General features: G+C 34.5%; 1 protein-coding gene across 1 annotated transcript; it reads left to right on the forward strand.

Annotated features, from left to right (window-relative positions):
• The first annotated feature begins 20965 nt into the window (after positions 1-20965).
• LOC150099403 (protein FAM76A-like) lies at positions 20966-99707 on the forward strand. Its single transcript, XM_090403924.1, has 5 exons — positions 20966-21263; positions 22890-22954; positions 39691-39757; positions 71493-71648; positions 99561-99707. The coding sequence occupies exons 1-5, from the start codon at positions 21183-21185 to the stop codon at positions 99624-99626; spliced, it is 435 nt and encodes a 144-aa protein (XP_090260050.1). The 5' UTR covers positions 20966-21182; the 3' UTR covers positions 99627-99707.
• The last annotated feature ends 1881 nt before the right edge of the window (positions 99708-101588 follow it).

Here is a 101588-nt window from a genome sequence, read left to right on the forward strand (position 1 = left end):
CTCTCATGATAACAGCATGGAATGCCAATGGCTTTACAAATAAAATTATCGAGCTGCAAGAATTCGCAAAAAGGTACAATCAGACATAATCTTGATCAGTGAATCCCACCTCAGACCATCAAACAACCCAAAACTAACAGGTTATATTTTATAAGACAGACAGACAGACTTAACTGTAGTGGAGGCGGCACAGCTACTTTTATTAAAAATTATTTGAGCCACAACTCGCTGACCAACCCCCAAACTCTAAACCTTGAGGTGACAGGTGTGGAGGTGCACACTAATAACGCAGGCAAAATCAAAATCTACGCAGCGTACAATCCTCCCAGCATTCCATTATTGACAGCAGACTTAGACTCCATCCTCGGCTCCACGGATTCCATAATTATAGCAGGAGACCTAAACTTCAAACATACGGCCTGGTTCAGTTCGTCAATCAACTCCAAAGGCCGTACCTTATTCAACTACAGGTTACTCAACTCATCAATAGTAGCTGGATTCACTAAGCCCACCCACTATAGCCCATCAGGAAGTTCTGATGTATTAGACATAGTTATCCTCAGAAACATCAAATATCGATACCAGCTTGAGACATTAGAAGAGCTTAACTCAGATCATAATCCCATCATGCTCAGGTTAGGACTTCAAGTTCAGCTCTCTCCCCATCATTCTTTCTTACCATGGGACAAGCTCCCTAAGGTTCTCTCAGTCCGCATCGGTGCACCCCTGTCATTCGTAAAAAAAAAGAAATAGACCAAGCTGTAAGCAATTTAATTATAGGCAAAGCAACACAGCAATAGCATCAGTCACTCAAACCACTGTCTTCCACGCTCCCAACTGGATCCCAGAAGACATACTGAACCTGATTATGGCCAAAAATAAATCCAGAAAGCGATATCACAACACCAGAGTCCCGCAGGACAAAACAACCTTAAACAACCTGAAAAGACAGGTTCGAGAAGCCCTCCAGATGCACAGGAATTCCAAATGGGTATCCAAACTCAGGGAAATCAACCCAGAAGATAACTCCATGTGGAAGTTTGTAAAATCTCTTCATACCAAAAGACAACCACTTCCCCTTTGAAGACCAATCTTGAAATTGCACACTCAGATGAAGAAAAAGTAGAAGCCATAATTGACAATCTGGAAAATCAATCCAGCCCATCTTACGTAAACTTAAATATCAATCTTATTTACAAAGTTCATTGTAAAGTTAGAAATGCATACAGCAGCCTAAGGATGATTCAGCAACCATCACCCCCACATCTCCAACAGAAATAATAAATATTATTTCCTATCTGAAGAATAAAAAGGCTCCTTGCCATGACGGCATTACCAATAGAATGATAAAGCTACTCCCACGGAAAGCCATAATTCATCTAGTTAATGTTACCAGTTCCATTTTATTATTCCAGTACTTTCCCAGACTGGAAAATCGCGGACATTATATCTCTGAAAAACACTGGAAATAAAACACAACTTGCCCAATGCTACAGGCCCATCAGTCTTCTTTCCTGTCTTGGCAAAATAATAGAAAAGATAATCCTATGAAGACTACAATCAGCAGTGGACAAACAGAAAATAATCCCAAATGAGCAATTTGGGTTTTGCAAAGCTCACAACACAGTGCAACAAATTCAACGATTAACAGAACATATCACTCATGTATTTAACTGGCACCTTCACACTGCTGCTGTATTTTTGGATGTTGCCAAGGCCTGTGATAAGGTCTGGCATCAAGGCCTTATCTTCAAACTAATTGAAAACAATATCCCAATTAAACTAGTGAAACTCATATATTCATATATTAATGAAAGATACATGCAAGTAAAACTCAAACGGAATTGTGTCATCAAAGCGCAAAATTCTTGCGGGAGTACCTCAGGGTTCTCTTCTGGCCCCAATACTTTTCACAACTTACATGGTAGATATTCCTCTCAATTCAAGAACAACTACTATGGCTCTTTATGCCGACGCCACCGCTATTCTAGCTAGATCGCTCAACCCTCGCCTAGCAATCACTAGACTCCAAGGAACTATCAGTGAGTTAGCAAACTGGTTCACCAACTGGAAAATTCAAGTGAACCCACTCAGAAGCTCAACCATGCTGTTTTCAAGAAGAAAAGTCTGCAATGAAGAAGACATCCTGCTCTTTGGTCATAAGATCCCATGGCAATCAGAGACAAAATATCTTGAGATATTAATGGATAAGAAACTTTTTTTTAACAAGCACAGCAATCGCATTGGCTCCAAATCTTTCAAAATAATAGCACAGCTCTACCCATTGGTCAACCGCAAGAGCAAATTGAACCTACATAATAAATTGCTTTTTTTACCGGATGGTAATACATCCAGTCATTACCTACGCCTCGCCAGCATGGAGTCACGCTTCAAGATCAAACATTTCGAAATTACATAGAATCCAAAACAAATGCTTTAGGATGATCCTGGATATACCGTGGTTCATCAGAAATTCACAGATTCACCGAGAAACCGGCAATCCATATATTTTCACCTTTCTTCGTAATCTTGCAGAAAAATTCTTCGTGAAGTCAAGTTCACATTCAAACTCACTAATCGTACAAGCTGTCAATTACAATGAGACTGATTACTACAAACACAAAAGACCGAAGGCTATTCTTCTCTCAACTGATCATAGCTAACACAACTGTCCTCAGAGGGCGAGCTTAACTGCTCACAAACCTCGCATTCCGAAACAACTCTAATTACAGATAAAAGGGAACATGAAAAGCACTAGTGCTTCACCCATTCTGTCAGTAATGTTAATGTAATGTATGTACACTATGTTTATTGTTGAAGTAAAACTTTAATTTCAAGATTCTAAAATGCTATTTTTCTTGCTTTTCTGTTAGCAAAATCGTCGATGACATTGGCAAAGTCTATTTCATAGTAATCTACGTAAATTCTTAATCAAATATTATTTAGAAAAACTCATTTTACAACTAGCAACACTTACAGCAACTGTGAGTAAAATTTGCAGTACTATTACAATATTTGGAACTGAGTTCTCGAGACTGTATTTTAGAATTAACTGCAAAAGTTCAAAAACCTTCAAAGTGCCGCCCGGGGAGTATTCCCCCCCCCCTCCGCATCCCCTAGCTATGCCACTGATCACATCCATACACAAACATGCAAAAAGAAACATTATAAGTAATTATAGACCCATCGCCACGTTGTCTGTAATCAACGAAATCATGGAGCGCATCGTGCACTGCAAACTCTGCACTGAGATGTCCATGTGGTTTAATCAATAGAAAAATAATTTACATTGCTTGGCTAAGAGACATAACTGTGGTTCTCATCAAGTCTGTCCCATTAACTGCAACGAGAACGAGATCGCAATCCTCTGAGAAGACTTGTACAGACAAACAGAACTTACTGTGTGCAGCAGTTGACCGAAGCACTTAATGAAGGCTTTTCCCGATCTATTTCTCACCGAACTAAGCACAAGAAATTGAAGAAGATCGGTATTGGCTGTCGAATGCCAATGGAAAAAAAACTGATTTCTGCCAAGAAACAGAAATTTAGTCTACAGCGGTGACAGAAACAATGTGACAGAAGCCTGGAAAAAACCCATTTGGTCCAACGAGTCACGCACACCGTTTCCTACACCAACAGTAGGCAGAGAGACTTTGACTGGTGCGCAATAAACCAATGAACTAAGCTTTCCTTGTAAACCCAACTAAGATTCTGGACTAGGTGTTATGGTGTGGAGCATGTTATTTTGGTACGGAACGGGTCCCCTGATATTGCTGGAAATTCGGTGTCCTCCAAGGAATATATAAATATTGTTGCCGATCAAGTCCATCTCACAATGATATCTTATTATTCAGCAGGTAAGGCTTGTTTCATGGACGACAGTTCTACTGTCCAACACGCAAGAATTGTTCAGCAGTGATTCAGCAAACCGAACAGCGACTTCTACCATTTTCCCTGTCCACCGCCATGCCCGGATCAGATCACCATTGAGAATGTATGGGTCATGGTATAAAAATATATGCGGGAGAAAAGTCCTTTTCTGTCAAATTTGAGCCAGTTAAAGGACTGTCTGGTGAATGCCTCTTATGTTGTAGATTCTCTAAAACATAGGAGGCATTCCTTAGATTTTACAACACCTTGTAGAATCTATCAGAACCGCATATGTGCTGTAATTTTGGCTAAGGAGGGCCAAGGTGCTATAAAATAAGTTTCTAATTCAGTCGCTGTTATATCAATAAAGTATGAAGATTTGAAAGAGCTTTCGAAAGACATGTCAATTCCTACATAAAATGAATAATCAGCGAGGATATTTAACCCTAATGGTTGAAAATTGAATCACATTCAATCTCCATATTTAGCCAAATCAGATAGCAGTCAGAAACCTCCATGTGAGACATCTCTTTGTTGAATAGGTGATCATTCAGGGATACTAGCTGTCTTCATTCTTATTCAATGCTTTTCTTCTGGTATGTTTCGCTCTAATACTTTGGATCCTTTTTTTTGACTAACCTATCTTCGACACCGCGTTCACAGGGATTTCAAAGTTGTTCGCATGTTTGCTGTACGGTACACTTCCTTATTAGCCAGTAAAAGAGATTCTGGTTGCCTAACACTATTTCTCTGCTTCAACAGATGTGTTGTGGTAGATGGCCCGATCAGAATCAGTCTGTTAGTGTGCTTACCTGCAAGGATCAGTTGTACTACAGTAACTCTCCTTCCCTTAATCCAAGACATAGGGCAGAAGGCTTTGTATAATGCCAGCATGGTGTCCAGATTACTCCTAGCATTCCACCACAGAGAGCCTGCAGAGAGTGGATCCATGGTGGGTTATGGGCTCTGGGGGCTGAACCAACATCCTGCATGGATAATTTAATTTTTCATTCTCTTGAATGTCAGTAGCCTTCAACAGATCTCATCGAAGTTCAGAAAAGAATAGAACATAATCAGAAAATAAGAAACAGAAAAAGAGGAATGAATACATTATCTTTTTAAATTTTACATTGAACCATAAAAAAGTTAAACTACAAAAATTTTTCCTCTTCATTCAAAATTGTTTAGAAGGGTTGGCAGCATCTCCAAAATCAGTTACAAAAATTCCAATTGGTACACATTCCCGAAGCAGCAGTAACGAATGAATATGAAAACTGCTTTGTGCAATATTTATTGAGCTATACCAATCACTTCCATAAAGCTTAAAACTTTTCCAGAAAGAAGACGAAGAGGACAACTGCTCTAAAATGAAGGACGAAGGAATAACAGCCATAAGGAGAATTATGGGAAATTCTCCTTATGGCTGTAGGGAAATTGCACGTAGGGAAAACCTGGATCTCACCAGGACTATTATTCTTACATTTAACTTCTGTTAAAACAGGTTATCTGAGCTGCCCACTTAGGCTCCGCATTCCGAATCCTTTGCGCTGCTTTAAATGTCAGAAGTACGGTAATTCTCCTATTGGCTCTGTGCACAATGTGACAGTAAAAATGACGAGAACAAAGTCCATAAGTTCAAAACACCGAAATTCAATTGTTAAGATGTTCATCCAGCCCACTCGCAAGCATGTCAATGGTGGAAAGAAGAAATGAAGATCCAATTAAGAAAATTTAAGACTAAAATCTTCAAGATACAAAAATTAAGAGTAAGCAGAGTGTCTCGCATCAAGAGGTGAAGATAATCTATATGCTACAAAAGTAGGGTAACTATATATCAATAGGGACCTTAACACGTACATCGGCTCCATGTTCTCACAATTGCATCATCACTAAACGGTGTGATATGCTTGCTTTCTTTTTAGAAAGTATCAAATAGAAAATTCGGTATAGGCTTACTCCTGATGATACACTAAAAAAAGTCCAGTAGATGAAAATGCGCAAGTAAATAAAATGTAATGAAACCTGCGCTGGATAGAATCAAGGAGGGTGTTTTCAGATTCATCAATATATACATGGATATCTCTATTCCTCCACAAGAAGAAAAACACTTCATATATCTGGTGTCCTAGAAGAAGTCCAATTTGTCGAATTCTTGGATATTTTCCTGAGAAATATGACATAATGCACACTGGCGATAAGCAAATCAAAATCACTGAAAGCAAATCCTCTCAACAAAGCAAAGCATGCAAATGACACCATAAATATAAATAATGAAAATATCTCTACATCGGAATTGCCATTGATTCCATCTAAATCGATGAAATCAGCGTTCCTTTGCAGAAAAATCGGCTTACTTAGCCTTTTATTCCCTTGTAGGGAATAAGCCAGGCAGTTTAATCCTAACTAAATTTTGGAGACTGAGGGGGAATTGCAGAAGTAGAAACCAATGTGTTTCTTCAGGATCCGGTATTCTGAAATGCAACAATCATTCGTAATAAGAGAATGGGGATGGGCTTCACTACACAGGAGTTGCCATCCTTCTGGGTAATAATACCCCTCTTCGAGAAAGTTCCATTAATACAAATTTAAAGACACCTACCATCCAGCTTTCAGTCTGATCTTTTACAAACAGTATGATGCATCTACCTACCTACTGAAGATATCTGTTAAGATGACGTTGATGACTTCATTTTATAGTGAGCATCCCTTTTACTTTTAATAGAAGATTTTGTGTGATGTTTGTAAATTTTGCAAAGAATTAATTTATTCAAACACATTTGATCATAAATTTGTTTATAAATGTGGAACGTTAATATAGATATTCAACCTTGTTCATACATTTTATTTACTCATTTATTTTCTTATACTTTGCACATACAGTTTATATTATTCACTAGTTTATTTCCTTATAAATATTTAATCTGTCAACACCCTGTGTACTGCTGTAACCTATGTCCTACGCATTATCACCTTTGCTGTCTGTACCATAAAACCACAAATCAGATCGAATAAGACACAAATGACCCAAAAGGCGAGATATTCCGGGTGTTTAATCAGGAAAAAATGTCTTGCTTGTTTAGGAGGCATAACTGTGATCCTATGAGAGTCTGCCAGGAATGAGAGCGCATCATGTGAGAAGGCTGTACGGACAATCAGAACCTTCTGTGTGCATCAATTGAACGAAGCATTTTTATGAATGCTATTCCCGATCCATGTCCAGGGTATTGAATAGGATCGGTATTGACAGTCGCAAGCTTTTATGAAAACCACTAATTTCAGCAAGGAACAGGAAGATCGTTTACAATAATTTCAGTAACAACGTGACTTGATTCTGGAAGATTGAGAAAAAACAAATCTGCTACGAAGAGTCATGTTTGGGCTGATCATATTTCTTTGAGACACAAACGGGATATCGGGATAGCAAAAATGGGATGGGGTTATGTAATACTCTGTATTCATAAAAACGTTATGTGTTTTATTACATAAACACATTATTTTTGTCAAATCTTTTGCAACCATCAAAATTGGTGTTGGAGTTATCTGCACGCAAAGCAACAATTTTGTTTTGCAAGACAAATTTCTCACTTACATCCTTCAACATAGCACATTGTATGTCGAATGTTTCATATTCGACATACAGTGTGCTATGTTGAAGGAAGGAAATGAGAAATTTGTCTTGCAAAAGAGGTAAGGAAATGAAGTCTATAATTTTATCGTGAACACCTCAATTTGGCATAACGTTTGGAAAAAGTTTCTCTTTTTTGTTTGATGCATCTAAACCGACTGTAATGCTTTTTGTTTTATTCAAATCCTGTATTACTTCGCCCAATATATGTATAGTAATAAAACGTTGGTAATTGTTGCTTTTGATTTGGTACGTGCTGAAGAAAATTTTGGTTTCTAAATTTTATTTATCAATGTCGACAAGCAAGGAGCCTGTGTAGCTCAGTAGAAGTTGCATTTGAATTCTAGACGCTTGACTGAGCAAAGAAAGACATAAGTTCAAGTCTAAACGCCAACTGGATGAAATTTTCTATGCCTTTTTTGTTCACCCGGTTCCCGAGTTAATCGATCTCTGGCATGTGCAAGCAGGTTTTTTTTCTCCGGGAAACTCGGATTTTTGTCCCGTAAACTCAATAAAATCGGCCTTCGAACCCATACTGTTTTCAGATATTAAAAATATTGTTAGCGTGAGGGACCACGAGATGGTGGCACTTATTAGGCGTCTTCTTCACTGCGTGCCGATTAATTAGTGATAGCCTTGGGTCAGCTATCTGTGATTGGCTACCAGTGAAGATTGAACTGCACACTCAGTCTCCAGAAGTTAAATATAACTTAAACGTGCACGCATACTCCCCATACTGGAACGAAAAGGCGTTAACTGGTTTTTTTTATGTCGACAAGCAGTCATTTGCTGGAAAACTTTGTCCGTGACGCCCAGTGTGATAAGTTATAAGAGCTTCATTTGCTGCAATTTTATCATTCACTATCACCATACCTCGCCATAAATGAGCTGATGCTTTTAACTGAAGCCAGAGTCTTTTCAGCATCGATATGTCTCTGGCTACATAGATGTTGGTTGATGTCGCTTTTTATTCCATGAGCAACGGAAAAATAGACATTACAATTTTGGCATACCACTTTTGTCCCATCACTACACAGCTTGTCCATTTTAATAAATTTGAATTCTTTCTGGAGTCTGGAGATCATCATTATAACTTCATAAGTTATTTCATAGGATATTCATAACCTATGATTACAGGTTATGAATAATAATTTATGACTGACCAATATTAAAGTATATTTATAATTTTTATTAAAAACGGGATAAAAATTGACAGTAGTAAGGGTGACGGTTCTGACAAAATGCTTCCAGTGGGGGGTGGCTTCATGAGTCATGAATTTCCCTGAGGGAATATGTGTCAATGGCTTCAGTTGTTGTGTTTTGGTTCGCGTATGGAATTATGGGTGATTTTTTTTGTTCGCGAATGGAATTGTGGGTGATTTTTTTTGTTTGCGTATGGAATTATGGGTGATGGTAGAGATAAGGATTCGTGTTGTGATTGGTGGGACATTTTAAACCAAATGCTTCTGATGTGCGTGGCTTCATGGGTGTGGAATGTTTGGAATTTCCCTGTGGGCATATGTGTCACTGGCTTCAGTTCTTGTGTTTTGGTTCACGTATGGGATTATGGGTGATGGTAGAGATAAGGATTCGTGTTGTGATTGGTGGTGCACTAGTGACAAGATGAAGATCAAGATAAGATAAGGAATCGTGACGTGAAAGTTTGTTGTTATTGAGTTTGGAATTTCGCTGGGCCCTCGTCTGTCGGGGACATCACGTGGTGTGATGGGTGATATTTAGAGATAAGAATCGTGACGTTATGTCTTTGTGTGGTATTTTGGTTTGGCTATGGAATTGTGGGCTATGTTTTGAGATAAGATATCTTTGAATTTTCCCAGGGTGACACACTTCCGTCATTGTCGTCTGTGGGAATTCTTAGAGTATGTCGTGATGGTGGGTGTGATTAGATTTTTCTGAATAATTAATTATATACTGGTGTCACTCAAACATACGGTATTTTTTTTATTATTATTTTTATATAGATGGTTATACTAATTTTCCAATACATTTGGGGTACTTGTTTCCTGTTAAAGGGTGGGAATTCTTAGAGTAAGTCGTGATGGCGGCAGTCTTTCGAGCTTTTCTGAATAATTAATTATATACTGATGTCACTCAAACACACATACTTTTTTTCCATACCTCATCTGTATTTTCTTCTATATACATATTCTAATCAAGTTCATATTTTATTCATAATTCATCCGAATATTTTGATTTGTCTAAAATTAAGATCTTAAAATTCAATAAATAAATAAATAAACAAATCGTGTGTGTATTCACGGTTATTTCAAAAGTGTTCTTACTTAAACATACATAACACATCAAAGACACTTTTGTTCTTTTAAGTTTACATATTTATTTCACAGATATTATTTACAATGCAATATGCAGAAATAGGAATTTACATATGTCACCAATGCAAACGGTGTTTTTCTTGGCGTAACATTTCTTTGAAAAAAAAAAAAAACTTACATTTCTTTCCAGAATGGGAACATCTTGGTACTATCTAGGTTTTCTGAATATTCCAAATTGTTGATTAACATATATTCACAGAACACAAACACAAGTCTGAAAAGACATTTCACTTTTTCATTATAGGTTACTGTGGCTAACATATATTCACACCACAAAACACACAAAACATAGGAGTTGAAAGATATTTCTGTAAATAACCAGAAAAGCTAGTGGACTACTTAATTTACTTTAGTATCCGATTGGTTCTCTGTATTAATTCTTTCCCACGGGTTCCCCACCCTTGGTGGGAAAGTCTATGCGCCGTTTTGTTTAGGGTAATTGTTATTACCGGTTTCGAATTCCGATTGCTGTTAGAGTATGGAATTCTGACAAGTGAAATTATTATTATTATTTTTTTAAAATTGATTGGTTATTTTCTGTATTTTACTTTTAAAGGTCATATTCTAACAGAATAACTGAGCAGAATTAATAAATATATAAAGTATATGTGAATTTACCAACACTGAATATTTCTCATTAAGTCTTATCTTTAAGGTATCTATCTTATCCGGTCGCCTTTTGTTGTACGTAGGTGAGAAATCGTGTGATTTGTTCCGAACTCTTGGTTTCCGTTGGGAAATTACCAATATAACTATTAATTTACCTTCGATTCCTTGTGCTTTTAACCTATTTCTGTAAGTGGAATTTATTTATTTTATTTATTTTTTCCTTAGCATTAGTAAATTTTAAGTAACTGATATGAGACAAACAAGGTTTTGAACTGTAGAAAAACTGTCGCAGTTTTTCTACAGCAATCTTTTTAAGAGTTTTTGTAATGTGTCGTTGGTTTTAAATATCTAATGGCTCTGTAAAATAACCAAACTCTAACAGTATTGTGACTTTTCAGGTGAAATCTTCACCACTAAAATTCTAGCTATTAATTTAATACCCGATTATTTCTTTTGCTTCCAAGATTTGACAGGAGTTTCTTGAAATATTTGAGGGTTTGCATGAACAAATAAGACATTTAATTCAATGAATCAAAAAAAAAATTCTCTGGTTATTTTGTGGCATGAAATTTCACAAGAAAAAAAAAATGTTATCTTACTTCTTAAATTTGTATAACACATCTATGGCACCCAATTTGTTCATTTAAATTTACACATTTTATTTGAACGAAATATTATTTACAAATTGTATTTACTGAATCTAACAATACAGAAAATAAATAAATTGAAAAATACATCAAAGGTTCTTCCATGCTTGTGGAATTGCCATCGTATGGTTTTGACAATGTGACTCTCATTTGAAAGTTAATTTTCATTTGGTGTTTGTTGAGAATTTATTACTGTAGTAAAATTAAGGGTTGCATATTTATATTTTCGAATCCAGTACGAATACTTCAGAGAATTATTAAGAACACAGAATCTTTCGTTATGTTTCCAAAAGCATTTAAAAGTACACGTTATGTTTTCACGTTTTGGGCATCCAATTTCATTTAAATCAAGAACAGGCCTCCCTGTTAACATCGCTAATGTTTTTGATTTTTCTCTTCCTTTCGCGAGTAATATATGATATTTCCATGTTGATTCTATCATCCAATTTCTTAGTTTGTCCAAAGATATTGAACCAATTTCCCACTTCAGCTGATGGTTATGTTTTTTAACTCTTTCAAGAACGGTTCTGGCTATAAAGTTTGTTAATGTTATTGATTTTTCTCTTCCAATGGCGGTAATTTTTTTTTTTTGATACATTCATGCTGATTCCTTGTTATCTGCAGGCTACAATACCTTTTTATTTTCTACAACAAACGTTTTTTGAGTTTAAGTAACGTGATTGGCTAAAATATCAGCTGTTTGTCTCTGTAAAATAATCAAATTCTAACAGTCGTATTGTTAGAATTTGGTACGACTGTTTTTTCTAGTCTGGTGAAGGTATCTACTGATGTAGTAACAAATTGTCACTTATCACTTCATTTTTACTTTATTCACAAAACTACAAATCCATTATTTGGTATGGTCTCTGTTTTTAATTCCCCCATTACTAGAATGTACGGGTGATAAAGTTTTGAAATAAGTTTCGACTCGCAAGAAAAATAAAATGTTTACATTCAAATAACTATTTATGATCACAGCAAGCAAGAAATTCATCAGCTTTTCAAAGTTTGGAAATTCAGACCCATATTGTTTTCATCATTTGGTATCATTTAAATGAAGAACGGGTATGGCTATTAAGTTTGTTAATGATTTTGATTTTTCTCTTCCAAAGGCGATTATTATTTGATATATACATGTTGATTCATTTGTTATCTGCATGCTACGATATCATTTTTATTTTCTACAATAAACTTTTTTAGAGTTTAAGTAACGTGATAAACTAAAATATCAGTTGTCTCTCTGTAAATAACCAAATTCTAACAGTCGTATTGTTTGAATTTGGTACGATTGTTTTTCTAGTCTGGTGAAGGTATCTACAGATGTAGTAACAAAATTGTCACTTTTCAGTTTATTTGTACTTTATTCACCAAACTACAAATATGTGTTGTCAAGTTTTGAAAAAAAAAAAAAAGAAAAAAGTTTCGACTGGCAGTGATATGTTTTTAAACTTTTATCATGTACAAATATCTTAAAAGAAAAGAAAAATGTACCTTCTTTTCTTTTTTACATCAAGCTTTTTTAATAGTTTGGTAACGTGATGAGTTAAAATATCTGCACTCTGTAAAATAACCAAATTTTTATCTTACTTTGTGTGGGGAAAGGTAAAATTTGTATTTGTGTTATCTGGAGAGTACAAACCTTTTTTCTATACTAAACTTTAAGAGTTTAAGTTATGTTTTGGGTAAAATTATCTGCTTTCTCTCTGTAAAATCACCAAATTCTAACAGGTAAGATTTTCGAGTATGCGAACGAAATGTTTACAGATAACTCAAAAAAAAAATGTCAATAGGTGGCATTAGACAAATGCTACCTATTGACATTTCCGAAAACCTACATGGGAAACCTGATATCAAAGGATATCAGGTTTCCCATGGTCCTTGCATTAATTTCACAGTAGTGATTTTTTTTTTACAATAATTAAACAGAATTGCATTAAGGTATAAAGTTATGGATTTAATTATCAAATTCTAAACTGAATAACTGAGTAAAAATTTCACTGTGGAAAACACAACAACAACACACATCTTTGTTCATTTAAGTTTTACAAATGCTTATTTTATTTTGCTGAAATATTACTTACAACTAAAAAAAAAAAAAAATCGAAACTTGTAATTACCTAAAAACATTTCACAATATTTAGTTTACACTATTTTCCCGAAGAAAGAAAATTTCAAAGACTTTTGTGGTTCACTCATTATTTTACTTTACTGGACCTAAACACCACAACACAACACAATACGATAGCTGCACTGGATGAACGAATTGCAGTAACTGAAAAGACACTCGACTCGATTGTTTTTCTTTATAGTACTGTTTACCTGACCCTTTACCCTGACCGTTCCTTCTAAAATGAAACTTTCGCGCAGATGACTCACAGGCATGTTTTCGCATGCTGGTGGATTGATGTTGATGTGCGTTTATCTTACTTTGTGACATTATGGTACAAACTTTATCTCTGTGGCTCGAATTCATCCAAAGGAAGATGAGCGAGCTACCCATTTGTAGATATATTTTAGTGATGTCACTTCAAACTGATAACCAATGAGATGAACGATCTCGCCATTGCGGATGTCCGAAATTGCTTGGATGGAAAAAAAAAATAGCATTATGTGTTGGGTGTGAAAGGGTAGTCAAGAGGTTGACAGTGGTCTTCCCTGCAAGGCTTCCCCACCCTCCCTATCCTCCAGAAGATGTCTGCTCATCTAAGGGAGATTTTTTTTTTTCATTTAGCATCAGTTGGAGGTGACATGACTAAAAGAAATCCGACAACGGCAAACTAGCTCATCTCCCTTAGATGAGCAGACATCTTCTGGAGGATAGGGAGGGTGGGGGAGCCTTGCAGGGAAGACCACTGTCAACCTCTTGACTACCCTTTCACACCCAACACATAATGCTATTTTTTTTTTTCCATCCAAGCAATTTCGGACATCCGCAATGGCGAGATCGTTCATCTCATTGGTTATCAGTTTGAAGTGACATCACTAAAATATATCTACAAATGGGTAGCTCGCTCATCTTCCTTTGGATGAATTCGAGCCACAGAGATAAAGTTTGTACCATAATGTCACAAAGTAAGATAAACGCACATCAACATCAATCCACCAGCATGCGAAAACATGCCTGTGAGTCATCTGCGCGAAAGTTTCATTTTAGAAGGAACGGTCAGGGTAAAGGGTCAGGTAAACAGTACTATAAAGAAAAACAATCGAGTCGAGTGTCTTTTCAGTTACTGCAATTCGTTCATCCAGTGCAGCTATCGTATTGTGTTGTGTTGTGGTGTTTAGGTCCAGTAAAGTAAAATAATGAGTGAACCACAAAAGTCTTTGAAATTTTCTTTCTTCGGGAAAATAGTGTAAACTAAATATTGTGAAATGTTTTTAGGTAATTACAAGTTTCGATTTTTTTTTTTTTTTAGTTGTAAGTAATATTTCAGCAAAATAAAATAAGCATTTGTAAAACTTAAATGAACAAAGATGTGTGTTGTTGTTGTGTTTTCCACAGTGAAATTTTTACTCAGTTATTCAGTTTAGAATTTGATAATTAAATCCATAACTTTATACCTTAATGCTGTTTAATTATTGTAAAAAAAAAATCACTACTGTGAAATTAATGCAAGGACCATGGGAAACCTGATATCCTGTAATTAAGTATTTAGAAATTTGTCTAATGCTACCTATTGACGTTTTTTTTTTGATTTATCTGTAAACATTTCGTTCGCATACTCGAAAATCTTACCTGTTAGAATTTCGTGATTTTACAGAGAGAAAGCAGATAATTTTACCCAAAACATAACTTAAACTCTTAAAGTTTAGTATAGAAAAAAGGTTTGTACTCTCCAGATAACACAAATACAAATTTTACCTTTCCCCACACAAAGTAAGATAAAAATTTGGTTATTTTACAGAGTGCAGATATTTTAACTCATCACGTTACCAAACTATTAAAAAAGCTTGATGTAAAAAAGAAAAGAAGGTACATTTTTCTTTTCTTTTAAGATATTTGTACATGATAAAAGTTTAAAAACATATCACTGCCAGTCGAAACTTTTTTTCTTTTTTTTTTTTTTCAAAACTTGACAACACATATTTGTAGTTTGGTGAATAAAGTACAAATAAACTGAAAAGTGACAATTTTGTTACTACATCTGTAGATACCTTCACCAGACTAGAAAAACAATCGTACCAAATTCAAACAATACGACTGTTAGAATTTGGTAATTTACAGAGAGACAACTGATATTTAAGTCTATCACGTTACTTAAACTCTAAAAAAGTTTATTGTAGAAAATAAAAATGATATCGTAGCATGCAGATAACAAATGAATCAACATGTATATATCAAATAATAATCGCCTTTGGAAGAGAAAAATCAAAATCATTAACAAACTTAATAGCCATACCCGTTCTTCATTTAAATGATACCAAATGATGAAAACAATATGGGTTTGAATTTCCAAACTTTGAAAAGCCGATGAATTTCTTGCTTGCTGTGATCATAAATAGTTATTTGAATGTAAACATTTTATTTTTCTTGCGAGTCGAAACTTATTTCAAAACTTTATCACCCGTACATTCTAGTAATGGGGGAATTAAAAACAGAGACCATACCAAATAATGGATTTGTAGTTTTGTGAATAAAGTAAAAATGAAGTGATAAGTGACAATTTGTTACTACATCAGTAGATACCTTCACCAGACTAGAAAAAACAGTCGTACCAAATTCTAACAACACGACTGTTAGAATTTGATTATTTTGCAGAGACAAACAGCTGATATTTTAGCCAATCACGTTACTTAAACTCAAAAAACGTTTGTTGTAGAAAATAAAAAGGTATTGTAGCGTGCAGATAACAAGGAATCAGCATGAATGTATCAAAAAAAAATTACCGCCATTGGAAGAGAAAAATCAATAACATTAACAAACTTTATAGCCAGAACCGTTCTTGAAAGAGTTAAAAAACATAACCATCAGCTGAAGTGGGAAATTGGTTCAATATCTTTGGACAAACTAAGAAATTGGATGATAGAATCAACATGGAAATATCATATATTACATGCCAAAGGAAGAGAAAAATCAAAAACATTAGCGATGTTAAACGGGAGGCCTGTTCTTGATTTAAATGAAATTGGGTGCTCAAAACGTGAAAACATAACATGTACTTTTAAATGCTTTTGGAAACATAACGAAAGGTTCTGTGTTCTTAATAATTCTCTGAAGTATTCGTATTGGATTCGAAAATATAAATTTGCAACACTTAATTTTGCTACAGTAATAAATTCCCAACAAACACCAAATGAAAATTAACTTTCAGATGAGAGTCACATTGTCAAAACCATACGATGGCAATTCCACAAGCATGGAAGAACCTTTGATGTATTTTTCAATTTATTTATTTTCTGTATTGTTATATTCAGTAAATACAATTTGTAAATAATATTTCGTTCAAATAAAATGTGTAAATTTAAATGAACAAATTGGGTGTCGTCGATGTGTTATACAAATTTAAGAAGGAAGATAACATTTTTTTTTCTTGTGAAATTTCATGCCACAAAGTAACCAGAGAATTTTTTTTTTGATTCATTGAATTAAAAGTCTTATTTGTTCATGCAAGCCCAGAAATATTTCAAGAAACTCCTGTTAAATCTTGGAAGCAAAAGAAATAATCGGGTATTAAATTAATAGCTAGAATTTTAGTGGTGAAGATTTCACCTGAAAAGTCACAATACTGTTAGAGTTTGGTTATTTTACAGAGCCATTAGATATTTAAAACCAACGACACATTACAAAAACTCTTAAAAAGATTGCTGTAGAAAAACTGCGACAGTTTTTCTACAGTTCAAAACCTAGTTTGTCTCATATCAGTTACTTAAAATTTACTAATGATAAGAAAAAATAAATAAAATAAATAAATTCCACTTACAGAAATAGGTTAAAAGCACAAGGAATCGAAGTTAAATTAATAGTTATATTGGTAATTTCCCAACGGAAACCAAGAGTTCGAAACAAAACACACGATTTCTCACCTACGTACAACAAAAGGCGACCGGATAAGACAGATACCTTAAAGATAAGACTTAATGAGAAATATACTGTGTTGGAAAATAAATTCTCATATACTTTATATATTTATTAATTCTGCTCAGTTATTCTGTTAGAATATGACCTGTAAAAGTAAAATACAGAAAATAACGAATCAATTAAAAAAAAAATAATAATAATTTCACTTGTCAGAATTCCATACTCTAACAGCAATCGGAATTTGAAACCGGAAATAACACTTACCCTAAACAAAACGGCGCATTGAGTTTCCCACCAAGCTTGGGCAACTTTAAGATAAGACTTAATGAGAAAAATTCAGTGTTGGAAATAAATTCACATATACTTTATATATTTATTAATTCTGCTCAGTTATTCTATTAGAATATTACCTTTAAAAGTAAAATACAGAAAATAACCAATCAATTTTAAAAAAAAAATAATAATAATTTCACTTGTCAGAATTCCATACTCTAACAGCAATCGGAATTCGAAACCGGAAATAACACTTACCCTAAACAAAACGGCGCATAGACTTTCCCACCAAGGTTGGGCACTCGTGGGAAATAATTAATACAGAGAACCAATCGGATACTAAAGTAAATTAAGTAGTCCACTAGCTTTTCTGGGTATTTACAGAAATATCTTTCAACTCCTATGTTTTGTGTGTTTTGTGGTGTGAATATATATTAGCCACAGTAACCTATAATGAAAAAGTGAAATGTCTTTTCAGACTTGTGTTTGTGTTCTGTGAATATATGTTAATCAACAATTTGGAATATTCAGAAAACCTAGATAGTACCAAGATGTTCCCATTCTGGAAAGAAATGTAAGTTTTTTTTTTTTTCAAAGAAATGTTACGCCAAGAAAAACACCGTTTGCATTGTTGATATATGTAAATTCCTATTTCTGCATATTGCATTGTAAATAATATCTGTGAAATAAATATGTAAACTTAAAAGAACAAAAGTGTCTTTGATGTGTTATGTATGTTTAAGTAAGAACACTTTTGAAATAACCGTGAATACACACACGATTTGTTTATTTATTTATTTATTGAATTTTAAGATCTTAATTTTAGACAAATCAAAATATTCGGATGAATTATGAATAAAATATGAACTTGATTAGAATATGTATATAGAAGAAAATACAGATGAGGTATGGAAAAAAAAGTATGTGTGTTTGAGTGACATCAGTATATAATTAATTATTCAGAAAAGCTCGAAAGACTGCCGCCATCACGACTTACTCTAAGAATTCCCACCCTTTAACAGGAAACAAGTACCCCAAATGTATTGGAAAATTAGTATAACCATCTATATAAAAATAATAATAAAAAAAATACCGTATGTTTGAGTGACACCAGTATATAATTAATTATTCAGAAAAATCTAATCACACCCACCATCACGACATACTCTAAGAATTCCCACAGACGACAATGACGGATGTGTGTCACCCTGGGAAAATTCAAAGATATCTTATCTCAAAACATAGCCCACAATTCCATAGCCAAACCAAAATACCACACAAAGACATAACGTCACGATTCTTATCTCTAAATATCATCCATCACACCACGTGATGTCCCCGACAGACGAGGGCCCCAGCGAAATTCCAAACTCAATAACAACAAACTTTCACGTCACGATTCCTTATCTTATCTTGATTTCATCTTGTCACTAGTGCACCACCAATCACAACACGAATCCTTATCTCTACCATCACCCATAATCCCATACGTGAACCAAAACACAAGAACTGAAGCCAGTGACACATATGCCCACAGGGAAATTCCAAACATTCCACACCCATGAAGCCATGCACATCAGAAGCATTTGGTTTAAAATGTCCCACCAATCACAACACGAATCCTTATCTCTACCATCACCCATAATTCCATACGCGAACAAAAAAAATCACCCACAATTTCATTCGCGAACAAAAAAAATACCCATAATTCCATACGCGAACCAAAACACAACAACTGAAGCCATTGACACATATCCCCTCTGGGAAATTCATGACTCATGAAGCCACGCCCACCGGAAGCATTTTGTCAGAACCGTCACCCCTACTACTATTGACATTTTTATTAAAACAACGGGACGCCCCGGAAATATGAAAAAAAAAAAACGGTACTGTCCTGTTCAAAACTGTACGTTTGTTCAGCCTAGTTTGGCAGGTGCCCCACCATGCAATGAACCCAGTTTTTTTGCAAAAACAACTTAAGTCTCTTGAGGTGGTGTCATGGTGTGGGGAATTTTCTTTAGGTACAGAACCGGCCCGCTGATATTTCTGGAATGTCCGCAATCCTCCAAGGCATATCTGAGCATTGTTGTCCATCAATTCTATCCTTCAATATTGACTTTTTATCCAGCAGGTGATAGTTTTTTCTTGGACGATAGTGCTGTCCATCGCGCAAGAATTGTTCAGCAGTGGTTCCGCAAGCATGAAAGCGAAATCGACCCTCTTTATGGGCCACCAAATATCTTGGATCTAAACTCCGTTTGAGAAAATATAGAACATGTTAGAAAAACAGATCTGGTAGCTGAATCCTCTTCCTTCAAATCTGAGCCGGTTAGAAGACTGTCTGGTGAACGCAGTGTATGTTGTAGACGAAGATGCAATTCAACACTTTGTGGAAGCTATACGAAACCGCATATTTGCTGTAAATCGGGCTAAAGGAGGATTAACACGTTATTAAATAAAAGTTTCTAATTCGGTGGCCGGTGTGTGTATGATAATGGATTGCTATTAAGTTACTAATTCTGTTAGCATGTTGATTGTTGTCCTGGTATTCTGATTATCTAGATCAGCGCTGTACAAAACACAGCCCACGGTGAGATTCTGTGCAGCCCGCCTGTGGGTTTTGATTTTCATGAGCGAAAAAATAAAATAACAATTTGAACCGAATGCGTATTAGATAATCGATAATCTAGATGTTGGTAATTTTATTTGGTGTTTTTACATCACTATATACCCACGTGTTTTTCAAATATTAGATTTGTCAAAGTAGAGTTCCTACAGTGTTTTGTTCTAATGCGCATGCTCCGGGCGCTCACGGGGAACGAGAGCGCGCGATTAGTGCGCAATTAGTGTTGTTCGTTTCTTCAGCTATCAAGGTTGTGTCGCTGCTACTTACTAAATTACCAGATACGCATTGGATGCAGCCCTCGGATAAATCTTTTTTTTTTATTGCGGCCCTCAGATTACCTAAGGTTGGACAACCCTGATCTAGATATTTGTGTTCATTGTGAATATCAATTTGTAATGGATGTAATGTTAGTACAATGATAGTGCGTCCGTATGTTGAATTACAGTGATATCTCAACTATCTCAAGTAGAGAGCGGTGAATGAATGAAATGCGTTGCCTGACTCGTAAATGAGTTCAAGAAGATGATTGATATTGTGTGGATAGTGGTCACCTGCGATGAGTCTTCTGACTCTATGGAGATACCCGTGTAATAATAATAATAATAATAATAATAATAATAATAATAATAATAATAATAATAATAATTTTGTATATGCTCGACATGTCATTTATGTATTTTATCTTTTTGAGTCAAAATAAAATGAATGTTTAATTTTTGTTGATCCCGTTTGGATTGAACCGCTCCTATATTTATCCGTGTGCTTATGTGTTTGTAATTTTCAGGTTATTCTGTTTCCACAAATTAGCATTTCTTTTCTTTATGTCATGATGTGCAATATTATTTTCGAAACATGGTTTCAAAAAAAAAAAAAATGCCTATCGACGATTGAGGCGGCCTCTATACCTTTTCGAGTACTATTTGAAGTCTATTATTAATTAACAATGGTGTGCATGGTTTTTACGATATTTTCTTTCTTTATGTGATTTTAGTAAATTTTGAGTATAACTGAGTGTAGATATTTTGTTTTTCAGTTTCATATATTTTTTTTTAAAGATTCAACCCCATTTCAGGTTACGAAGATATTGCTTTCTGTAATTTATTGAATTCCCGCTTCAATAGACTAAAATTTGACATTTTGTTAACTTCGAAATTTTAGAATGGCGGCTTTATTTGCATGTACAAGATGTAATAGTCGCCATCCTTTTGAAGAACTTTCCCAGGGCCAGCAATTGTGCAAAGTAAGTAAATCCACAAGGAAGACAACTTTAGTGGTGACAGTAAATTGGCAGATTTTTTCACATCTGGAAACCACCACAGATAATTCCAATGGAGAATCGTACCTAGATGGATCTCTGATCTAATTGAATCCTGTGGAACTAAATAAATGTAGCGCATGATTTGTAGTAAAGTAGGTTAGACTCAGAAACCTGTTTGTGTTTTCTAAGCACAATAAGAAGTATGTAGGCCTTTTGTCTTTACTGATGACAACTAGAAGGTGAATGGAAACGTATTTGGTTTAAAACAAAGTTGTTTAAAATGTCTAAAGGAAGAATCCACGGAAGAATAGAATGTGGAACAATAATATATACATTACCGATCCTGCAGATGTTCTAGAATTATTTTAATATAAGTGGAAATGATAATGCATGTTTATTTTTAGTATCTTGCAAATGATACAGATTGTAATTCTAGTTTCTCTCCTTTCTCCTTTTCTGCACTCCCCTTCTTTTCACCTGAGAAGTAGCTTCTCAGAAAGTGCAAGTATCTCATGGTAAGATAACTAATATGTTATTCCTGGTATCTAGGTGGTTACTTGTTAACACTATTTCCATTTGTTCTTAAATCCTGTTTGATTAAGAAGTATTGATTATATAATTATTAAATTTGATTCATTTCATAAAAATCTTTCAGTATTTTCATTCAAGAATGTAACATCTTGCTCAGTGGAAATTCTGACATGTCAGTTGAATTTTTTTTTTTTTTTGTATTATTCATTAGAAAATTTTAAGATATTAATATCTTTAAATGGGCACTTAGATAATAATTTGGAACCTAGATTTTCCATTTAGCAAATATATTAATCACCTGCAAAAACACCTCCTTTGATCCATTTTGCCAAGTGAGATGCAATTAAACTTTCTCTTCTGTACATGATCTTGTGAATCAACAAGTTTATAAATGTAAAAATGATCTAAAATGCAACATGTGCAACTGAAAGGAAAAGTTAACTCAAAAGCAAATTTTTTGACTTTGTGTTCACTTATCATAGTATATAGATAGATATCAGTGAGCACTGAGCTGACATCATGTGCTTTTGGCACTAGAGGGATTTTGTCAGTTTAAGTGCATTTGGTTTGGGTGTTGATATATATATATATATATAAATTGTATTTATATTTATCGTATTTTTAAAAATATAAATGCAATGAATGACATGATATCCACTCTCTCTCTCTCTCTTAGGTACTTACTAAATGTCTGGTTCATTCTACAAAGTCATAACCAGAGAATTACTTCCTGCATCTGCATTAAAAACACAATAAATGTTTAGCACAGTGAAGGATTCACAACTGTTAAAAATTCTAGCAGCCTACAGTATATTCTGTCCAGTAGTTTCCTATTGGATCTAATATTTTCAAAGTATTTTCTAATCTAGTATTTTCAAAGCTGTTCTTGCTGAAACTGTTCAGAGAAGTCCAGATTTCAAATGAAATCTTGTATTAGTTGAACCTTATAAACTTGTTTTCTGTAAATAAGGATAGTCTCTTTTCCCTGATAAGTTATTTTTGTAATCGATAAGTTTTGCATATTTCAGATGTCATGAAAATTAAACTTTTTTTTTTTTTTATACCTGTGTATTTTAGGATTGTCGTGGAGCATTTCCTGTTGTAAAGTGCACATATTGCAGAACAGAATTTCAACAAGACAGGTATATTTATTTTGTTGGTAGAGAAGTTGTGATATTTATATTGTATATGTAATATACACACATAAGATAGTGGGCTACATTATATCAAATCATTTCACATATACATCCATAAAATACATACACGAATCTTATACAATCTGCACATAATAAATAAAAATATAACCAAAGCTATTATGTTAAGTTCAAGTCTGTTTTTAAAAGAAATTTAAATTTTTTATGTTGAATTTATTTTGCTTCCTTTTGTGGAACAGAAGGAAGAAACAGTATGAACTTTAATGAATGTTTTCTTCTCTCTCTCATACACACACTCGGCAAAATGTTTAATGTCTTGGAATCAGTTAAAGATGCTCTCACTAAAAATATTTTACTTGGTCTCAGATTTTCAAGATATTAAGGTAACTTAATTACTGTTTGTACTTCCTAGCATATTTGAAATTATCATAGTGTTTTACTTGTAGCAGGTCATATAGCTAATCTAGCTAGTCAAAATTAGACCTTACAGAATTAGGATATATTAAGGCTATCTAAGTGGAAACCTGTTTAGGTAGTAGATGATGTTGCTTGTGGAATGGCATGAAAAAAAAAGTTCCATGTTTGGTCTTTGGAGTAGGATTCCTGGATTAACTGACACTTACCCAATATATTTTATTAATGTGCTGTAGGTTTAATGTAATTTTTGGATGGAATTCTTGTGGGAAGGGATGTGATAATTGTGGCACATTTCAGATCTCATTTTGTTCATGACTTAATATACTAATGTAAATTATAGAGCAAATGATAATAAAATAAGTTAGCTAAATGGTAAAAGTGCAATATACGCTTCCTATTTTTCTGATACTGATGAATTTTAGATAGAAATCAAAATTGAATTCATGACAAACTAAATACTTTACCAATGGAATCAAGAACTGTTATGAATATAGGTATTCAACATAGGACCATGAATATAGTGCAGTGCTAAACATTTGGTATGATATAACACTGTAATGGTATATGAGAAAAAGATCCTGAAAACATGTTTATATTAGTTCATAGATGATTTTTATCATTGTGAGATGACCATTCTGCTTTAATTGAAGCTTGAAGTAGTTTGAAAAAGTGTCATGCTTAGCCTCAAAAGAGTAGAGTTCCCAGATTATCTAATCCTTAGTTCATCTAAGGATTAGATAATCTGGTGATGATATGATACAGATATAATATGATACAGATTTACCTTTTCGGTTGGTATTCACATGAAAATAAATCTCTACAGAGTATAAGATCACTTGATTGCCAAGTCTGAGAACAAATTTACAAAATATTGCATGGAATATTAATGGTTTGCCTTTGGATGTGTTAACCAACTTTAAAGTAATAGCAACATCAAATCAGAAAGCATTATGGTGAACATGCCGCTTCATAGCAAAATACAGTTTGTATATAAATGGCACTGTATTTATTGTGTAATAAATTTTTAATAGTGATGTAATGAATAAACTGGTATGGCTTGTTAGACATTGGTTAATGCTTATTTTGATGTACACACCATTTTAATGTAGAAAATGCTATCTCACAGTAATTAACTACATTTCTTTAGCGAATTAGATTAAAAGCCAATATTTCGCCTTGATCATTTCATCTCTTGATCATCCTGATGTGTACAGTACAAGCTTAAATACTCTGGACAGACTGGAACAACAGCTAATGTCTGCCTAGAAGAACATAGAAAATATATCCACCATCTGCACTATAGCTGTTCAGGGGTGGCAGACCATGTCATAGATGCAGATCACCAATTCCTGTGGTGAGAACCTCCCTCTTATACAGAAACATATACAAATCAGAAAAACTGTTCTTAGGATCTGCCTCAATGCTAGAAAATTCTCCAAACCTAAATAAATTTGGCTGCATTGCAATTTATCAGTGTACGACAATATACCTGTCTCTGATTGCCACATAAGCAAGGTCAAGTGGGAGGAGCTGTTTAATGTCACTGGAAGTGACGTTTCAGATACAATCGGTGCACTGCTGTGCAGAAGACTAGAAGTGAATGTGTCACCATCCTGAATACTAGAAATCATTTTTTAAAGAAGTAGGCAAATGATATAAATTTCAAAATGAAGTGCTTTATTACTTTCAAGTCCCATTTTCATTAATTCTTTTTTAATTGTTCCCATGTGTTTCCAGTTGTGTGTTGCTTAACATTCCTCTTCTGAATTTAAAAAATACAGTTTATGATAACCTCGTTTCTGATGTCATTAAGATTTAAACATTCATATCCTGCTTATCAATAACAGGAAATTATTTGTTACAAGTAATTCCATGGCATGATAACCATTAATATTTTTTATTATTCCAATTAGTTACCAGTATGAATGTTTTTTTGTTTTTTTTCCCATTCCTCTCATGCATAAAGAATACAACTACTGTTATTCTATTATCGTTCCTTTGTTATATGACCTTCCCAAAAGTAACTTTAGCTGTGTAAATGACTAATTTTTTTCCTATTAAACTCAAATTTCTATAGTACAAATTCCACAAACATCTCGAGGAACCACAATCAATCTATGCTTTCATTTGTTCATAATTCCATCTTTGTTAGTTGTAATCTATGAATTGTTACTTTTGGCCACAATGTAATAAATGCCATATATTATTAACATCTTCCTTTTCCTTGTTCAAACCATGATCAATTATTCACTGACTTCAGATAATTACATAATATTTGTCAATTCTTCCTTTCAGTAAAGAAATTAAAAGTTCTCTAGGTTTATTTCTAACTATGCTTTGTCTTGTTTACATTATGTACATTCTAGTAATAAAAACATGAAAATGAAGTTAAAAAATTTGTTGCATTCTGTATGTTCTTCTCTTACAATGATTGTTAACGTAGTCATTGATGATTGTCACAGGGATATATTTCTTCACTTAACATCAAATTTATGTAAATGTGCGCGATGCCATTTCTTTTGGTGTGGAAATATCAGCTGTTATTTCTTACACATTCTAGTGAATACCACCTGAATGTATCATCATGGGTATCAAGGTGAGGTTTGGTGAACTGACTACAGTGTCAGTTCACTAAAGTTGAACTGACGCTGCGGTTTCACCACCATAAAACTAATCCAAAAAAAAAAAAAAAAGATAAAGAAATCATAATACTGCACAATCTACTTCAAATGAACAGAAAGCTCAAAATCTGGAAAGGTATTGGTGTTTGATTCTTGTTGGCATCAGCATTTGTGGTATTGGTTTTTTGTGTATTAGGGTGGGGATTTGCTTGTTTCACTGACTTCAAATGGTTAGGTTAGCCTCTCGAGGTCCTGTTGGCCCTCAGGTGGATGGGTGGATGTGTTGTTGTCAGTGAAGGCTAGGGTGAGTGGGTATTTTCAGGTGCAAATGGGTGAGAGCTAACCTGCCATTTAAAGTCAGTGAAATGAACAAATGAACCTCAACAAGAAAACACCAATCGCACAAATACTGTGGTCAAGAAGAACCAAACACCTCTGGCCTGCAGTCATTAGAAACTAGGGTACATCCTCTCACCCACTGTGCCCAATCTTAAAAAAAGCACCCACCACCAAGCACGTTGCTGGAAGTTATGTCACAGGAGTGCCACCACACCGTATCTCACCTGAAACACTGCACTCACCCGAAACACTGCACTCACCCGAAACACTGCACTCACCCGTTTCCACCTAGAAATACCCACCTACCATGTCTGTCACCTTCCACAACACATCCTCTCCAGCTCAAAAACACCCATGTGCCTGCTGTACTTCAGCCAAAAAAATACACCTGCACCGTGGGCACACTACTGGAAATGACGTTTTGCAGAGCAATCAACCCCACCATGCTCACACCCGTTCATTTCCACCTGAAAATAATCATTCACCCTGGCCTTCACCTCCAACAACACATCACCCCAGCTTTAAAATGCCCTACATCAAAAACTCCTTCATCTGCCCATTTTCCACCTGGAAACACCCATGGGCTGGCTGCATAAAGAAAACTGTCTGCACCTTCAAAAGACATATCCACCACCTCAAAAATCCATTTCACCCTGGCTGCCAATTCAAAAAATATGCTACTATTTGCACCTTTCCCCACAAATTGCCAACACACACATGCTCTCCTGAGGTTGCCACATTGATCATAAAAAATAAACTCCAATTTTTAACATAAAACTAACAATTATTATTATTATATGGGCACCTCCGTGGAGTCCAAAGACTCATCATGAGAGTCCCAATCTATCCACACAATCTATCATACCTCTCCTTGAATCCATTAACAGACAAAGCACTCACAACTGACTCTGGCAACCCATTCCACTCATTTAGCACTCTCCAAGCAAAAAATCTGGTCCTCACACCCCTACTGATCACACCTTTATTCAACTTCCAGGGATGACCCCTTGTTCTGGTCCTTCTAGACAGGTGCTGAATCATTTTCCCTACATTTATCTTCTAAAATCTTTTAATCATCTTAAATGTTTCTATCATATCCTCTCTTTTTCTTTTATCAACCAACTTCTGCGATCCGCATACCTTCAATCTATCCTCATAGGAACATTCCACAGGCCACTCACCATCTTGGTCACTCACCTCTGAATCCTCTCCACCACTTCCTCATCCCCAAGAAACCCAGTGGGCCAGACTTGAACACAGTAATCCAGATGTGGACGTATCAAGGCCTCATAAAGAGGAATTACAACTTCCTTATCTCTACTTGTTAATGTGTTCTTCACTAGCCAAGTAATCTTATGGACTACCTTTCTGCAAAAGAACTGAAAGTTCTTTTGCAGAAAGAACTGAAAATTCTTTTGCAAAAAGAAACAACAAGTAAAGCACGCTGAGGCAAGGTAGGATGTATATTGAGCACAATTCGTCAGTCATTCGAATGACTGCCTGAACGTTCCCAATCCCTTTTTAAGTGGAATTGGTGGTGCTGCTGTCATGTATGCACAGTAAAATTTGCATAATCCTCGTTACCTGCGTTTACTGCAAATATCTGACTTCTTTTGGCTCTGCCAGTGCCAAAATTTCCTCTATCAGCGACTTTTGGTACTAAATTTTTTTTTTGCAGAATTCATCTCCCCATGCCTTCGAAAGTCTCTATATAAAATGATGTGTTCTCATTCCGTGTATTAGTTTTGGCTACAGATACCTCCAAAGTGGGAAAGTTAATTTATGGCCATCCTGTACTTCCTGACATTAACTGGTTGTATAGCTTTATTACTTTATTTCTCAAGCAAAATAGTTTTATTTAATTTTTGCCAGATGCATCCTTGAATGTTATCTGGCTGATTTGATAATAATTTTACTTAGTCTTTCATTGAGGAGGTTATCAAAAACTAGATCATATAGATTTTTCCGAAAGGTTGAAAATTGGAGTCATCTAGAGAAATGCATCTTTTAAGGGTACATATTTGGCACAAAATCCAAATTGTTGCAATAAAATAACCCTAAGGGTATTTTGGAAGTTTTGCTTCATTAATAATGAAAATGATTTAGAGAAGGTTGTTATTTACATACAATAATGGTTCAAAACAATAAGTAAATGCTGAAAACATTAGTAACTTATCCCTTCTGCCATCTTTCTGTCACTTGCATTTAACAATATTTCAAAAGCACTTCTTTCAGATATCCTAGAATATCTTTATCTAAAGTATTTGTTTTTTTTTTAATGTCACCTTTTATCATCTTTGATTCCACTACAGTACTTCCACTTTCGAGCTTTTTCAGTTCAGATCATTTTGTCATCTCCAAGAGTTTTATGTTCTATATTCTTACTGAAGTCTTCTTGTGACATTTTCCAGCTATTTTGCACATAACATTTGCTTACATTTTTGTTGGATTTTTTCACAACACCTATTGACCTGCTATTGACTGGCAGATATATAAGATTTAATAATCTTATATATCTGCCATCCTCATTTGGTAGTTATTCTTTTGCATTCATTTTTTCTTTTATATAACTAAATTCTTTTGTATTGTTTTTGGCTTGCAGAGTCAGTTTCTTTTCATATGAACTTAGCTTTTTATACAATACTTATAACTCTTCTCGGAGTGCTTAAGGATCAAAGCTGTAAAACTGAGAGGAGACCTCCACATAGCCTTTAAAGGAATGCGGAGAACCGACCAGGGCTTCTGACCTAATGTCCAATCCTCACCTTCTCGTGGTGCACCCTGTTGGGTATCTACTTTGATACTGAACGAACGAGGATGGGCTGGCAATTTGGGATTTAGCCGACCAAATTGTATTCTTATTGGTTAAACCAAAATAAAAAATGATGGTACAACATGACAAAATTTCATGCCGGCTGGGGCGTCGCCCGGTTAAACAAGGCCCCCGTTGTTTTCGCCAGGGAACCAGGGCGAACAGCGAAAAGTCAGCTACTGGAACAAATCTGAAAACAAACCCCAACTCAACATCACCAGAGTTAAAGATCGGTACTATCAACGTAAGAAGCCTGAATGGCAAAGAAATGGAGCTAGCTGAGGAATTAGATAAGTACCAGATCGACATAATAGGGGTGACTGAAACAAAAAAGACCAAAACTGGTGAGATCTTTCTGAGCAATAAATACAAAATGTTATATTCAGGCAATGACAATCAAGGAAAAGAAGGAGTAGCCATAGTATTCAACACAAAATACGAGGCTAATCTTCTTGAATGGCAGTCAGTCTCAAGTAGAGTAATGTGGGCAAATATGAGAATGGGGAACTGGACAATGAGACTTATTTGTGCCTATGGTCCCACAGAAGGTTCTACTAAGGTAGAAGTGGAGGAATTTTTTGAGGCTTTAGAAAAAGCAACTGACACAATGAAAAAGGAAAAGTTGGTCCTTGTTGGGGATCTAAATAGTAGAGTAGGAAATGATTGTGAGACATACAAAAATATTTTGGGAAAATTTGGAGAAAAGAGCAAAGCTAATAATAATGGCAAATATCTGTTGGATTTCTGCTCAGGACATGGACTGGTTATTACTAACACCATGTTCCAACATAAAAATGTGCACAAATTCACATGGAGAGAAGAGGCTAGGAATAAGAAAAGTCTCATTGACTATGTTATTGTTGATAGTGATGTTTTCTCCCTGGTGCAGGACACCAGAGTGTACAGAGGATTTGAAATTGGAAGTGATCACTATTTAGTCTTGAGCAGGATAAAATTGAATTTCATATTGAAAAGAATAACATGTAAGAAAGTTTTAAAGCGAATAAAAGTTGAGCAGCTCTCAGATATGAACTGTAGACTAAAATACAGAAATATTATTGAAAAGAAAATGAAAGAGTTTGAGAACAGGAATCAAACCTTGGAGAGTCAGTGGCAAACTCTGAAGGAAACATTGATTGATTCTGCCAGAGAGGCATGTGGTGAGGTTGTGTGCAAGGATAAAAAAATCAGAACTCCCTGGTGGACACAGGAAGTTAAAGAGTGAAGGAAAAGAAGAAAGCATATCAAAAGTTCCTGGCAAATAAGTCAGCTTTTACTCTTACAGAATACAGAGACAAATGTAAGAAAGCTAAACAGTGTGTAAAACTAGCTAAACAAAAGTCATGGGAGGACTTTGGCAAGAATATAGAAAATAAATATCAAGAAGGTGGCAAAATATTCTGGAGGTTGTTGAAGAAGCTTAGGAATGGAGGAAAGAGTGCTGTAAAAGGAATTAGAGATGATAAAGGTGAAATGAAAACAGGAGAAAAAGATATCCTTGAAGTATGGAGTAATTACTTTGAAAAACTGCTAAATGAAACAAGCAGTGATGACAGCACAGTGATAAAAAACACTGACCAGGCATGCAGTCAGGAATACATATCCATACTTGAAGTAGAAAAAGCCATCAAAGGCTTGAAATGTGGAAAGGCAGCAGGAGTAGATGATATTCGACCAGAAATGCTAAAGTATGGTGGTATAAGAGTCTTACAGTGGCTGCACTGCATAGTTCAGAAAGCCTGGACGGAGGGACGAATTCCCAATGATTGGAGTAGAGCTCTCATAGTACCCATATATAAAAAGGGAAATAAAACTGAATGTGAGAATTACAGACGTATTTCCCTACTTAGTGTTCCTGGTAAGATCTATGCAAGTATACTTGAGAAACGGTTGAGAAGAATTGTGGAAGAAAAGCTTGGTGAAGAACAAGCTGGATTCAGGGCAAATAGAGGCTGTCAGGATCAGATCTTCACTTTACGACAAATAGTCGAGAAAGCATGGGAATATAACAAAGATCTGTATTTAAGTTTTGTCGATTTGGAAAAGGCATATGATAAGGTGCCAAGAGAGAAGCTATTCAATACTCTACATTTATATGGTGTCAATGGGGCATTATATCAAGCAATACTTAGTCTTTATTTGAGTTGTGAGTCAGCAGTTAGAATTGAAGGAAGTACAGGAAGATGGTTTAATGTTGAATCAGGTGTGAGACAAGGATGTACATTATCCCCTCTGTTATTCATTATCTATATGGATCACATTATGAAGGAATGTGGTATTAAACCTGATATCAAAATTGGAGATGTTAATGTCAGCTCTTTGCTTTATGCGGATGATGTTATACTTCTAAATAAATCCACTACAAGTCTGCAAGATTCTCTGACTAAATTGAATAGCTGTTGTAATAGATATGGTATGAAGGTCAGCAATAAAAAGACAAAGACAATGAAAATAGGCAGAATCATTGAAAATGTCAACTGTGTTGTGAATGGAGAACCTGTGGAACAAGTAAACCATTTCAGCTACTTAGGCACAATTTTTACTGAAGTTGGTAAACTAAATATAGAAATAGACAACAGAATCAGCAAAGCTGGTATCGTGGGAAGTCAATTGAATAAATTCATATGGAATAAGAAAGAAATTAGTCGGAACACTAAATTAGCTGTATACAAGACTGTGTTCAAACCAATTTTAACTTATGGATCTGAGAGCTGGGTCAGAAGTAAAACACTTGACCAAAGACTAGAGACCGCAGATAAGAGAGTCCTGAGAAAGATTAGAGGCGTGAACAGATGGCATCAATGGCAATATCATATTAAAAATGAGGATATTAGAAAAGAACTTGACATTGTCAGCATCCAGGAATGCGTTAGCAGAGCTAATCTCAGATGGTATGGTCACTTAAATAGAATGGGAGAGGAAAGATTAGCAAAACAAGTGTTCTCTGCCAGGTTGGCAGGAAAACGACCCAGAGGAAGACCAAGATATAGGTGGATTGATATGGTACAAAGTGCCTTAGATGATAGAAATATAAGATCTGATAATGTTGGAGTCTTGACGAGTAACAGACTGATTTGGAGGAAAATTGTAGATAGGAAGTTAGTAATGATGTAATTTTTTCATGTAGTACTGTCATATCCTGTACACCCCTTGAGGGTACATGGCAGGAATTTGATGATGATGATGATTATAACTCTTCTGGCCTCCATGTTATAATTTTCTTAACTGACATCATCCTTATGCACACTTTATTCCTTCCACATCATGATTTTCTTAAAAATCTCTTGCTTGATAAGATTGCACATCATTTTACTACTACCACTATTTATTTTACAAATGCTAGGAACATATTCCATTATTGCACATTGATCTATTTTTTTTTTTTTTTTAATACTTCTCATATCCTGTTAATATCCTTCCCATTTTGAATCCAACATCATAGGATCAGATCTAGTATTCTCCTCATTTGGTTATAATTTCCTGTTTTGTAGTTCAAAATAAAATTTATATACTAATTTCTATATTTCTATATAATTAGAATGAAATATAAATATTTCATTCTAAATGAAATATTTATATACTTAATGACTTCCCTGGTAAGTATAGCATAATGATCGCCACTTTTACAACAGCTACATCTTTTACTGATCCCCCCCCCCCCCCAAATAAAGGCAATAATGTGGTATAACTCTCTTTGACCTTGAGTTTCTTCTTTTACATGTTAAGGAATTTGTCTTGCAACCGTTAAAATTCGGCTTCGTTTTTCATGAGATTTCACTGTTACCCAATCAGTGTTTAGATAATTAAACTCACCCATGATTATTCATTCATTTAGCACCCTTCAGGTTGATTTGGCAATTAGTTTGCAGCAACTAACCACTAAGTTTGTAACAACACCTTACTATGTATTTGATCTCGTTAAAGCTAAATACCCTTTTAACATTTATGCCGATACCATCAGACTTTCTTGAATTCTTATGTATAAACTGAATTATACAATAGCTATAGTACTGTCTCTTCATACAGCTGAGTTTGTTAATTGTTGAGGTGCCATTGAGTTTCATGTTGCATACACTAGGTTATCAGATGGCTCTTAGCAAAATGGACACACTCAATTTAACAAACTTATGCTTTTGACATCCCCCATACCATCTGCATTCATTACTTAGCTTTCCAATATTTGGAACTCTTCTGGCCTGCACCTTATAATTTTCATAACTGATATCCTTATGCACATGGTATTTTTTCCACACATCTTTTTTTTTCTTAAGAATTTTTCTTATTTAAAATAGATTACACATCCATTTCACTCTTACCCTATTTATTCTTCTAACTCTAGGGGCACATTTTGATTTTGCATCATTTAAGTACTTTTTTAATGTTTCTCATGCATTACCGATATCCTTCCCATATAGCAACCAGTACTATGAGAATGAACCTAATATTCTTCTCAGTTGGTCATAATTTCCTGCTTTGTACTTTAGCATGTAACCTTTTCTGAATGGAACATCCATATATACTTAGCCATTTCCTAGGTCATATAGCATGTTCACTGTCACCAACCAGAGGCAGAAAAGTTTTGTCTTTAATTAAAACATTCTCTCTGACACTATAATCAGGTCTAGCAATCTTTGACCTCACATCCCTTCTGTCATGCTGTTTGGGTAGGTTGTCTCACAACAGCTTAGTAAATTTGGCTTGATTCTTATGAGATTTCACTTATGATATATCAATGTGTAGATAGTCACCTATGTTGGTTACTCATTTAGCATCCATCAAGTTGATTTGACAATGCATTTCATTGTTACCAGCAATTCATCCACCTGTAACAACACCCCACCATGTATTTGATCTTAATTAGACTCACTCTAACTCTCTGCTACTTGGATTACTAATATTGCAATCATAGTTTCTATCCTAACTAGACTCAAATCATCTGATATCAGTATCATACCCCCTCCTCTTCTATATCTCTATCTTTACAGAAAACACTTTACCCATTACTAGTTAGCATATCTGCCTCTAGTGAGATCCGGGTATCTTTGATGTCAACAGTCTAAGGCCATAAGGCAACAAACAACTCTACCTTTTTGTTCCTGATACTGCTTGCATTTGTGTGCAGATGTAATTTATCTCCATGCTTTTTTTTTTGAATACTCTCCTGAGTAGTCTGCATGACTCAGTTTAATATCTTTCAGATCTCTATCATAGCTAATTTAAACAAATTTAAATTCAAACATGCTTAATAAGTTTAAGTTCATACCAGGTGAACACAGAGTCATGCTTTCATTGTAATCATCTCCATGATTAATATAGTTGCTCTTATGCAGATTCTCATCATTCCTTTCATCACGACTCCATATCAGGTTTTATACTAATGAATTTTTTCACACCCCTGATACCAAATGCATTTCAGTGCAGGTTGTCCCTCTTATATAAATCCATTCTTCCCTCAAACTCTGCATGTCCAAAAACTTACAACCATTCCTTCTAAACAGCTTGCTTATCGATTCGTTTGCCATCATAGGCCTTCATTCAGTACTACCCTATCTTGATAATAGACTGACAGTTTTCTCAGTTGCTTCTTCCAGCAGTCCTTTCATATTCTCTATCATGTTATATTCATTGCTAGTTAAAGCATTTATACCTACAAGAACTACCATCTGTTTTTTTTTTTTTTCTGTTTTTCAGGGCATTCATTAAATTTTTGATTTTAGCACTAGGGATAACTCAGTAATAATGCAATCATAAGTGGCATGTTTTATAATAGAAATGCCATACCATATAACACCTTTCTATATTCTATTTTGCTTAGTTGATTATTGTTATACTAATATCTTATCTGCTTCAGTGCTTTGTTGTTTCTCATTTTCCTACTTAACTTCTGTGTCCTTCATATGCCACTTGCCTCTCTAATCACCGCTCGACTTTTTCTAATTCCAGCCTCATCTGTTGGACACCTTGTGCCCATAATCCTCATATTATGAACCGATTATTTTGAAACAGTCCCTAAAGGATGCATGCTCATAATTATAGCTACCCATCACACATGTGAAAAAAAAGTCCACCTGAAATGTTTTAGTCTAGAAATTTTGAAAGTTATTCATTTTCAGTATCCTTATTAGTTTCAGTATGGGCATGTTTTTCTTCATTAGGGCAGCCTCCTTGTCCTCAACTTTGCTATTCAGAGTAGCATTCTTTTTTTTTTTTTTTTTTTGCTGATGTATTGTTCTTGGGCATTTTTGGTGCCATTTTAAATACTACTTTTGTATTGCAATATTTCAACAAAACATCAGAAAAATTACCAAATACAATAAAAGTACAAAATCAGCATTAATTTCATATAAAAAGCTAATTATTCTAAGGAAAAAAACACTAAAACAGATAATCACAGGGGGTGTTAAACAACCCGACCTTTCACAATATACCCCAAACCCAATATATCTGACTAGAAATGTTGAAATATGGAGCTATAAAAGTTTTAGCAGTGGCCACACTGTATAATTTAGAATGCTTGGTCAGAAGATCAAGTTACTGATGACTAGAGCAGGCTGTCATAGTAACCATCTATTAAAAAAAGAAAGGGTAGTTAAACAATGAGAATTACACAAAAGTTTTGCTGCTGAATATTCCAGATGAGATTTATATAAAGTATACTTGAGAAGACGCTAAGAAAAATTGTGCAAGAGTAACTTGGGGAGTAACAAGATGGGTTCAGGTCAAATATTTTATTGCGTTTAGGATTTAAGATATAGATTGGAAAAGGCATGTGACAGGGTTCTAAGAGAAAGGTTGTTTATAATTATATGAAGTGAACAGGACATTGAATGCAGCAGTATATAAGCTTGCACTTAATTATAAATCAGCAGTTTGAATTGATGATGCAGATAGATGGTTTGATGTAAAATCCATTGCAAATCTCCAGACTTAAATTGAATAATACTGTTGTAAATTTGACATGAAAATCGACACTAAAAAGACAAGCTTTATAAATAGTAAGAAGCACACAGAAAGCACTAACTTTGTTCTCACAGGGAACATATAGAACAAATAAAATATTTCATGTATTTATTCACAGCTTTTATTAAAATGGCAAATTAAGTTTGGAAATAGATAACAGAATAAGCTAAAATTCTGTGGTTAGGAACCAGATGAATAAATTTATATGAAATAAGAGAGAAATTAGCTAAACATTAAGCTAGTAGTATAAAAGACTAGTTAAACTTATTTTAATGTATCTGGGAGTTGGATAAATATTGAAGCAGAGATTATGGATATGAGACTTCTGAGAAAAATCACAGGAGTGAACAAATGACAATAATCATATTAAAATGAGGATTACACATGAACTTGACAGATGTTAGCAGAGAACATATAAACAAATAATACAATCTAGTATGGCTACCTAAACAGAATGGGAGAAGAAAGGTTAGCAAAACAGGTGTTTGATTTCAGGAAAAAGATCCAGAGGAAGACCAAGTTCTAATTGAAAAGATTAATTTGGAGGAAAATAGTTGACAAGCTACTAAATATAATATAAACTGAATAATGCAGTATCATAGTAGCCTCTTCATCCCTTAAGAGTTATTCTTTTATATGTCCTAAATCCCTTGTGATATTTAGGATGCATAGAAGGTGTTCGAGTTTGGTTTTGATTGAATTATTTCATTGGCTAAATGATTCAAACTGATTTCATCAGTAATAATTGCATGCTGGATACATGGAATTTAATGAAATTTAGTATAGAAGATCTGTGTTCAATAGAAATGATTCAAGAAATTTGAATAATTTCTATTGAACACAACTTCGGGTAATTCTGACGCAACCAAATAGTTGTTGCATCAGAATGAGCTGAAGGAAATTGAGGATTTTTATTTGAAATCAATAAAATATTACGCTATTTGAAAATAGTTGAAATTTGAACTCTGAACAGTTAGAACTTTATTTTAAATAAACAAAAAGACCTGATAAGTATGTTTATCTAACATATGCTCAAAGGTGGTGATTTCCAGTAGTATTTTGAATAGTTTTATTCCCCATCATTATTATTATTGCATGGGCACCTTCATGGAAGATCCAAACTGTCAACACAATATCCTGTCATTCCTCTCATCAAAACTATTAACAGACAATGCACTCACAACTGAATATCAACCCATTACATTTATTCACAACTCTCCAAGCAAAAAATCTCGCCCTGTACTGAAACATTTCCCCTCATCAGTTCCATAAAATCCTTTTAAGTAACTAAAATGCTTCTATCATATCCCTTTCTATCACCCAACTTTTGCAATCCACAAACCCTCAATCTATCCTCATAGGGAGCATTCCATAGGCCTTTCACCTCTGGATTTTTTCCACTACTTCCTTATCCCCAAGAAACCCAGGTCACCAGACCTGAGTACAGTAATCCAGATGTGGTCGTATTAAGGCTTTATAAAGAGGAATGATGACATTCTTATCTCTACTGAAAAGCTGAAATTATAATTTCAGTTTTAATGGCAAAATGATTTGAAATAATTTTTCGTACTATAATTGAACCATTTTTATATGCAAAATTAATTAAAATGACTGTAATGAATATGTTGATTTTTTGACCAAAAAACTAATGTAATAAAAAAAAAACAGTACTCGGTTTATAGGTTGTACTAATTATTTAATAAATCTACTAGTTTTGCCACTTAAGCTAGGTAACTAGTAGGTTTATTAAATAATTATTACAACCTATAAACCCAGTGTTAGTTATTTTTATTAAAATGACTAATTTTTCCGTGACTTGTTGAATTTACTAAAATTTGATATTTAGGATATCTGTTTAAAAAATTTGGTGTATTATTGGTAATTTTAATAGCTTAATTAGGTAAAACAGTTGTCTACACATTTTTTCCAGAACATGTCTCTAGATTTGATTTGTTGATATCGGCAACCCTATATAAGAATGCTATTTTAAAATGTTCATTTCTGTTGTAATCTCTTCATCCCTTGAGCATCAGATTCTTATATGACCTAAATCCCTCGAGGTATTTAGGATGCATACAAGGAGGTGTCCACATGGTTCAAATTAAGTTTCGATTGATTTACTTTTATTGACTAAATGTCTACAGTAATTTCCTTATCTTAAAATTGAATAAATACAGTATACAATAGTCGCCCCCCCCCCCACATTATCCATAGGGGATACGTTCCAAGGCACCCTGCAGATACCTGAAACCATGGATAGTACCGAACCCTATATATATATATACTATGTTTTTCTTGTATATACATCATCATCAAATTCCTGCCATGTACCCTCCAGGAGTGTATAGGATATGATAGTACTACATGAAAAATTTACATGTAACTACAATTTTCCTCCAAATCCATTTTTTTTTTTTTTTTTTATATACATACCTATGATTAAGTTTAATTTATAAATTAGGCACAGTAAGAGATTAACAACAATAACTAATAATAAAATAGAAAAATTATTACTGTTATTACTATTACGTGACACCTCCAGTAGTCCAAAGACTCATCGAGGGAGGGGCACCTACTCTATAACTCTCCGTCTCCACCATCTACAACTAACCAAAACTACACCAATGCCATCTACTGCCCATCACTGCTAGTATTCCACAGACAATCACAAAGATCCATGCTCATGGCAGGATTCAAACCCTCAGCCTTTTGGCTGGAGAGCAGATATACTTACCATTCAGCATACCTTTTTTTTTATTAGTATTATTTGTTATTTTATGAAGTCAAGAACTTTCACCTTTTTCACTTAAAAGGAAGCACTTGATGGCTTCTCTTTGGCATATCCAAATTACCAGCATCACTACTCTTGCACTTTGGGGCCATTATTAAATAAGGGTTACTTGAACATAAGCACTGTGATACTGCAACAGTTGATCTGATAACTGAGAACTATCTCCAGAAAGGTGCACAATTTAAGACTTATGAATTGTTTATTACTAAAAGAAAGAGCCATGCAGCTTCATTTCGGTGATGTAAAATTACATAAGCAAAGTGGATATTAGATCCAACATTATTTCAAAGCCGAATGCTTGTAGAAACTAAGAAAGTTTGTAACTTGAGCTGAGAACTTACGAGAATACAATCCTTGGCATCCCCGAGTTGCCTTAGCATGCTTTACTTGACTTAAGTAGCTAAGGCAATTTGGGGATGCTGAGGGTTGTATTCTTGTAAGCTCTCAGGTCAGGTTACAAAACTTTCATAGTTTCTACGAACATTCAGCTTTGAACTAATTTTGGATCTAATATCCACTTTGCCGATGTAATTATAAACTGTTTATTTCTAGAATTTTCCATGTAATATTTCGGAAAGGGGTTTGCAGTTAACAAATCTGCAAATGGGGGGGGGGAACTACGGTATATACGTGTGTATAGCTATAACATAGGAATAATAATTATGAACATACCTAATGATTTTTTCCTTCAGAGAAATATACTTAGTTTAAATTGTTTTCATTTGACTTGTAGTTTTCTTTTTTCTTTTTTTTTTTTTTTTGCTTATTTTGGTTTTCTCTATAGTAATGTTAAAGGGAGCACTGTTACAATCTGCAAGAAATGTGAACAGAATGTCAAGCTATATGGCAAAGTAAGTAAAAACTTTTTTGTATTTGAAGGAAGGTTGAAGAGGAATCGTTATCAGAATGAATGAAAAGTTTTTTCTTTTTTGTATTTCCTTATTAATTGTATGTAAGCAACTATATCAGTATAAACCTGGCTTGATAAGTTCTGAAAACTATTAATTTTTTTTCTATTTATAGCTTTTTTTTTTCCCCTCCCATGAAGTAAGAAATATTTTAGGAGAGAAATCAGTCATTTTGCAATCCCCAAAATATAAACTTCTGAGAAGAAAAAATAAATGAAGCATTTAACCAAATGGAGCTTAATAAAACACCAAGAATTAACGTTCTCATCAGAGCTATTTATATTGAGGATCAAACCTCTTGAGATGATTAACACCATTATTAAACAAGATTCTTTATTCTGGCATGATCGCATATGATTGGCTTACTGGAAAAGTTATCCTAGTTTTGATAAGAAAGGTTGCAGACTGGAATGGAAAAATTATTGACCAGTAACACTACTATGTAATTTATAAAATAGTTATTGCTGTAGAATTTATTGACTAGAATATATGAACAATCCATAGAAGAAGAATAAGTTGGATTTAGATTGGCAGGTGGGGATGAAATCTGTTAACCAGGTCTTCGCCTTGCACAGAATTGTAGATATAACCTAGGAATGTGATCTTTCTCACTTTACTTATTTCAAACAAACATTTGACTGAATTTGTTAACCAGAAAAATTACTCCAAATCTTGTAGAATAAAGGCAAGATTATGAAATACTTTAAATACTACCAGTTGGTTATCAGAACGGAAAAGCAGTGGTGTAGTATGATAACATCAGTATGTAACAATTCATTTTGAGGAGAGGGTGGTGAAAGGCTGCCTACTCATACATCTTTAACACTTATTTTTAATGCAGTCGAGGAAAATAAAGGAATAATTATAAGGGACAGACATCATACACACATCAAATAAGCAGATGATGTCATAACGAATATGAAACTAATGAACAGTATCGTATAGCAAAATTAGAATCAAAAACCTGTAAAAAAAAAATATTGATATCAATAACAAAAACATTAAAGATAGAAAGATGGACAGAAAAAGCAATAATTTTAAGTGGTTCAGTAAATAGAACCAGTAGATAATTTTAACTATTCATTTTTTTAGATTTGTTGATTGCATCTGGTTTAAATGGGTACAACAATTAAACACATAAGATGGACAGTGATGACTGAATTTAAAAAAAAAGTGGAAAAGTAGTAAATGATCAGGCCTCTTGGAACCAAAGCTTTATGATTTAATCATTATTACTGCTATCCTTAATGGATCTGAGACATGGACAGTTAGAAAAGATACTGAAAGAAAATTCAATATAATTTCAGTATTCTGAAAATAAAATTCAGGCAGTTTCAAAGGTAGGGTCAAAGCTAGATAGCTGAGAGGAGACATCTGCATAATCTTTATGGAATGTGGAAAACTAACTAAGGTGTCTAATCTAATCTAATGTTTAGTCTTTACTGTCACACGATGTGCCCCCATTAGTAGTTGTCCACTGTATACTGAACAAATAAGGATGGGCTGGTAATTTAGGACTTAGCTGACCAAATTGTATTCTATATTGACTTTAATCATGATGGTACAGTAGGATAAAATTTCATGCTAGCCAGGGCATCAACTGGTTAAACAACTTCTTCCCCCCCATGGTTTTAATTAAGGAATCATTACAAACACTGAAAAGTTTGCTACTGGAACAAACTCAACATCAACAGAATTCAAGTTAGCCACTATTAGTATTTGAAGTATCAGTAGAAAATAGGTAGAACTGGCAGAAGAAACTAGAGAAATATCATGTGGACATAATTAGTGTTACTGAGACAAACAAGAACAGGAGAATAAGAAATAAGTACAGGATGCTATATTTGGACAGTAGTGATCAGGGAAAAGGAGTAGTAGTAGTAGTAGCATTTAGCACTTAACACAGACAAAATTCTTGATTGATAAGCAATTTCCATAGATTTATGTGAGCAAATTCCAAAAATAGGGAATTGAATAATGAAACCTATTTGTACCTATGTATCCACAGAAGTTTCTCCTTATGAAGAAGTGGAGGCATATTTTGAGTTCATCTGCATAAAGAAAACAGAAAATTGGGTCCTTGTTGGAAATCCAAACAGCAGAGTAGGAAATGAATCCTAGAAATAGAAATGTTTTGGGAAAATTCAGAGAAAAGGGCTGAGCTTATAATAATATGCCTATTGTATTTCTGTTTCAGAATGCTATGTTTCAGCATAAAGATGAATGCAAAATCACATGGAGAAAAGCTACAAAAAAAAAAAAAATCTTATTGACTATATTATCTATCATTGATACTGATAACTGCTCATTGCTTCAGGTACAAGAGTATAGGGGATTTGAAATTAGAAGTGGTCATCCCTAAACTGAATACCATATTGAAAAAAAAAAAATGTAAGAAATTTTAAAAAATAATTAAAGTTTAAGCAGTTTCAAAACGAAGAATCTAATCTTGGAGTTCGATTGGCAAACTCTGAAGAAAACTGATTTAGCTTGAGAAGCACAAAGTGAAGTTTGTCTGCAAGGATAGAGAAATCAGAGCTCCATGGTGGGCACAAGAAGCTAAAGCGGTAGTGTCCTAGAAAAGAAGAAACATATCGAAAATTCTTAACAAATAAATCAGCAGATGCCCTAAGAAATATAGAGAAAAATTCGAGATAGCTAAAAATGTATAAATTGGTTGAAAGAGCACAATAAAATGAATCAGATAATATGAGTGACATGAAAAGAAAAAAAAAAAAATATATATATATATATATATATATATATATATATATATATTCTAGATATCTGGAGTAATTACTTTGAAAGACTGTTAAACATGCAGTGAGAGAACAATGATAGAAAATATTCAAGTGGAATGCAGTTAGAAATGCATATCAGTACTTGAGGTAGAAAAAAAGCTATCAAAAGCTTGAAATGTGTAAAGGCAATTGGAATAGATGATATTCAACCAGAAATGCTTCATTATAGACATATAGAAGTTTTACAGTGGCTACATTGTAAAACTGAATTCTGGATGATTGGAGTAAAGCTCCCATAAAAGGAAATAAAATAGTTTGAGAATTACAGAGAATTTTTTTTCTCTATTAAGTGTTCCAGGTAAGATTTATGCAATCATACTTTAGAAGGGGCTAAGGAAAATTGTGGAAGAGAAACTTGGAGTAAAACAAACTGGATTGAGACTAAATAGCAGTTCTCAGAATCACTTTACAACAAATAGTTAAGAAATTATGGAAATATAAAAAGGATTCTGTACTGTTTTGTATGTATGGAAAAAAGCATATGACAATGTGTGTGGGGTATATGGATAAATGGAATGTTATACCAATTTATATATATCTTATATTTAATTGTGAATCTGGTTAGAACTGGAGATACAGGAAGATAGTTTGTTAAATCAAGGGTGTGCATTATCTCCACTGTTATTCATCATTTGAATCACGTTATGAAAAAAAAGTAGCATTAAACCTGACATCAGAATGGAGATATCAAAACTTAGCCCTGTACTTTTGCAGCTGATGTATTTCAAAACAAATCATGTGTTAGTCTAGGATACATTAAGTAAATTGAATAATGGCTGATAAAGTAACAATTTTCAAGTAACAGTTGGCTTGCATCAAGGGTCAGCATTAAGTCTGTTTCTGTTTAATATTGTGATGGAGGTGGTAACAGAGGAGGTGAGAGAAGATGCACCTTGGACAATGCTGTATGCAGATGACATCTTGCTGTGTGTAGATTCAAGAGAAGAAGCGGAAACTAAACTGGAAAGATGGAGAAAAGTACTGGAAGAGAGAGGTATGAGACTAAGCAGAAGTAAGACAGAGTATATGTGTTGCGCAGTGGGCGGTGGCCAGGAGACAGACCTGGAGCTGGAAGGAAATGTCATCAGGAAGGTGAGAGACTTTAGATACTTAGGTTCGACAGTGGAAGAAGATGGAGGAGGTGAGAAGGAAGTGGGATGCAGGATACAAGCAGGTTGGAGGAACTGGAGGGAGATGGCTGGAGTGTTATGTGATAAGAGGGTGCCAATCAATCTGAAAGGCAAAATTTATAGGACAGTAGTGAGGCCAGCTATGACATATGCTATAGAAACTGTGGCCCTGAGGAAAAATAACATTAGCAGGATGGAAGTAGCAGAGATGAGAATGCTTAGGTGGATGTGCAGTGTGACCAGAAAGGATCATCTGAGAAATGACTATGTCAGGGGAACAGTGAAAGTTACGAACTTAGGAGCGAAAATACAGGAGGCAAGGTTGAGATGGTTTGGTCATGTGATGAGGAGGGAGGACGAATATGTGGGAAGAAGGGTCATGCAGATGGATGTGCAAGGAAGGCGGAAGCATGGGCGACCAAAGAAGAGATGGAGGGAGCTGGTAGAAGAGGACTTGAAGATGAAGAACTTGGATGTGGTGACAGCCCAAGACAGGAAGGTGTGGAGGAGACTCATAATAAACAGTGACCCCACTTAAGTGGGAGAAGCTGCAGAAGAAGAAGAATAATAATGGCTGATAAAAATTTGGCTAATAGAAAGACTAAATCTTTCAAAATAGGCAGAAATATGGAAACTTCAACTGTATTCTCAATGAGAACCTATACAACAAGCAAAACATTCCAGCTATTTAGGTATAATTTTTAGCGAAGAATTTATCAAAAACAGTAAACTACCAAGATAGAAAACATTATTCAAACCAGTTTTAACTAACAGATCTGAGAGCTGGGTTAGATGTAAAATGACTCAAGACTACATATATAAGGCTTTCAGAAAGATATTAAGGTATTGAACAGATTTCATCATTGGCAGAATTATTAATGATGAGGGTTCTAGTAGTAAGACTTATACATTGGTTAGACATAACTGGTAATTAATTTACGGAATTAACAACGCATATGAAATATTTAATTAAAGATAACTTTAATGAATCACTTCAAAGTGATTAATAACAGCAAATGAGACTGAAGCTATGAGCAAATGAGACTGAAGACATAGCTTCAGTCTCATTTGCTGTTATTAGTACTTGTGTGCATGTGTCTTTGTAGTAAGTTCCCAAGAAGATGGCAACGTGACGTTCGCCGAAATATCGGAAAGTATATATTAAAGTTTATTTAATCTATATTTCTAGTATACACTGTCAATTCCTTAAATATTAGTTATCATGTTTAACCAGCGTATAAGCCTCTCAACAAGAATGGTGGGAGGACTATGGGACATCCATTGAAGCTTGGCAAGAGTGTGGTTAGTAAGGGTGTTAGAGCTAGGTTTTTTACTTTTAGAGTGGTGAATGAGTGGAATAAGCTGCCAGAGTCTGTTGTGGGTGCTATGACAGTGAATGAGTTCAAGGCAAAGTATGATAGATACTGTGTGAATGTCAAATAGTTGTGAATGGATATGATGTTTAGGGCCTCCCTCGATGAGTCTAAGAACTCCTTGGAGTCGCCCGTAATAATAATAATAAAAATATAAGATTAATTTAAAGGAAGTTTGTCAGGAGATTAGTAATACAAACTTTTGGACATAGGATCATCTATAACTGTTTAAATGTAATATAAAGAAACTGATGAGAAAATTGCTGTCCTTTAAAAAATGTCTCCAGAAAATTAAAAAAACGTGTATTGGATAGAATTAAAAACAAATGACCATATTTGGTATGAACTTGGTAGAGACATATGCAGAAACTATGGATAATATCAAATGACAACCGTTGGATTGGTTTGGTTACATAGTTAGAATGCATCCACTGAGACTAATGTATCAGGTGCTGTATTAATAGATAGATGAAAGATTATGTCCCAAAGAAAGACTGTGAATAACATGGTTACAGACACTTCACAAACTTGGTAAGCCAGAGGATGAGAGGTCTTGCACATGTCAGGAGAAGATGCTGAATTATGATCCATGAGATGCTCAACCCTGTCCTAGGATAGCAAAAAAATGAGAAGAAAAATATTTGTGTTTCTGAAAATAGGATTGGAGATCTTCTGGACTATCAGGAATATTCAAGGCCATTGTGTTGGAAGCTTTATCTTGTTTATGTAGACAAAAAGATATTTGTTAAGAAGAGTATATTTTGTAGTATATAAAAACAGAGCCGTTCTTATTTTTAATACTCATTGATATTTTCAGTAAAATCTGAAGGGAACAGTATTCAAGTAAAGATAAATTCACATAGGCACTGAGTAAGTGAAGCAAAAAAAGAAGAAAGTGTATAGTTCTAAAATGACCTAGTGGACATAATTGCCTGCTGTACTGAAGATTTAAGGCAGAAGATTTGAAGAGATCTTTGATACTTATATTGTGTGAGGTAAGATGACTTTTTTCCCCAACATAATGTGTGGTTTGTATCCATGACATGGTCAACAAGATTTGAATGACCATAGTGGTTGGAATGCAGAGATTCTAATGTGGCTATCTGTCCATAATTGGCAAAGTAAAAATAAATGTACATACTCACTATCTGAGTAAGTGAAAAGAAGAAAGCTTATAGTTTTAAAGTAAAACTTATATTTACTTCTGTGAAGCAAGAGCTTTTCCCCAATATAATCTCTGATTGGTATCTATAACATGATCAAGATTTCAGTGACCACAGTGGTTAGAATGTAGAAATCTTATGTAGCTATCTAGCCAATTTAGCCATAATTAGGAAAGGTACAGTTGCATTTAGAGTGAAGTGTCCAAGAAGATTCAAGGATTATAGCTGATTATTAGGAGAGCAGATAAGTGATGCTAATTGTTTGTTGTCTAAAGGATAGGATATCAGATAGTGTTTTCAGGCTTTTTTTTATCATGTTTTCAGGCATATGAGATAGTTATAGAATTATCCCTTTCCTCACCATGTTTTGGTTTCAGTCATGTAATATTTATTGTAATGATTCAGACTGGTAATATGATGTAAACTGATATTAAGAATTCCATGGCTGAATGGAATTTATCGAAGTTTGATATATATAGTATCTCTATATGGGACTGTTCTTTTCTATTCAGTTTCTATTTTAGTTATAGTTGGACCATTTGTAGTTAAAATGAGATAAAACAAAACTCTATGTCTGAGTTCATAAAATGTTTAATGTTTTTATGTGAATCCCATTCATGAGAGGTGTTAAGCCTTATAGTACTTCAGTACCATGGGTGGATAAGGATTGGTTAGAAACTACTCTAGAGACCAGTTGCACAAAATTTTGAAACCACTTCAGGCCTCCATTAAGTAAAATGATGAAAATAATCTTGCACTCAGATAGTTAAAAGCTTTGCTTACCATTTTATACTTAAGCCAAAAAAAGGAGCTACATGAACCATAGGTTCAGAAATACTACAAAGTCATTAACACCTTGACATTTGCAAATGTTCATGCATCGGATGAGATTAGATCTCACTTCCCCAGGGCCAGTCCACCAAATATTACAGTTGTCTCACTTGGGCCAAACTGGTGTGAGATTGTGTCTGATCTTAGTTTCACCACTCTTATAATGTCTTGCCTAGCATCTAATTTCATCACCAGTATCCTCTCCATACAGTACATGCATCTATAAGAACCCATCATTTTGAAATACTTTTGTGCTCTGCTCATGTGATTCATTGTAGTTCCACTCACTGTGATGAGTGGAACTAGAAACTATTGCTTTCCACTTGTTGATGTGTAAAAACTTTCTACTGTACTTGAACTGGGAAAAAAAAATAAAGAGGAGGCATCATTCTTTCCCTTGTAGATTCATATATTCATATTTAATGTAGAGTTCCTACTCACTATTGTTTCTTGAATCTCTGAACCTGCTACTAGAATCCTAAAGAATCGTTAATTTACACCTACATTTTTTTCCAATCAACAGATGTCCAATTTCTTGTCTATTACCAAAGGTAAACTCTCTCCCGTGTCTCTACCTGGTATTTACCAAGTTTCATTGGGTCTTTTGTATTTGTATTAACAAGCCTGTCAGAAAAGACTTAGTAAATACCAGTACTATATCTGTTACTAGAAGTCATAAGTTGGATCTCACACAGCACAGTCAACATTGAAACAGATGTAACAAAATGAAAAAAATTAGGAAACTTTGATCTGTTGGAAACACACATCTGATTCATTCATAGATACTTGAATATGAACATCTGTTCATCTCCCCCCTCCTCATCTTTTTCAGCCTTCCCATATCTGTGGTTTTCAGTCTTTGATCAAATGTTTTATTTCTAATCCAGCTCTCAGATCCATTAGTTAAAATTGTTTTGAATAAATTCTATACTACAAATTTATTTCTTTGACTAATTTCTCTCTTATTCTCTACAAATTTATTTGGCTGCTCCCATAATTCCAGCTTTGCATATTCCCTATTGTCTATTTCCATAATTTGCCATCTTCGTTAAAATTGTGCCGAAAGAGTTTAATTGTTTTACTTGTTTTGTAGGTTCTTTATCCATTCAGGATGCAGTTGATGTTTCTGTCTGTTTTCTTTGTCTTTTTATAACAGATTTTCATACCAACTTTCTTATAGCACTTATTCAATTTAGTTAGGGAATCCTGCAGACTTGTATTGGATTTATTTAGAAGTAGAACATTATCTGCATCAAATTAACATCTTTGATTTGGATATCAGGGTTAATGTCACTCCTTCAAAATGTAATCCATATAGATAATGATAATGACAGTGGAGATAATGTGCACCCTTGTCTTACACCTGATTTCACATCAAACTGTTTTTCTGTATCTCCTTCTATTCTAACTACTAATATACAAATCAAATATAGACTACATATTGCTTGATATAATGTCCTATTTACATCATATAACTATAGCTTTTTAAACAGTTTTACCTTGGCACCTTGTTATATGCCTTTTTCAGATCTGTGAAACTTACAGATCCTTGTTATAATAAATTTAATTTAATCCTTTATCCAAGTGTGAGCAAACAAAGTTTGCACCTGAAAATATCTTCAGGGCTGTAGCAAGGTGGTGCAACTGCTGGCAACTTGGAGGAAAGGTGGACCAAGCTCTCACCACTCCTTGTCTCAGTATCTCCCACCATGCAAAGCACATGTCCTTGCAGACATGTATAATGCTGTGCATTGAGGGAAGGGCCACTACCCAGACCGGTTTGGACCTTTATTGAGGTCTCGTCAGTGGGAGGCAGACCCAGAGGTGGTGACACTAAGGCAGAAGCAATAGAGAGGTCATATTTACCTATATGAGTTGCCAACCGGTGTACCACCTTATTATTAAATTACTCTGGATTTAGAGAAAGATGTTGGAAGTTTATTTTGCACCTGGTTAGGCTATAATAAATTTAGTTTAATCAAGTGCAAAATAAACTTCCAAGATCCTTGTTATATTTTCATTTTTTCTTGACTTAAAGTGAAAATCTAATCTCACCTCTGTTTGGCCTCAATCCAGCTTATTCTTCTTCTTCAAGCTTCCTTTTCACAATTTTTCTTAGGTATTTCTCAAATATACTTGTATAAATCTTACTAGGAACATCAGTAGGAAAATTAGTCTGTTATTCTCATATTCAGTTTTTATTTACCTTTTTATTGGTGGATACTTGACCATCTGACCAGGTCTCCTGAATTATGCAGTGTAGCAACCATAAAACTTTACTTCCGTATGTTGAGCATTTGTAGCTAAATATCATCTATTCCTGCTGCCTTTCCACATTTCAGATTTTTGAAGGCTTTTTTCTACTTCAAGTATTGGTATGCATGCCTGTTGAGTGTTCTACCACCATTCTGTCATTGCTTGTTTCATTTAGCAATCTTTCGAAGTAATCACTCCAGATATGTAGATTATTTTTATCTTCAGTTTTCATGTTTCTAAGCTTTCACTGTTCTCCAGAATATTTTGCCACTTTCATGTTCTTGCTGAAGTCTTCCCATGACTTGCATGCACGTGAATGCAGACTTTTTCTCCTGTCTGCTAGTAGTTTTCCCCTCCTTTTGTACATCTTGGAGATCGCTTTGTAGGCTGGTGGTGGATGACTCACTATCTGTTGCATCACAAATACCTTCAATAAGACATTTCTTAATACCAAAATTAAACAGTCCCTTGTCTTATTTTATTCATATTAAAATTTAAATCTGCAGGCCTGTTACTTTTAAAAAATCACGGCACTGTGGTTTCGAAACTTTCACCCTACAATACGAACTTGCGAAGAAAGTATTCAGTATTACTAGATTTGAGAACCGGATACAGACCACCTTGGTCTTCAATTTTAGTTGAAAAATTTTCTTTATACTTCCTTGCTGATTGGTCACATTTGCAACACAGATGTTCTTTCTTTCAATTTTGAGAACAGAGGATACGCCACCCATTGTTGTAATTGGCTTGCAGGTAATTTTTATAACCGGTCATAAACAGTGGTATTCTCTTTCCTGATTGTTGAAAGATTTCGATGTGTGAAAATTAACGATAATCCATGAATATTTCCATGTTTAGAAATATGCCGCTTGGTCAATGGCATTTGCTACACAGATGTCATTTCCTTCAGATTTGAGAACAGACGATATGCTGCCCATTATTATAATCCGCTTGCAGGCAGTTTTTATGACCGGTCATAAACAGTCGTATTCCTTTTCCCAAATGTTGAAATGTTTCGATGTGTGAAAATTAACGATTACTTCCACGTTTAACTTGCTACACAGATGTTATTAGGCGTTCTTGATCTGAGCTTGACATATTCACAAATATTATTCTCCTCAGAATATTAATCATGAAAAATGCTTAGAAAACTAAAATGACAAATTCCAGAACTTCTCACGGAATACTTATTCACCTTCCCCGGAACACAGTTTGGGAAACCCTGCTCTAAGATTTGGTACTTGTTTTTAAACTCTTCTTTTTTCTTGAATAATATTTGTATATATTAGTCTGCCATTCACTTCTGAAAGGTGCTCAATTTTAATTAATTTTATAACTTACACTTTTCTTTCAACTTACTTGAAATTAAATGGTGATCATATCCAATTTCAAATCCTGCTCTTTTGTCCTGAACCAGTGCAAAAACATCATTATCAACAATAACATAGTTAATGCAGCTTTTTATTTATTTCTTACATCAGAATTTGCACTTTTTTATGTTGGAACAACATTAGTGATAACTAGTCCATGTCCTGAACAGAAATCCAATAGGTACTTACCATTATTATTTGCTTTGCTCTTTTCTCCAAATTTTCGCAAAACATTTCTTCTATATGTCTGGTAATTATTTCCTGCTGTGCTGTTTAGATCTAGGACAGACTTCACCATCATCAAATTCCTGATATATATACCCTCAATGCATGTATAGGATACGATATAGGAAATTTTTCATAGTACTACATGAAAAATTTATACCATTACTAACTTCCTATCTACAATTTTCCTCCAAATCAGTCTGTTACCTGTAAAGACTCCAATATTATCAGGTCTTATAATTCTGTCTTCTAAGGCACTTTCTACTCCATCAATCCACCTATATCTTAGTCTTCCTCTAGGTCTTTTTCAGCAGAAAACACTTGTTTTGCTAATCTTTTTTCTCCCATTCTGCTTCAGAGACCATACCACCTGAGATTAGCTCTGCCAATGCATTCCTGGATGCTGACAATATCAAGTTCTTACCTAATATCCTCGTTTTTAACATGATATTGCCATTGATGCCATCTGTTCATGCCCCCTTAATCTTTCTCAGGACTCTCATATCTGCGGTCTCTAGTCCGCAAGTGTTTTACTTCTAACCCAGCTCTCAAATCCATAAGTTAAAATTGGTTTGAACACTGTCTTATATATAGCTAATTGACTGTTTTGGCTAATTTCTCTCTTATTCCATATAAATTTATTGAGTTGATGTCCTACCATACCAGCTTTGTTGATTCTGTTGTCTATTTCCATGATTAATTTACCATCTTCGCTAAAAATCGTGTCTAAGAAGCAGAAATGTTTTTCTTGTTCTATCGGTTCTCCATTCACAATGCAGTTGATATTTTCAGTGTTTCTGCCTATTTTCATTGTCTTTGTCTTTTTAATGCTGACCTTCATACCATATCTATTACAACAGTTATCCAGTTTAGTCAGGGAATCTTGCAGACTTGTAGCGGATTTATTTAGAAATATAAAATCGCCTGCATAAAGCAGAGCTGAGATTAACACTTCCAATTTTGATATCAGGTTTAATACCACTTTCCTTCATAATGTGATCCATATGGATAATGAATAATAGAGGTGATAAATAATGTACATCCTTGTCTGACACTAGATTTAACATTAAACCACCTTCCTGTACTTTCTTCAATTCTAACTGTTGACTGACACCTTAAATAAAGACTTAAGTATTACTTGATATAATGCCCCATTAACACCATATAACTGTGATGAAAAGCCAAATGGCTATTTTTACTGGCGAAGTTAATTAAATTAAGGGGATAAAAATCCCTTATTATTTTACAGCCAGTATGCGAAACTCTTAAGATCGAAAAACTACTATCTAAGAGTTTCATGCTGACGAACTATCGGCAAATCCACGCGTATACGCTTGGATTCGCCTTCACTTAAACCTATGATGTCACAATGGGACATCATAGGTTTAAGTGAAGTTCGCAGGCAAGATGAACATTTAATAAAACTAAAAAATGGAGACTACTTATACTATTATGGGAAAACTAAAGGACAATGCGGAGTTGGATTTCTAATTAAGAAAACAATTTCACATCTTATAGAAGAATTTAATTATACAGATGAAAGAATAATAGAAATTACACTTAAAATAAACTTCAAACTTAAAATCAGGATCATCCAAATATATGCTCCCACCTCATCCCACACTGATGAAGAGATAGAAGCATTTTATGACTCACTGTAGCACACTCTAGACAAAAAACGAAATAGCAATCTAAACGTTACTATAGTAATGGGCGATTTTAATGCCAAAGTAGGTGATCCCATTCACCAAATAGACACTATAGGACGATACATATATGGTACAAGCAGCAATTCAGGAATGGCTCTTACAGAATTCTCTGTCAGTACCAAGCTTTACATTATGAATACATTTTTTAAGAAAGCCCTCAAAAGAAAATGGACACGAAGAACTCCAAATGGAGAAATAAAAAATGAAATAGATTATATGCTGTGTAACAATAAAGAAATAGTCCAAGATACATCAGTACTAAATCAAGTAAAAACAGAAAGTGACCACGGACTGGTGAGAGCCAAAATGAAAATAAATCCCAAATTGGAAAGAATAAAATGGCTAAACAACAAAAAATCAAGAAGTTTTGACTTAAAACCTATTGAAAACATGAAGAAGGATTACGAAGAAAAACTCAATCAAAAACTTGACTTAATAAATATATTTGAAGAAGACATAAATAAAATAGAAACCTAACGGAAGTAATAATCTCAGCAGCCAACGAATTCAAAAGCAACAAAAAGACCATAAACTTTTAGAGGGAAACCTTACACCTACTAAAAAAGAGATGAAATATGAAACAAGACAAAAACTTAATTTCTAAAATAAAATATGCAAACAGAACTATGCAAACAATAAGGAAAAAGATAAGAAATGAAATAAGATCTTATAACACTAAAAAAAAAATAAAAGAAACAATTGAAAACAATAAAAATATGAAAATACTAAGAAAACATACTAAGAAATCATTTGGCAAAAGTCAAATAACTGCAATAAAAGACAAGAATGGAATTATAATAAGGAACCAAGAACAAATCCCAAGCAGGCTAGAAGAATTTTATAAAGAACTCTATAGTGATCCTTCAGTAGACAAATCAAATATAAATAACTCTTCTCTATTGCATATAAAATTCATTCCCCCATTCACTTCAGATGAAACAAAACAAGCATTAAAACAAATGAAAAATGGAAAATGTCCTGGTGTAGAGCTAATTCACACAGAATTAATTAAATAGGGAGGAAATAATATTACTCACCATGTCACAAACTTACTAAATCTATACCTAGAAGAGGGGAAGATACCAGAAAACTGGAAAAATGCTACTCTGATACTGTTATTTAAAAAAAAAAAAGGGGGACAAAGAAGAAGTAAAGAACTATAGACCAATTAGTATTCTTTCCAATCTGTACAAAATTCTCACAAAAGTAATAACAAACAGGTTAAACCCTCTTCTAGACTCAAATCAACCAGTAGAACAAGCAGGATTCCGTAAAGGCTTTAACACAATTGATCATATTCATGCAGTAAAATAAATAATAGAAAACGAATTGCCTCTCTGTTTAGCCTTTATTGATTATGGAAAAGCATCCGATTCCATCAACACTAATGCAATAATCAAAGCACTCCAGAATCAGGGAGTTCTGGGAGAATGTATGGGCCTCCTCCAGGCAATATACCACACTGCAACAGCAACAATCCAACTTCACACAAGTAGCAATCAAATATCAATTGAAAAAAAGGTGTCCAACAAGGAGACTCTTTATCACCCAAAATCTTTACAGCAGTCCTTCAAGAAATATTTATTAATATAAACTGGACAAACCTTGGTATAAAAATTAATAACAGAAACTTAACACACCTAAGATATGCAGATGATATCATAATTTTTGCAAATACTCCAGAAGACCTTAATAGAATGATAGAAGACCCATATCATGAAAGCAGAAAAGTCTGTCTGTCTGTAAACAGAGAAAAAAACTAAAATCATGTTTAATCATTTTGTAACACCAAAAAACATAATAATAGAAAATAATTTCTTGGAAAGAGTCTCTTCATATACATACTTAGGTCATCTCATTGATCTAAACTGTGGACTCCAAAAGGAAATAAAAAGTTCAACTTGCTTGGAGTGCATTCAGAAAATTGAAAAGCATTTTTCAAAACAATGATGTCCCACTCTGTTTAAAAAGGAAGACATTTAACCAACGTATACTTCCAGTCATCACATATGGTTGTGAAACTTGGTCGCTTACAAAAGCACTGGCAAATAAACTAACAGCAACTCGGAGAAAATGGAGAGGTTGATGCTAGGCATCACATTAAAAGATAAGAAGCGAAACACGTGGATAAGAAACCAGACTCACATCACTGACATCATTCTTCACCATAAGCGACTAAAATGGAAATGGGCCGGACATCTATCCAGAAGAGAAGATGCCAATAGACCACTATAGTAACGAACTGGATTCCAAAAGAAGGGAAACGAGGCCGAGGATGTCCTAAAAGAAGGTGGAGTGATGAACTGTCAAAATTTGTTGGGAAAAATTGGTCAGCCATTGCCAAGAACAGAGAAAGGTGGAAAGAACTGGAGGAGGCCTTTGTCCAGCAGTGGATAGAAAATGGCTGAAAAGAAGAAGACTATGGCTACTCCTTCTTTTCCTTGAAGGACCAACTTTTCCTTCTTTTTTTTTTTTGCTTTGTCAGCTGCCTTTTCTAATGCCCCAAAGTTCCATTTCTTTCTTATTTGAACCTCCTCGAGGACCACAGGCACAAATGAGTCATTGTCCATTTCCCCATTGTGATATTTGCCCACATGACTATTCGATATTGCTTGCCATTCAAGATTATCCTCATGTTTAGTGTTGAATACTATAGCTATATCTTCTTTTCCATGATCATTATTGCCTGAATATAACATTTTGTATTTTTGCTTAGAAAGATCTCACCTATTTTGTCTTCTCATCTCATCTTCCTTTTACCCTCTTTTACCTTGCGGTGTCGACTCTTTTATGAGGGTTAATTAATAATCGGACCTCAAACCATTCAAAGGATAAGGTGGTCAGTCCTATGCCTCGGTGTATTCTATGTCCGTAGCGTTGAGTTCTCAATTTTGTCTTCTTTGTTTCAATAACATCTATTATGTTGACCTGGTACTTATCCAATTCTGCTAGTTCCATTTCTTTTCCATTTTCTTCTTATTTTGATGATGCGAATCTTGAACTATGCTGACTTTTTGTTGTTTCTCCTGGTTCCCTGACAAAAACATTGGGGGCCTTGTTTAACTGGACAGTGAAATTCTGTCATATTGTACTGTATATTATACTGAAATATTGTCATATTTCAACTGGCATGAAATTCTGTCATATTGTACCATATTATGGGTGATGCCTTCCAATATTTCAAAGATCGCAAGCCATGCAGAGATTGGTCTAACAAGAATCTCATTATTACAAGGGCTTATAGCTTATACAGTACTATCTCCATGATTAATCTATAAAAGGAGACTAGGATGATCATGGAACTGCTCTCCTGTTTCAGAATTCTGAGACAAGTGGGTTGTTCTTTGTATTTGAAAAACACCTTCCAGTACTTCACAGATTAAGTTGCAAGAGATTGGTCTCTAACAAGAGTCTCATTATTACAAAGGCAAATGTAATAAATGCTACTAAATATAGAAAATATTTTTCTATAGTTAGAGATTGTGATACTTAGAGAATAATTACTAGAGATTCCATAAAATATTTCTAAGCAAGCTCATTTGAATTCTGATAACATTAATTCCTGACATCATACTTATTAGAAAACTAGCTTTTCATGGTCATCCAATAAGACTGGCCTTCCCAAGATTCAGAAGGCTTGCACTCTGTTACACCCTAACTTTGACTATACACATATCCTACTTATAAAATAGCAAATACTTTCTGAAATATTAGCTGTAGTAACAGTTGACAGTATTATCTCATTCATATGGACTACATCTATCTATTTCTAAAGTGAACAGTAGTTTTAATAATTTACCTCTAGTTTTTTTCCTTTCATTTGAGCACTGCAGAAAGCTTTACACATAACCGAGTGGACAGTGTGTGCTTGTTTTAACACACTAAGTGCCACTGCTTGTGTGTTACACTGAAATCAGTCATTTCAGTGTAAAACACAAGCAATTCAAAAATGGTAGCTGTTATAGATGCATATACAAAGAGAGGTACCATGGGTAATTCAGTACAGCATATGTGGCCTGCTAGAAATATAAATGTGGTCCTCTGTCTCTATGACATCTCCCCAGTCTCACTCCAATTGGTGCACAATGGATGCAATTGTAACATTTGACTGGACTGGTCTTCCCTATTCTGCACAGCCTGGATCTGGCTTTCATCTGTTAGACCCGCTGAAGGGTGCACTCTGAGTGAGGGCAACGTTTTGCAGATGATGAGGAACTGAAACAAGCTGTTTGTGAAGAGCTTTGACATCAGAGAAAAGACTTCTACATGGTCAGCCTACAGCATCTTACTCTGCAGTTGCACAATTTATAAGGAATAATGTGAAGGAAGATCTTGCTAAAAATGACAATGCTAACAAAAGATAGAGGATTAATCAATGTAAAAGTCATTGTTAAATAAATTATGTTCTGAGAAAAAAGCATAGTAGGCATTGTTTTCATACTGCACTTTGCACTTATTAACATTCTTTTATATGATGCACTTGAGCTCTTAGCACAAAAGTTTCTTTCTTATATTCCAGCTGCTTGATTTGTAATTGATGCCAGTTTTTTCATATAACACACAGAGAGAGAGAAATCTAGAGCAAATAGAATAGACTGTTCTATCTCCCTCTTCCTTCCCTTATTTTTTTTCTTAATCTAGTTTTGATATTGATGCAATGATATATTTTCTATGTAACAGTCCTCAAAAATTGAGCTATAAACATTCCTACAAAAAATGAATGCCATGACTAAAAACTGCAATTCACCATTGAGAAAGAAACCAATTATCAGGGCTTAGAATTTTTGGTTGATGAGTTAAAAAATCAGAAGAGGAGCCATTTGCTGAAAAGTGTGATGCAAGTGAGGTGAGTGAGTTTAGTAGTAAGATTATTGTCATTGAAACAGATAGCTCTGGCTCCATGAGTTACTATATGCTTTAGTTCGCTGATGGTGATAGTTTGTGCAAATATCTCCTTGTAAGTGTTCTATAAACAGAAAAAGATAATGAAAAGATAAAAGACTAGTGTGTCTAGAAGAGGCAGAGAGTTTGAAATCTTCCAGCATCAAAGTGCTATGGAATGACTGCAATTACAACAAGATCGCATCATTGTCTATTTATCAGCGATAGCTCTAATGGATGAAACTGTGTGCACATTAAGTTGAAGACATAACTTTTCAATAATGGCTTCTGTTGAATGAGAGAAACTGAAAAAGAAACTGAACTTTTGATAGAAAATAAAACATGGGCCAATTATAATTATTCAAATCATTTATTTCAATCAATATACTCTCCCTCAGCTTCGATACAGCATTTGGCATCAGTTAATTCGTTAAATGAATTTTTTATATCGGTTTTTGGGATACTGTTGAGGGTCATGGTTACTGCCGCTTGAATGTTTTTAGTGGTGTCGTATCACTTTCCTTTCACCGGCAATGAAGTCAGGGGAAGAGAAAGAAGTCACAGGGTGCTAAATTAGGCGAATACGGCGAGTGATCCAACACACAAACTTGGTTTTTGCTCAAAAACTGTTTCACAATGTTTGAACGATGAGATGGTGCGTTATCGTGCAAAAGTGACCAGCTGCCCGCATCATGATATTCATGCCGTACATCTTCAAGATAAAACTTGCCATTGACCGTTTGGCCAGGCGGAACGAATTCTTTGTGGATAATGCCCTTGGAATTGTAGAAAGATAATGCTGATTTGAGAATCAGCATTGTCTTTACTTTTGACTTCTCCAAGCTACTTTTTTTCGGATGCCCCCTCTTCTGGTGGTCTCCACTCAGCACTCTGGTGCTTTGTTTCGGGCTCATACTCAAAACACGATGTTTCGTCACCAGTAACGATTGTTTCAAGAAAGTGTGAGTCCTTATGAGTGTTTTTAACGAGGTCCTTGCAGTGTTCAATTCGATACATTTTTTGGTCGTCTGTCAACTTATGGGGAACAAATCATGAATTCAATTTATGAAGGCCCAAACTCTCGGTCAAAATGTTGTGCACAGCTGATTTTGGAATCCCCAATTCATCTTCGATCAATCTCACGGACAATTTCGGGTTTTCTTTGATGAAATCATGCACTTTTTGGATGTTAAATTCGCTCAGTCCAGTTTTTGAACAGCCTGGCTTTTCGTCGTCCTCAAGCGACCACTTGGAAATCGCTTAAACCACTCGTAAACTTGAATACAGGATAAGCATTCAGCACCGTATGCTTTTTGAAGCATTTGATGCATTTCGGTAAAACATTTACGATTGACTGTGATTAAATTTAACACAAAAGTCGATCGCAGCTCTCTGTTTGAAACTCATTTTCCGACCATTCATCAAAATACAGTCACTCTTGGCACTATAGCTCGACTTCTAATGAAACAAATGTCATAAACAGTTGACACAACAAAAAGATACAACAGTGGCACTAGTTTCTTCTATTTTCAAAAAGTTCGGTTTATTTTTGGACAGAGGGTGTATGATCTGTCAGTTATAGCCAATAACATTCGTTTGGATGTAGCCTAATCTAATCCAATCTCCTAAAAACAATATGCAAAAAAAAAAAAAAAGAGAGAAAGAAATCAGTGCTTTAAAAGAGCTATACAGTGTAACAATATTTTAATAACTAAAGCAGACAATGGTAATGCAACTGTGATTATGAATTTAATTGAATATGAAAGCAAAATGCACATACTTTTACGAGCTTAGTCTATGTACCAAATCATAGATCATGATCTTATTAGCTCCCAAAAGAATAAAGTCCATCTTTATAATATGTATGGAACAGGATTATTAAATGTTATAGAAGTTTATTTTCCTCCTTTATTTTTGGTTTATTTTGTTTTGTTCAGAAGAAGATAGATTTGTTGAATTACTGATTAACTTTACATATATACTGTCATAATGAAATTATTCACTACAGCAAACTACTGAAATGTCTCACACAAAGTCACTTGGCATATGTTCTGTTCTAAAAGAAATTTTCTGGAGCAAATTTTTCACTACACATATAACACTGATTTTTGCACTCTTGGTTCCAGATCCTTGCCGAGTTAGTCATTTTGCAGTACTAACTGAGGTCATGTAATAATATTCATCAGTATGCCTCTAACCCACTAATTATACCTTTTATCTCTCTAAAGTACCATGGACCTAGAAACTTAAATATTTAATACAAATTAAATGTGATTGAAATGATTAAATGAAATACATCATTCAGAACAATATAATTTGTCATTATAGAGATGAACAACAGGTGTTTCATGTCAGTGTTCATCCACTCGGTCAGATTTCCTTCATTATAAGTCTGCCTGCTATATCCCTGGAAGCAGATCAAACTTTCTGCATATGCATGCAACTCGAGAACAACTTTTTTTCTCCTTTCCTTTGATACATTAAATCCTGTGAAGTCATTGCTAATAGTTTCATGTGGAGAATTATCAAACATGAAGACAGGCCATAACTTATGCCAGTATTTTTTTCTTTTGTGTCGATACTTGTACCTTTGAGCAATACTTATCCTTCACAGTGCATACTATTCCTTGGTCTTGGATAATAGATGTGCAGTTTGGTGGTAAATACACTGAATAAACATTTTTATTATGTCAGGAATGAGAATTTTGCAGTCTTCCAGTAGGTTTAGAGATGTGCAGTGTGCTCAGGCTTCAGATTTTTTTGAACCATTCTAAGATGATTTCAGTGGTAACCTAGCCATTTTTATTTCCAAGATATATTAGGGTGAATTTTGATTCACTGTTACCAGTGGATTATATCTACATACCTGTTGCGTTTGAGCACCCTATGACAGTATTTGTATCCTTGTTTATCTAAATTCTATGGGCCTTTCTTTATCCTCTGCTGTTAATATCCTTTGCAGTGTGCATTGCTAATATAAATGCAGTTTCATCAAACTTATACACCTGCTCGTAACCGAAGTGTTCGTCAGCTGTAAGTTTTGCAAATTCATCTACATACTCGATAACTCCTTAGTGGGTTGCAGACCATTTTTCACCACAAACTTTATGAACAGAAATTGCATGGTGCTTCTTCTTTGAACCTCTGAAATCATCCTTCACTTCAGTCACATTAATTATAATATATTAAATGAAATATATCTGTGGCAGCCCATTGAAGTAGTTGGTTACAGGAATTTCAAGTGTGCTCTTGCAATTTTGTCCTGACTAAAGGAGGTACCAGACTCTGTTGCCTGAAAATTGATGGTGTGCCTGTATAATAAAGCATTTTTCTGGTCCTTATGAGTTCATTATAGTGAAAACATCTCATCTATAAAAATGAGCCAAGTACTGGGTAAATAGTAGGTTGGCAATTTGGAATTGACCACTACTGACATTAGTTTTTAATAATTACTGATATTATTGTTATGGTATTGTTTGAATTTCAGTAGAAAATTTCCATTATTAATTAATGTAAGCCACATAACCACCTGAATTGCATCAATCCTCTTGCTTTCTCATTGCTTGGCTTACTATATCTGATTTTTTTTTAATGATATCGCTTTCTCCTCCCCTACTGTTTAAATGAAATAGATAAAACAAATAACTGATTGAAATCACTGTTCCGGTGATTGAAACAGTGTGTGTGTGCATGTGGAGAATTTTTCTTTTTTCTTAATCCTTAAAGAGTTCTGACTTTCATTTTGGTCCTGTTATGTGAAAGTTGTCAGGAAGAACTACATTTCAAATTTTGCAAAAATGATTGACCAGTGCTCACAGTACAAGTATCTGAAGAGGAACAACCTCTACTTCATTTTATCTCAGTTGTGCTGAATTTCTCAGGTTTCTGAATGTTAGAAGCATCAGAATGCAAACCCCCCCCCCCCAACACACACACACACACACACACACACATACATACATTTTGTTCAAATGGAGAACAAAACAATTTAAGGAATTAACTATTCCAGATTTGCCCAAAATTGAGATGCAAGTTTCTCAAGGAAACTTCAGCAGTATAAACAAACCTTTCTATAAGATTCAGCTTGTATTTACACTTCAATCGAGGCAGTCTGCTCATCATTTTCTTGGTGTTGGAAGTTTTTTCCCACTTGGTTAGACTATAATAAATTTAGTTTAATCCTTCATCCAAGTGTAAGCAAACAAAATTTTCACCTGAAGTATCTACAGGACTGAGACAACTCCATAGTAAAGGTGGACCAAGCTCTCATCACTCCTTGTGGACATTTATAATGCTATGCATTAAGGGAAGGGCCACCACCCAGACCGGTTTCGACCTTTATTGAGGTCTTGTCAGTGGGAGCCAGACCCAGAGGTGGAAGCAATAGAGAAGTCATATTTACTTATATGAGTTGCCCAAAGGTGTCTCACTTTATTATTAAATTACTCTGGATTTAGAGAAAGATGTTGGAAGTTTTTTTCCACGTGGTTAGACTATAATAAATTTAGTTTAATCCTTTATTTATCCAAGTGTAAGCAAACAAAGTACAAAGTTTGCGCCTGAAATATCTTCAGAACTGAGACAACTTGTGGTAAAGGTGAACCAAGCTCTCATCACTCTTGTCTTAGTATCTCCCATAATGCAAAGCACATCTCCTTGCAGACATGTATAGCCAGACCCAGAGGTGCTAACTACCTCTGGGTCTGGCTCCCACTGACAAGACCTCAATAAAGGTCAAAACCGGTCTGGGTAGTGACCCTTCCCTTAATGCATAGCATTATACATGTCTGCAAGGAGATGTGCTCTGCATTATGGGAATATTAAGACAAGGAGTGATGAGAGCTTGGTCCACCTTTACCATGAGTTGCCTCAATCCTGAAGATACTTCAGGTGCAAACTTTGTTTGCTTACACTTGGATAAAGGATTACACTAAATTTATCATTTTCTTGGTCTTTTTGTATTTGGTTTTCAGTCTCTTGCTAGTTTATCTATTCTTTTTGGGTTCATTCTCTTCTGTTTTTTTTTTTTTTAATCCATTTGTTTATGGATTATAACTGACATTCTTCATAAATCTTTTCATTTCTTACATTTTTTGATGTTTCTATTTTTATTTCGCATGCATAAATCAGTATTGGTTGAATTACTGATTTATACTTGGCTATTCTTACTTGTTTCTTTTGTTAGATTTTTATTTTTCCATATAGTTGAATATAGACGTTTTGATATTTTATTACCCTTCAGGGATTAGTCATTAACTTCATTCTGTGTTAAATTTGCACTGTCAGTTATTCCTGGTACTGAAATTTAATTACTCGTTTCATTACCAGTATTTTTCCATTTGGTTTTAATTTGCATCTTATTAGTTCTTTTGCAATTACCACTGTTTTTGATTTCTCTGTTGGAATTTAAATACTTCATACTTTTGGAAATCATTTTCATTTTCTTCATGAAGTAATATTACATCATCTGCATATCCAACCATATTTAAATTTTCATTTTTGAATTTTTATTCCATTTAATTTCTATTTCTTAAATTCTTTTTTTATTTCGCCCATAATTATTTCGAATAAACATGTTAAAAATTGCCATGTCTGATTACTTTCAATATAGGAATTTTTTATGTATACAAGGGTGGTCTGAAAAGTTCTCTGCTTAATAACGAAAAAACGAATTTATAATTTCAAAATTATTTTTATTTTTCAACATAATCTCCCTTAAGACTAATACATTTATTCCAGCGATGCTCCAGTGCCATTATTCCGTCCCTGTAGTGGTTCTCATGGATGGACTTCAAATCAGCCTCTTGATTTGAAGAAAAACGCTGACCAACGAGGAAGAATTTTTAGTTTTGGGAAGAGATAGAAGTCAGAGGGAACCGAATCTGGGGAATAGGGTGGATGTTACAACAATTCATAGTGCAGATCCCTTAATTTTCCCATTGCCAAAACACCTTTGCGGGCAGGTGCATTGTCCTGATGAAAGATGATTCTTTTCTTCTGCAAACCGGGTCTTTTCTCATGAATTTTTTTCATCTAGTCTGGTTAAAAGATTTTAATAATATTCCCTGGTTATTGTTTTACCCTTTTCAAGTAATTAATAAACAAAATGCCTTTAGCATCCTAAAACACCGATGCCATGACCTTTCCTGCTGATGGAACCGACTTTGTCTTCTTTGGTGCTGAACAATTGGCTTCTGTCCACTGTTTTGACTGCTGTTTGGATTCTGGTGTGTAATGGTGAATCCAAGTCTCATCCATAGTAATAAATCGATGCACAAAATCAGTTTTATTCTTGTTAAAATGCTCCAATCCCTGTTCAGAGATTTTCATGTGAGTGCGTTTTTGATCTACTGTGAGCAAGCGTGGCACCCATCTTGCACAAAGTTTTTTCATTTACAATTCTTCATGCAAAACATATCCTATACGTTCTTTTGAAATGCCTATAGTCTCAGAAATTTCATGCACTTTGACTCGCTGGTCATCCAATACCATATCATGCACTTGATCAGTGATTTCTGGTGTTCTTACACTTTTTGACTGTCATTCACGTGATCATCTTCAAGCCTGGTACGCCACATTTGAACTTGGCAGCCCATTTCTTAATTGTCGAAAATGAAGGAGAAGAGTGCCCATAAACTTATGAACTTCAAACGAAATTCTTTTGGCGTTAAACCTTCTTTTACAAAGAATTTTATAAGTGCATGATACTCAATTTTATCGATTTCAAAGGATACAGACAACACTTTTGCTTCAGATAGCTGTATAAAACAAACTACTTGATAGAATGACTTGCAAATTTTCATGGATGCTTATGACAGATGTACCAACTTAGAAAAAAAAAATCTTGCTGATAGTGTTGCCGTCTGTAGTTGAGATCGAGAACTTTTCAGACCACCCTTGTATATCTTTGATTGTTTTGATAACTTAGTGGTATATTTCTCAATGCTGGTACTTTTGGGACATCCTGTAATCTGATTTTCTGTTAAATCAGATTACAGGATGAATTTAAGACACTGAAATAAATAAATATTGATTTGTATTCTGTTACTTTTTTATTATTGCTTTATAACAAATATAGCATCAGTATATGACCTTCCCTTATACTGCCGTGATTTTTTCAACTAATTGTCTTTCAAGTGAAAATCTGACCCTTAATACCTCTATTTAGCCTGAACCCAGCTTGTTCTCCAAATTAATAAGGCTAAATAGAGGTGTTAAGGTTCAGATTTTCACTTGAAAAACCACGAGAGTATTACAAGGATCTATATTTAAGTTTTGTAGGTCTGGAAAATGCATGATGGCAAGGGTGCCAAGAGAAAAGCTGTTCAAAACTCTGCAGTATTATGGTGTAAATGGTACTCTATACCAAGCAATACACAGCCTGTATTTAAGTTATAAGTCAGCAGTTAGAGTTGAAGGAGGTATAGGAATATGGTTTGATGTTAAGTCAGGTGTGCAACAGGGTGTATGTTATCTCCACTGTTATTCATCATCTATGTGGATCATATTATGAAGAAAAGTGGTATTAAATCTGATATCAAAATTGGAGATGTTAATCTCAGCTCTTTACCTTATGCAGACGATGGTAATACTCTTAAATAAATCCATTACAAATGTGTAGGATTTCCTGACTAAACTGAATAACTTCTGCAATATGTTTGGTATGAAAATCAGCAATAAAAAGACAAAGACAATGAAAATAAGTGGAAACATTGAAAACATCAACTGCATCCTGAATGGAGAACTTATAGAACAAGTGAAACATTTCAGCTGTTTTGGCATAATTGTTATTGAAGATGGCAAATTAAATTTGGAAAGAGACAATAAAATATGCAAAGCAGGTATTATGGGAGTCAGTTGAATAAATTTGTATGGAATAAGAGAGAAATTAGCCAAAACAATAAACTAGCAATATAGAAGATAGTATTTAAGCCAATTCCCATCTACTTGAGGCACCTCTTCATGGTGGAGGAGACCTCCCAGTGATGATACTGGACCTTTGCATCCTTTCTCTTTTCCTTTACTTTTCTTCACATATTCTTTGCTCTACTTCTCTTGAGTCTTTTTTACTATCCTATCTTTCCAGACCAACATCACTAGGATCCAAACCCTTGCTGCCAGATTTGCCATGTAGTGTGACCCATGGATATCTGTAATGAGGGATCCTGGTAGTCAAAAAACCACTTGAGTATGAAGTCTTCATCCTCAATTGTTTCAGGGTGCCTTAACAAAGTCTCATCCAACCAACAGTACTATTAATACGCTTTTTGATAACAGAAAGACATGATATCAGTATAAATGTACCAGTTTTTCTAATCAGCTGTGCAACAGGTGAAAAACCAGTAAGCAAAATGTCGCCCTTCTTTATTCAGACGGGTTTAGGACAGGTAGGTTCTCCCAAAACAGTTAAGAAACCACATTCAGGTGATATCCTTGTAGAAACATCATGTCAAAAACATTCAAAAGAACTACTCAGACCAATCTCAATGGAAGGAATACCAATAACAGTTACACCTCAATTCCTGTAGAGGAGGTATTTCCTTGACGTTCGTGATGAGATGTTCATTGCTGAAGGATCGGGGGATGACAGGTATGAAGCATATCCTGATTAATGGAAATAGTCACCTAGTTCCACCCAGAAACATCATCCTTACATTTGAATACTCCTAAGCCTCCAACAACTGTAAAAGCAGGATATCTCAATTATCCTGTTACACTGTACATCCCTAATCCACCAAGATGCTTCAAATGCCAGAAATGTGTCCAAACTGTCGTGACTCTGCTACATGTGGCCATCGTGATAATAAAGAGCATATCTTGCTATGCATCATCAAATTCCTGCCATGTACCCTCAAGGGGTGTACAGGATATGATAGTATCTTGCTATGCAAAAAAAAAAAAAAAAGCTCAATTCGTAAACTGTCAGGGAGATCATACAGCATACTCCCATGCATGTCAGAAGTGGAAAGATGAGGATGCATAAAAGAAGTTAGCCACTTATTTGCATGGTGTTTTAGCCACTTAGTATTATTCGCACTTGCTCTGCTATCCTCTTATGCTGAGAAGGTAGCAGTTATAAAAATTTCAAACAGCAAACTTGTATGTCTATTTCACCATCTGATGATTTCCCCCCATACTTGAACTTTATGATCATGACAGCTTCTCTATTGAACACATCAATCACACAATGTATGGTCTAACTCCAGAAAAAACTCCAAAAATAGTTCCATTTGGTGAGAATCCACTTGTGAAAAAAAATTATGGCAAGAGCATCACCTAAAGAAAAACTACCAAGCCGTCCATCCCACAGAAAAAAATATTTGCTTTAGTATCCACTGAAAGTTAACTTTAACTTACCCCAGTGATCCTGACACACCTGATGATGTATTGGATAGTTTTCCAGAGGAAGAGATGACCTCAGGTCACCCATACTTCCTAAAATCTAATAAGAAATATAAACCTGATAAGCACCTCCCAGAAATCAGACATGTCTATGAAGCCTAAACAATAGGAAAATTTTTTACAATGGAACTGTTGCGGGTTTTGCCAGAATATCATTGATATCAAGTACCTGTTGTAGAAACAAACCTTTTTGTTTCTATCTACAGGAAACATTTAAAACCCATGAGGACCCTACCTTCAGCAATATCACTTTTGTATGCAGGGACAGAAGGTTCTGTTTATGGTGGAGTAACTATTCTCGTGGACAGTCATACTCCTTTCCATTATGTCCAGATTAATACTGCTCTAGAAGCAGTAGTTATTTGCATATCTGTGGGATTTCTTATCACGATATGTTCAATATATTTACTATCAAGTTATGAATTAAATGAAATGGAACTTGATAATCTTATATTGCAATTGCCTCAGCCCGTACTCCTTATATACTCCGTACTGTTATATCTATTAAAATCACCTAATGGGTGATTTTAATAGATATAACACTGTGGGGTAGTGCCAACATTAATAGATGAGGTCATATTGAGTGAATGCTTGACAACCATGACCTATCCTATATTAATAAATTCAGTACTTTCTTCCATATGCCTAACTGCTCTTATTCTGCAGTTGATTTTACAGTCTGCTTCAGCGCCATTTTTACACTGTGCACATAGGATGTTGAAGAAAACTTATACAGAATTGATCATTTCCCTGTTATTAGCACTATGTCTCCACAGGAACCATATCCACAGATACCAGTGTGGAAAATGGACCAGGCTGATGGAAATACATTTTCCTATCTTGCAAAATTTAATACTAAATTAACTTAAAGTAATTAAAGTAAATTAAATTAAACTAAAGTCAGCCAAACACCTATCAGTGAAGTATGTAGCAGATTGTATTGTCTGTGCAGCAACTCCAGAAACATCATCGCGATTTCCACTCCCTTTGGTGGAACTCAGAGTACCAAGCATCTAAAAAAGATCAGGATAGAGCATGGGACATATTTCTTAGATACTCTACAACAATAACAAACTTAATAGCATTTAAACGTGCTTTGGCCAATGTGTGTTATATGAGATGTTAGAGTCAAAAAAAAAAAAAAAATCCTGGATCCAGTTTACAATAGATTAATCAAACAATCTAAAATTGTATGAGATAACTTAAATATAAAGAGCTAATAAGCTTCATTTCGGCAATGAAAACATTACTTAAATTAAGGGGATATTAAATCCCACATAGTTTTAAAACCGAATAAGAAACTCAAAGATTGGAATCAGAGAGTTTCTTGCCGAATATAGTAAACTATAAAGTATCGGCGACACTAGCGTTAGCAAATGCAAGTGATCCTAGTACGTAGTACAATACCGGACGACTCGTTGCAAAGGTGGGGGAAGTTCAGATCGTTATTCTTAGGTATTTTCCATAATGTAAAAACACATTTCCTAGGAAATGTATGCTGTTATTACATTATGGAGGGAGGTCACTACCCAGACCGGTTTCAGCCTTTTTTGAGGCTTCATCAGTGAGTAGCTAGACCTAATACCAAAGTGTATAGCGAAAAGAACTTATATACTCTGCGAACGAGTTATCCAAACAGGTGCAACCATTAAGTTACTTAAATATAAAGAGCTAATAAGCTTCATTTCGGCAATGAAAACATTACTTAAATTAAGGGGATATTAAATCCCACATAGTTTTAAAACCGAATAAGAAACTCAAAGATTGGAATCAGAGAGTTTCTTGCCGAATATAGTAAACTATAAAGTATTCGCGACACTAGCGTTAGCAAATGCAAGTGATCCTAGTACGTAATACAATACCGGACGACTCGTTGCAAAGGTGGGGGAAGTCCAGATCGCTATTCTTAGGTATTTTCAATAATGTAAAAACACATTTCCTAGGAAATGTATGCTGTTATTACATTATGGAGGGAGGTCACTACCCAGACCGGTTTCAGCCTTTTTTGAGGCTTCATCAATGAGTAGCTAGACCTAATACCAAAGTGTATAGCGAAAAGAACTTATATACTCTGCGAACGAGTTATCCAAACAGGTGCAACCATTAAGTTACTTAAATATAAAGAGCTAATAAGCTCTTTATATTTAAGTAACTAGCTAATCTGAATTTCCCCCACCTTTGCAACGAGTCGTCCAGTATTGTACTACGTACTAGGATCACTTGCATTTGCTAACGCTAGTGCCGCCGATACTTTATAGTTTACTATATTCGGCAAGAAACTCTCTGATTCCAATCTTTGAGTTTCTTATTCGGTTTTAAAACTATGTGGGATTTAACATCCCCTTAATTTAAATAATGTATGAGATAAAATATGTAAGTTGAAAGGTAGATACAGAACATGCAGTTAGTCTGTCTACCTTGGAACATTATGGATGTATTGTTGCTGTTGCTGATTATACAGCTTTGACCCTTAAGCACGTTCATCAAAAACTTGAGATTCATTATTAAAAATGATGGAAATTACTATCGTGTTATAGTAAAACTCCATTTTAATAAATCAAAACAACCACTTTTGATATTTTGACCTTCGTATCAAGGTCATTTGGAGTAATCACTAAAGTCACAGTAATTTTGGTCAACCGTTAACACTACTGGCCTGACTACTGTTTGTGGGGGGGGGGGGGGGACCTTACTACATCAAATCCAGAGTCCTGTTGTTGTTGTTATCTATTTGGTTACAAATCATTACGAGCTATATTAAGCTAGAGAGCAACATGCTCTTGCATTAATTAGAACAAAACAGTATAGATGGGGTCTATAATAGCTGAAATTATTGCTTAGAGTTATAAAGTAATGGTTTACTGGAGAACTTGAACTTAAGTGGGCTGAATATGTGCCATCAAAATTCTTGGAATTTTTATGCCACCATTATTGTTAAGATTAGAATGGTTGATCAAAATTTCACAGGTTTTAAATTTGTGTTTATACCAGGTTTTTGTATGAGGTAAGGAATGAATCATTACGAGATATATTAAGCTAGAGAGCAACATGTTCTCACATTAATTAGAACAAAACAGTATAGATGGGGTCTATAATAGCTGAAATTATTGCTTAGAGTTATAAAGTAATGGTTTGCTGGAGAACTGGAACTGAGAGGCCTTTGGTTTACCAAAATTAACAATTTTGGTAAACCAAAATTGTTAATTTAATGTGTTGTTTGTATTTTTTTTTTTATGGATAAGAATTGTGCATCCAGTTTTGTCAGTATGAGGTAAGTTGAGTGGAAGATGAATTTCATCTTCCACCCAACTTACCTCATACCCCGGTGTGAGACCACTGCTCTGCTTGAAGTGGATGAAAAAGTTCCATGTTTGGTCTCTAGAGCAGGACTTCCACTCTATATAGAAATAAATTAAAAATTACAAAAAATATATGAAATTGATTAAAAAAAAAAAAAATCCCGAGCCCACCCACGGTACAAACATACTACAAGTTTAGTAATAACCTTTCGTGAGTAGTAACCACATTAAAAAAAAAAACAGGTCTAATTGATATGGTATACCCCAGGATGGGACAAGAGGTAGGGAGGATCCTTGGAGGAGTTGAATATGTTTTTTTTTTTTAATTTTATAGGTGATTAATTTTGAGATTGTAATAGTGTAGAATGCTGTTTATTTTATCTGATAACCCTTTAATATATGGGATAGCTATGGTTGTACTGTAATCTATATTATTTGCATTTTTTGATGAACTTTATTGATGTGCTGTACCCATTGTTTATAAATGCTGCTAATAATTTGTAATTCTTGTTTAAACAAGTATTACAAATTGTTCATTAAAGCAAATTGTTATAGCTCTGTTTTTGAGTTTGTTAATCACTCCAAGTTTTTGCGAAGAATGGTGACAAGATTTAATGTATATATTGGCCAGTATGTGTAGGCTTGTAGTAGATGGTGAAGGATAGACTGCCTGAGGTAAGACGTGCGACCAGTGTATCCAGGAAGGGAAGTGAGTTTTGATTTTCAATTTCAATAGTAAATTGTATATGTTCATGTTGTTTGTTCAGTGTGACACAATTCTTTTCTTACAGAACAAATTTCTGCCTGATATTATGGCTCTCCTTGCTCATGTACTACATTCCAGTTACTTCGTGTGGCAAAATAATTTTTGCCTGCAAAAAAGAAGGTACAGCCATGGGCTCACCACTATTCTCTCTCTCTCTCTCTCCAATTGCTAAGTTTTATATGGCTTTTGAGTGATGTGCTCTTTGGCTTAGATACATTGGTAATGTTTTTGTTATCTGGCCACATAGCTGCAAACCTTAAATACCTTCCTCAGCCATCTGAACGAACAACAAACTTAAAGGTTGCAGTTATTATCCACTATTAATATTCAGTCTGAAGATAAGCTTACAGACTTTTACTTTCTTCATTAAGAATTGCTTTCCCGGAAATTTATTGATTCTGCATACTTGAGAATATTGTGTTCATAATAAAGTAAACTATTGGCATCTAATAATGTACATTTTTTTAAACAGCCTGCTGCCTGTGAGTATTGCAACATTATAGCAGCATTCATTGGAAGTAAATGCCAGAGGTGCACTAATTCAGAAAAGAAATACGGCCCACCTCTTACGTGTGAGCAGTGTAAACAGAGATGTGCTTTTGATAGAAAAGATGATAGTAGGAAAAAGGTAGGCTTTCCTTTTTACCTTCTAAAGTATTATGTGATTTTAGTATCTGCAATTTATGTATTTTGAAGTTCATATAAAAATGTTTATTGTGGATGACCACTTTGACATTATTGAGACAGGCATTGAATTATTCTTATGTAGTTTGAGTTGATACAGGGATACATTATATTTAAATGTTTAAATAAACATTTAAATATAATGTAATAGGATCCTGTGTTTCCAGTCTTCATGTGGGCTGTCGCTTGGTACATGATTTTCAAGTCCTGATTTTCCATGCTGATAAAATCAGTATTGTGTGAAGATTCTTTCCTTATTTCTGCAGAATAATCAGTTTCTTTCTACATCTTCTTTTCCATAATAAATATTATGAATAAGGAATGTAGATGAAACCATGAGTGGATCTTGTTCTTACTAAGTTGAAAAAATAAGGCAAATTTTGAACCAGAGAAAAGAAAGTAGAACAGTTACTTCCTCCATACTATTATATCATGGACAATGTATTTGTTGTCATCATAGCTCAGTTTGATAAAGATGTTCATCTCGAATGTATGAAGAATCTTCTCTTAGATTCGTTTCACATACGAGATAGTTATGTGATAAACGTTGTTTGAAGAAGCTGGTTTGGGGGATGCAATTTGTCATTATTAATTCATTATAGTATTATAAGAAACTGTAGAATAGATTGCATTCACTTGCTGAATCAGTTTGATGATACCAAGCATCAGATATAGAGTGGTGGAAACACTTATAAATGTCCTCTTCTCAAGGCAGTTTTTCTGTGAAAAGAATAGCTGAGAGCCCATCAGAAAATATTAGGGTTCCTTTGCCTTATCAGTTAGCTTTTTCTCATAATTAGCTAAACAGTCTGTTAATGAATTATCTTGTACCATCATTGTCTTTTGATTAAAGCCAGTACAGAATACAATTTGTTCAGCTAAACCTCAATTGCTAGCCAGTTCTCATTTGTTCATTATCCACCTACTAACAGGATGCACCATAAGAAGGTGAGGAGTGGACATTAGGTCTGAATCCTAGTCTATTCTCTGCATTTTTCTTAAAAGGCTATGTGGAGATTTCCTATGTGGCAATAGGAAATCTCCAAATAGCTTTAGAAAGGCTATTCAAAACCTCAATTGTATAATGTGAATAGTACATTATACTGAGATACGTACTCTGTATTTAAGTTGTAAGTCAGCTGTTAGAATTGAAAGAGGTATCAGAAGGTTAATGTAAAATCAAGCATAAGACAAGAGTGCATGCTATAGATCACATTATCAATGAAAGCGGAATTAAATCTGATATCCATGTTGATCTTAGCTCTACTTTATGCACTTGACGTCATACCCCCAAATAAATTGGATATAAGTTTGCAAGATTCCTTAACTAAATTGGACAGCTGCTGTAACAAATGTGGCATGAAAATTAGCAATAAAAGACCAAAAAAATGAATATGGGTAGGAATATAGGAAACTTCAGCTGTTCTGAATGGAGAACCTATAGAACATTTCAACTATTTAGACAATTTTTTAATGAAGGTAGCAAATTAAATATGGAAATAGTAGTTGAGGTATGGTGGGAGTCAGCTGAATAAATTTCAGAATAAGAGAGAACACTAAACTAGAAGTATACAAAAGTGTTCAAGTCAGTTTTAACTTATGAATCTGAGACCTGGGTCTTTTTTAATATGATTAACAATGGCAGAATCATATTAAAAATGACCCAGTATTAAAAATGAAGATATTAGGAAGGAACTTGACATTGTTGAAAGTTTCTTCACATGGTTATACTATAAGTAAAGATGCTAAGAAATTATATTCTTGGTTTCATCTTTTATCCAAGTGTAAGCAAACAAAGTTTGCATGTGAAGTAACTTCGCGACTGGGCTACTTGTGTTTAGAGGCCAATGACTTCATCAAGGGATATAAGAATATGTGCAAGACACTTATCCTTACAGACATGTTTAATGCTATGCAGTATGGGAAGGATCACTAGTCAGACTGGTCAGACCTCAACCTTTATTGAGGTCTCATTAGTGACCACAATACCAAGAGATACCAAGGTTGCAGTAATGTAGAAATCATATATTTCCCATATACATGTTTGCTTACACTTGGATAAGGGATGAAACCAAGAATATAATTTCTTGGCATCTTTAACTTACAGTATAACCAAGTGAAAAAAATCTTTCAACAACCAGCTCTAATCCAAAGTATTTTAGTAATAAGGTGTGACACCTTTTGACTATTTGTATATGGAAAATATATTACTTCTGCTTTACTTCAACCTTGGTATCTCTTCTGGGTCTTGCCCCCATAATGCATAGTGTTATACATGTCTGTAAGGATATGTGCCTTTCACTATAGGATGCTAAGTCACTTCATGTGCAATCTCTGCTTGCTTACACTTGGATAAAGGATGAAACCAAGAATATAATTTCCTGGCATCTTTGACTTATGGAACTTGATATTGTTAGCATTCAGGAATGTGGTTGTGTGCACATATGCAGAGCTGATATCAGGTGGTATGGTTGCTTAAACAGAATGGAAGAGAAAAGATTAACAAAGCAGGTGTTTGCCAAAATGGCACAAAAAAAACCCAGAGGAAGTATTAATTGCATCAGTCCAACCACATCTTTGCTTAAGATGTGGGTGGATTGATGCAGTTAGAATTGCTTTAAAAGACTGATATATAAGAGGTGACAATATTAGAGTCCTGGCAGATAACAGACTAATTTGGATGAAAATTGTTGATAGGAAGTTGGTAATAACAAACTTTACATGCAATACTATTCTGTTCACCCCTTGAGGTTACATGTCAGGAATTTCATATGAAGGTAATGAATTATTAGATTCTTTTTTGGTGGTAAACTATTTATATAGAGGTGTGTATTATTGATTTCATCCACAAAATCATTAATTACATTATTCAGTTCAGAGGACAACCTGGCAAATACTTATCTCTCTTTTAACATTGTTGCTGAATTTAGGCAACTTCATGTGAAACCTAATTAATGTTATGAGTTTCTTATCTACATAATAGACTATACATATTGAGTTTGCATAGTCTCCTGTATGAATAAAACTTTGCAAACATGCTTCTTCCTTCTTTCACGAATCTAAGCCAGGTGGCCTATTTCAGTCTCATCCCAGCATTTCATCAGTCTGTATTTATTTCTTCTGCCCTTTAGTTTGTAGGTCATCATTTTCCTGGATATTCTGTCCATTCTAGATGCTCTTTCCATTGTCTTCATTTTTCTCTCTTTATGTAGTCTTGTGTAACTTGCTGTTCTTATCATATATTTCATTTCTGCTACTATGATTTTTTTTTTATCTCTTTAACCTATTGTCAATGCTTTACTATCATATAATTATGGGTTTTAATAAAATATTATACATTCTTAGTTTTGTTGTTTTTTCTCTTATTATTCCATTTACTTTGAAGAATTTAATATTTGTTAGAAATGTCTAAATTTTTATTGCAAACATGCTGGCTTGCTCAAAGAGGACATATGCAGTTAATGTATACGACACAATGACTTCATAGCCTTAGTTGCTACTGCAGTAGTTCAAAACAGAGTAGCAACAAATATTCAAAATGATGTAAAATCATTTTGGAATTAAAATCCCTGCCACCTTTGTACAACACTGACTAGCTTGCCTTCAATCCAGAGCTCTTATAAAATATGTGGGATTCATACTAGAAACAAGTTCTTTATGACCAAAGAACATCATCATCAGACTGAGCTATGGTGACAACAAATACATTATCCATAAATCTAAGCCAGTAACAAGGTTGAGAAAAGATGCTACTGAATAACTGTTCTTCATTTTAGAGAAATAGACCTCCTCTTTACATTCCCTTATATATATATATATATAATATTCCCCCCCCATAAGATATCATGCATGCTAGTGAACACCAGAAGGACATTTGTGTTTTAAAATTTCAAGTTCATCTTGTAAAGAAATATTAATAAATAAGATGGCAGTATCTAAGTGCAGAATGGTTTCATTGTCAGAGACATTTTAAAAATAAAGTGAACAATGTTTTTAATTTATTTCTAATGTGGATAACTAATCATAGTATTTTGGAAAGATGCTTTGTAACTAAGAAATAGGCACATCATTGTAATTTTTAGAGGTCACTTAAGGGTCAAAGCTAAATAACTGGGAGGAGACCTCCACATTGCCTTTCAGAAATGTGTTGAAAATTGGAACTTCTGACCTAATGTCCAATTCTGTTCAAGTGGTGCACCCTATTAGTAGGTATCTATTAAGTACTAAACGAACAAGGATGGGCTAGCAATTTGGGACTTCGCTGATCAAATTTTACTCTCTACTTGCTTAAACAAATGCATATGGTGGTACAACATGATGAGATTTCATGCTGGCTGGGGTCTTGCCTGGTTAAATAAAGCCCCTGGTGTTTTCGTCAGTGAACCAGGGTGAACAGTGAAAAGTCAGCTACTGGAACAAGCTCCATCTCAACATCTAGAAGAAGAAGAATAAACTCAACATCATAAGAACTGAAGATACGAACTATCAATATAAGGAGTATTAATGGAAAGGAAATCTAACTTGCAGAACAATTGAAAAAGTACCACACGACATAATTGGCATTGCTGAGACAAAGAAGACAAAAACAGGTGAGATCTTACTAATAACTATTATTTTTCAAGAAATAACAATGTGTACTAAAATATTAATTACAATAACTTTAATTAATACTTTCCTATATGTTGGTAATGTTACATTACCATCATCATCATTCAGGAATCACAAAAACAATATGTTCATGCAGGCAGTAATTCTAGGTGAATGAGGCTGAAGAAAGGCAATCAAGGTTGGGCCTAGAGTCCTAAATGGTGCTCCCATTAGGACTTGACTGGGGGCGTTGATTGGATGGTCTTGACCGTTGTGCTGAAGATCTGAAGATAAGTGCTTCACAAATTTGGGTAGTCTCGTGCACCCAAATTTGTTGAGGTTTGAAAAATTTCTCAGGACTGAGGCAGATTTGACAGCTGGTGATTCAAGGAATAGCCTCTTATATTTGTATTTGCTAATGGTGTAATAGAGTTAGTTGCCTTCTTCCAGCATATCACATGGTGGGTGTCCAAAACATGGTTAGCAAGTCCTGAGTGACTGTAATGGTGGAACCAGATGTAGTCCTTGTGTTCTGATATTGGCTGTCCTGGTGTAGTAGGACAGCCAATATTCCCTAGACCTGGTAGGTCTAGGGAATGTGACTGGTTTTTGGTGGATTGGATAAGGGATGTCAATTTTTAATGTGGTCTGTAAGTAGTAAGCTTATATTTCCTTAAGATTTTTGTTAATTTTTCCGATGTGCTCCTGATATATGGAATGGTGATAGATCTTGAGTAATTTCTAGTCTGAAGGGGGGGGGGGGATTGCAGTTACAGGGTTTTAATATTTTTTTGGATTTTTTGGGGATTATAGCCATTGACTAAGACAGTGCTTCCCAAACTTATGGATGCCAAGGCCCCCTTTGGAAAAATTAAAATATTTCATGGTCCCCATCAAAAATAAAAAACATAATATAGACATATTATTATAATATTTATTGTATTTATATTCAATATAATTTATATTCAAGATTTTGCATTTGTAATCTTTTTTGTGTTTCTTATAAATACCTTTGAAATGAAACTTGTATGAATAAGCATATATTTACTAATATTCATTAATCGCCGAAATACGCAAGAAGCAAAATTTGTGAACCAACACTAATGTGTAATTTTTTCCATTAAAATATAAAAAAAGAACAAAAAAGAAATAATATTAATTAATGTTTCTTTTAAGATTAAAAAAAATCTACTTAGTCTTAAAATATTTTAAATTTATTTTCATTATTTCACGGTCCCCTCAGCAAAACTTACAGTCCCCAAGGGAACCGTGGCCCACAGTTTGGGAAGTGCTGGACTAAGAAACTGTTGAGAATATGGTCAAGTTCAGTACTTAAGGTCACTGTTATCAGAACTGATTAATTTTGACCTGTTATATAGAGTTTTTATAATTCATATTGTTGGGAGGGGGTGGTGGTGTGACAGCTGGTGATGTATCTACCTGTATGTGTGGTTTTCTGTAAATGGAGAATGCCAGGGATTCATCAGGCTGGCATGTAATCAGAGTCGAGGAATGGGAGACTGTTGTTTTTTTTTTCTAAGGTAAACTGGATACTGAGGTGTTGATTGTTTAGATATGTTAAGAAAATGTGGAGCATATCCAAGCCAAGTAGCCAAATGTGCTTTTCACTGGATTCTGATTACTAGGGCCACATCAGGAATAGCATAATTTAGCCCAGTTAAATAAAGTTGCACATCAAGAGTTTAAAAGAGGTATGTGCATAAGACAAAATGCAAGTTTAGGCAGTGTTTTTCTTTTATTGCATATCAGAATTACTTACTCATAGATAAAGTTAAAAAAATTATTTCATTTATGTACATATTAAACGCATATGCAGTTCTTGGCAATTAATGGCATTGTAAGAATTGACCAAGCATATGTAGCCTGTAGAGTTTGTAATTCCCCTCCCCCATCCCAACTATTGGTCATAAACTGTATTTCTTCTAAAAGATTAACCTTTTGCACCAGTTGTCAAGAACCAGTAAATTTTCCTTGATTTCTATTGTAATTATCTGTCCCAACTCATTAGTCAAGTCTTCAAGAATTGAGATATCATCCACACATTTTTGTTCACATGGTACTGAAAACTAGTAAATCCATTCTCATCCCTTTTTTCCAATAACTAAAAAGCTTTTTTTTATCAGTTCCTGACATTTGTACAGCATAACAGTCTGTTGCTTTCATTGATCTAAACAGTTTTGCATGTTTATAACACAGGAACCATCCACTGTGACATGATAAAATAGCCCTATTTTGTTAGTAATGTAGGTGTTATCACTAAATTTTTGAATCAAAATTACATAATTATTCTAATACTCCATGTATTAGAGATCGCTGGCTGACCCAATTAAATGGCATTGTGGCCCAAATAAATGAAGCAAATTCTTGTTATATTCTCATTTAGTTTTTCCAGACTTGTCCCAATAAAATAGCTGCCCCAATTAAATCGAATCTGCTGGCTTGTATTTACTCTACTGTACTATATCATTATTTAGTTTATTCATTATATGTTTGTTTTTCATCCAGTTCAGTAACATATTCTATTACTTCTCATTAATTTTATTTCACTTGATGCAAGCTGTTGTTCGTCTTGTTTTTAGATGGTCCAGGATTCACTCCCATCGATAAATAGTCATCTTACTAATTCATTTGTATGCTTTAATTCTGGTATGTGTCATCATCATCATCATCAAATTCCTGCCATGTACCCTCAAGGGGTATACAGGATATGACAGTACTACATGAAAAATTTACATCATTACTAACGTCCTATCTACAATTTTCCTCCAAATCAGTCTATTGCTTGTCAAGATTCCAATATTATCAGATCTTATATTTCTATCTTCAAAGGCACTTTGTACCGTATCAATCCACCTATATCTTGGTCTTCCTCTGGGTCGTTTTCCTGCCAACCTGGCAGAGAACACTTGTTTTGCTAATCTTTCCTCTCCCATTCTATTTAAGTGACCATACCACCTGAGATTAGCTCTGCTAACACATTCTTGGATGCTGACAATGTCAAGTTCTTTCCTAATATCCTCATTTTTAATATGATATTGCCATTGATGCCATCTGTTCACGCCTCTAATCTTTCTCAGGACTCTCATATCTGCGGTCTCTAGTCTTTGGTCAAGTGTTTTACTTCTAACCCAGCTCTCAGATCCATAAGTTAAAACTGGTTTGAACACTGTCTTGTATACAGCTAATTTAGTGTTCCGACTAATTTCTCTCTTATTCCATATGAATTTATTCAATTGACTTCCCACCATACCAGCTTTGCTGATTCTGTTGTCTATTTCTATATTTAATTTACCATCTTCAGTAAAAATCGTACCTAAGTAGCTGAAATGTTTTACTTGTTCCACAGGTTCTCCATTCACAACACAGTTGACATTTTCAATGATTCTGCCTATTTTCATTGTCTTTGTCTTTTTATTGCTGACCTTCATACCATATCTATTACAACAGCTATTCAATTTAGTCAGAGAATCTTGCAGACTTGTAGTGGATTTATTTAGAAGTATAACATCATCCGCATAAAGCAAAGAGCTGACATTAACATCTCCAATTTTGATATCAGGTTTAATACCACTTTCCTTCATAATGTGATCCATATAGATAATGAATAACAGAGGGGATAATGTACATCCTTGTCTCACACCAGATTTAACATTAAACCATCTTCCTGTACTTCCTTCAATTCTAACTGCTGACTTACAACTCAAATAAAGACTAAGTATTGCTTGATATAATGCCCCATTGACACCATATAACTGCAGCTTTTTGAATAGCTTCTCTCTTGGCACCTTGTCATATGCCTTTTCCAAATCGACAAACCTTAAATACAGATCTTTGTTATATTCCCATGCTTTCTCGACTATTTGTCGTAAAGTGAAGATCTGATCCTGACAGCCTCTATTTGGCCTGAATCCAGCTTGTTCTTCACCAAGCTTTTCTTCCACAATTCTTCTCAACCGTTTCTCAAGTATACTTGCATAGATCTTGCCAGGAACACTCAATAGGGAAATACCTCTGTAATTCTCACATTCAGTTTTATTTCCCTTTTTATATATGGGTACTATGAGAGCTCTACTCCAATCATCGGGAATTCGTCCCTCTGTCCAGACTTTCTGAACTATGCAGTGCAGCCACTGTAAGACTTATACCACCATACTTCAGCATTTCTGGTCGAATATCATCTACTCCTGCTGCCTTTCCACATTTCAAGCCTTTGATGGCTTTTTCTACTTCACGTATGGATATGTATTCCTGACTGCATGCCTGGTCAGTGTTTTTTATCACTGTGCTGTCATCACTGCTTGTTTCATTTAGCAGTTTTTCAAAGTAATTACTCCATACTTCAAGGATATCTTTTTCTACCGTTTTCATGTCACCTTTATCATCTCTAACTCCTTTTACAGCACTCTTTCCTCCATTCCTAAGCTTCTTCAACAACCTTCAGAATATTTTACCACCTTCTTGATATTTATTTTCTATATTCTTGCCAAAGTCCTCCCATGACTTTTGTTTAGCTAGTTTTACACACTGTTTAGCTTTCTTACATTTGTCTCTGTATTCTGTAAGAGTAAAAGCTGACTTATTTGCCAGGAACTTTTAATATGCTTTCTTCTTTTCCCTCACTGCATCTTTAACTTCCTGTGTCCACCAGGAAGTTCTGATTTTTTTATCCTTGCACACAACCTCACCACATGCCTCTCTGGCAGAATCAATCAATGTTTTCTTCAGAGTTTGCCACTGAATCTCCAAGGTTTGATTCCTGTTCTCAAACTCTTTCATTTTTTCTTCAATAATCTTTGTGTATTTTAGTCTACAGTTCACATCTGAGAGCTGCTCAACTTTTATTCACTTTAAAACTTTCTTACATGTTATTCTTTTCAATATGAAATTCAATTTTATCCTGTTCAAGACTAAATAGTGATCACTTCCAATTTCAAATCCTCTGTACACTGTGGTGTCCTGCACCAGGGAGAAAACATCACTATCAACAATAACATAGTCAATGAGACTTTTCTTATTCCTAGCCTCTTCTCTCCATGTGAATTTGTGCACATTTTTATGTTGGAACATGGTGTTAGTAATAACCAGTCCACGTCCTGAGCAGAAATCCAACAGGTATTTGCCATTATTATTAGCTTTGCTCTTTTCTCCAAATTTTCCCAAAATATTTTTGTATGTCTCACAATCATTTCCTACTCTGCTATTTAGATCCCCAACAAGGACCAACTTTTCCTTTTTCATTGTGTCAGTTGCTTTTTCTAAAGCGTCAAAAAATTCCTCCACTTCTACCTTAGTAGAACCTTCTGTGGGACCATAGGCACAAATAAGTCTCATTGTCCAGTTCTCCATTCTCATATTTGCCCACATTACTCTACTTGAGACTGACTGCCATTCAAGAATATTAGCCTCGTATTTTGTGTTGAATACTATGGCTACTGCTTCTTTTCCTTGATTGTCATTGCCTGAATATAACATTTTGTATTTATTGCTCAGAAAGATCTCACTAGTTTTGGTCTTTTTTGTTTCAGTCACCCCTATTATGACGATCTGGTACTTATCTAATTCCTCAGCTAGCTCCATTTCTTTGCCATTCAGGCTTCTTACGTTGATAGTACCGATCTTTAACTCTGGTGATGTTGAGTTGGAGTGTGCTTTCAGATCTGTTCCAGTAGCTGACTTTTCACTGTTCGCCCTGGTTCCCTGGCGAAAACAATGGGGGCCTTGTTTAACCAGGCGACGCCCCAGCCGGCATGAAATTTTGTCATGTTGTACCATCATTTTTTATTTTGGTTTAACCAATAAGAATACAATTTGGTCGGCTAAATCCCAAATTGCCAGCCCATCCTCGTTCGTTCAGTATCGAAGTAGATACCCAACAGGGTGCACCACGAGAAGGTGAGGATTGGACATTAGGTCAGAAGCCCTGGTCGGTTCTCCACATTCCTTTAAAGGCTATGTGGAGGTCCCCTCTCAGTTATACAGCTTTGGCCCTTAAGCACCCTGGTATGTCTCTATACCGGAAACAAACACTTATTAGGGAAATTCCTCAGTAATTTTCACATTTAGTTTTATTTTCCATTTTTATGGATGGTGCTATGTGTATTGTACTTCATTCATCTGGGAAACAACCTTATAACCCATGCTTTCAGGTTTTTGATGATGTTTTCTACCTCGAATGTTGATATATTACTCCTGATTGCATTCCTCTTATTTCCCACCACCATTCTGCTAGATATTGTTTCATTTATCAATGCTTCAGAATCATTTGCTCCTAACATAGTCTTCAGATTTCATGTCACTATTATGAGTTCTTATTCCTTTTAGTATTCTTTCTTCCATTTATATGCTTTAGAAAAAGTAGCATCCAGAGCATTTTTGTCATCTTACTGATATTTATCTTCTATATTCTTACCAAAGTCTTCCCATGATTTTAGTTTAGCTACTTTTACACACTGCATCACTTGCTTCCATTTTTCTCTGTATTCTCTTGTGCATATGTTGACTTACTTGCTGTGAACTTTCTTAGTCCACCATCAGTGGCGGGTTGTGTGGCTTGAAATCATGGGGGTGCTGCAACTTTCGAAATATACATACACACTGTAAGTACAGTGTATAGATCATCATCATCATCAAATTCCTGACATGTACCCTCAAGTTGTATACAGGATATGATAGTACTACATGAAAAATTTACAATAATTATTACTAACTTCCTATCTACAATTTTCCTCCAAATCAGTCTGTTACTTGCGAAGACTCCAACATTATCAGATCTTATATTTCTATCGTCTAAGGGACTTTGTACCGTATCAATCCACATATATCTTTGTCTTCCTCTGGGTCGTTTTACTGCCAACCTGGCAGAGAACACTTGTTTTGCTAATCTTTCCTCGCCCATTCTGTTTAAGTGACCATACCACCTGAGATTAACTGTGCTAATGCATTCCTGGATGCCGAGAATGTCAAGTTCTTTCTTAATATCCTCGTTTTTAATATGATATTGCCATTGATGCCATCTGTTCATGCCTCTAATCTTTCTCACGACTCTCATATCTGCAGTCTGTAGTCTTTGGTCAATTGTTTTACTTCCTACCCAGCTCTCAGATCCATAAGTTAAAACTGGTTTGAGCACTGTCTTGTATAGAGCTAATTTAGTTTTCCAACTAATTTCTCTCTTATTCCATTTGAATTTATTCAGTTGACTTCCTACCATACCAGCTTTGTTGATTCTGTTGTCTATTTCCATATTTAATTTACCATCTTCACTAAAAATTATGCCTAAATAGCTGAAATGTTTTACTTGTTCCACAGTTTCTCCGTTCATAACACAGTTGACATTTTCAACAATTCTACCTAGTTTCATTGTTCTCTTTGTCTTTTTAATGCTGACCTTCATACCATATCTATTACAACAGTTATTCAAATTAGTCAGGGAATCTTGCAAACTTGTAGTGGATTTATTTAGAAGTATAACATCGTCTGCATAAATCCAAGAGCTGACATTAACATCTCCAATTTTGATATCAGGTTTAATAATGTTTTTCCTTCATAATGTGATCCACATAGATAATGAATAACAGTCAGGATAATGTACATCCTTGTCTGACACCAAATTTAACATTAAACCATCTTCCTGTACTTCCTTCAGTTCTAACTGCTGACTAACAACTCAAATAAACACTAAGTATTGCTTGATATAATGCCCCATTGATACCATATAACTGTAGTGTATTGAATAGCTTCTCTCTTGGCACCTTGTCATATGCCTTTTCCAGATCGACAAAACTTAAATACAGATCTTTGTTATATTCCCATGTTTTCTCAACTTTTTGTCGTAAAGTGAAGATCTGATCCTGATAGCCTCTATTTGGCCTGAATCCAGCTTGTTCTTCACGCAGCTTTTCTTCTACAATTCTTCTCAACCTTTTTTTCAAGTATACTTGCATAAATCTTGCCAGGAACACTCAGTTGGGAAATACCTCTGTAATTCTCACATTCGGTTTTATTTCCCTTTTTACATATGGGTGCTATTAGAGCTCTACTCCAATCATCGGGAATTCGTCCCTCTGTCCAGGCTTTCTGAGCTATGCAGTGCAGCCACTGTACGACTTTTATACCACCATACTTCAGCATTTCTGGTCAAATATCATCTAATATTTGATGATATTTGCAGATTTCAAGCCTTTCCACATTTCAAGCCTTTGATGGCTTTTTCTACTTCAGGTATGGATATGTATTCCTGACTGCATGCCTGGTTAGTGTTTTTTTACCACTATGCTGTCATCCTTGCTTGTTTCATTTAGCAATTTTTCGAAGTAATTACTCCATACTTGAAGAATATCTTTTTCTCCTGTTTTCATGTCACCTTTATCATCTCTTACTGCTTTTACAGCACTCTTTCCTCCATTTCTAAGCTTCTTCAACAACCTTCAGAATATCTTACCACCTTCTTGATATTTATTTACTATGTTCTTGCCAAAGTCCTCCCATGCCTTTTGTTTAGCTAGTTTTACACAGTGTTTTGCTTTCTTATATTTGTCTCTGTATTCTCTAAGAGCACAAGCCGACTTATTTGCTAGGAACTTTTGATATGCTTTCTTTTCCTTCACTGCCTCTTTAACTTCCTGTGTCCACCATGGAGTTCTGATTTTTCTACCCTTGCAGACTACCTCACCAAATGCCAATCTGGCTGAATCAATCAGGGTTTTCTAGAAGTCTTGTAACTGAATCTCCAAGGTTTGTTTCCTGTTCTCAAACTCTTTCATTTTTTTCTTCAATAATCTTTGTGTATTTTAGTCTACAGTTCACATCTGAGAGCTGCTCAACTTTTATTCGCTTTAAAACTTTCGTACATGTCATTCTTTTCAATATGAAATTCAATTTTATCCTGCTCAAGACTAAATAGTGATCACTTCCAATTTCAAATCCTCTGTACACTCTGGTGTCCTGCACCAGGGAGAAGACATCACTATCGACAATAACATAGTCAATGAGACTTTTCTTATTCCTTGCTTCTTCTCTCCATGTGAATTTGTGCACATTTTTATGTCGGAACATGGTGTTAGTAATAACCAGTCTATGTCCTGAGCAGAAATCCAACAGGTATTTACCATTCTTATTAGTTTTGCTCTTTTCTCCAAATTTTCCCAAAATATTTTTGTATGTCTGACAGTCATTTCCTACTCTGCTATTTTGATCCCCAACAAGGACCAACTTTTCCTTTTTCATTGTGTCAGTTGCTTTTTCTAAAGCATCAAAAAATTCCTCCACTTCTACCTTAGTAGAACCTTCTGTGGGACCATAGGCACAAATAAGTCTCATTGTCCAATTCCCCATTCTGATATTAGCCCACATCACTCTACTTGAGGCTGCTTGCCATTCAAGAAGATTAGCCTCGTATTTTGTGTTGAATACTATGGCTACTCCCTCTTTTCCTTGATTGTCATTTCCTGAATATAACATTTTGTATTTATTGTTGGGGTGCTTAAGGGTCAAAGCTGTATAACTGAGAGGAGACCTCCACATGGCCTTTCAAGGAATGCGGAGAACCGACCAGGGCTTCTGACCTAATGTCCAATCCTCACCTTCTCGTGGTGCACCCTGTCGGGTATCTTCTTTGATACTGAACGAACGAGGATGGGCTGGCAATTTGGGATTTAGCCGACCAAATTGTATTCTTATTGGTTAAACCAAAATAAAAAATGATGGTACAACATGACAAACTTTCATGCCATCTGGGGTGCCGCCTGGTTAAACAAGGCCCCCGTTGTTTTCGCCAGGGAACCAGAGCGAACAGCGAAAAGTCAGCTACTGGAACAAATCTGAAAACAAACCCCAACTCAACATCACCAGAGTTAAAGATCGGTACTATCAATGTAAGAAGCCTGAATGGCAAAGAAATGGAGCTAGCTGAGGAATTAGATAAGTACCAGATCGACATAATAGGGGTGACTGAAACAAAAAAGACCAAAACTGGTGAGATCTTTCTGAGCAATAAATACAAAATGTTATATTCAGGCAATGACAATCAAGGAAAAGAAGGAGTAGCCATGGTATTCAACACAAAATACGAGGCTAATCTTCTTGAATGGCAGTCAGTCTCAAGTAGAGTAATGTGGGCAAATATGAGAATGGAGAACTGGACAATGAGACTTATTTGTGCATATGGTCCCACAGAAGGTTTTACTAAGGTAGAAGTGGAGGAATTTTTTGACGCTTTAGAAAAAGCAACTGACACAATGAAAAAGGAAAAGTTGGTCCTTGTTGGGGATCTAAATAGCAGAGTAGGAAATGATTGTGAGACATACAAAAATATTTTGGGAAAATTTGGAGAAAAGAGCAAAGCTAATAATAATGGCAAATATCTGTTGGATTTCTGCTCAGGACATGGACTGGTTATTACTAACACCATGTTCCAACATAAAAATGTGCACAAATTCACATGGAGAGAAGAGGCTAGGAATAAGAAAAGTCTCATTGACTATGTTATTGTTGATAGTGATGTTTTCTCCCTGGTGCAGGACACCAGAGTGTACAGGGGATCTGAAATTGGAAGTGATCACTATTTAGTCTTGAGCAGGATAAAATTAAATTTCATATTGAAAAGAATAACATTTAAGAAAGTTTTAAAGCGAATAAAAGTTGAGCAGCTCTCAGATGTGAACTGTAGACTAAACTACAGAAAGGTTATTGAAAAAAAAATGAAAGAGTTTGAGAACAGGAATCAAACCTTGGAGATTCAGTGGCTAACTCTGAAGCAAACATTGATTGATTCTGCCAGAGAGGCATGTGGTGAGGTTGTGTGCAAGGATAAAAAAATCAGAACTCCCTGGTGGACACAGGAAGTTAAAGAGGCAGTGAAGGAAAAGAAGAAAGCATATCAAAAGTTCCTGGCAAATAAGTCAGCTTTTACTCTTACAGAATACAGAGACAAATGTAAGAAAGCTAAACAGTGTGTAAAACTGTTTAGCTTTCTTACATTTGTAAAATGTAAAACTAGCTAAACAAAAGTCATGGGAGGATTTTGGCAAGAATATAGAAAATAAATATCAAGAAGGTGGCAAAATATTCTGGAGGTTGTTGAAGAAGCTTAGGAATGGAGGAAAGAGTGCTGTAAAAGGAGTTAGAGATGATAAAGATGAAATGAAAACGGTAGAAAAAGATATCCTTGAAGTATGGAGTAATTGCTTTGAAAAACTACTAAATGAAACAAGCAGTGATGACAGCACAGTGATAAAAAAACACTGACCAGGCATGCAGTCAGGAATACATATCCATACGTGAAGTAGAAAAAGCCGTCAAAGGCTTGAAATGTGGAAAGGCAGCAGGAGTAGATGATATTCGACCAGAAATGCTTTAGTATGGTGGTATAAAAGTCTTACAGTGGCTGCACTGCATAGTTCAGAAAGCCTGGACAGAGGGACGAATTCCCGATGATTGGAGTAGAGCTCTCATAATACCCATATATAAAAAGGGAAATAAAACTGAATGTGAGAATTACAGAGGTATTTCCCTACTGAGTGTTCCTGGCAAGATCTATGCAAGTATACTTGAGAAACGGTTGAGAAGAATTGTGGAAGAAAAGCTTGGTGAAGAACAAGCTGGATTCAGGCCAAATAGAGGCTGTCAGGATCAGATCTTCACTTTACGACAAATAGTCGAGAAAGCATGGGAATATAACAAAGATCTGTATTTAAGTTTTGTCGATTTGGAAAAGGCATGTGACAAGGTGCCAAGAGAGAAGCTATTCAATACGCTGCAGTTATATGGTGTCAATCGGGCATTATATCAAGCAATACTTAGTCTTTATTTGAGTTGTAAGTCAGCAGTTACAGAATTGAAGGAAGTACAGGAAGATGGTTTAATGTTAAATCTGGTGTGAGACAAGGATGTACATTATCCCCTCTGTTATTCATTATCTATATGGATCACATTATGAAGGAAAGTGGTATTAAACCTGATATCAAAATTGGAGATGTTAATGTCGGCTCTTTGCTTTATGCGGATGATTTTATACTTCTAAATAAATCTGCTACAAGTCTGCAAGATTCTCTGACTAAATTCATTTGCTGTTGTAATAGATATGGTATGAAGGTCAGCAATAAAAAGCAAAGACAATGAAAATAGGCAGAATCATTGAACATGTCAACTGTGTTGCGAATGGAGAACCTGTGGAACAAGTAAAACACTTCAGCTACTTAGGCACGATTTTTACTGAAGATGGTAAATTAAATATAGAAATAGACAACAGAATCAGCAAAGCTGGTATGGTGGGAAGTCAATTGAATAAATTCATATGGAATAAGAGAGAAATTAGTCGGAACACTAAATTAGCTTTATACAAGACAGTGTTCAAACCAGTTTTAACTTATGGATCTGAGAGCTGGGTTAGAAGTAAAACACTTGACCAAAGACTAGAGACCGCAGATATGAGAGTCCTGAGAAAGATTAGAGGCGTGAACAGATGGCATCAATGGCAATATCATATTAAAAATGAGGATATTAGGAAAGAACTTGACATTGTCAGCATCCAAGAATGTGTTAGCAGAGCTAATCTCAGGTGGTATGGTCACTTAAATAGAATGGGAGAGGAAAGATTAGCAAAACAAGTGTTCTCTGCCAAGTTTGCAGGAAAACGCCCCAGAGGAAGACCAAGATATAGGTGGATTGATACGGTACAAAGTGCCTTAGACGATAGACATATAAGATCTGATAATGTTGGAGTCTTGACAAGTAACAGACTGATTTGGAGGAAAATTGTAGATAGGAAGTTAGTAATGATGTAATTTTTTCATGTAGTACTCTCATATCCTGTACACCCCTTGAGGGTACATCGCAGGAATTTGATGATGTATTTATTGTTCAGAAAGATCTCACCAGTTTGTCTTTTTCGTTTCAGTCACTCCTATTATATCGATCTGGTACTTATCTAATTCCTCAGCTAGCACCATTTCTTTGCCATTCAGGCTTCTTATGTTGATAGTACCAATCTTTAACTGTGGTGATGTTGAGTTGGGGTGTGCTTTCAGATTTGTACAGTGTGTATGTGTTTGGATAAAATATCAAAATTATGGTAAAAATTAAACATTAAAAAATATTGTTTTGTTATTGATAAAATTATATAGTTTGGTATAATTCAAAATTACTTAAAAATGAAATATGTTTTTCTTGTTTTGTTTCATGAAAAAATATTTTAACTAAATACTTATTTTAAGTAATTAGTTATAAATATTATAACTAAATACTTAAAATAAGTATTATTATTTAAATACTTAAATAATGATACTTATTTAAATACACTGTTAAATAATTGACAGTGTACACTGGAAATATAAATTAAATCAACTTTAATATATACTTTCCGATATTTCGGCAATGTCATGTTGCCATCTTCATGGGAACTTACGATAAAGAAATGAGCACGCAAGTACTACATAACAGCAAATGAGAAACGAAGCGAAGAAGCTATCATTTTACTAAAGTCCTGATGGTGCCTCCTTGCAGGCTATATTAGGTGTTCTTGGCCTTTGGGCTAAAGTTCTCATATATGTTTCCCAAATTTGGTGCAGTCTCATGCATCCAAGTTTGTTGAGGTTTGCCATGTTCCTAAGGGCTGATTCCATGATTAGTCTTTCATATTTGAACTTGCTGCGGTGTATTACTGTGGCTTTCTTCGACTTTATTCTGTGGCGAGTATCCAGAGAATGGTCTGCAAGCCCAGAGTGGCTGTACTGGTGAAATCAGATGTAGTCCTTGTGTTCTGAGATTCTGATATTTGCTCTCCTGCCTGTTTGACCATAGTAGGACAATTTACAGCTACAAGGGACCTAGTATATACCAGATAGGTCTAGGGGAAGTGGTTGGTCTTTAGTGGAGCGGATAAGGGATGCCAATTTTCTATACGGTCTGTAACAAAAGGTCAAGTCATATTTTTTTAGGATTTTGTGATTTTTTATGAAATACCTCAAATGTAGGGAATTGTGATGGATTTAGAGTAAACTTTTTTGTGAAAGGGGGGAGGGTTGTGGATAACTGGTTTTAGTATTTTTTTTTTGTGGATGAGGGATAGCCCTTGGCTGAGGAAGTGTTAAGGATGTGATTTAGTTCAGTAGTTAGGGCTTGGTCATTTGAACAGATTAGTTTTGCCCTGTTGAATAATGTCTTAATAACTCCATATTGTTGTGAACGGGGGGGGGGGGGGGGGGGGGGAATTGTTGGTCAATGTATCTGCCTGTATTGTTGGGTTTTCTATAAATATGATAACTAAATACTTAAGGAATTGACAGTGTACACTAGAAATATAAATTAAATCAACTTTAATATATACTTTCCGATATTTTGGCAATGTCACGTTGCCATCTTCATGGGAACTTAAGATAAAGACTCGTGTACGCAAGTACTACATAACAGCAAGTGAGAAACGAAGCAAGGATGCTACCGTTTTCCTAAAGTCCTGATGGTGCCCCCTGGCTGGCTATATTAGGTGTTCTTGGCCTTTTGGCTGAAGTTCTTCTGATATGTTTCCCAAATTTGTGGAAAAAATATTGTTTATCATCGATAAAATTATAATTCAGTATAATTCAAAATTACTTAAAAATAAAATCCATTATCATAACTCCAATAATGTTCTAAAATAAAACCTATATATAACAAATGCTATGTCTTTAATAATGTGCAAATATTTAAAGAGTCGGAGTAAACATGATAAGCACTACGAACACTCTACTACTGGTGAAAACACATATAAACAACAGTGGAACTGCGCGACGGACAGTGCCGAATTACGCTAATAGCTCGCATCTCACTATGACATGCATATGCTTGCACGCATAGCAAATACTAGCAATATGACACTATGGTAAACACGGTGTTGCTAGCGTCCTTTGCCCTCCTAAGTGCCACTAGGTGGATTTTTATTATTTTTTATACAAAATAAGATAATTTTATAGGATTGTTGATGATAAAATTAAATATTACAAGCAAATATAAATAATTAATAAATATATTTATATATCGAGAAAAATTGGGGGTGCTGCAGTTCTGTAGTGCCTATGCACGAGCCGCCCCTATCCACCATGGAGCTATGGATTTTCTATGCCTGAATCGATCAATATTTTCTTCAGTCTGCCAAAGTTTGTTCTTGTTTTCAAACTTTCATTTTTCTTGAATAACATTTGTATATTTCAATGTACAGTTCATCTTTGAATGCTGCTCTTATTCTTTTTAAAACTTACTTTCATTTTTAATATAATATGTAATTTCATCCTGCTCAAAACTAAATAGTAATCACTTCCCATGTTTAATACCCTGTATACTCATGCCCTGAACCATTATTGAGATATCACTGTCAACAGTATTAATACAGTACTGGTGGTAGAAAATATCACCAGAAACTGACATGGAATGGTGGCTGGAATAGATGATATTCTATCAGAAATGCTCATAATGGAGGTATAAAAGTTTTACAGTATCTGTATTATGTAATTCAGTAGATCTGGTTAGAAGGTAGAATACCAAATGATTGGAGTAGAGATCTCATAGTACCAATGTACAAATACAGTTGAGAAATAAAACTTGAGAATATGAAAAAGTTTATTTTCTGAATGTTCTGGAAGATTTACAAACATACTTAAATCTTAGAAATAATAGTGAAAGAGAACCTTGGGAAGAACACACTATGTTCAAGCCAAATGGAAGTTGTCCAGTCTGATTTTTACTCTTAAAGAAAATAGTTGGGAAATCATGGGAATGTAACTAGGAATGTGTATTTGAGTTTTGTAGATATGGAAAAGGCACATGAAAAGATAGCAAGAAAGATACTATTCAGAATTCTACATATTGTAAATTGTATAATCGACTGACATTATACAGAGAGTAATGTAATTGTATTGATGATATGTCAAAAGACGTCAAATGAATAACTGAACCCACGTAAGCCTCACGAGTAATATAAGGTCTGTTGAAGGTTTTAAAACTTTTTATTTATAAAAAATTTTAATTTATTATTTATTTATTAAATCCTGTAGCAGATATTACACCATTGTGAATACGTATTAAACTATTAAGTCTACTGCACTTATTGTAAAAATAGTGTCCAAGCTGTATCAGGTTTCTATGCTGAAATCTAGGCACACAAGTAAGATGCTAGATATATGTAATTTGCTATGCCACTTCGCTATCTATTCTCAAAAATCTATCTTAACTTTAACAATAATTAAGTGAATTGAGTCTTCACATCTCTATATATAAAAAACAAACAAAAAAAAAGTTTTATAATATTATGATACATTTAAAAATATATACAGTACTGAACTTTACTTCAACAACAGAAACCTATCTTAAAGTCTAAAAAGCCAAACAAATCACATCATATCCAGTTTTTGGATTCAGAAATATACCAGCTAAAAAGAACACTGGACCTCTCTTGAAAGAAACAGTTCATTTTTTCGGCAGAAAAAACAGTTCTCCTGAAAATCACTATCTTGGAAATAATTGTAGATTTCCCATGCCTTGTCAGAGATACAAAAAGTTCAGACTTGACAATAAAATTTCCAAATTCAAACACTGCCTAGTGTTCCTCCATAGAAAGCCTTCTCAAAAAATCCCATAAAAATGTTTCTTCTTTATACTTTCATCTTCAAATCCACAACCCTTTTCCTTTACAAATTCCAAGGAATAATGATTGAACTTAATTAACTAGCTATATCCATTTCCTGAAACAGCCATTAATTCATTACTCTACTAATGGAACCTTTAATATCTGATAAACATTTTTCTTCCTACACGAGAAACTTCATTTACCACATTCCAAAGTTCCTATAAATTTCTTCCACAACTGTTATTCCAGTTATTTTTATAATATAACACTTAAATAAATTTTAAAACACATTTCTTTCTGAAAGACTGCTACTCTTGGAACTTTATTATTCTTACTTGTTCCCAACACTCTTCCATATCACTCATATCTATATCTCTTTCTCTCTTACTAACTTGGCTCTATCCAGCTATTTACTTAGTTACTATGTTCTTTACACTTGCACATGCTTCAGCATGCATGATACTTCTGGTTCCACTTCATTTGTGAAGTAATGGAAACTGCCTCAAAAATGTGTAATTTCAAGTAAAGCGCTGTGAAGATAATGTGCAATCTTCACAGTGCTTGACTTGAAAATGGTAAATATTCACATTTTCGGTCAACTAAGTGAGTCTTTTCAACTTATATATTTTAAACATACACAAATTAAACTATAACACTTATTCGGGACAGACTAACAAGCGAATCTTCTATATTCACTTCATAAAATGTCAGTGCCATATATAAACACGACATGTTAACTACACACAACTGCTTATAAATAAACAATGCACAACTATATACACACACACACACACACACACACACACACACACACACACACACACACACATATAAAAACATGCAATCAGTCATGCAGTTTTTACAATATAAATGCACAAATAATCGAAACCAGTAATTTAAAACAGAATATTTATGTTTACGCTAATTTACACAAACAAAATTCTGAAGTCAGAATTTTGTTTGTATAAACTAAATTCTAAGTCAGCAGCTAGAATTGAACAAGGTACAGAAAATAGTTTACCCATTATGGTAATTTATATATGTAATAAGAGAGAAATAAAACAGGAATAGTGAACAGAATCTGATATTTTGGTCTTAAAAACAAATATCAGATCTGACAATGTTGGAGTTTGACAAATAGTTTTATCAAATTAAGAGATTAATTTGATGAAAGTTGTTGATAGGAAAGTTGTAATATTGTAAAACTTATCATCTAGTATTTGCATGGTATCCTCTATATCCTTTGAGGTTAAATATCAGGAATTTGATGCTGATGATATTTAAACTTCATGTTTTATGTATATGCCCCCCCCCATATGATTTTTGAAAAAAAAAAATCTTTTACTTTGCCTTTAGCCACCTGAATGGGAAAATGTATAATGGTTCAGTGATTTTGTTTTCCATATTTGTATTCATTTATAAATAAAAAGAGATATAATTAGTTTGCTGCTTGGCCAATAGTTGGCACCATTGGTTTCAGATTTTTGATGAATCTTTTTATATTTTTCTATTACAAATATTTAAATAAGAAAGCAACTTGGTTAATAAAAATTGCTTATTTGGTTAAGCATAAGCTAGATTATGAAAAATAATAGTTTCGAGTCCAAGTTGAAGCTAATTTTATGTCTTAAATATATCTATAATTATTAGCATTATATTAATGCCTCTGTGGTGCAGTTGGAAGAACGACGGAGACATTGCACCCTTTGATTGGAATAGACCTAAGTTCGATTCTCATTGTGACGGGAGAAATCTTTATGTGGACTTTTTCAACCGAAGGTGAGTTAGCCGATCTCATAGGGAGGCAGCAGGGTTTTTTCTCCCGGAAAAGGTTTTTCATCCTGCATACAGACAAATCGGCCCTTCAGAACACGCGCAATTTACAGACAATACTAGTTGTGGTGGTGGGCGGTAGATGGCGTTGATGGAGATGATTGGTAGTAGAGGTTCGGTGTAGTGGTGGAGACAGCTGTTTAGTAGGTGTCCTCCCGCGATGAGTACTTGTACTCCTTGGAGATGTCACGAATAATAATAATAATAATAATATCTAAGAATCAGAAATAATTTCAAAGCAGTAGAAAATATACTGCTCAGTTGTTAATTTCAGTCACATTGTTAACTGTGTTCTGTAAAGAAGATAAAAGATACTGCAAGGCTTCTCACTACCTTAAACTAGTATCTGCTTAAGTTTTATTGTTCTTAAGTCGATTTTACAGTCGGCTCTGTAGCAAACTTGTAAGGATGAAAGGAATAGTTCTGAAAGTTTGCTATAGAGATGTGCATTATAATAGTATTAATCCTATAGTTAAGGCTTAAGTGCTGGGAGGACATGATGTTGGAGGTTTAATGGAATATTTACAGCACTAGAAAAGGATTAAAACTAATTTTAATGCTTCCAATATTTAACACCTTACTTAAAAAAAATTTCTTTCTGGTATCTTCTTGGAAGAACAAAATTCACAAACAGAGTGAACTTCTATCCCCCCCCCCCTGTTAATTTTTACATGGAAAATTTTGAAAGATGAGCCATAGACTCAGCCCCCTCTCAAACCTTCTATCTGGCTAAGATATGTAGATGATGTGTTCTCTATTTGGCTTCAATGCCTAAACACATTAGGCTCCTTCCTCAGTCACCTCAATAGTCCACATTCAAGAATCCAGTTTATGATGGAATAGAAAAATAATAATAGTTTACCCTTCTTAGACACCTTAGTAACATGCCTTACTAATAGTAACTTTCCTTCACCATATATAGAAAATCTACTCACGCAGGCAGATACATTCACAAACTTTTCAGCCACCACCCCTCTCAACAATATGACATTATTAAAACTAACCAATAGAGCTTATAATCTTTGTTCGAGTGGAACCTCTTTTTCAACTGAACTCAACCACATACTCAACACCTTCCTTTCCAATAGCTACAGTGATTACAGAATTAAAAAAAAAATAATAATCAGTTCCTCCCTCATTCCTTGGTCATCCTTTCAGAAGGATTTCAGAAATGTCATCACCATCTCCCTACATCCATGGCATATCAGAAAAAATAGCCAGGTCTTTAAAAAACTAAAACCTCTATGCAGCTTTTAAGCCCAGAAACTTCTACCCTAATCCGTTCTACCAAAGATCAGCTCCTATTGTCAGAGATCCTACTTTACATCCTAGGCCACCTACAAATGCCAATAGAGGGGCGCATCACCTAGATAGGACTTTAAAGTTACCCACACGTTTCATTTAATATCGTGTCGTCTTTAGTTGTAATCCCTGAAGATGTCTCAGTTTTGTTTGTTTATTTGGAGATGGTGGGGGAGACATGTAGTATTTTATGTTATAGCAGCTGCAGCGATCATTCAAAAAAAACATGTTGAAGATGAGTTATTTGGTAAGAGCTTCATCTCTATAACAAATAGCCCTGGTTCCATAATTTAGTATTTTGAGGATCCCATACTTGTTAGGCTGGATGATGGTGATGTAAAGGTTCATGCAGGTTTTTCCAGAGAGAGAGAGCTTTCTCTAAACAGAAAAGTAAACCATGTGAAAATTTTAAGTGGGGGTGCTGCATATAAAAAAAAAATTATTTTTTCCCTAATCAGTAACCAAATTATTAATAAATAAATTCACATATTAAAAATATTTCACCCTCACTACGAACAAACACCAATAATAAAAGTTTCGTATCTCATAGAAATAACATGCGCATGCATACAATTTATCTGTAAGTGACACTGCCCAAATGAGCAGTATCGGAATCACTTGTAACGTGCAATGACAAGCACAAACGAATATCGGCAAGTCTAGCTGCAATTGGCTGAACGCAATAATTCTGGCACTGCGTTAGATCGCAGTGCATTTGTTTCGTGTAACGATAATTGAAAAATATAATTCTTTTCATATTTTCAAGTGACACTCGTCATAATTCAGCCTTGTATCTATAATAAATAAATAATTATATGTTATTTTAACAAAATAAAATGAGATTTACAAAAAATAGTTCACCCTCACCACGAGCACACACCAATAATAAAAGTTTCGTATCTCACAGAAATAACACACACAAGCATATGATTTATCTGTAAGCGACACTGCCCAAATGAGCAGTGTCGGAATCACTTGTAAAGTGCAATCACAAGCGCAAACGAATATCGGCGAGTCTAGCTGCAATTGGCCAAACATAATAATTCCGACGCTGTGTTAGATCGCAGTGCATTTGTTTCGTAATCTAAAGCGTTAATTGAACAATTCCAATTATTAAATATTCGATCAATGTCAAAACATAAACTGTAACCTTTAACATGTTGTATTGCATTTATATAATGTAGTAAGCATTGTTATTATTTATAAACACAAACAAAATTGAATTTTTTCCTTGGGAGTGCTGCAGTGTTGCAGTGCTTATGTATGAGCCGCCACTGATGTCAAGTAATGGCAAAAAGTTGTTCGATTCTTTTTTGTGGTGTATTTAGGGTATTGACTGTTAATATTACGCGATAACCACAGTAATTAACTTTAATGAAAGTATACAGATATTTTGTACTAAAAATAACAGTACATCATCATCATCATTGCATAGAAACAAGCCAATCAAAGAAATGGGAATGTAAGATACATATAGCAATAAGTGGTTTAACAATTCAATACTGTTTCTGCACTAGAAATTAATATTAATAAATATTATTAAAGACTATTTGTGTCAATTACATAAAATAAGAATCTCCCAAACTTTTGGGAGAAAGAGAGAATCATTCCGATTCAGATTTGGCTGATGTAAAAGAGCTTTTGCAACTTTCTTTGAAAAGGCGTTCATATTTAAACCTGTTTTATCCTACCATATGTTGTGTTTAGTGTCAATACTATGTTGTGCCAGACCAGACTTTTGAGGTTTCATGTATTCAGTATAATATTGATGTTCGTTAATTCTTTTTTCCACAGAATGGCCTGTCTGTGAAAGTATGTCAGATTACTTCACAAGATATCTGTGATGATATTAATGATAGAGGTGACACTTTGTGTCACCTCTATCATTAGCTGGCTTCGCTATCATTAGCTTCACAACTTTCAAAGAAAGTTGCGAAGCCCTCTTAAGTAGGCCAAATTTGAATCGGAACGATTGTCTCTCTCTCTCTCCCAAAAGTTTAGGAGATTCTTATTTTATGTAACTATCAAAAATAGTTTTTAATAATATTATTTATTAGTATTAATTTATAGCGCACAGCAACAGTTTAATTGGTAAATCATTGACTGCCGTATGCACCTTGTATTCCTGTTTCTTTGATTTGCTTGTTTCTACGCACCGATGATGTAGTGATATTTTTAGTAAGAAATGTCTGTACTTTCATTTCATTAAAGTTAATTACTGTGATTATTGTGTAATTTATTGTTTGTTGATATTACATAATTTGTTTTAAAATTTTATTTTTACATTTTTTACATAATCTGGAAGCTGCTGTAGAGGCATGGAGCTTTTTGAAGCCACTTCAGTAAGTGGAGTGGTGTCACATTGGATGATGAAATTCATCTCTCACCTAAAGACAATACAAACATCCAGATCCATGAACCTTCAGGCTACTGTTTGGAGAGCAGATATTCTAAATACATGATCTGTATTTGGCCAACCAAATGGTCAATGAATCTATGATGGTGAAATTCTGCTAATTCAAGACTAAGGTCTCAAAATTTTGTCTGAAAAGGATTAAAAAGGGTTAGATTATATAATTATAAGAGACAGTGTAGGGAAGATAGTTTTCATACAGTTTCTTGTCGTAATCTGATCTGAAGTATATATTGGTACTTTTGTAGTTATATGAATTTTATGTTTTGTATATATGGTGTTTTTTTTTTTTTTTTTTTTTTTTTTTTTTTTTTTTTTTTTTTTTTTTTGTAAATTGAATGGTTATAGGTGTAACCATATAATGACTATAGGTCAATTAAGAGAATAAGTTATATATAATATCCTGGTAAATGACTGTGTGCAAATTAATTTGCAGTTTCGTTTCAGATATTTTTATTTTTAAGTTAGATCATTCATGATCTGTAGATGGTGCACCTGACAGAATTGCATGAAAAAAAAAAAAGTCAATTTCCCATCAGTTGTCTATTCTAATGACATGTCAGAATATCCCTGAAATTTTTGATTTTCTTTATCCAGCAATTTCAAGTTTCTGCATTTATGAAAGCAAGTTATTCTTTCTTGAAATTTATCACAGAAAAAATAAAGAAGTGTGTGTGTGTGTGTGTGTGTGTGTGTGTGTGTGTGTGTGTGTGTGTGTGTGTGTGTGTGTGTGTGTGTGTGTGTGTGTGTTTATATGTGGTTTGTCTTTAATTTATGATTTTTACTAGGTTTGGCCTACTTAGTTGAGTGAATATTACATTCAGGGTGAAAATTATTTAAACTCTTCTTTTGGTATCTGAATTTATATGATAGATGCATCTCTGAAAAACATCATGCATGTTAAAAATGCATAAATAATAAGCTAATTTTCTGTACAAAATAAAAGAAAAATGGAAGATTGCATGCATAGGGTGTCAAGTAAACACAGAGAGATGTAGTTATTTATGTAAAATGTTTTAATTTATTTTAAGGATTATTTTACATATTTATAGTTTGTTAAATGGAATGTAGAAACTAAGACAATAAGTTTTATACATTTCTTTTAGTCAAACAAATATTCTTCTATAAGACGTTCCTCATCTTCATCTAATGAAGATGTCTTGCTGGCCTGAAGAAGATTTAGGCATCTACGATCCTGATGATGCAAATGGCATGTAGCAGTGTTGTTTTCTCACTTTGAAGAATATTATTATTTAAAGTTGCATAGTATACACATGAAAATCAGGAAATGACCATAGCGCTTTATCATTTTCGTAAATTCACTTTTCTATATAAATCTTTGTGTTTTTGAAATCAAAATCATGTTTTAAAGTTAGATCTTACATCTCATGTTGATCAGACCATTATATTAATGGAATGTGATCATTTGGAAATAAACACACATAAATACAAGTGAACTTTGGTGGTACATCATGTGCTTTCCTTGTTTCTTTGTTTTAATATAACTTTTAAGAAACTTTGGGTTCATTATACAAAGATTGCATGTCGTGTGCCCCGTCACTAAAGCTTGTTGTTTTTTGGGCATTCACTATGCCTAATCTTGTTAACAGCTCCCATGACTGACTTGGATTTGGATCTAGGATTTAAATCTTGTTTAAGTAAGTAATGTTGTAAGTTGTATTCTGACAGTAAAACGTCTTGTGTATATTTCATTGTATTTTTCTTAAATATGGCTTATTCTATGGTTCCATTTGCAAGAAATAGTGAAGTTTCAATAAAAGTTTGGAAAACCAGTAACTCCTGAAGCAAAATAATCAATGCTTAAAAGAGAAAGGAGAAATTTTTAATTAACTTGAAAGCAAGTAAGGAAATGATTGCAGGAAATCATAAAATTAAAAAAAAAGGTTAATTTCATAATAGTATTCATGTGTTATAGCATATTCATTAGCATAACATTTAAACCTATAGCTATTTTTTTTTGCAAATTGTTGAGTTCAATTTTTTTTTTTTTAATATATATATTCTCATGAGAACTATCATAATGTTTAAAGAATTTATAGTATTTGAAGAATTGCCAAATAGTACTAGTTTTGTACAAATATGCTCAGGCAATTAAAAGTATAATGAAACAGTTTATGAAATAACCCATTGTTGGCTTGCTTTTGTACTGCAGCTGTATAATTTTGTTTTGCTTAATTTAATTATATTAATTTAATTTAATTACAAATGGTTCTGTTAAAAATGAAGTAACTTGAAAAATTTTAATAGAGATCCTAAATATTAAATTTCCTTTAATTCCATCCAGCCAGTGCAGAATTAAGAGAATCAGTTCAAATTATCATGTCAATAAAAGTGATCCTATTGAAACTAAAATTAAAGTACTTGGATGTATTCCCATGTATATCCTTAGTTCTGTCTGGCCAGAGCTGAGTTAAAATGATGCATGTAATTTCAAAATGTGTTGCTCATGAAAGTATTCAAATAACATAGGGAATGATTTAAAATGGGATATTTGGTTGTTTGCTGATGATACAAAACTGAGGGGGTCAAGAATTGATACAAGTGATGATGTAGACATCCTGCAGGATTTAAATAAATTGTCAGGAAGAGATGGCTCAACAAGTTTTTATCAGAATTTCAAATTCTGAATTAAAAAAAACAAAACAATCCAGTTTGATTCCAGGAATATGGATGACTGACATGGATTGCACTTGTTTGGGCAGACAAAATATGAATCCTAGGTGCCTACACATTTTTCAAAATATACCTAATAATCATCTGAGAGACTGAAAATAATGCAAAGTTTCTGATTTTTAGAGAATATGGAACAGAATAAACATTTATCAGTTTCAGAATAGAAAACAAACTGAGTAATCCTGATAAACACATAGTACTTTGCATTTAATAATAGTATAGTCTTCCTCTAACAATATGTGAATAGATATTTCATTTCTTAAATATCAGATGGCTCAGATTGCTTACATTGGCTCTAGCCATCAAAAATATGTTAATAGATCTAAAATATCACTGAGGCTTCTCCATTTTGTTTTTGGAAGATAGCCATCATATAATTTTCTTGGGCTTTTCCTTTGCTTTTTCCCACCCACTAAGAGTGGAGTGAATTCCTGGTACTG

This window comes from Typopeltis vanoorti, chromosome 14 (assembly GCF_054136105.1).
Source record: "Typopeltis vanoorti isolate ZY-2024b chromosome 14, IOZ_Tvanoo_1.0, whole genome shotgun sequence".
Lineage (NCBI taxonomy): Eukaryota > Metazoa > Arthropoda > Arachnida > Uropygi > Thelyphonidae > Typopeltis > Typopeltis vanoorti.

Bases quoted from the DNA above. Each gene is read 5' to 3' on its own strand.
- LOC150099403 (XM_090403924.1), top strand. From the start codon at position 21,183: ATGGCGGCTTTATTTGCATGTACAAGATGTAATAGTCGCCATCCTTTT. The intron at 21,264-22,889 runs GTAAGTAAATCC...TGTGTATTTTAG, and splicing joins AGGGCCAGCAATTGTGCAAA to GATTGTCGTGGAGCATTTCC. The intron at 39,758-71,492 runs GTAAGTAAAAAC...TTTTTTAAACAG, and splicing joins ATGTCAAGCTATATGGCAAA to CCTGCTGCCTGTGAGTATTG.